General features: G+C 39.7%; 3 protein-coding genes across 9 annotated transcripts; 1 reads left to right on the forward strand and 2 right to left on the reverse strand.

Moving 5' to 3' along the window:
- The first annotated feature begins 1,724 nt into the window (after nt 1-1,724).
- On the forward strand, nt 1,725-86,011 carry bahd1 (bromo adjacent homology domain containing 1). 4 transcript variants are annotated; one of them, XM_061253162.1, is made up of 8 exons: nt 1,725-2,309; nt 64,937-65,080; nt 67,736-69,400; nt 74,738-75,075; nt 79,653-79,812; nt 82,902-82,981; nt 85,091-85,182; nt 85,660-86,011. In XM_061253162.1, exons 3-8 carry the CDS (start codon nt 67,756-67,758, stop codon nt 85,844-85,846), a joined length of 2,502 nt encoding a protein of 833 aa, XP_061109146.1. In that variant the 5' UTR covers nt 1,725-2,309; nt 64,937-65,080; nt 67,736-67,755; the 3' UTR covers nt 85,847-86,011. The 4 variants fall into 4 exon arrangements, with proteins under 4 accessions (XP_061109146.1, XP_061109128.1, XP_061109137.1 ...); XM_061253144.1 differs by lacking the exon at nt 64,937-65,080; XM_061253153.1 differs by lacking the exons at nt 1,725-2,309; nt 64,937-65,080 and adding an exon at nt 51,982-52,107.
- A 10,768-nt stretch (nt 86,012-96,779) lies between these two features.
- On the reverse strand, nt 96,780-102,054 carry ccdc32 (coiled-coil domain containing 32). Its single transcript, XM_061240587.1, has 4 exons — nt 101,872-102,054; nt 101,069-101,287; nt 100,768-100,924; nt 96,780-99,538 (listed from the first exon to the last, which is right to left on the reverse strand). Exons 1-4 carry the CDS (start codon nt 101,909-101,911, stop codon nt 99,352-99,354), a joined length of 603 nt encoding a protein of 200 aa, XP_061096571.1. The 5' UTR covers nt 101,912-102,054; the 3' UTR covers nt 96,780-99,351.
- Nucleotides 102,055-104,944: 2,890 nt separating this feature from the next.
- Nucleotides 104,945-121,032, reverse strand: pcmtl (l-isoaspartyl protein carboxyl methyltransferase, like). 4 transcript variants are annotated; one of them, XM_061240553.1, is made up of 9 exons: nt 120,993-121,032; nt 120,461-120,591; nt 114,091-114,195; nt 111,861-111,892; nt 110,717-110,825; nt 109,546-109,662; nt 108,684-108,769; nt 107,596-107,765; nt 104,945-106,599 (listed from the first exon to the last, which is right to left on the reverse strand). In XM_061240553.1, exons 2-9 carry the CDS (start codon nt 120,576-120,578, stop codon nt 106,572-106,574), a joined length of 765 nt encoding a protein of 254 aa, XP_061096537.1. In that variant the 5' UTR covers nt 120,579-120,591; nt 120,993-121,032; the 3' UTR covers nt 104,945-106,571. The 4 variants fall into 4 exon arrangements, with proteins under 4 accessions (XP_061096537.1, XP_061096559.1, XP_061096544.1 ...); XM_061240575.1 differs by having other exon boundaries at nt 104,945-106,630; XM_061240560.1 differs by lacking the exon at nt 120,993-121,032 and adding an exon at nt 120,771-120,982.
- Between the last annotated feature and the right edge of the window lie 1,045 nt (nt 121,033-122,077).

The following is a 122,077-nucleotide window of genomic DNA, read 5'->3' on the forward strand; positions in this document are numbered from 1 at the left end:
TTATAACCTTTTCCAGACTGATAGATCTCAATTACTTTCTTTCTCATTTGTTCCTGAATTTCTTTAGATCTCAGCATGATGTCTAGCTTTTGAGGATCATTTGGTCTACTTCACTTTGTCAGGCAGGTCCTATTTAAATTATTTCTTGATTGAGAACAGGTGTGGCAGTAATCAGGCCTGGTTGTGGCTAGAGAAATTGAACTCAGGTTTGATAAACCACAGTTAAGTTATGTTTTAACAGGGGGGGCAATCATTTTTTCACACAGGGCCATATGGGTTTGGATTTTTTTTCTCCCTTAATAATAAAAACCTTAATTTAAAAACTGCATTTTGTGTTTACTTGTGTTGTCTTTGACTAATATTTAAATTTGTTTGATGATCTGAAACATTTAAGTGTGACAAACATGCAAAAAAATAAGAAATCAGGAAGGGGGCAAACACTTTTTCACACCACTGTAGCTCTGTGATTCGGAGACTAGAATATACATACTGTGGAGTGAGGCCTCGTCACGTGATGATGCTGTAGTGTAACTAAGGACAAATGAGCCCCTGCCTCAACCAATCAGATTCAGTGATCAGAGATCAGTCCACTTAATCAAAGCAATCAATTCAGTGCTTTTTGCTGATCTCTTGTTCCTTTTGGTTAAGCCCAGAAAAACTTTTAATACTGTAAAATGCTATTGCCTGCTTTTATTACTGCAATGTGAGCGTTGGGGCTATAATTCACGCCGGAGCAAGTATGATAAATGTAGACAACATGGCAGTCTCATAGAGTTCTGAGGTGGCAGCCTTTCCCCTTCAGCAGATTGGGGAAGTAGGTTTGACTAGCCCTTCCCATCAATCAAAGCAGAAAATGGGGTGGCAATGCTTAATTAGATTTTTGCATTTTTAAAATAAAGGACTAATATTATCTACTCAGCTTTACAACTCAAACACATGATTCAGAGTTTATTAATGTTACCCCTTTCATACACGCAAAACTTGAGAAATTCATAGTTGAAATCTTAACTACGAACTTGGGTGGGTGGGTGGATAGATAGTAGCTACTCAAGGTAAATGGAAAGATAAGTTAGGCCTACTTTAATTTCATTTTTGGGTGAACTGTATCTTTAAAATGGGTTGTCTATGAATGTTAAAATTACATTGCCACATAGGCTGTAACAGTGATTCCCAAGCTCAGTCCTGGAGTACCCATGTGTATGCTGGTTTTCGTTCCAACCGCAATTTCAATCCAAGAATTTCAACAAGTTTCTAATTTTCCATTATTTAGTGCTTCATGTTACTTACCCTCTTAAACCACAGTTTGGCAGATAGCTATGCCTACCATAAAGAATAAATACCATTGCAAATCTATTTCTGGCATAACGTGCTTTAAAGTAAATAATCCATTTAAAAATTAAATCACCCAGTTAAGAAAGATAAACAGCTTGGTGAAATCATTCGATGGCAATTTGGAACAAAAACCAGCATACACAGAACCACTGGGCTATAACGTCAATTATGTGTTTTCTAAAAAAGAGTTTTACTAGCAGCAATCTAACTCGGAGTCTTGAGATGCATTTCAGTCAATAATGGTACAAAGTTATACCAGATCTTCGTTTCATTTAGTTAACCAGGCTGATTAGGCGAGTTGGTAGAGATTCCTGCGCTCCTGGCCCTTTAAGAACTCCATGTTTTTCTCATGTGATGCGACAACACAGAAGAGGATGATGCTGTTATGTAAAAAAAAACGTCAAAAAGTGCGTGTGCGTTATTGGGGTACAGTGATAACAGCGTGATAGTTTAATAATTTTCTACGGATTTGAAATAAGCACGGCAGTCAAAGTGGTAACTTATCGGAACGAAGTGGGATCAGTTTAGCAGTTTTACTGTATGCGATGAGCAGGATTTGCGCAACTGTACTGAACGTTTGCATTGACATATCCAGCTAGCTACGTTAACGTTAGATATGTTGTCTACCTGCGGTAATCACTAATGATTCATAATCGATGTTGCTAATTACAGCAGTGAGTGGGGCTTTTTAATATTGTACTGGTAATTACAGATTCATACACTGCAGACGCAATCTTTAGCAGGCTGCTGTTATTTTCGTAGCTAATTTTGGGAATAATTTCACTTCGTGTAGCGGGGGTGACGAACCAACCGGGTTTGGCGATTGTGACACTCACGAAATGCTGTAGAGGACAACAACAAGAACCGACTTACCACATTTGAGAACTGGCCTGGGCTAGTATCACCCACCGTGAGATCAGAGGCTGCGAATCGAATCGAAAGGAAAGTGTTCCTCTATATATCCGAGCTCCAACAGGGTGAGTAGTGATGTTGCTATGTTTCTTTCTGTAGTTGTATTCGATACCCCTTTTGAACTTTGATGAATCTTTACTTTTATGTACATTCTGTGATTGTGTTTTGAGTGGCTTTAGTAACATTGAGATATGCGCGAGTCAATAACATGGGAAATATGGTAGGGAGTGGTATTAGAAGGTAATAAGCTATGATGGTGCTCGGTTAGACTAGGGGATACGGTTCCGCGTTGTAGCTACTTTACTAGCTCAGCTGTGGTAAGGAAATATGAACACTGTGACTCGAATTATATTTTGTCGAAATCTAAGGGATCTGTGTAGATATTTTAAGTTAATTTGGTTTAAGTGCTTGTGGTTGTTTTTACTGGTTAAATGTTCAGTTTTGCTCGAGAAAATACCATCATCGGTTTGTATGCTGGATAAAAATATGTAAAGTATTCGACCACAAATAATAGCCTGCGTTTTAGCATGGTGACGACTGTATTCGACTACCAATTCGCTTCAGGAAAGTGGTTTAACGTAACTGAAATGAATTCTTCCACGGATTTACCGGGCTGAAAAATGTGTGAATCTATGAGTCAGACGAGCAGATGCAACGGGATCTTGTGTTCTTTTAAAAAATTACAGTGCCTAATTGATGTAGGTTTTACGTTGACTTCGAATGTACGGGGTAAAATAGCTGGTCGGCTAAAACAATGTATCTGTACAATGAAATAAGAAGTACTTATGTATTTAGAACGCATTTTTGCATTGTATGTGGGTGTTGTTCCACATTATGGAAATAAATGTAAAGGATGAATCACTCAACGACCTATGCGCACGCGGGAGAGGCCGGAGAAGTATGAAATAGGACTTCATCCCTCGAACAATTAGCTCCGTCGTTAATTGGTTTTGGAGTCGCATGAAGTTTTGTGTGACTTTGAAGTTAAATTAAAGCAGTGAGGGCGTATATTTAGGAAGATTTACACATTTATTGTGGACAATATACAATCCTTCCTTCCTTCGTGGGTGGGGGTTGCGGACGCATCAGCAGGTGCGGTAGGCCCCCCCCAATCTTTGACACTCTCTAACATTGGAATTGTTTGGATATGGAGACACACAGAATGTTTAAAAAAAATTTTTTTACACAACTGAGTCATTCCGCTCATGCCATATTAACTTTTAAGATTTTGCTTAAAAAACACCTGGCCATATTCAGATGTGCTGAGAGCGAAAATTTACTTACTTTGGCTGGTTATATAGTAATGGTTTACCAAATGTGAGAACATGACCAGAAATCATTATGGCGTCATGTTATATGGTTCCATCATGTGCACAAAGCACCATCATGTTTGACTCTAGAATAATAAGACACCTGAAAGCACCAATTTTTTTTTTGTCAGGTTGTGAAACATGGATGATATTATGAGTTGATGGTGGTTATTTTCAACCTTCAGCCAAATCCTAGCCCTTTAAGGATGCAAGTCCCTTAAAATGTTTATATGGCTGCTCCAAACCTTTGGTACAACTCTTCGAAAATGTGTCAAACACCACTGGTTTCTGCATGGATTAGTCTGATGGTGACCTTTTGGATCTTATATGAGCCATTACTTGTTCCAGAAGGCTGCACCACAATACCTCTTGGATTTGATGATGAGATACAAAATTTGTGCTGAATGCTTCATTTTGTTTTGCTGGTAGAGCCATTTAAAGTTTGTTGGGTGTCTTGATGAGAAATGCATTGTGGCACGAAATGTGATTCTCTATAGCTTTGTAAGGAAAATCTGAACCTGAATCTTTGTAAGTTTGTATGTAAGGATAATGTTAATGTTGTATGTAGATTTAATAGCTGGTTCATGTACTTTTTTTCACTGGGGACCAATTATTATTATTATTTTCTGGGGGGTATCCATGTATCCAAAAGTAATATTTTTAGTGCCATTTTGTTTGTAAATGAGAGTCATTGGAGTGATTTCTCATTGTGTACATATAAACATGTTAACCCTTGAGTTAAGGGGTTTTCTTGCATTCATTCCTTTTTTTTTTGCTGTGCAATTTTCAATCACTATGGTAACAGGAAATACCATTTGAAAGTGTTAACTCACATTTCTATTTGTATAACCTATTTTAAGATGTCATTGCTTTTGTGACAACTGTTCCTTATTTTGTAAAATGTGGGTGGCAAAACAAGCATGCGGGGACCTCACCATCTCTGCATTGTGGAAATCCACATACTACAAGAATTAAGGTACTGTCAGTGTCCTTTTCACAGCAAGGGTCCAGCAGACCGAATGCATAATAGTTTCTCATTCTAAAAATGTGTTAACTCTAAGAAACGTCGATAGAATTTCCATTGTTTACTTAACAATGATAATTTCTCTAGAATTTCTGTCTGTTTTGCCGTTGTATACTTTTACAAAAGTACTTGTACATCTACATTTTGTATAGACTTTCTAGAACACAATGAGCCCAAGTACGAGCGTCTCTGGCCAGTATTGGTAACGTAGTTGCAGAGAAAATGTGTTACCCCCATCCATGTGTAAAAATATTCTGTATAACTTTAGGTCATCAAAGAACCGACGACGGCGGAAATGACGACTAAAATGCATTTTAGCTAATGACATTAAGTTTCCAAGCATTGCGTTGAAGACCCTAGAGGAAAGTACAGAAGAGTACATCAACTTTCCAACTAGCATACCACGATTGGCCGGTAGAATACCCTGAATACTAAAATAATTATGCATAAGTGCAATAATAACATATGACATACACGTGAATAATTATAGTAGTGAGGTAGGGAGTGAAAAGTGCAGCCTATAGAGGTGAGTTTTCAGTCTGCGCTTGAGCGTGGTCAAAGACTCTGCTGTTCTGACATCCACAGGAAGGTCATTCCACCGCCGTGGAGCCAGAACAGAGAGCAGTCATGACCGAGAAGTGCAGGTTTGGCGAGGGGGAGGTGCCAGGCATCCAGAAGTAGTGAAATGGAGAGGTCTGGCTGGTGTATAGGGTCTGATTAGCGTTTAGATGTATGCAGGGGCTGATCCCTTAACTGCCTCGTATGCAAACACCAAAGTTTTAAATTTGATGCAAGCCATAACATGCTGCCAGTGGAGGTTGGTGAGCAGGGGGATGACGTGAGAATATCTACGGACGTTGAATACCAGACGAGCCACGCCATTCTGGTTAAATTGTAGGGGTCTGACTGCGGATGCTGGAATGCCAGCCAGCAGATAATTGCAGTAGTCCAGGGCAGGACAGGACCATTGCTTGAAGGAGCTCAGTTGAGTAGATGGTGAGGAAGGGTCGGATTCCCCGGATGTTGTACAGGAAGAACCTGCATGCCTGGTTCTCCACCGTGACATTCTCAGTGAGGGACAGCCTGTTGCCCATCATCACTCCAAGGTTCCTTGCACTGGGGGATGTTAAATTGCACTGTTGTTAGTAAATTCTGAATTTACTGAGGAATGAGAAAATGACCTTTATCTCAGTGAAGAAGTAGATCAACCGTTCTTAGAAAAAAGCAGGAAAGTTTATTACAGTCAGGAAAATGTTCCAAAGAGCAATGGTGTTTTGGGGTGTTTTTAGTGTTACATTTGCATATGTTCAAATATATCTACAAATCAAGTGTAACCTCTGATTGGTGGTAAGGAATTGTGCCTATCCCGAGCACTTTGGATTGGGCCATTCAAATCCTTAATGGTAGTGGGGCCCTGGAGCCCAGTGGAAAATCCCTAGAGGGGGAACCTTGAAGCTGATAGCGGTCATTATCATATGTGAAGTGGTCCAATACACAAATTTGTCTGTCTCCCAACACTGTGGTGTCCCCTAGTGAAATGGAAAAATCAGAGAAGGGAGAGGTTTGAGCAGGGATGAAGATTTGCTCCGTCTTACCTGGTTTCAGCTTAGATGGTGGTTGTCCATCCAGCTCTGGATGTCCCTCAGGCAGGCAGAGATACGGGTAGAGACCTGTGTGCCAGATAGAGGAAAGGAGAGAACGACTTGGCTGTCATCAGCATAACAGGGCTTATCCTACTTGTACTAGGGGGCGACATTGGCTCAGGCAGTAAGAGGAGTTGGAGGGTTGGCGGGTTATTGTCATTTTAGCTGTCTACCACAGGATATTGGACCTCAAAGTGACCGTGACCTATCAACATCATCCAAGTCTGGATATCCTATCAGGTTCCTACAAGTGATACTAAAACTCTTTGCATTTGAATGGATCTCTATGGGAATTGGATTGGGAGGTGGAACTAGACTCATCTGTAAATTGTGTTGATACAGTTTAGAACACATTTGTTGGCTAAATGGCTTTAAGTCGTAAAGGAGCCTCAAACCATCATGCTGCCGCCAGATATGCAGTAGATATTGATGGATCACTTCAAGGGTTGTTTCTCTTGAATAATCTTTCCATTGGGTTTAGTAGGACAATTATTCAGGAGAAACGACCCTTGAAGTGATCCATCCATATCTACTGCGTATCTGGCGGCAGCGTGATGGTTTGAGGCCCACTTGATACATTGGGCGGACTATATATAAAAAGGGCTGTAATTCCAACACCGTTCACACGATTTCAATGTAAGTACCCTCAAATTAAAGCTGAAAGTCTGCACTTTGAGTTCATATTACCATCATTATTTACTTCTGACGCCAATATCCTGTGGTAGACAGCTAAAATAACAATAACTTTTTGTGAATGTCCAAATATATATGGACCTGACTGTATATGCTTTGTGGTTGACCAGGGATTTAAAAAAAAAAGCAATAGTTTGGCTGAAAAATACTTTGCGTTCTATAGGCAGCTTGTCCTCCAACATAGCAGATGAGTTAAGTTCACATGGTTTGTGACATCCATTTACGATCCATAGGCAAGGCTATGTCCTCTTCATAGTTTTTAATTTTGAAGTAACTTTTTGTTCACCTTATTCCTCTAGCTTTCAGTCTTTTTATGATAGTTTGGCAAACATTTAAATCACAGATTGTTGGTCACCATCAATTTATTTACTCATTTCCCTTTCCTGTCTTAGCCTATAGACAATTAAAAAATTATATGATTCCCACTTCTGTCCAGTTATTTCCTGAATCCCCTTCAGTGGCAATTTTTTGGTTTGTTACCTTTTTAATATGTCGGTGACTTACACAGCATATTTTAAGTTACTTTTGTTACCAGCGCAATGCACCGACTCAGTCAATTACCAGGTATTTCTACTCTGTAAAGTAAAAATCATATAGTTTAGAAAATTAAAAGCAACCTGACCAGTGTATAAAAGTTTATGATGGTCCAGTGTGGTAGGTTTAAAGACGAAGGAAATCAGTATAAAAGAACCAGAAAAACTGTTAGCCTTTTTTTGTAAAACAAATTATCTTTTTTATTATTATTTCATGATAAAATATCCTCTCATTTTTTCTGTGAGAAAAAGTAGCCCATTCTGCAGAGAATGTGTATTTTTGTTTTTGGGAAATGAAGTGCTATGTCAATTCTATTCTAAAATGGGTCTTCTTTCCATAAAATACAATAAAAAAGATAAATTGATTAGAATTGACAATATAAATTCTAATTAATAAGCAGAATCAATAATGGCATCGAATCAATAAAACGTTAATGATCTCTATCCCAACATGTGTGTAAACTGTACTAACCCACTAGCCCTTCGACTTTGACCTCTCATTAAAAACGTGTTTCTGCCCACAGAACCACTGCTCTCTGGATTTGTATTATTTTTCGCACCAAACTCTAGAGACCGTTCTGCATGAAAAACCCAAGAGATCAGCAGTTTCTGAGATACTAAAACCACCCTGTCTGGCACCAATTCCACGGTCAAAGTCACTTCAATCACATTTCCCTTTCCCCATTCTGACATTTGGTCTGAAAAACAGCTGAACCTCTTGACCATGTCTGCCTGCTTTTATGCATTTAGTTGCTGCCACATCATTGGCTGATTTAAATATTTGCATTAACAAGCTTGTGCACAGGTCTGCCTAATAAAGTGCTCACTGAGTGTATTTGGAGTCACACATCATCAGTTAATCAATGAATACTTTGGATCACAGACTTCAGGAAGTCATGGCAAAGAAAGGATATGCAACAAAGTACAAAACACAACTATTTTATTGAACTTTATGTTAATTTGTCTCAAACATTGAAATGGGGAGCTATGTATGAAAGGCGATGCAATTACTACATGGTGAAACCAAAATGTAAACAAAATACATTTTTATAAAAGCTGAGAATCTACACTTTGACCATGTGAATTGTTTGACAAAAGGAGGAAATTAAACTTTAATTGGAGAAAAAATAGAAACTGTCCAAACTTTTTGACTGGTACTGCATATCTCAGTGTATGGAACAAGGAAGTTGGCTAGCTAACGTTAGCTTAAATTAAGAATGATTTGAAATCCAAACATGATGATATCACACGCTGCAAAAGTACTGTGACAAGTAATGTTAGTTCAAAAAAAGTAAGTTAGAAAATATTGCTGGTATATATACAAAATGTTTATTGACATACATAATCCTAAATGAATTTGACAGCACTCGTCTATTTTTAGGAGCAAATGCGAGTCAAGTGCTCACACTGTTGAGCCCTGAAATGGACACGTTTTTCATGTAGCCTACATTATGTTTTCAATAAATTGTCATATTTGTCATCAAAAATGAGTAAACATTTTAAAGGATTTATTACCTGGGGTTTAAATTATGATATGACTCTTTGAATTTAAAAACATTTCAAAGTTATGTGAGGTATCCAAAAATCAATTAGCTGTGTCTGAGCACATGCAATATTGAATTGTACCATAAACTCCAGAACCCATTTGCTGTAAAAAATCCTGAAGGAAACACTGATTGTTATTATTAGAAGTAGTAGTGGTTGTCTTCTGTCTTCACCATTTTTTCCAGTGTCAGTATAAGCACCTCGTGGTTTTTTGCTACTCCAAATCGCCATTGAGCAATTTTGTCCATATTCCAGAATTCATAGAAATCACTTCCTTTGTAGAGCTTTCAAATTTGCACATGAGTGCCCTATGGATTGTAACCATCTTTAATTGGCTGCTATTTTAAATTATTCATACTCATCGCCACTTAATCCCTTGTTGATTCTCATGAAAGTAGCACATTGGGAGTGGGCAACTGCAAACAAATGTACAAATTGACAGCATTCACTGGGGGCACTATCAGGGGCCTTGCCAGACACTACTGGGGTACAGGCTCCCAGCACTGATGCCCTGAAATTTGCGGCCATAAAACTGTCCTATGTTCGCTAGCAGCCTCGTACTGACAAACACCTGTGGTTGACAGCAGGGGTGTTGCTAGGATTTGAAGACATTGGGGGCTTAGCACAGAACATTGTAGGGGGTCCGAGGGCATTCTCCCCTGGAGAAAAATTAAGTAAATGTAAATGCATCAATCTGGTGCTCTTTGATATGAACAATAAGAGCATGAAATAAGATCTTTGTTTAGAAAATGAATATCATTATAATCTCTGTGAGCAGTCGAGACAAGCACTGAAAATGGTCCCTTAAATGGCGATACAGTATGACCACCTCCCACATAAGACTTTGCCAACCCTTTTACCAGCAAAAAATGTCCTACTGTGGGACACATAAGCCACAAAGCTGTTTAATGAGCCGCACTGCATATCAACACATCCTCAAGTCTCTTACTTTCAATCAAATTTTATTTTCAATTATGATTTTGGCTTCCCACAATTATGAAAACAAGAAAATCAAGTCGCTTTTTTGCTGCATTTAAATGCATAGCCCAAATAAAGGGAAGATATATTACTCTTGGCTTCATGAAAACCAAATACCAGTCATAACTCAAAGTAAATGCACTTAAACGCATGTGCGAGAGTCTTGAGAAAGATGGAATATAGATAGTTAATTGTTGAGGTGGAAAAGTACCGCAACCAGGGCTGGCATACATCTGATTGCTAACAATGATGGAAATCTTGATCCCGGCGCATCCCAAATATGTGTACCCATTGTTGCACTTTATTTTTTCAGCCTTTGTGAATATTATTAAGTAAGTTCCCATGCCAATACAAATAACACTGTAGGCTACGTTAAGGTTGAGTTATCTTCCAAAAAAATACATAAAGCACTAAAATTGGAGGAAATCCTGGAAATCACATAAAATGGGGAAAGTTACAGAACCTCCAGAAAGTGGCAAAAATCACGGAATCCAAGACACATGCCATACATATGCGCACATACTCACACATACACACCAGTACTCAACTCCAACCTCTATAATTATAAAGGAATTCCAATATTAAAATAAGTATTTTTGTATATAGTGAACAACAATCTTAACCTTGGAGGCTTAATACACTACACATTAATAGAACAATGAAAAACAAGAAAACAGTACAAATGTTGTCCCAATTAGCCTACTTGACACCTGACATTGGTAGTACATAATACAAATGCTTTTATGAGAAAATGTCATATGACGTCATCATCTCCCCTTGAAACATTTCATATGTTTCAGTCTTGGGAGCATGGATCATTAGTGCGTTAAAATGACCCTATATGGCAAGAGGCTTTAGAGGGCAGATATGGAGAATATACGCAAAGGGATAAATACATTTTGATGCAGCTTCTCTTTATAGGGTAGCAGCACAAAAGATAAGCAAAGCAGAAAGCCTGCAACTCAAACAGCGGACCCTCTCTTTAAACTGAAGGGATTTCCTTCACAGTGCGGAAAATGGTCAAATAAAAGCATATCTACAATTCATACAACATATCTGATGTATTAGACAACGAAACATAGATTTATGTAAATAAAGCAACAAAGGAGTCACAAACAATCACAAATTGTTCTCACTAAGACAAGACAGAACAAGACCTATTTCATTAAATGAGGAAATTAGCATCCGAGCCCCTATGGACTGTGTACTGACCACCTCAGACGCTAAAGTTTCTATTTCACTTTATTCGAGAGAAGAGAATACCCGTTACCCATTAAAATGCAAGTTCTGTAGAAATACATACTATAAATTGTTTAAATAAATAAAAAAAACTTCATAAATATACATTTCGTAATGTTAATACAACCTCGTTTACAATATTAGCATTACACTTCCTCCCTGAGTGTGTGTGTGTGTGTGTGTGTGTGTGTATACACTCACTGAGCACTTTATTAGGTATTTATTATACTTATCTGTCACCTTACTGTTAGGTTTGACCGGTCTGGCCATTCTCCTCTGATGTCTCTCATTAACAAGGCATTTCTGTCTGCAGAACTGCTGTTCACTGATTTTTTTCTTTGTTTTTTGCACCATTCTCTGCAAACTCTTGAGACTAGTGTGCGGGAAAATCCCAGGAGATCAGCAGTTTCTGAGATACTCAAACCACCCTGTCTGCCACCAACCATCATTCCATGGTCAAAGTCACTTAGATCAAATGTTTTCCCCATTCTGATGGTTGATTTGTACATTAACTGAAACTCCTGACCCGTATCTACATGATTGTATGCATTGTACTGCTGCCACACAATTGGCTGATTAGATAATCATGTGAATAAGTAGGTGTAATAAAGTAGAAATGTTCCTAATAAAGTTTTTGAGATGCCTATACCAATCAGCCACAACATTAAAATCACCTGTTTAAACCTGTTTCTTCATGATTAAAAATGCTTTAAACTGTATAAACTTGTCTATAAACACTTAATATTTCATTATATGAAATGTGTACTTGTGATAATCATAAGTGAATTGCGTTCAAAAGTTAAATTTTTTAAATGAAAATGGAAATCTTGTCAGGTCATTGGTTGGGGGGGGGGGTGCGTTGTTTTGGTATTTAAATATATTGATATGTTCTGGTGCTCATGATCACGTCTATTTTAGCAGGTGCTCCAGGATGCATGGAATCTGTTCCTACAGAAGTTTCACCGCATGCAGTGCCATGCAATTCCAACCGAGGGAAGAAGGGTGAAACTAATGTAGGATTGGATGCCATGCATTTTTAAATATGGCGGGTGGTATTTATTTATTAATATGAAAAATTCTACAGGTTCTGGAGCATCTGCTAATCATGAAGATAGATCATCATAAGCAGCAGTATGTGACAGTTTTGCTCATTTCCTATGGAAACTGCCAAACTTCCCCTCTCAGGGGTTGAGATTTACCCCCCGGAGAGATTATGATGTTTTTGTGGGTCTGTTCTTGATGACTGGATCTAGAGTGGACATGGCCACACAAATGTAATAATATTTTTTTGTAGAACTTTTCTTCCTATATGAAATGGAATTAAAATTTCTAGTCATACAAATGAGCCTGACGCATATGCAAATTCACACCAAATCAGTCAGGGAGTGACTGCAGTCTGCATTTCCACATTCTAGATCAGTTGTTAGTTTAGCTTTTCACTCGGGTGGAACCCCGAAATGATACAGATTATAGAGTTTATTACTATGGAAACACTTTCCAGAAAGTGGTCATTTAAATGGGGAAGTCATGTTGAGTGCACACTTGCGTGCTTAATGGGAGTTTTATCTGAAGTTAATTGGAGATGATACAGTGGCTTCACTTTTTGCACTTTATTGTGTTCCAGCCATCCATCCATTATCTTAACCTGCTTATCCTGAACAGGGACACAGGGGGGCTGGAGCCTATCCCAGCATACATTCGGCGAAAGGCAGGGATACACCCTGGACAGATCGCCAGTCCATCGCAGGGCACATACACCATTCTACCCACTGCACCATCCGTGCCACCCCTGAGTTCTAACAAAATCTCATAAATAAGTTAAAGCTGTTTGAATTTGTACAGTGCGTAAGTAAGACAAGTTTTGACAGTTTCTGTTCTTTTAGCTCTCTGCTCAGCATATTGAATTTGAAAATGGAATTACAGAATTATTGGCACCATTGATAAATAGGCAGAATAAGTGCTGTTAACCAAAAGAATAATAGTTATTGACATAAGCTTTATTTTGCAAGTGCATGAAGTCGCGCATAAAGTAGCGCACTTCATTAATTCAATCTATTTTCCAAAAAACTGATTCCACAATAATTGACACCCCTGGTTTAATACTTTGTGCATCTGGCTAAGATGACAGCCAAGAGTATTTCCTATAATTTGTCATATGGTTACAGAACACAGTTGGAGGGATTTATTTTTACCATTTTTACCATACCCCCCTCTTCAGTTCAGACCACATGTTTTTCATGGGATTTAAGTCTGGAGACTGAGATGGGCATTGCAGAACATGGTCGTTGTTTTTACTTAACCATTTCTTGGATTTTGATGGTATGCTTGGAGTCATTGTCCTGCAGGAAAATCTGCCTATGACCAAGACTCGACTTCCTAGCAAATTTTCTGCTAAGATTTCCGAGTACTTTGTTGAATTAATTGTGCCATTGATCTTAAATAGTGCCCCTGGACCACTGGCAGCAAAACATCTCCAAATCATCAATGACCCACCGCCATATTTGACAGTTGGTATGAGGTGCTTTTCCTTGAATGCCTTCCATTTTGCCCCCAAACATGTTGATGGTATGTTTGTTCAATTTTGGTCTCATCTGACAATAGCACTCTCTTCCAGTCATAATTTCAATGAGGTTTGGCAATTTCTGCAATTCTTAAACTGCGATCCTTGTGTTACTTATGGCTTCCCTCACTATCTTCCTTGCAGTCTGTGGGGATAATATGCACTTGCATCTTCTTTCTGGCAAGTTTGCAACAATTCTATATGTTTTACTTTTTCTTATTGCTCTCATGATGTGAAGTGATATGTTTAACCGTTTGTTTTTTTGTGTGCCCATTATCCGACTGTTTCGTCAATTACCATCTGTGTCTTCTGAATTTACAGTTCTTTGGCTGATGGTTGACAAAGGGATATTGCGTGCTTGTTATTGTTATACATAGTGAAACAGGAAGTGGTGGAATGATATCACTTCTCAGTAGCAGGGACAGGGGGACTGGTCAGAATTAAGGGAAGGATGAATGCAGCCAAATACAGAGAGATCCTTGAAGAAAACCTGCTCCAGAGTGCACGTCACCTCAGACTGGGGTGACGGTTCACCATCCGGCACGACAATAACCAAAAGCATACAGCCAAGACACCGCTGGAGTGCCAGAGAGTGGCTCTGCCAAAGCCCAGACTTAAGTCCCATAGAGCATATACTTCAAGTACTGAGTACATATATAAATGAGAGATTTCAGTTTTTGATTTTTAATAAATGTGAATGTTTTTTTTTTGCCATTTATCATAAATTTATGACACAATACAGTGCAAAAAGCCACTGTAGCTAAGGGGGAGTATGTGTGGCAGAAACTACAGTCCCCTCCAAAAGCATTGGAACAGAACAATTTCTTTGTTTTTGCTATACACTGCTCATTTGTTTCCACAGTGTTCCAAATTTAGCTAATGGAATCAATACATTCAAAACGATGTATGTGGTGACAGTCTCAAAGCTACTAGACAGAGCCCTACCACAATGCAATGCTCTTATAGCCACAAAACACATTCTCTAACATTCTGTAGCCTACTGAGGTGGAAGTGCCTCAGTGAAGGAAGGAAATGTAGCGTATGGGAAAAATGGGAGGTATATTTAACATGAAATATGAACACAAGGCAAGGTGCAGAATTTCAGCTTTTATTTCCTGGTATTTACACCTAGATGTGTTTTAATCTACTTAGAACATACCACCCAATTTTTAGGTGAGCAAAAGTATTGAGAGAGTATTTAAGTAAATGAAAGTAAATAACACTTATATATTTGGTGACATTTCCCTTGCTTGCAATAACTGCATCAAGCCTGCGACCTGTTGACATCACCAAACTGATGCATTCTTTTTTTGTGATGCTTTTCCAGGATTTTACTGCAGCCTCTTTCACTTGTTTGTTTCAGGGGTTTTTTCCCTTCACTGTCCTCTTCAGGAAGTGGAATACATGTTCAATTCAGTTAAGATATGGTGTTTGACTTTAGTTTGGATGCATTTATCCGTAAATTGGCAGACAGAATGTATACTTCTGAATTCATCCTGCTGCTACCATCATGAGATACATCATCAATAAAGATTAGTGAACCCACTCCAGAAGCAGCCATGCAAGCCCAAGCCATGACACTTTCTCCACCGTGCACCACAGATAAGCTTGTATGTTTTGGATCATGGGCAGATCCCTTCTTTCTCAACACTTTGGCCTTTCTATAACTTTGGTTAACTGAGGTTAATCTTGGCCTCATCAGTCCATAAATCTTTGTTCCATAACTTCTGTCACTCATCTCATGTACATACTGTATTTTGACCTCTAACTCTATTGTCTTCAGTGTATAGCAAAAGCAAATTAATTGACCTTGCTGTTCCAATACTTTTGGAGGCGACTGTACATTGCAGTACCCTACTCTCATTTGCAGTTGACAGACAAAAATTACCAGGATTTTGAACTAGAACACTGCCCTTTCATTATGTCACTTTTTTTCTTTCTTAATATGAAACTCCATTTGCACATTATGGGCCGGATGTACTAAGTCTTTTGCGATTAATTTCAGGCGCACATATGACACATTCTGCCCTGGAAACATGCATCGTATGAAACTGATGTGTGGGGCTAGAACTGCAGTGTGCGTGTGTTCTTGGCGAGTCATCACAAGATCTGCATATTTCCTTAATGCATATGCATTTAAAGGTGGATTGCGCAAATAAAGGGCGGAGATATTATGAGTGTGGCTGATTATGTATTCCGTTGAATTTACTAAGGTTCACACAATTTGGAATTCGCAACAACCTTGAACAAACAAACAAAACGCTCCAATCCAGCGTTAAACCCCTTATGGACTAAATGGAAATCGCTACAAAAGATAACAAAACTATAAAAGAAGCCAACTTGGCTTCAGTCTAGAAGTATGCGCGATAAACTTATCTTCTCTGGCATTCCGGAAAACTCACCTGACAATCCTGAGACACTGATAAAACAATTCATGACAACTACCACCGGACACTGTAAATACAATATCTTTCCACCGAGTTCACTGCCTAGGATCATGTTGTAATATATCTCAATGCCCCATCATTGCAGAATTTGAACATTTTAAACAAAAATGTTCAAATTTCTGAAATAATTACCCTGAAATAAATCAGCAGTGACAGTCATCCACAACTAGATAACACTTAGATGTAAACCTCCAACTTCAAATTTGTCTTTGTTAAACTTGAAGCCACTTCTTTCCCCAGCTCACTGAACATATTCTCTCTTCTCTTAAAATCATTCACTATATATAATTCCTTCTCACTTTCTTTCCATCCTTTTTTTATTTTTATGTGTGTACACAGACCAATGTTTTGTTGTTTGCTTGTTTCTGATTCATTGTTACGTCAGCACTTTTATCTTTATCTGTTATCGCTATTTTGTAACTTTTGCTTAATTCCATTCATTTGATTACAAAAGGAGATATGACTGGAGACATTTATTTTCACAATTACAAGCGCACACACGCTTGCATGCAAACACTTTACCAACACAGACAGACCCACCCCCCCTATTCCTTACATACAAACACAGTATGTCCCCATCAGTGCTTACGGACACAGAAGCAGACACCCACTCAGACCATCAATACACACATTTCTCTTGTATCCATAATATTTATAATCCACCCACGTACATCTGCTAGTTCTTTCATCCTTCTCTACTGTACACAATCTCAGTATATAACCACCTTTATTCACCTATGCATATACGCTCAAGCACTTACATGCAGGCTATCAATATGGACATGCCCTTATATGCATAATACCTGACATAACCCACCAACCATGCCTTCAATCAAATTTGTAACCAGGAAACCCACTTATCTAACCAGGAAATCCTCAAAAATTAAAATCTTCTCAATTCAACCAAGTATTCTCTGCAACATTCAATTCTAGACAGAGAGGCGTGTTCATATTGATTAGCAGAAAATTATCACTAATCCATAACACCACCATCACTGACTCCGATGGAAAATACACAATTATTAGTAATTCATAGTATTGACTTCACTATTGCCAACCTTTACGGACCAAATACTGACAAAGCCTCCTTTTTCTATACATTTTTTATTACTCTAAATCACTTTTCAGATTCAAAAATTATATTTAGTGGAGATTTCAACATTGTACTAGATCCATCAATAAGCAGAACAGGCATCGCAGCCATCTCAAGGAAATGGCAATCAACTGACATAATAAAACAGTATATGGAAGATTTTGGCCTCAGTTATAGCTGCCATTTACATGACCTTGCAGCAAAATAATATTCTTATTTTTCATCTTTTCACCGCACATTCTCTTGAATTGATTTTTTCCTTACAAACTGCTCAATCATATCGGATATTACAAATACAACAAACCGGATACCTCACCCACACTACTCTTGGAAACCACAAAAAACTGTTATAAGGGTCAAAACTATCACATAACCAAATAAAAGAGAGAGAACGTGAAAAATTAAAAGCTTTGAAAATGCATGTGGTAGAAATCCAACACAAGACAATTTCAATTAACTTAGAAAACAAAGGCTCCGATATAACAACTTTTAATATGGTAACAAATCAGGCAAATACCCTGCAAAACAGCAGAAAAAAGAAACTGTCAAACCACTTATTATCCACTCTGACCAAAGCGGATGGGGAGAAGGGGTACCTGTCACCCCATCATTGCCAAAAAAAAACAAAAAACCTTCCATAATAAATTCAATTAGTAGCCTACAACTAAAAATAAAATAAAGCAACTGCCAGGATTAGTAGTCTAACAGTTTAAAACTGTATCAGGGCAGGTTGCTACATTGTTTGAAGTCATTTTGGAATACTGCTAGCTACCAGGATAATTGCGACGAGGTGGTAGAAACAACCAAAGAGGCCAAAAAAATAAATAAAACATGCAGCAGAGGATTGCCATAATACTGCGACATCTGAACTCTAAGATTGTCGAATATCACATTCATTTTTGCCATTGTGTCTTTACAATAATGTCGCAACTTCAGCTGCTGCCTAGCTCACTATTCAAATAAATTAATTTTCACAAACCAGGCTTAACTCGGGCAATCTTCACAACAATTAGCCTCTATCCAAGTTGGCAGTTTTGTATCAACCCTGCCGATGGTGTTTAGTTTAAATTGCAAGTAGCCTATTTAACATAGACTGACCCGTTTTCGAACTCCAAGTTCGCTCACAATGTTTCAAACAGTGCAACTTTCATGACAAATAAATAAGACAATACTTCCAGATCAGCTTTGTTTTTTGTGTGTGTTCAGTGGCGGCGTTTGCAAAGAACTGTAAAAGAGCTTGTCCACAAGTGCAAGTGCACAACGAGCTTGACATTTTGTTTTTGTTATACTTTATCAACAACATTTGAATTGCTTAACACTGAAATAACGTATGTAACGTTTTAAGCCTCCGTGAGCGAGCCAGATAAATTGCTTGTAATTATGCATCATGTAATCACTTTACTTTCACTCTGACAATTTTCTGCCTTCAAAGTGCATTTCAATCGGGTGCTCTGAATACACCTCTGAAGTCGCCTTTTTTTAAGGACAGATTACTAATTAGGCAACGAGGCATCAAGTCAACTGGTTTCGGACAGCACAGGCGACTGAAACTGATCAATGGCGGAGCTGCCGGAAATGTATAATGCAATGCTACCAATTGGACAAATCACAGTTCTTATGGTCCGTGTCGCCACAACACGTAGTTACGTTTCTAGGGAGGTGCCCATTAGGCTACGGTGTAGGCTACAGTGTAGGGTACGGCGTAGGGTACACGTGTACTCGACTCGACACAAAAGTATAAATTAGGCTTTACTCTGCTCAGCCAAATATGCCTGTGAAAAACTGTAGTTGTGCTTCAGGTGCTGTTCGGAACATTGTGAGCTAACACTGGGAAGTGTCGTTATTTATCGTTTTCGCTATAGCCTAATTATTGGTCCAATTAACGCATATCAAAGTGTCTTAGTGTATGGGATAGTCAATAAGCAACCATAATCATAAACAACATTCCTCAGGAGAAAAACTACCATTGAACGGACGTTAACTTCTAGTGGAAACGGCCGCTTCCCATGTTCTGTTCTGTCTAAGTGACTAAACTAATGTTAAATATGCTGTGATTTTTTGCATGCCGTCCCCCCCAAGGGAAGATTTACAATTCCTACGCACACCCCTGTACACCACGCAACCCAGAATAAAGTGGACATCTCCTCATTAGATACTAAAGAAGCATTCGACAATTTCTATTCACTACTTTGAAAAAAAATTGGGTTCGGAGAAACTTTTATCAACTGGATAAGGACACCGTACTACTCACCACTGTCACAACTAATGGACTAACATCACCAAATTTTGTTTTACAAAGGGGGACCAGGCAAGGGTGCCCACTCTCTCCCTCTTTGCTGCAGTACAACAAAATAATAAACTCTAAATACACACCACAAAATCAGTTTATATGCTGATGATATTCTAATTTATTTACAGAATCCACAAACTACACTTCACTACAGGAAACAATCAAAGCAATAAATGCATTCTCTAAATTATTGGACTACACAATCGGTCCAAATCCACAATTCTACCACTTTGCAATAAAAGCTGGAACTTGGCGGCCTAAACGCTACCCATCCCGTCAACTACTTTTAAATATCTAGCTATTAATGTTTCCCCCAAGCTATCAAACCTGACTCATTAAAATTTCAATCCACTGCTCAAAACCGTATAAAATGACTTGTTTAGATTGATACATTTACCAATTTCAGTCATTGGCAGAATATCAACAATCAAGATGACAATATTACCTAAAATATACTACCTCAATGATCCCTACGCAACCACCCCTTGCCTGGTTCAACTCTTTAGATCCAATCACAACAAAATTGTATTGGAAAAACAAGAAACCAAGAATCAAACTATCCTCTCTACAGAAACAAAAGAATGAAGGAGGCCTTGAAGCAACTAATTTTTGTAATTATTTCCTCGCCACCCAACTGCAGTTCATCATCAACTGGATCCACCCCACTGAACAATGCAACCCCTGGATTGAAATTGAACAGGCACAATGCTGAGAGACTTCTATATCAGACCTGCCATTCATCAACTTCACCATCAAACGCCACAGGTGCTTCAAAGCCGACACCATTTCAACCACTCTGACAGCTTAGTAGAAAGCCCACAAAATTACAAATTCAACACTGGCACTCTGTAAATATACCTCAACCACAATACCACAATAAAAAAACACAAAATTTCACCTCTTGGAAACAAAAAAGCTTTACTCAACTTCAGCACATCATCCATTACTTCAACTTATTCCATTTGAAGATTTGGTCCAGAAATACAGCATTGGTCATGACTAATTTCTCCAATATCTCCAATTAAAATCCCTCATTCTTAAAATCACAACATCAAAGAAAATTGTCTCTAAATTATACAAACTATTCAATTATGCAGAAACATCCCTCCCAATAAAAAAATGGGAAAATTGTGAACACCCAACGAGGACGTTTGGATCCAAACCTGCAAACATTCTCCGAGAATACTAACCTACAACTCATTCAATCTAAACAAAATGCACCAAATAGGCCTCTCACAATCCGATGCATGCCCACTATGCCCACCAAACACCATTGATGATTATCTCCATGCAACCTGGCACTGGCCACCTGTACAACACTTCTGGCAAGAAATGACCATGAAATTATCCCTGCCAAATTATATACTGACAAGATCCACTTTCCCCCTCACTGTGCCTACTAGGCAACCTAACCATTCCTAACCATTTCACCAGCACCATTATCATTGCCAGAAAAACATCTTCCTAAACTGGAAACCTCAATAAGACAACTGAGCATTATGCAATGGACTAAAAATCAATTGCTACTAATAACCAAATACAATATTTAGAGCAAAGATGGCACCCAATCACCAATCTCCTACTTTCTTAATCTTCACCAACAGCACATGTAAGCAAATAAATCTGGCACTCTTTCCCATTAACTTCCTTTTCACCCTCCCATACACACACACACACACACACAAACACACACATCCCACCAATTTACTCTCCCAACCCCTATGAAGCTGGTCATAATCCATTCTCCTCGTGTACCATTCTTTGATGTCTTAGTACTTTTTTGCACCATTTTCTATTCTTTTTTTATGTGTTTTTTTTTTTGTTCTTCTGTTTTATTTTTAAGGGCGGCACGGATGGTGCAGTGGGTAGCACTGCCGCCTCACAGCAAGGAGGTCCTGGGTTTGAATCCCGGTCGGCCGGGGCCTCTCTGTGTGGAGTTTGCATGTTCGCCCCGTGTTCCTGTGGGTTTCCTCCGGGTACTCCGGTTTCCTCCCACTGTCCAAAGACATGCAGGTTAGGCTGATTGGAGAGTCTATATTTCCCGTGGGTATAAGTGTGTGAGTGAATGGTGTGTGTGCCCTGCAACTGGACTGGCGACCTGTCCAGGGTGTATTCCTGCCTTTCGCTCAATGTATGCTGGGATAGGCTCCAGCCCCCCTGCTACCCTGTTCAGGATAAGATAAGATAATGGATGGATGTTTTATTTTTATTTGTCTCATTGCATATTCTACTACAATATCAAACATCAATTTGCTCTATTTTGTACCTTTTGTACAGTTGGGCACTGCTGTTGCCTAATGTACTTGACCAGAATTGATTCAGTAAAATATCCACCTGTATGAAGGGATTGTATAATAAGAACTGTAAGCTGTGTAAGTTATTCTGGATAAACACGTTTGTTAAATGCCTACTGTAAATGTAACTGTAGTCAGTGGCTGCTAGGTGTGTAATAGCTCTGGTTGCCATGCCACTTAACTCAGGGTGGATAACTGGTTGTCATTGAGGCCTTTGAGGATGATTGTACATATTGGACTTCAGCCAAAGCAGAGCAAAAGTCTGCATGAGAATGCAGACTAGACAGATTTTTTTCATGCCTCAAAACAAATTCTAATGTAAAAAGGTGATTTCCTTCTCCATATTCCGATAGGTCTCCGGTAGTAACATAATAGATATACACTAATAGATATACACTCTATTAGTAACATAATAGATATACACGCTCAAGTCCAATTGTTGTGCCTTCAAAGGAATTGCACATGCCACTCACTGAAAACAGATACAACAGGCCATTGGTATGTGCTAATTTGAATGCACCTTAATATCCATCCAGTCAGTATTCCAGAACATCATCTTCTCATCAATGTCAAGAATGGGTATATGGCTATACATATCTGGTTAGCATTATAGTGCGTTCTGTAAACCTACATAAACCTGGCCTGGGAATGACACAAGACTTTTTGTTCTATGTCCATATTGGGTATAGGAATTGTAGCTGTTTTTATACATAATCCCCCCAGATTTAGCAGACCAAAAGTAATGGGACAGTTGGTTGCTCAAATGTTTCTTTAACGGTTGTATAAAGTTTTATTGTTAGTTCATGCATAAAAGAGCTCGCAAAAGGTTGAGAGTTGGTTCTAGGAGTGCCATCTGCTTCTGGAGTCTGTTGCTTTTGTCTCTCAACATGAGGACCAAGGAAGTGTCAATGCCAGTAAAGCAGGTCATCATTAGGCAGAAATCTGAAAAAATTAATCGGAGACATAGCTAAAAAAGGTGTGTCAAAATGTTTGGTACATTATTAAGAATCAAGAACGCAATGGCAAACAAACTGGTAGGCCATGCAAGATCAGTTGAATGGATTACAGAAAAATTGTTTCAATAGGGAAGAAAAATCTATTTGTAACTGTTCAACAGATTAAGAACACTCTCCAGAATGTATGCGTAGATGTGTCAAAAAATTACCATCAAGAGATGACTACACAAGTATAACCTCAGAGGGTTCACCACAAGATGCAAACCCCGGGCAAGCCTCAAGTACACTAAAAAGCGTGTAGAGTTCTGGACAGATCAGATGAAGATTAACCTATGCTAGTGTGATGAAAGAGGAAAGTGTGGAGAAAAAAGGAACCGCTGATCCAAAGCGTAACACCTCACCTGTCAAACATGAAGTGGTATGTACAAACATCTTGAATGCTCAGATCCAAGTAAATACATCAAAACTGATGGTATGACTTCATCATGCAGCAGGACAGTGGTCCAAAACATACAGCCAAACCAACCAAGGTTTTTTCAGGCCAAAAAGTGAAATGTGTGTCTGGCCAAGTCAATCACCTGATCTCAATCCACTTGAGCATGCACTTGCTGAAGACCAGACTGAATGCAAATAACACCCGAAACAAGCAGGAGCTAAAGAGGGCTGCAGTACAGGCCTGGCAGAGCATCACCAGGAGACCCAGCATCAGGTGATGTCTATGGGTCATAGACTTCAGGCAGTGATTCATTGCAAAAAAAAGAAAAATATTGAATGCAATGAATTTATTACAGTTTGTGTTAATTTGTCCAATTACTTTTGGTCCCCTAAAATTGGCAGGACTATGTATAAAAACAGCTGTAATTCATTACATTACATTCCTACACAGTTCACCCACAGTCCACTTTAACCACATAGTAGTTTTATTTTAACTGTTTGCTGGAATACAGAAAATGCCCAAAATGTGTTGCTGTCCAAATAATTATGGACTACGCTGTATATTTTGCTGTGATTGGATGACTGTATAGCCACCACCTGTTCATAGGATTACAAGGAGAAGTTACACGCTACATGTTTTCCTCACTATTATTGTGAGAAAGCATGCAGTATAGATAAATGCATCTCGCGTGTGAGTTCTGCAGGCAGGATGGGTTGAATCGGCAGTGTGCCACTGTGCACCCTTATTTTGTATTTTTATGGATCACTGCCATGCAGACACTACATGCATCTGTACAGAATTCCGTCTACATTTGCTGTATTCTCATCACATGTGCTTTTTTTAGATTGCTTTAAAAAGGATAATTTACAGGTTATCACATTACTTGAACCTTGACATTCATAACAGTCTTTATAATATCTAAAAATGCTGGTCGTCCTCAACAGAAAAAAAAAAAAAAAATTAAAAATTAATATTTTCAAATATTAAACATGTGGAATAATGTTCTGTGTGGTTCCACTTCCATGTTCTGAGGACAGTAAACTTTTTTTCAGTTTCATTTGAACTCTGCTGAAACATCAGAACTTTTAGTCTGATATGATTGACCTTTGATGTACTTCATGTAAACATCATTGCAAAGTAATATTCTTGGGATTGCAAGGATATGCTTATTTACACACAGCTACATTTGCATTGGTGTGTCCTGCAGAATTCCTGGAGACATATAGGGCCAGACATACAAGCCTTTATAGATGATTTTTAGGTGCACATATGAGTCATTCTGCACAGGACTTATGTATGAAACTGCCGCACGGGACTAGAACCGCAGTGAGCGAGTGAAGAGGCAAGATGCGCTTCTCTGCTTAATGCATTTAAGGAATGTGGATAAAGGGCAGAGATATTATAAGTGTGGCTGATTATGTTTTCTGTTGAATTTACTGATGTTCACACACTTAGCGAGGATCGATTTGTGCGTGAAATGTGTCCGCCTCTAAAGAGCAGGTGAAATCAAAGGCGCAAGCGAGACAGAGGCACAGGCTCTGAATCTTGAAAATAACTGCACTGAAATGTTTTTTCTTTTTCAACTCCCAATAAATCATCGAACCGATTATTAATATAAAATATGAATTAATGATTGCAGCCATTATCTCATGCAAAGCACTGATGATGTGTCGTGTCTAGGAAACGACAGAGTCCAAATCTTCAATTTGTCGAAAAACATCTTCGCGAGGGAAAAGACGACACCAGGCAGCAAGATCTTCAGGAAAATCAGACTTTATTAGCACACGTGCATAAAGCCGGATCAGCTCTCCAGAACTGAACCCCGACTGGCATTTGTACACCCATTTTATACACAGTTACTCCACCTACAACTCCTCCTCAAACCGCATTCTGGCAAATCACCCACACTTTTCTTATCGTAACTCCTCCCAACGCTCCTCCCACAATGTCATTGTGGCAAATTGCCAACGGTCCTTATGCTCTGCCAACTCTGTACAAAGTTCAGGGCATTCTGCCAACTACGTGTCCTCACTTCACCCCGCACCTGCTCTTGGCAAACTACCAGACCTCATAAAGTTCTGGATGCCCTCCCTCTAACACGTCATCCATACACGTCACTCTGTATCTTTCGCTTTTATAAGACAAACTAAGCAGCAGTAATCATTGAAAATATACAGACAAACTAAACATTTCATTAATATTCACTTCTAATATACTTTTCTAATATACAGACATACTAAACATTTGATTAATTATTCTCTTCTAAGGGAATAAATGTACGTAGCATTCTTTTCTCTCATTTCAACAGTTTTCACTGTGGTTTCTTGCGTTTTCATAAGCTCAGCTATAATTAATGTTCAAGGTCAAATAGATACACTTCTGGCATAAAACATTGAGAGTCCCGGAGAAATCAGCTGTACAGTCATATCTTGCTCTGCCCGTGTCTTTGACAGTTTGGTCTACACAGTTCAAGACAGGCCCCCCCCCTGCCAGCTGGCTGGGCTCACTGTGTAATCCTAGCACAATTTAGCAGTTAATCAGTTTGAAACTATACAGGGTACATATCATACTTTAATACAGATATATTGATAAACTTTTAGCACACATCGTCGAGAGTTTTGGAGGAACCAGCCTGCTCACTAAGGTGGAGTCTGATTTTGACTTGTGATTGGTTATCATGCTTTTAGGAGGGAGATCTTTCGTTCTGTGAATTTTCCCCTACATTCCCCCCTTTCGGGGTCAAAACCTATGGCCCCGAATATCTCCCTTGGCCAATGCACCATACTAAGTTGGGTTCCTGCACATCCCCTGCTGCTATAGCAGCATCCAATTGCCTCAGACTCCTCAATATAACGGCGTTTCCATGGTTCCTCCAACACTCTCTGCACAAGTGCATCCCGCGTAATTTGACTGGCCATAGCCGTATCACAGCTGTATGTATTATCCTAAGTGACTCAACTATTAAAATTATCACACACTTCTTTTAATTTTGTTAACATGTTGATTCGTAGCACGAGGAATTGCCATAGTCCATGTAACAGGTGGGCTCCTGGATCCAACCAGTGGATGTGGTCTGCACGTCCCTCCACTGGTGAGCTGGCTTGATCTTCCAACCAGTGGATGTGGTCTGCACGTCCCTCCACTGGTGAGCCGGCTTGCAATTCTCGTACTGGGTCCACTGGGGCACTGTTGGTGCTTCTGGCACTCCCAGCTGTAAGCTGGAATAAAGTGATCCTAAAAAACCAAAACCAAAATAACAACATACAACCCAGAAAAAACACTAGGCACGGAAATAAAGAACCATGAGACGCAGCTCAGGAAAAAACACAAACCAAAATACAAATACCGGGGACAACGTCCCTGACCCACAAGCTCACATGAGCAAGAAAATAAAAAGAGACAAAGAACCTTTAGGAAGGCGTCTGGTTCTATGTGTTACTACTCTGTTTAAGTTCACCAAGTTTACTTTTATTTTTACTTTGATTATCTACTCCAATTAGAATCAGATAAATACCAGCTATCATAAATACTACCCCTACCAGCATCATCAAAATTGCGCTGATTCTGCTGCCCTGTCCACTGATTGGTTTGCCCACCATTCCCTGGCCCTCCCTTCATTTGGTTCCCACCCATTTAGGGAAGGGGGGAATGTATCGAGGTACAGCAGCCCGAATTAATAATGGCCCTACTATTTTGGGGAGTTCCTCCTTATCGCGAAACTGTATGGGTTTCTGGGTTGTTCTTGCTTTATTTAAAAAAATTATAGTTCTGTATCACCCAGCTAAGTCCCTCTGCACCTGTTTTGACCCCCCTTCTCCACACTCCTCCTTCCCAAGGCCACACGTCATACGGAGGCGGAGTTGCCTCTTCGCTTCAGTTTCTACCCGCCGCCATTACGCTCTCCTTCTCCTCCGCATATTTTCTTATCAAACGGCCATTTTGCCACCATTTTCTTAGTTCTTTTTTTGTTTCCACTTATCGGAGATAGTTTCTATCTCCTGTATACATTTAAGATACACCCCCGCTATTATCTCAATCGCAGTTTTCTTTCCCTTTTTCATTTTCATATACTGCCCGTAATACTTTTATATTATTATCTATTTATTTATATTTTTTTCCGCCTATTATTATCTATATTATTATGTCTTTAACCTTTATTTTCCCTATTATTATCTATATTATTATATATTTTATCTTCATTTTTCCGCCAGAGCCTGTATTTTCTCCCATTAATACTTTTATTCACCCTCTTATCTTTTCTTATCTTACACATACATAAATAACGATTTTTACCTCCGTTGTCTCAATACGACGTTATATCCGCACACGCACAAGCATTCTAAGCCTCAGCACAGCGTTATTTTTACCTTTGTTGCCTCAATACAACATTATATTCGCACAAGCCTTCGAAGTATCAGCACAGCGTAACAGTATTTTCTCTTACATCACAGCAATTTTTCTCTTACATCACACCTTGAGGTAACTACCTAGATATATCTTGCAGGATCCCCTTCTTGGGTTTCTTTCCTTCCAAGTCTCTGGCACCTCTTATCACATAACTTAAAATCGTTAGCAGCAACAATATAACTTCAGTCCGCAGTATCAATACTTTTTAGACTTAATACAAGTTCTGCTAAAAAAACATTTTCCAACACAATTAATAAATTCCCACACCGTTTACTCACAGTTCCTGAAAAGTTTGCTACGTTTTTCCCCTTAATTTAGTTGCCGGGTTAGTTATACGAGAGAATGTTGCCTCCGGCGTCCGGGAGAGGAGATCAGAGTCCTTGAATACTTTCATTCCCTGATAAGCTGCAGCTGCAGCCTATCAAAAAGTACTCTCCGCCCTGGTCTCCAGTCGCCGGGAGCTTCTCTTTCTCTTTCGTATCCCGGACGAGCCCCCAAATGTCGTGTCTAGGAAACGACAGAGTCCAAATCTTCAATTTGTCGAAAAACATCTTCGCGAGGGAAAAGACGACACCAGGCAGCAACATCTTCAGGAAAATCAGACTTTATTAGCACACGTGCATAAAGCCGGATCAGCTCTCCAGAACTGAACCCCGACTGGCATTTGTACACCCATTTTATACACAGTTACTCCACCTACAACTCCTCCTCAAACCGCATTCTGGCAAATCACCCACACTTTTCTTATCGTAACTCCTCCCAACGCTCCTCCCACAATGTCATTGTGGCAAATTGCCAACGGTCCTTATGCTCTGCCAACTCTGTACAAAGTTCAGGGCATTCTGCCAACTACGTGTCCTCACTTCACCCCGCACCTGCTCTTGGCAAACTACCAGACCTCATAAAGTTCTGGATGCCCTCCCTCTAACACGTCATCCATACACGTCACTCTGTATCTTTCGCTTTTATAAGACAAACTAAGCAGCAGTAATCATTGAAAATATACAGACAAACTAAACATTTCATTAATATTCACTTCTAATATACTTTTCTAATATACAGACATACTAAACATTTGATTAATTATTCTCTTCTAAGGGAATAAATGTACGTAGCATTCTTTTCTCTCATTTCAACAGTTTTCACTGTGGTTTCTTGCGTTTTCATAAGCTCAGCTATAATTAATGTTCAAGGTCAAATAGATACACTTCTGGCATAAAACATTGAGAGTCCCGGAGAAATCAGCTGTACAGTCATATCTTGCTCTGCCCGTGTCTTTGACAGTTTGGTCTACACAGTTCAAGACAGGCCCCCCCCCTGCCAGCTGGCTGGGCTCACTGTGTAATCCTAGCACAATTTAGCAGTTAATCAGTTTGAAACTATACAGGGTACATATCATACTTTAATACAGATATATTGATAAACTTTTAGCACACATCGTCGAGAGTTTTGGAGGAACCAGCCTGCTCACTAAGGTGGAGTCTGATTTTGACTTGTGATTGGTTATCATGCTTTTAGGAGGGAGATCTTTCGTTCTGTGAATTTTCCCCTACATTCCCCCCTTTCGGGGTCAAAACCTATGGCCCCGAATATCTCCCTTGGCCAATGCACCATACTAAGTTGGGTTCCTGCACATCCCCTGCTGCTATAGCAGCATCCAATTGCCTCAGACTCCTCAATATAACGGCGTTTCCATGGTTCCTCCAACACTCTCTGCACAAGTGCATCCCGCGTAATTTGACTGGCCATAGCCGTATCACAGCTGTATGTATTATCCTAAGTGACTCAACTATTAAAATTATCACACACTTCTTTTAATTTTGTTAACATGTTGATTCGTAGCACGAGGAATTGCCATAGTCCATGTAACAGGTGGGCTCCTGGATCCAACCAGTGGATGTGGTCTGCACGTCCCTCCACTGGTGAGCTGGCTTGATCTTCCAACCAGTGGATGTGGTCTGCACGTCCCTCCACTGGTGAGCCGGCTTGCAATTCTCGTACTGGGTCCACTGGGGCACTGTTGGTGCTTCTGGCACTCCCAGCTGTAAGCTGGAATAAAGTGATCCTAAAAAACCAAAACCAAAATAACAACATACAACCCAGAAAAAACACTAGGCACGGAAATAAAGAACCATGAGACGCAGCTCAGGAAAAAACACAAACCAAAATACAAATACCGGGGACAACGTCCCTGACCCACAAGCTCACATGAGCAAGAAAATAAAAAGAGACAAAGAACCTTTAGGAAGGCGTCTGGTTCTATGTGTTACTACTCTGTTTAAGTTCACCAAGTTTACTTTTATTTTTACTTTGATTATCTACTCCAATTAGAATCAGATAAATACCAGCTATCATAAATACTACCCCTACCAGCATCATCAAAATTGCGCTGATTCTGCTGCCCTGTCCACTGATTGGTTTGCCCACCATTCCCTGGCCCTCCCTTCATTTGGTTCCCACCCATTTAGGGAAGGGGGGAATGTATCGAGGTACAGCAGCCCGAATTAATAATGGCCCTACTATTTTGGGGAGTTCCTCCTTATCGCGAAACTGTATGGGTTTCTGGGTTGTTCTTGCTTTATTTAAAAAAATTATAGTTCTGTATCACCCAGCTAAGTCCCTCTGCACCTGTTTTGACCCCCCTTCTCCACACTCCTCCTTCCCAAGGCCACACGTCATACGGAGGCGGAGTTGCCTCTTCGCTTCAGTTTCTACCCGCCGCCATTACGCTCTCCTTCTCCTCCGCATATTTTCTTATCAAACGGCCATTTTGCCACCATTTTCTTAGTTCTTTTTTTGTTTCCACTTATCGGAGATAGTTTCTATCTCCTGTATACATTTAAGATACACCCCCGCTATTATCTCAATCGCAGTTTTCTTTCCCTTTTTCATTTTCATATACTGCCCGTAATACTTTTATATTATTATCTATTTATTTATATTTTTTTCCGCCTATTATTATCTATATTATTATGTCTTTAACCTTTATTTTCCCTATTATTATCTATATTATTATATATTTTATCTTCATTTTTCCGCCAGAGCCTGTATTTTCTCCCATTAATACTTTTATTCACCCTCTTATCTTTTCTTATCTTACACATACATAAATAACGATTTTTACCTCCGTTGTCTCAATACGACGTTATATCCGCACACGCACAAGCATTCTAAGCCTCAGCACAGCGTTATTTTTACCTTTGTTGCCTCAATACAACATTATATTCGCACAAGCCTTCGAAGTATCAGCACAGCGTAACAGTATTTTCTCTTACATCACAGCAATTTTTCTCTTACATCACACCTTGAGGTAACTACCTAGATATATCTTGCAGGATCCCCTTCTTGGGTTTCTTTCCTTCCAAGTCTCTGGCACCTCTTATCACATAACTTAAAATCGTTAGCAGCAACAATATAACTTCAGTCCGCAGTATCAATACTTTTTAGACTTAATACAAGTTCTGCTAAAAAAACATTTTCCAACACAATTAATAAATTCCCACACCGTTTACTCACAGTTCCTGAAAAGTTTGCTACGTTTTTCCCCTTAATTTAGTTGCCGGGTTAGTTATACGAGAGAATGTTGCCTCCGGCGTCCGGGAGAGGAGATCAGAGTCCTTGAATACTTTCATTCCCTGATAAGCTGCAGCTGCAGCCTATCAAAAAGTACTCTCCGCCCTGGTCTCCAGTCGCCGGGAGCTTCTCTTTCTCTTTCGTATCCCGGACGAGCCCCCAAATGTCGTGTCTAGGAAACGACAGAGTCCAAATCTTCAATTTGTCGAAAAACATCTTCGCGAGGGAAAAGACGACACCAGGCAGCAACATCTTCAGGAAAATCAGACTTTATTAGCACACGTGCATAAAGCCGGATCAGCTCTCCAGAACTGAACCCCGACTGGCATTTGTACACCCATTTTATACACAGTTACTCCACCTACAACTCCTCCTCAAACCGCATTCTGGCAAATCACCCACACTTTTCTTATCGTAACTCCTCCCAACGCTCCTCCCACAATGTCATTGTGGCAAATTGCCAACGGTCCTTATGCTCTGCCAACTCTGTACAAAGTTCAGGGCATTCTGCCAACTACGTGTCCTCACTTCACCCCGCACCTGCTCTTGGCAAACTACCAGACCTCATAAAGTTCTGGATGCCCTCCCTCTAACACGTCATCCATACACGTCACTCTGTATCTTTCGCTTTTATAAGACAAACTAAGCAGCAGTAATCATTGAAAATATACAGACAAACTAAACATTTCATTAATATTCACTTCTAATATACTTTTCTAATATACAGACATACTAAACATTTGATTAATTATTCTCTTCTAAGGGAATAAATGTACGTAGCATTCTTTGCTCTCATTTCAACAGTTTTCACTGTGGTTTCTTGCGTTTTCATAAGCTCAGCTATAATTAATGTTCAAGGTCAAATAGATACACTTCTGGCATAAAACATTGAGAGTCCCGGAGAAATCAGCTGTACAGTCATATCTTGCTCTGCCCGTGTCCTTGACAGTTTGGTCTACACAGTTCAAGACAGGCCCCCCCCCTGCCAGCTGGCTGGGCTCACTGTGTAATCCTAGCACAATTTAGCAGTTAATCAGTTTGAAACTATACAGGGTACATATCATAATTTAATACAGATATATTGATAAACTTTTAGCACACATCGTCGAGAGTTTTGGAGGAACCAGCCTGCTCACTAAGGTGGAGTCTGATTTTGACTTGTGATTGGTTATCATGCTTTTAGGAGGGAGATCTTTCGTTCTGTGAATTTTCCCCTACAGATGTTTGATTGATATGCTGCTTTTAATCGCTTTTGTCCATCGCTTGCATTCTGTTAAAGTTGCCCTTAACAGAACATTGTTAGAAACAGAGCATGCTCAACTGGCATTACAAAAAAAATAAAAACTGTGTGTATGTTTTGATTAGTTATCCTCCAAACCAATTACGGAAAAGAAACGGGGAGACTTCTGTGACAAATAACCAGCCATACAAATAATTGTGCTTCTGGGAGAAATAAAATATGTCATGGAACCTCTCCACACAATGTTCCGATTCTATCCCAGCAATAGTCAAGCTCATTGCTCCAGCTCCTGCGCTGGATACGCTCTTACTTGGCAGCCGATACATGGATATCGGCACATTCAGTGAAGATATTCAGTGCACTAAACACATGTTTTAACTGCGCTGTTTAAGATCTGCTTCATTCGCAAAATGTGGTTTGTAGGCATTCCCATTCGCTGATTGAGTAATGAGCTGTAGCCTTCGTAATTAAGACATTAATTTCAGGTAGACTGCGACCGCACCAACTCAATCTCGTCAGGGCGCATTTTCCGCTGCAAGCTTCATGTACATAAATCTGGCCCTATATTTACATTTAAGTGATTTCTCGGAGACAGGTGCAGTCTGTAGGGTGGCTGACTCAAGTCATATACAAATCTCCCATGTGACCAGTGGTTTGATTCCCCACCACAGTTTTAGGACAACTGCATAAAAAAATATTATGCCACCGAACATGGGATGTTTTTCAGGTATCGTGCATAGCTAGCATAGCATGACTCTCATACTCTGGCCATTCTTTATCTGTGAAATACCTGGAGGGCCCATAGGATTCTCATAGGTGAAGCTTTTGCTTTATCCAATATAAATCATAAAATTAAAGTATGTTTCCATCTACCATCCAGATGGTTTTGCTGAGATTTTTGAGCTTTGAAAACGTTTTTTAGATGCAGTTTGTGATCATATAATGGACCTCTTTTCTGGTAAAAAAAAAAACCTTTTTCTGAGAAAACGTAAAATTGTCTAAATTGTCTTATTTTTTAGACTTCTACTGCAGTAGCCTATCCACTTAGAGTTATGATGCATTGTGTGTTCAGAGATGCTCTTCTGCATACCACTGTCGTAATGTATAGTTATTTGCGTTACTGTCACCTTCCTGTCAGCTTTGACCAGTCTGGCCATTCTGCTCTGATGTATCTCATTAACAAGGTGCTTCTGCAGAACTGCTGCTCACTGAAATAGTTTTTAGCACCATTCTTTGCAAACTCTAGAGACTAGTGTGCGTGAAAATTCCAGGAGATCAGCAGTTTCTGAGATACTCAAACCATCCTGCCACCAACAATCATTCCAAGGTCAAATTCACTTAGATCACATTTTTTCCCCCATTTTGATGGTTCTGAACATTAACTGAAACTCCTGACCCGTATCTATATGATTGTATGCATTGCACTGCTGCTACACAATAATAAAGAAGTAGGTGAAATAAAGTAAAATGTTCCTAATAAAGTACTTGGTGAGTGTAGGCCTAGTGAAGCAAAAATGTGTTTGCTTCACGAGTGGGGGTGCTGTTTTGCCATAACACACTTGATTTTTCTTTTGCTCCACAAAGGGAACGGCCATTGTTATGATAATTTAAAAAAAGAAAAAGAAAAAGAGCATGCATATCACACAACACATTTTTCTTTAATGTTAAATTACATTAATGCCAAATACCATTAATGTGATTTAACATGAAAGAAAAATGTGTTGTGTGATATGCATGCTTTTTTTTTTTTTTTTTTTTTTTTGCTGAACCTGTTGTCTTAAAGGAACCTCCTCTGGTTGAATTTGACTCTTGCCAGTTGTCTTTTGGGCAAGAATTAGCATAAATTCAGTCATTATTATTTTAAAACCTATTTTTCTAAGCCTTTTTCCATCTATAAAAGTCTGGGTATTGCAATCAGAACTGTCAATTGGCTATGACGTTCCCCCACTCTCCTGTAGGCCAGCGGCGCAAACTGTGGGTCACGAGTTATAGGGGAGGGATAAGGGGAGTGGTTATTCTTTAAAATGTGAATCCCTACTTCAAAATAAAGTTATTTTTGTTTTTCTGGTTGACTCTTAAAACAAGGAATCATCTGGCTCGTACTCTGAAGTGTCGTACATGTACAGCCTTTTTGGTACAATAGGTAATTTTGGACTCCTAACGGTCAAGTGAGGAATTGCAGCCAAAACACCCTCGCCACAACACTGTTTCTGTGAACATGCTAACCAGTTAGAATCAATTTTCAACCAATGAGCTTGAATTATTTTACAGCTGTACAATGTTTTGGTACAGAGTGTTGGTGTGTCAACTGTATATTTTGAAACGCGAATTTAAGGACTATAAACACAGACAGAGAGTGAATCAACATGTCACTGAGCCTTTTTCAATGATAGGAAGGGATTGTAGCAATGTTTTAACAAGAAAATCTTACCTATTGTACCTTTAACTCCTGGTTTAACTATTAAGGCTGGTTTCAGGGTTTGCTTTATTTGGGTGTTGCATCAGTCCCATTGCATGCTTCAAAAAAGGAGAGACGCAGAAGTATAATCACCTGCAAAAGATTATTTGCATTTGAACCTGCTTCTCCCTCTATGCACAGGCTCACAGATTCCAAGACCCACTCACAGGGGAAATACACAGGTAGCCAAGGACTAATTAGGTGTTGCTACTATGATACCTGATGATTACAAACCAACAATATGGCCAATATGATGCAACAATAATGGCCTGCTCTTAGATTCATGGTGAATTATACCAATGCTGCAATCAAGAGGCTGAGAACTGCTTATTTGGCTGATGTTAAGTATGTTGGACTAGATTTTATAAGCAATCTATTGAAGCAAAATAGATTGACTTGAGCTTGTAATAGCATGCTCTTTTTGCATATCATTTCACTCAGCATATCTCTTTTGACAGTTGAACAATGATGATTTGTGTTCTGTGATTCAATGCGTACAAGCTGCAGGGGGTTCTGTTTACTCAAACCTATGCATAGCCATTCAGATATGAAAAATGCATATGAAGCAGCCCCGGTTCAAGACTGCTCTGATCTTTGCTCTGAGTTTATGATATACTCCAAATCTACAGTTATCATTAGGCATATCTCCTGATGTAATTATTCCCTACTCATTTATTTTATATACCATATATAATGTCTGATTCAACAAGTTGGAAAATGGGTCAATAATACAGTTATGTTAAGTGACTGTTGACTACAAAATGCGGAACATAGGAAAATTTTAAAAGTGAAAATTTGTGTGGGTTAAACTGGGCAATAAAAGTGCTTGTGAACTGGGGACACTCTCGGCACTTAATGACCACTACGACAACCTAAATTAAAGTTGGGGTTTGCTTCATATCTACAACCCGAAAATCTAACCAACCTGATCACTTCATTCTACACGATTGTCATTGGTCTGAAAACGATACAAGCCTCGACTTGCATACTCGACACATGCCTCGGAGCCTCAGTATCATTCGGGACATCATTAGCCTACTTGCATGGATATTTAAACCAGTTGACCATTCACAAAGAACTTGAGTGAGCTCTCAATAATGAACTTTAAAAGAACATTATCAGAAATTGCAACCATGGCTCGGCAATAGTTTGAGTATATATGACATACAGCACTAATAAACTCTCTAGTAACCTCACATTTTATATAATTATTTATGTTTTTATCTAGTCCAGGTGATTCCTTTTTTAAACTCTATGAACATGTTGTGAAAGTTCAGTTGGTGATGAGGTCTCCAACATAACATTAGCCTAGCCAAATCCACTCCTTTCTGAAAAGATCTCTTTAACTTGGGAAAAGGAAATGGCGCAATGCTATCAACACGGTTGGGGTATCTTATCACCATTGCAAATCCCTCAGGCACATCTTTTTGGTGACCTCAGAATCGCATCTCTGCTTTTTGTGGATGATGTAGTTCTGCTGGCTTCATCGGAGAGTCAGCACCTCCAAGTCCGAGGCCATGGTTCTCTGCCAGAAAACGGTGGATTGCTCCCTCCGGGTTGGGAACGAGTCTTTGCCCCAAGTGAAGGAGTTCAAGTATCTCGGGGTCTTGTTCACGCGTGAGGGTAGAAGGGAGCGTGAGATCAACAGGCAGATCGGTGCAGTGTCAGCAGTAATGCAGGCGTTGCACCAGACCGTCATGGTGAAGAGGGAGCTGAGCCGGAAGGCGAAGCTCTCGATTTACCGGTCGATCTACGTCCCAACCCTCACTTATGGTCACGAGCTTTGGGTAGTGACCGAAAGAACGAGATCGCGTATACAAGTGGCCGAAATGAGCTTCCTCCGTAGGGTGGCCGGGCTCAGCCTTAGAGATAGGGTGAGGAGCTCGGACATCCGGAGGGAGCTCGGAGTAGAGCCGCTGCTCCTTTGCGTCGAAAGGAGCCAATTGAGGTGGTTCGGGCATCTGATCAGGATGCCTCCCGTGCGCCTCCCTTTGGAGGTTTTCCGGGCTCGTCCAACTGGGTGGAGACCCCGAGGTAGACCCAGAGCCCGCTGGAGAGATTATATATCTCTTCTGGCCTGGGAACGCCTCAGGATCCCCCAGGAGGAGCTAGAATGCGTTGCTGGGGAGAGGGACGCCTGGAATACCTGGCTTTGCCTACTGCCACCGCGACCCGACTCAGGTGACGGATAAGCAGGTGACGATGGATGGATGGATGATAATTTTGAATGATAATAATCTCCTAGTACAATTCATTATAATGTGATGGGCACCGACCTGGACTGAGGTTGTTTGTTTGCAAAAATTGCCAAGCTGTGATTGGCTTCGGATCAGTCAATTGGGAAGGTTATTCGTTTATTGCCAAAAAATGGGGTGTATACGGGACTGGATTAGTTGTGGTTTTGTCTTGTTTTAAATAGCCTACACTTATTTTGTCTAGTATGTATTGATGTCAATAGGGTAGAATGAAGAAATGTTTTCAGTCCATCTTGATTTTCTGCTGGCTTTAGATCTTTTTTATTTTATTTATTAATAATCATGCTTGAGGTGCAATCCAGGTATACCCTCCTACAGCATGTGTGTATGTACATTCTATATGTAGATGTTACAACCATGCCACATGGATAAACTAACTGTTTCGTTGCTTAGTAATGTCTGTAAGCAATACCTGTGTTGTTTAGGAACTAAATTGACAGCCCAACTCTGGACCTTGCACAAAAGAATGTATTCAGAGAAACGTTTTTTACACCTGTGCCACACGCCTTAAGTTGTGTGTCCCTTGCCTCTGGCCAGGAAAATACCAAAATTCTATAGGCACACACTGCACACCCACACACCTCGCCATTTACTTTGTCCATTGGCTCTGCGATATTGATTCCGGAAGATAGAGTCCCAAGCCTGGGATTCAGTCAAATGCTCCTTGTCATTTTAAGGGCATACTGCATGCTATTCCTTCTGAACAAAGCTGACTTTGCTTGAGTAATTTGGTGCTGTATCAATAGAAAAATCAGATTAGTGAATTTAGCAGACTGGCTGACAACATTGAAATCACCCATCCCTTTCAATGCAGTATAACATTTTTGACTTAAACCATAAAAAAATTATCTGTTCAGTTTTTGTTTGCAAACACAATACAATAGTTTGGTTCTTTCATCATCAGGCATTCAGCCTCTTCCTGTCTCTGCCTGGACAATTGCTACCTCATTTTTGACAAGCTTTATTATTGGTATGGATTTGCTGTTGGCAAGGTGGTTCTTCATTACATAAGGGAGGCTCACTGAAGTTAAAAAAAGAAATATATTTAACTTTGTTTATGAAAGCACCGTTATCAAACCATTTAATTAGTTAAAGGTACAATATGTAATTTCAGACTTCTAATGGTCAAAGAAAGGAATTGCAGCAACAAACACGCTCAAACCACAACACTGTTTATCCTACCCCTTCTCTGTGAAAGTGCTAACATTGAACACAATTGGCTGTAGCAATTAGAACCAATTATCAACCAATGAGCTTGAATTATTGTACAGCGATACAATGTTTTGGTACAGAGTGCCGGCCCGTCAACTGCATATTTTGAAACCCGAGTTTAAGGACTATAAATACAGGCAAAGGGTGAGTCGACATTTCAATGATAGGAAGGGATTTCAATGGTCTTGTCACAATGTTTTAACACAAAAATCATACCTATTGTACCTTTAAAGTATGAAAAGATGGGATACTAGCATAATTTGTAGGGCGGCCTGTAGTGTAGTGGTTAAGGTGCATGACTGGGACTCGCAAAGTTGGCGGTTCGATCCCTGGTGTAGCCACAATAAGATCTGCACAACTGTTGGGGCCATTGAGCAAGGCTCTTAAGCCTGCATTGCTCCAGGGGAGGATTGTCTCCTGCTTAGTCTAATCAACTGTACATCGCTCTGGATAAGAGCATCTGCCAACTGCCAATAATGTAATATAATGTAATTGGCTGCATAGCTCTAACGATTGATTTACGATATCGTAACCTGAAAAAAATACCATAAAAAATATCTTTCAAAATTCCATAAGACAGAAATAAATGATTGCATTTTTATATACATAGATGTAGTTTGTTTGCTTGTCAGAAAGCACATGGAGTAATTACCTAAGACTATATACTATGTACAGGGATTGTTTAGCATAAGAAAATATTGAGCTGTAATTCAGTGGAAAAAAACGATATATATATGGCCTCCAGAATTATTAGCACCCTCGATAAATATGCATAAAAATACTGTAAACTAAAAAAAATTATACTGTTATTGAAATTAACTTTATTTTCCTAAATCTGTAAAGTAGTGTGCTTTATTAATGATAGTGTGGATTCAACCAAGTTTTTAACAAAAATAATGTATTTCCACAAAAAACAGGTTTCACAATTATTGCCAACCCTGGTTTAATACTTTATGCAAGCATTCATGGCAAAGATGACAGCTATGAGTCTTTTCTTACAATTTGTGATAAGGTTAGAGAACACATTTGGTGGGATATTTGACCATTCCTTCATGCAGAACTTTTCTCTGATATCCTGGGGCCTGCCCTCTTCAGTTCAGACAACATGTTTTTGATGGTGTTTAAGTCTAAGATGGCCATTGCAGGACAAGGAAGTTATTTTCACTTCACCATTTCTGTGTGTAGTTTTATGACTGTTTGGAGTCATTGTCCTGCTGGAAAGTCCACCTATGACCAAGTCTCGGCCTCTTTGCAGAGGCAACCAGGTTTTCCACCAAGATTTTCTCGTACGTTGTGGAATTCATTATTCCACAGATCTTGACTACTACCCCTGGACTACTGGCAACAAAACGGCCCCAAAACATCAATGACCCACCGTTCCTCTTTCGCCGCCAAACATACTGATGGTGTGTATGGACAAAAAGTTCAATGTTGCTCTCCTCTGACCATAGCACTCTCTTCGTCTTATGGTACAGTGCTAACCATATTTTTTGTACTCAATATAGACTTGTGATGTTCAGTTACAATCTGTCTCTTTTGAATTGACAGTTGTTAGGATGTTTTGCTGCAAATGGTCCAGGGGCACTATTTAAGGACAAAATGGAGGGATTCCATGGCAATGGTCATATGGCTGCAATGCAATTCAAGCCCTATTTGCACTACTGGCTGTAGTGTGAGCCTTTACTTAATGTATAAAAATAGCTAATGTAAGTAAAGTTAGAATAGCAAACACAGTTTTTGGCATCAATGCATCATTCCCACTCTCCTCTTCAGCAGCACTCTGATTGAATGACTTCTCCTTGTCATCTCCTCTGGCTTTACATGTTCTATGTATAGTCAAAGGGGAAATCTCTGATGGGTTAGCATCAGCAGCATCAGAGTCCATGACCAGTCCATGAAGCACATCTCTGCAATAACCACACATCTCCATCTTTCCAATTTATTTTACTGAGTGTAAAAAAGCCAAAAGTGTGGCCTATTGCTATGTTCAAATCTCAATTTTAATTTGATTACTCATTCAGCCCTATTGAGAATACCCACAAAGTACACAAGAAGTGTCTCCCCTCTGCAGCACTAATGTTGCTGGTAATTTTTTAAAATTCCCACTTCAATACCTTCAATAACAGTTGCTCCAGAAAGTATTCAGATCCCTTCACTTTTTGCACACTTTATTGTTTTCAAAAACTTAAATCTCTAATTTATATAAGTATTCAGTATTCAGACCCTTAATTCAGTACTTACAGCAGCAGAAGCCCCCTGGGCCATTCAAGGCCAGTCAAAGACTTATTTCCCTGTCCCTGTCGCTGAGAACCATCCCAATAGCATGATTCTGCCACAACCATGCTTCACCGTAAGGATGGTTTAGCCAGGTGATGACCAGTACCTGGTGTTCACCAGACATAGCTAGTGTTTGGAGTTCTGCCCAGAGTTCAGTTTTCCTCTCATCAGACTAGAGAATCTTTTTTCTTGTGCTCTTCTTTAAATGCCGTTAGGAAAACTCTAAAGTCTAGAATGGCTTTCATCTAACTACTCTACTATAAAGGCCTTATTGATGGAGTGCTGCTAAGATGGTCATCCATCTGGCAGGTTCTTTGATCTCTTCTGAAGCCCTGTTAGAGTGAACGTTGGGTGCCTGGTCACCTCCCTGACCAAGGCCCTTCTTGTCTGGTTACTCAGTTTGGCCGGACAGCCAACTCTGGTGGTTCCAAACGTCTTCCATTTCACAATGATTGAGGCCACTGTGCTCCTGTCCTGGGAACACACAAAGCTTTAGAAATGGTGTTATAATCTTTCCCAGATCTATGCTACACCACAATTTTATTGTGGGTGGTCTACAGAGAGTTGCTTGGACTTCATGGCTTGGTTTTTGTCCTGACCTGCAATGTGAATGGTCGATTTCATAAACACAGATGTGTGCCTTTCTAAACTATGTCCAATCAATTAATTTTGTCAGAGATGGACTCTAAATTCTATATGCATCTCAAGGGTAATTAAAGCTAACTGGATGCACCTCACTAGAATTTGTACTGCCACAGCAAAGGGTCTGAATATTTATGTAAATGAAGCCACTGTATGTGCAATTTCTGAGTATTGCTACCTTTGCGTGAATGCCGAATATACTATGTTTCATATGGCTCACATTGGATTTAACATGAAACAATGGATATGAATTGAAGTTGAAGTGCTCACCTTTAATTTGAGGGTATCTTCACTTATATTGGGTGATCTGTGTAGGAATTTCATACCTTTTTATACATAGCTCCATTTCAGGGGACCAAAAGTAATTAGACAGTTGGTGTTTCAGCTGTTTCTGATTAGTTAGGTATATTCAATCACTTCCTTAGTAAAGGTAAAAACAATACAGATAAATTATATATATATATATATATATATATATATATATATATATATATATATATATATATTTTAAACAGTCATAGGCCAAACAATAGGCTTACTAAAACAAACGGTTTGGAACATCAATAAGAAGAAAGAGAACACTGGTGCACAACATCAGTTGTATATTGCCTTGTACATTGCCAAGGATCATTGAGTTTGGAGGCATTTGATTTAACTTGAGCTGATGAGATGCTTCTGAACACTTCAGAATTCATTCTGCTGCTGCTATCAGCAGTTACATTATCAATGAATGAAAGTGAGCCAGAGCCTTGGCAGCTATACAAGCCCAAACTATAACACATTCTTGTGTTCTTGGGCAGTTCCTTTTAGCCTCTTTGCTCTTGCCAACACTCTAGCTTCCTTGACCGTCATTGGCACACATCTGGTCGTCATTTTGACAAATGCCAATAACAGACTCCAAAGGCAATAACAGACTCCAAAGACAATTGAAAGCCTAGAATCATGACTAGATACTGCAAACTGTCCAATTACTTTTGGTAAAAGACGATGTAGACTATGTTATAAACATATTCATTGTTTCATCTCAAATGCAATGTTCTGAAGTACAGTGCTAAAATAACAGAAATTTTACTGATGTCTAAATACTTATGGACTGCATTGTATTTGGTGCGCTGGTTTACCTGCTGCAGTTCTGTGAGAAATAATCTCTGTCTTTCTGGTTGAGGCCAGACATGGCCAAATTATGTAAAAAGGTTTGAAAGAAAATGGGTATCGTAAATGGGAACTTGGTACTGCTGTTTAAACTACTCTGGAGAACTTTTCCGCTATGTGCCACACCACAAGATCAGTGTGCGTTTCAAGACTCATCTTCAATTCATGTCATTTTTCCTGGCACGGTGCCCTGCTTCTTGCCTCTTTGACAACATCCCATTCGGCAGCTAACAAGATGCACCAGTGATTCCTCTCTTCTTGCATCAGATCTGAGGTAACCTACTGTCATCCATAGATATCGCTGTGTTCAAATAAAGGTGTAACCCTCTACTGCTGACTTGAACACCGAAAGTGTGTTACCGTGAGTGCCACCAGTTTTTGAAGACCTAGTGAGAGGCAGGACGTGTTGCAGAGCTGCAATGAAATCATTGGCAATACCAAACTACAGTGTATATAGGATGCATCTAACAAACCACAAATGGTGGCTTTACTGCAAGTCGTTGGACACAGTTCCGTGACCAGTATGCTTGGAACTTTGCGAACCAGTCAGCTTAAGAGCAGTAGACTCAGTGAAGCATTCAACAGGAGACACTCTACAACCCCTCTGTTTATGCTAGGAAGATGATGTGACCAGATTGTGCCATTGTTTGATGCCTTTTTTCCACTATCTAATGTATTCAGGAAATACTCTTTATGAGCTTTTTCTTTTGATATGCATAGATGCCACGCTGGTTGGTGAGAGTAAACTATGTCTCTCCCATTTCTTAGCAACAATCACAATGCAAATTTATCAACATATATTTACATACAGTGCTGTGAAAAATATTTGCCCCCTTGCTGATTTCCTGTTATTATTCCATATTTGTCATACTGAACGATTTCACACCTTTAGACAAAATTAAATATTAATAAGAATCCACTCAAAACACATGCTCAAGCAACCAATTAACCATTTTAAAGGCAAAGGTCTTTAATTTGTCTGGCTCATCAAATTACCCTTTGGGTATTTATTGTGAAATGGGGCTGATTCTTGTATGAAAATATTGTTTCTTTTGATCTGTTACGGATTTCTTTTCCTGTAAATGTTCTAGCTGAAAGTAAACAATTTCAGTGCATTTCAAATGGCATTAGGAATGTAATAGCCAGCAACCACAAGAAAAAACAACCGATTGGGCTACTAGAGTGATCATGCAGTTCCCTCCAAAAGTACTGGAACAGCAAGGCCAATTCCTTTGTTTTTGCAATACACGATAAAAATATAAGCACAGGACAAGGTTCAGAATTTCAGCTTTTATTTCCTGGTATTTACACCTAGATGTGTTAAACTACTTAGGACATAGCACACTTGGTGTCAGACCACCCAATTTTTAGGTGGGCAAAAGTATTGGAACAGAGAGTATTTATGTAAATGAAAGTAAATAAAACTTAATACACTCACCAAGCACTTTATTAGGTATTTATTAGACTTATTTTTGAGACTTCTACTGCTGTAGCCTATCCACTTAGAGTTATAATGCGTTGTGTGTTCAGAGATGCTCTTCTCCACCACTGTTGTGATGTGTGGTTATTTTACTGTCACCTTCCTGTCAGCTTTGACCAGTCTGGCCATTCTCCTCTGACATCTCTCATTAACAAGGGTTTTTTTTGCACCATTCTTTGCAAACTCTAGAGACTAGTGTGTGTGAAAATCCCAGGAGATCAGCAGTTTCTGAGATACTCAAACCAACCTGTCCGCCACCAACAATCATTCCACGGTCAAATTCACTTAGATCACATTTTTTCCCATTCTGATGATTGATGTGAACATTAACTGGAGCTTCTAGATGATTGTATGCATTGCACTGCTGCCACACAATTGGCTGATTAGATAGTTGTATGAATAAGTAGGTGTAATGAAGTAAAAATGTTCCTAATAAAGTGCTCGGTGAGTGTATATGGTAGTGTAACCCTTGCTTGATGCATCAAGCCTGCGATCCATTAACCTCACCAAATGGTTGCATTCTTCTTTTGTGATGCCTTTCCAGGCTTTTACTGCAGCCTCTTTCAGTTGTCGTTTGTTTCGGGGGGTTTTCCCTTCAATCTCCTCTCCAGGAGGTGAAATGCGTGCTGGTGTCTGGTGGTTGACTTGGCCAGTCTAAAACCTTTCACTTTTTCTCCCTCATGAAGTACTTTCTCATGTTGGCAGTGTGTTTTGGGTCATTGTCTTGCTGCATGATGAAGTTCCTCCTAATTTGTTTGAATGCATTTCTCTCTAAGTTGGCAGACAGAATGTTTGTCGACTTCTGAATTCATCCTGCTGCTACCATCATGAGTTACATCATCAATAAAGATTAGTGAGCCCACTCCAGAAGCAGTCATGCAAACCGGAGCCATGACACTTCCTCCACCGTGTTTCACAGATGACCTTGTATGTTTGAGCAGATCCCTTCTCTCTCCTTTGGCCATCAGTCACATGGTCCAATGCTTTCGCTCGCCTATAAATTGGGTGGTCTCATAAAAAATTTGATATGTTCTAAGTTTGTTTAACAAATCTAGATATAAAATACCAGGAACTAAAAGCTCAGATCTGTCACCTCATGTACATCTTTTGACATCTAACTCAATTGTCTTCAGTGTATAGCAAAGGAATTGACCTTGCTGTTCCAAAACTTTTGGAAGGGACTGTATATTTTATTCCAGTCATGTAATTCATTACATTTTGGACATAAGATTATGACCTGTAGTTTACTTTTTGTTCCAAAAACTTTGAGGCAAAATAGTGACCAACTAAGTTCTACCTTTGCTTCCTCTGGAAAGTCAGGAGCAATTTATAACTTAATTGCCATCTCATGGTTCAGAGAGAGTCCAGGCCAGAGGTCAGTCACACAGGGAAGTTGTGTGCTGCACATTCTGGCTGAACAGTGAAGTTCTTTCACCTCATGACAGGGCAGTAGTATCAGGGGCAGCACAATTCTGAGTTACCAGGAAGTATCACAGGCATTTCCTGAACCAAATGTGCTACTGTGACAGAGTGACAATGATACGATGGGCAGTACATAATGTTTCAGTCTTTACAGGGGAGTGCATGTGTTTGTGTGTGTGCCTGTGTGTGTGCATCGGCTGATTGGAGGTACTCATTTAGCACACAGGGCCCTACTATCCAGAATCACACTCGCATGGCGCATTGGCACAGTCAATGGCGTGGGGTCAGAATTGAAATAAAACACATTTTATTTAGCATTATGTTTTAATTCCCCATTAAACCTGTTGCTAAATAGTTTAAACATGCTATTCTATAACTAAGAAATACTGACAACAGTATCTTTAAGTTTTTCTAAATCAAATGAAACCAGGGAAGATCGTGTAGCAATGCCATGATCCCATTTACCGCAGTAATGGCTTAGCATGAGCTGTTGCTAAATAAAAATAAAAATATGTAGTATAACGTGCAGTTAAATAATTCATTCACAACAACGGCATGGCTTACTAAATTGAACAAAGCAAAGCAAAGAGGGGAATGGCACAGATGTTTGAACTTCCCTCCAGACAAAAAAAAATTATAATGGCTTGTTGTTTATTGGTCTCTTATAGTGAGCACAACCATGGTGATGTTAATTTAGCTTGGGAGGAGATAACTAAATGCATGTAAACTTAATGCATGTAACATGCACATACAGTACTGGCACAACACTGCATTTGGAAACACTGCAGTTTAGTTCTCTTAACCGTAAGATACATCAGACTGCTTAATTATGTCAGTATGAACCCACGCATAATATAATGGTAGGTGTGATGTTTTTGCTTGTTTAACAAAAATGGTAGTTATGTCTTCATATGTTTTATTCCATCTATGCATTATCTTAACCCGCTTATCCTGACAGGGTTGCAGGGGGGCTGGAGCCTATCCCAGCATACATTAGGCGAAAGGCATGAATACACCCTGGACAGGTCGCCAGTCCATCGCAGGGCACACACACCATTCAAGCACACACTCATACCCATGGGCAATTTAGACTCTTCAGTCGGCCTAACCTGCATGTCTTTGGACTGTGGGAGGAAACTGGAGCACCCAGATGAAACCCACGCGACACGGGGAGAACATGCATCTTAACTCCACTCAGAGAGGCCCCAGCCGACCGGGATTCAAACCCAGGACCTCCTTGCTGTGCGCTGGCAGTGCTACCCACTGCACCATCCGTGCCGCCCATCACCACACAGTTTATAAATGCATTTTAACTAGCTACTGTCAGGTAATTAAAATGAAAATATTGTTCAACTTGTTCAATTGTTTCTTCTCAATATGGAGGGGTGTAATAAAAAGAACAGCACATCAGGGAACACAGTCTAGAATGAGAACAGCCACAAACAATTAAAAACATAAATACAGGAATAGAATTATAAAGAAGAAAAAGACTGAACAATAAAAGTAATGTATGCATTTTTTTCATTTGTGGGATTTATATCAAAGACAAACTGAACAGCATACGATCCATGAAAACGATTCATTGGCTTTTGAGTTGGCTGATCATGTGTACATTGCATGTTAAAGGCCCGTAATTAGCAATACGCCATAGATTGGGTTGTGTCTTGCATCTTAGACCTGGGCAGAGTAGGTGGGTGGTAAAAGGGCGAATGGTTTGGACCTGCCTGACTGGAAAATTAATAAGCTGCACAAAAATATCAAAGCGCTCCTCGCTCTTCACTGACACACCCCTAGCCTCACCTCTCCACCCACTTTTTTGCATTAATTTCTTTTTTCATTGTGCAATTTTGAATCACTATGGTAACAGGAGATATTGTTTGAAAACGTTAAAACTCACGGTATTATCCATGTAACCTTTTTTTAGGATGCCATTGCTTTAACAACAGCAGTATTTTATTTTGTAACATGTGGGTGGCAAAACAAGCATGTAATTTTGATTATCCACATACTACAAGAAATAGGGTAATGTCAGTGTCCTTTTCATGGCAAGGGTCCAGCAAACCAAATGCATAATCTCGGATAAACATTGATAGAATGTCCATTGTTTACTTAGAATTTCTCTAGAAGAATTATCATTGTTGTTATATGTAGGGCTGCAACTAACGATTATTTTCTAATCAATCTAATCTAATTCTAATCTGTTGATTATTTTTAATCGATTAGTTGATTAATCTAAATGATTAATTTACTTGGGGGGATGGCATTGATTCAATTTGCAGTTGAACATTTCAAAATGTATTGACATATTTTTGAAGTGTGATGTCTTACTGCTTTTAATGTATTGACTCATTATAGCTACTGTATTCTCTTGAAATAATATAACACCCACTAGTTACCATGACATTGTTTTTCATTATATACAATTTATCTATGCCTTTAGATGCATGCTGAGAAAAATTAATGAGATCCGATGGAGGGGCTGCAATATGATTAGATTACTTGCAGATGCTTGTATTTGTGTTCGCCTGTGCACTACGTAGTGTGCACATGGCTACTTGTTCATTAGGCTACGTGTTTATTAGGGTGATGGTAAAAGTTGGACATGGACATGGGAACATTGAAATTCTAATTTGTTGAATAAACATATTTATTTAGTTATTTATATTTCGAATGTGACTCATTAAGTGGCTGGAGCCGTCAGAATTCGGCAATGGAAATAGGGCTTTGTAACATTAGTGCAACTGGCGTTATAACAATACCAACATTCCAGTCCAATTCCAACAATTATCGTGGTGTTTACATTAATACGAGTGCTCTAGCTAGTTTTTGGTTAATTTAGCTAAAATCATGCAATCAACACAACTCACTCAATGACATAATGAGAATAGCAATGTTGACAATGTTACAGAGCTACATATACATAACAATAGCAAGCTAGATAACCTAGCATCACAGCTCCTGGATCCTTTCTTTTAAAGTATTCATGCATGCTGCTGTGATCTGCCGTTTCGTCTTTGCACAGCGTGCAAAGTACCATATTATTGGGTTTTCCCACACTTTGGATGCTTGAGTTTTTTGGATGAACTCTCTCCCGCACTCTCAGCTGGGTTTGCTGCCGCCATGTTCAAACCAATACGACGCGTCGGTTATGAATATCCGAATCGACGAAATTACATGCTCGACATCATCAACGACGTCGACTAATCGTTGCATACTTCTATAAAAGTATTTGTGCATAGGAATGCTATGATCTCCATTTTGTATAGGCTCTCTAGAACACGGTCAGCTCACATACAAAGTTATCTAACCAGTAACAGTAATGCAGTTGTTAAGTATAGACATTCCCCCCCATCCGTGAGCAAAACTACAGTATAAATTCTGCTCCTCACACAGCCCGGCTAGGGGAAAGGAATTGAAGAGGTATAGGCAGGCTGACAAGCGGGGGGAAGGGCAAAGACTTTTCTTCAGGATAAAAAAAGTATTTTTCCACTTTCACTGTGTTTGGGCTTTGGTAACTTTGTTTTGTTTTTAGCAATATTTAGAGTCATTCTGTCGCTTGGAATACAGGATTGTGCCTGTATTCAAATGGGTTAAAGAACAGTGACCATTCTATTTTGGGTATGTCATTTTCAAGATTGTGTCAAGAAAAGGGCGATACTTAAGGGGTTAATGCATGTTGTATGGCAACAGGCAAATGACATACAGTCTAATGAAAAAGTATTTGTCCCCTTCCTGATTTCCTCTATCATTACATGTTTGTTGCACTGAATGATTTCAGAACTTTATCTAAAATGTAATATTCTACAAACTGAACCTGAGTAAACACAAAACACTTTTAAAATTACAATTTAATTTATTTAATCAAAAACACCCAAATCACCTCTGTGAAAATCAGATACTGTATCAAGTCTTTCACATCACTCTGAGGATTTTTTTCCCTGAACTGATTTAATTCAGACAAATTGGTTGCTTTTCTAGCATTAACTGTTGGTTTCAGGTCCTGACTCAGCATCTCTATTGCGTTCAAGTCAGCACTTTGACTAAGCTGCTCCAAAACATTCATTTTGTTTATTTTCAGCCATTCAGATGTGGACTTGCTTTTATGTTTTGTCATTGTCTTGCCCAATTATAATTCAGCTTCATCTCACAGAGAGATGACCATACATTCTCCTGAAGAATTCTATGGTACAGAGCAGAATTCATGGTTCCTTCAATAATGGCAAGTTGTCCATGTCCCGAGGCAGCAATGCATCCGCAAAACATCACACTACCACCACCATGTTTGAGTGTTGGTATGATTTCTTACTGTGAAATGCTGTACAGTATTTGCTTTATGCCAGACATAATGGGACCTGTATCATCCTCAAAGTCTCACTGTTGACTCATCTGTCCATAGAACATTATCCCAAATGTTTCAAATGTGAGATGAACATTGTTTTTGCTTTGCTTTGTTGTCTTTGTTGTTTCTGCCTTGCCCATGAATCCCATGATTACCCAGTCTCTTTCCCAATGTAGAATCATGAACACAGACCTTAGCTGAGGCTAGAGAGGCCTGTAGTTCTTTGGATGTTCAGGCAACTTTAGTGACTTCCTGGATGAGTTATTGCTGCACCCTTGGAGAGATTTTGGCAGGCTGGCCACTCCTGGAAGATTCACCCCTGTTCAGAGTGTTCTCCTTTTGGAGATATTGGCTTCCACTGTGGTTCAGTGGGGTCCCAGAGAAACCCCAAACAGCCTAATCAAAGTCTTTACTTGAACCCAGTAGAGATGTGGTGTATCAAGACCTGAGAAGAGCAATTAATGCTAGAAAACCCTCCAATTTGTCAGAAAGCAGAAAGCAGTGATATCAAAATATAGGAAGGGTTTGCTTGCAATTCTTGTGGCTAAAGTTATTAACCAGTGAATAACTGGTGCAACCAGTTATTAAGTTTAAGGCGGCTTTTTGTGGGTAGCAGTAAAGTTAGAGGCTGTAGTATTAAAGTGAACCTTCCCTAAGAGGAATAGTCAACATGCTAAGAACTAAGGTACAAAATATGATTATGGCATATGGGTTTATTGGATGTAACTAAAAATGCTTGCTAATAATTTGAGAAAAAAAAGTATATGATATGATTATTCATATACATGATATGTATTATTAATACAACAGGATCAAATTACCAATATTTAAATAGGGACAGGTATGTACGCTTGTTTTTGGTGATGTTCAGGAATTCAGATTCAATTCACAAGCATTATTGAGAAGTATTTGTTGTACCTACAAAACTTTGACGTCAGACATAAAGTCAGTTGGTTACACTTGACTCGCTTAATAAAGGAGGAATGTAATGCTACTGTATGTGTAAAAGTGACATACTGTATTTGAAAGTTTTTTGCTTTTTTTTTTTGATGTGCTAGTTATACGTTTGTGTAATTTTGTGGGAGTATGACACTGGCTGTACACTGTTTTGATTAACACCTGTTTGTGCATACTGGATCTTTCACTAAATACGAAATGAGTCTATGGAATATAAAAGTTTGGAGACTTTCCATTTCACCATTCACCCAGTGCTTGGGGTAAAGCCAATGGGGCCCACTTTCTCTAAGAACAAGAGGTGCAAAATGTACTTTGAGATCAGTCTGATATTAGTTTAAGGGTGATGTTCCCTTAAACTAACTGTTATTATCCTTCCAGATCAGAGAACAGTTGATTAAGCCAGGAGGCCATTTAGTATCATATATGCATTCATGGTCATAAGTACCATGACTGCCCTGAGGCTCAGTCATTTCTCTTTCCAAATCAGCTGATATGTGGTTGGTGTACTGGTGCAAAATGGCTGCTGTGTATCTCCCCGGGGAAGTGCTACACATTGGTGGTGGCTGAGGGGAGGTGTGTAAACCTCTTAAGAGATTTTGAGATGTTTTACAGGACATTTCAGAGACTATATATGATTGCATGTTACTGTATGGTAATTGTACATGAAATTATGTCACGTATAGACTAAAAATGTGTTGAACAGTTTTTAAACCCATCTAGTCATGAAATTATATGAAAAAGTATTATCTTTAAACGTTCAGTTGAATAGTAACCTAAACTTCATTGACAAAATTGTGTGTATTAATTTTAACATTTTAACATTGAAATGGTCTGTTAGAAACCTAGGCTATTTGTTTACCCAAATAATGTTAATTTCGTGACAGCGCCACCCACATGATATTATCATTATTCTGTTGTCTCGTTGCAGTATTTTCTGTGTTTTACTTTCTAGTCAGATGAAGTACGTGTTGTCGATTCTGCTCTAATGTATTGGACTACACATGTCAGTAAATTATAGGCTCCTTTAATAGGCTGTTAATTAGTGGTGGTCACGATGATGCGCACAAGCAATGCTGCCGCTGTAAGTTGATAGCAAATAGACAGTTCACAGAACAGTAGAGAGCTTTTGGAGGTGGGTGAGCTCTTCAATAACTTGCATTAAAAAGACGGAAAAGTAAAAGGGATTGCTTTGATTGGACAACAGCGATGTCAAACGCAACACAACTGCTTTGCAATTGGCTACTATTAAGTTTTTATGAAAACATGACTAGCTCCGATTGGAGCCAAATCAGGAAGAAGAACTGGAGCCGCGTTCTATGCTTTAGTATAGCACGGAACTTTCACATAAATATTGATTAAAAACCATCAATTCTGTCCTATTTCGAAGTTGTTGGTCTTGATCCATACAGTAAGTCATCATCTTCGAAAATGTAGATCGAAAAACAATCCTAGACATGAGCTCTGCGCTGTACATAGCAGAGGAAATTCCGACGTCCAAGGGGAATGCAAAACATTTCTTCAGAAGGTAACGTTATCTACAGTAGCTACTTGCTAAATAGCTTGTACGCTAACGCCATGTAGCTTACTAAATTATCTGGCTAACTCGTCAGTGTAATTGAAACCGAAAGCTTTACATAATGTCAATAAATAGCGATAAAATTAGTATCTGTAGAAATGCCATTGTTTTAAACGTAGTTTCATTTTTTTTTTTTTTTTTGGCAATCGGTTGCTAACGTTGGCTTGCTGGAAAATGACATGCTGCTGCAGCAGGGCTGGCGAACATAGCGCATGAATATTATCGTGAGCATGCTACTTCGGAAGTAGGTCACCGTTTTAACATGTATTGTCAGTTCTAGGATTTTCGCCTCATTTCGACACGAATAAATTCCATTACTGATATATCAGACGAGAAAGTAAACTGTCAGCAGGTCAGGCATCATGTTTTCTTGATTCCCACCCGCCTTGTGTAACGTTAAATGTTTAACGTTCGAAACAACATCATAATAATTTATTAGAAATTATCAATTGAGCTGGTTGGTAAAGTCGTAATGATTGTTAAATTTGTCGTTTTCTCTAAACGGATTGGCTACAAGATGTGCGGAACAGTGTTACTGAATTGTTGCCCTAACAGCGTGGGTCGAGTTACTTTTAATATTTTATCTTGCAAGAGGAGCTTACATCGGTGTTGGCTATATAGCCTACATCGGGTCCAGTACATTGTAGCTTGGTCATAACGTTAAAGCATAACGCTTAACTACCAGTTTGGCTGCTCAAAATGACAAACGTTATGCTTACGATGTCATCGCAAGGCCGATCAAATTTAAGACGCCTTTTCAAGATATTTCAGAATGTAATGTTATTGCGATGTAATGAATGTTCGACATTTTACATGTCTGTGTTGGATAGCTACGGAAAAGACTAAAATACAAGATTCGGTTTTGCTTAAACCATGTTGTTTTGGAAACGAATGATCCCTATCCTGTGATACGCCCTATTTCATCTAGCCTTCGCTGCTCAGTAAGGTTAGTAAGCTTTAAGTGCTGTGCACATCATATCCACTCGATTTCGTCGTGAATATTGGTACTGCAGCCTGTATGATCTTTCTCATTCGTAAAGAAAACACCACTGAATGATGTCTGAACTCCCATTCGATTTTCCTCTGCACATGCACTCCTACTCTATTTTCGTCACCTGTTCAACACATTTCGTCAACATATCAGAGATTAAACATTTGCAGACAGATTCTTATTAAATATCATGGGCGGTTAACTGTACAAAACGTTTATTTCGCTTGCCTTCCTTGATATCAGACTTTTGGTGTGTTAGAATTTCCTGGAAATTTCGTTTCCTAGTAGCCTATGCAACATATAATTAGGCTACTGTATGATGCACCGATTACATAGGTCTACTATCTGGTGCCAACTACGTTATCTCCCCGTGTGTTAAAAGTGGCGTCAGAGTAGACCGCTGTGCGAAAACGAATTTGGATACCGTGTTGCATATGTTCAATAAACATTCTCTTGGCCAGACATTGCGGAGTGCAGACAAGGCAGGAGGTTGGCTGTAATGCCTGTAATGGTGCATTGTTTACTCATACACCTTCATCTTAGGCTGCTTGTTTAATGGAAGTTATGTTGTTCTTCCGGCGTTTTCCAACTGCATGGGATAATAACATAGAAAAAGAATGCTTGACAAATGAGGTATGTGTGGATGATCTGATTGCTGGTAGCTATATCGATTACATTTACTACCACTGAAAAGTAGTCCGTTTAGGTTAAATGTCATGAACCCGAGATTAGAGTGTACGATATTGTTCGAATTTGTGTTGATTACACAGGATTTCATTCCCCTATTAACTTAATAACTGATCTAGTTTATTCAATCGGAACATCTGAGGCGCCTTGGTAATGCCGATAAGGATAACAAGGGAATGTACAGCTTTGCACAGCGGTGCTTGTTATGCATTGCCTTTATTCCCGCAATAGTTACATTTTTTATTTTCTTACATTTAGGATATCTGTTTCTGAGAGTTTATTTCTTATTTCCACATTTTTGGTGACCCAATGTGGTCCAATTATTTTAATATCTGGTGTGGATGATTTAAATAAGTTGATTGATGGATAGTAGTGACGGCCTGTGTAAAAATACTGTTCTTACATTTAGTATTTTGATTTGAGTATTCAGTGTGATGCAATGAAATAGTATTTCATGTATGTCTTTGCATGGGGCATGAAATGTCTTCCTGTACTGAAGAATTATTAAAATAGTCATTTACATTTTTACATTTACATTTTTGTCATTTGGCAGACGTTTTAATCCAAAGCGATTTACAAGTGCATAGGTTCTACCACAAGTCAAAGCATCACATCCAGAACTAGGAAAATACACATGGAATGCTGTTTTAGACATGTAGTCGTCATCATAAGTGCAATTTCTTTTTCTTTTTTTGGGGGGTTAGACAAGGATAGGGGTATCAGAAAGGGGGGGGGCGGGGGAAATCAGGAGGGAGGACTAAGGTAGAGTTTGAAAGGTGTGTTTTGAGTCTGCGTCGAAATAGGGGGAGGGATTCTGCTGTCCTGACAGTGCTAGGCAAGTCATTCCACCACTGAGGAACCAGAACGGAAAACAGGCGTGAACGTGCAGCTCGACCGCCGGGTGCACATAGAGAGGGAACCATAAGGCGACCAGAGCTGGCAGACCGGAGTGGTCTAGCTGGGGAGTAGGGAGTGATCAGGGATTGTATGTAAGGTGGGACAGTCCCCTTAGCAGCCTGAAATGCCAACACTAGGGCCTTGAATCGGAACTAGGGCCTTGAATCGGGTTCCTGGAAATAACAAGGGATATCAGTAGTTTTCATTGTTTTACAATCTATTAAAGTGTAGGAATCAAATGAAACATTGATAAAGCATGTCATGTCCCAAGCGTCTTGCTTTGATCTCCATTTCCTGAAAACCAAGATCCCTTCAGATTTTACCTTCATTGAATGTAAAATTGATTCCTACATCCCATGCACAGTATTTCATGGTTCAGTTCTTTAACACGACTCAATAAAACAAGAGATAATGGCCAACCTACTTATTTGACATACAGTAACGGAAGTATCATCTTGATTCTGAAGAATTTGGCTTCCATTTTGTGGTAGTGATGTGGACAGGATTACATAGTTCTATATGCCAATTAAAATGGATATTCAGAGCATGTTTCAAGGATGACATCAATTAGATACAGTTCCCTCCAACAGCAGGGCCAATTCCTTTGTTTTTGCAGTACAGTGAATACATTTGGGGTTGAGATGGAAAGATGAACATGAGGCAGGTGTTCATAATTTCAGCTTTTATTTTCTGGTATTTACACCTATATGTGTTAAACTACTTAGAACATAGCACCTTTGGTATTAGACCACTCAATATGTAGGTGAGCAAAAGTATTGCAACAGAAAATAAGTAAATTAAAGTAAATAACACAAAATATTTGGTAGCATATCACTTGCTTGCAATAACTGCCTATGACCTTGCAATCAAGCCTACAACCCATTGACATCACCAAACTGTTGCAGTCTTCTTTCGTGATGCTTTCCCAGGCTTTTACTGCAGCCTCTGTCAGTTGTTGTTTGATTCGGGGGGTTTTTCTTCTTCAATCTCCTCTTCAGGAGGTGAAATGTATGTTCAATTGGTTAAGGTCTGGTGATTGCCTACATTATCAAGAAAGATTAGTGATCCCTTTCTAAGCAGCCATGCAAGCCCAAGCCATGATACTTCCACCGTGCTTCATAGATGAGCTTGTATGCATTGGATCATGAGCCGATCCCTCCTTTCTTCACACTTTGGCCTTTCCATCACTTTGGTAGAGGTTCATCTTGGTCTCTTCAGTCCATAAAACTTTTTTCCAGGTCTTTTGTGGCTCATCTCTGTACTTCGTACTGAAAATTGTAATCTTGCCTTCCGATTCTTACGACTGATGAGTGGTTTGCATCTTTGGGTATAGCCTCTATATTGCTGCTCTCTAAGTCTTCTTTGAACAGTTGATTGAGGTACCTTCATCCCTGTCCTGTGGAGATTGTGGTGTCACTGTTTTGAGGTTTTTCTTCACAGCTCTCACAATGTTTTTGTCATCAACTGCTGTTGTTTTCCTTGGTTGACCTGTTTGATGTCTGTTGCTCAGTACGCCAGTGGGTTCTTTCTTTTTCACGACATTCCAAGTTGTTGTACAAGCTATCCCCAGTGCTTGTGCAGTGGCTCTGATCGATTTCCCCTCTTTAAAATGGCTTGCTTTTCTCCCAAAGAAAGCTCTCTGATCTTCATGTTGGGTTTCTAACACAAATGCAGTCTCCACAGACAAAACCAAAGGCTAAAACCAATAGTAGAGATTCATAACTATTTATTGTTCAACCAATCAATCTAACAGGATACATCCAGGCAACAAGAAACACCTGTCAGTCACATGTTCTGATATGTTTGCTCACCTAAATATTTGGCGGTCTGATACAAAAGGTGATATGTTCTAAGTTGTTTATAGATAAAAAATACCAGGAAATAAAAGCTGTAATTTGAAACATCTTTTGACCTCAAAATAAATTATCATCAGTGTATAGCAAAAACAAAGGAATTGACCTTGCTGTTCCAATACTTATGGATGTTAGAATGGGCAAAAATATGTTCCATTGCAAAAACTGCCAAAATGGTGATAAAAATATATGGTTGACCTTTCTCATGCTAGTTGAAAATTATTTACCATAATGATATGGAAACAATGTGTTATCATATTGTGGTTTAAATGGAGAGAGAGGAGTGAGTGTTAATCTTTTAGACAATATTACATGGTGGTGGTTCCCAACTTGGGCTTTGGGACCCCCTGGAAGGTGTGCCAAAATTATGGATTCATATTTTAAATAATTCCTTTGATCAATTAATTGTAATGTTTACAAATTAATAATGAATCGTTGTTAAGGTAAACTACAGTGAGCACCATAATTCATTGGACAGGGACGCATTATTTTTGTTATTTGGGTTCTGTACTCTAGCACATTGAGTTAGTCCCCATCCTATGAATGTAAGGACTAAGATTGCCATGCCGTAAAGCAAACTTAACCCTGTTCAAAAAAGAGCGTAATCATGTTTTAATATTTCATGAGTTTGATGTTTTTACTATCATTTACGATTTAATCAAATACAAGCATCTGTAATTTGTTGAGATAATTGACCTAAGCTGAGGCTGCCAGCTGATTCCATCAGTTGTTAAGGGACAAGTTCAATGAGTGATATATTAATCACAATTGTGATTTTTGGCAGCTGCGATATGCTAATCGCAAAAGGTTGCAATGACAGCATTCAATTTAGTATTCCTGCAATTTCAAAATCAAACTTTGGCAGTTACAAACTGTGGTAGCCTATTCAGAAAATGTCCAATAAACAAAAATGTCAGTTGAGTGCACAGGCGAGTCAGCGGAGTTCACTTGGTCTTAACTGGGGCTGTCCTGCTGAGCACTATGAGTATGCTTTATTTTCTCCTGTTTGCATTAGCTTTCAAACTGGGGGCCATTCAAACTGCATCAGCCTCAAAGTCATTATCCCTTTCATACTACGGCTTACCAACTAAAAGTATAATTGTAATCTAAACATTAGTTTGAGTGTTACTGTATTAAAGTTACTGCAGAAATGTTACTGAAGAATTCCAGAAAATTGCTTAACTCAAACCATATAAAAACCGGGTACCCCTTAAGTATTGCCCCTTTCCTTGACACGCTTAAACATAACCCAAAATAAAATGGTTACTATTCTTGTACCATTTCGACTGCAGGCATAATCCTGGTCTCTTCTGAAAGGTAACACTTTGTTTTCCAAGAGTCAGAATTACTCCCAAATATTACTAAAACAAAGTTGCAGAAGCTCAAACATAGTGAAAGTGGATTTTCAGTTTTTGACTGAACACAGATTATTGAAGCTGTGGCTGGTGCGCTTAGAAACACAATGGGGCCAATTCACAACACTGGACAAATCCCCTTTTAAATGTATTAGCATTCTGCATTGTTTTTTCTAATCTATGTCTAGGCAGTTTTCCAAAAAGGACATTTTGAGACTCCAAAAGGACACACGGAAACTAAATGATTTTATGGGTCTTATGAGGTGTAAAATACAGCATTTTGCTTACTAAACTATACAACTTGAAAAAAAGTGTTCACACTTTCACCCGCCTGTCCCCCTATCCTACATCTCTGTCCCAAACACCTTCTCTTTGTAGCTATCCTCAGGCAGCAACTGGTCGAGTATATCATAAAAAATAAGTACAATAATCGCTATAATAACATCTTGTATACTAATGTATCCATTAAGGTCCATTGATTGAAGTCAAACGCATACCACAATTTTACATTCTATTTATTAGCTGGCTTCTTATTTATAAGCTTACTGAATAATAACACAATTTCAGAATGTATTTAGACGTGTCATTGAAAATGCCCTCTGTTGTGGAATCAACAGTGTTTTCACCTTCTTCCTCAGAAATATTCACTCAAACCAAGAGATTCCTTGGAACTCTTCCAAAGGAAGTCCTCTTCATACATAGGCATCACAAAATACTTTTTTTGTTGTAAAACGTCAACCCTTTTTGTCAAAATCTTGATCTGTTTTTGCCGAAGCGCAACAGTCTCAGCGTACTTATTGCAAATGCCACATTTTCGTTATGCAGGCAAAATAAATGTTTTGATTTATGCAAGCCTAACAAACAAACTGTTGGAAATGTAATTCCATTAGCTAAAATGTTTTTCAGTCATCACTTCAATAACATGTCCATTTTCGGTTCTTTGATGAGACCCTCATACTTGGGCTCATTGTGTTCTAGAAAGCCGATACAAAATGTAGATAATAACATTCCTATGTACAAGTACTTTTATAGAAGTATATTACGGCCAAATGGACAACAATGATAATTCCTCCAGAGAAATTCTAAATATATAATGGACACTCTAATCAGAGTTGGCACATTTTCATAATGAGAAACTATTATGCATTTGGTCCACGGGACACTTGTCGTGAAAAGGACTCTGACACTGGAAAACTAGTGAAAAATTTAATATACTAGATAGACTTTTTTGTTCATTTGGAGCCATGAAATGTGAGGAAAAGCATTTCAATTTCGGTCCAAATGGTTTTATGAGTTATAGTTTGAAGTCTATAGGAACCTACAGCTATGTTTGTGCTAGGGCCCCTAATAATATGTTTAACTGTGTACTCTCCTTATGTATGTCAGACTAGTTAACCCCTTATGGGTGGATGCGACTTGCACGTTAGGTCTTCCTTAACAGACGGATGCGACGCCAGCGTTGTATTTGATCACATGACCGTTTTTCAAGACACAGGACCATTGAAATGCGCTGTGATTCCTAGGCCTTTCTACGGGTTTCCTATGGGGCACATCGGTCCATAATGGGTTAAGTGTGGACTTCCTGACAACACTTTCTCAATATAGTAATAATAATAGATACTTGATAACATATTTTGGAACTTAGTTGACAGCAATTGTATTTGAAATTATTTGGTAGCATGGTGTCAAACTGAAATGATTTGTTAGCTTGCTGTCAAACTGAAATGGTCAAGCTAATTCAAAACATATGGTTTTTGCCAATTGGGAAAATTGTCAGATGTGAAGTGGAATTTATGTCTCAATTGGCCTCACAGGTCTGAGAATATTACAGGGATATGAAGCTGATGAAGGAGTTCATGAAGTAAACAGAGAGCATATCAGCTTAATTTCCATTCAGAGCTATAAGCCCCAGAACTGAAGGGAACTAAAGCACAGACTTAACTAAAGCACATATCCAGCCTATTCAGAATCGAATTAGAATGGACCAAACACAAGTTAATTAGAAATGATCAGATATTAGAATATAGAATTACAGTGGTGTGAAAAAGTGTTTGCCCCCTTCCTGATTTTTTTTGCATGTTTGTCACACTTAAATGTTTCAGATCATCAAACAAATTTAAATATTAGTCAAAGACAACACAAGTAAACACAAAATGCAGTTTTTAAATGAAGGTTTTTATTATTAAGGGAGAAAAAAAATCCAAACCTACATGGCCCTGTGTGAAAAAGTGATTGCCCCCTAAACCTAATAACTGGTTGGGCCACCCTTAGCAGCAACAACCCCCCATAAATAAGATACAGCCCCTAGTGGTCGTAAGCTGTATCGGTTACACGGTTAACCGTTTTGAAAATGGGATGGTAACCGTTTCCAAAAACTGATTCTGAAAAAAAAAAACCCAACTGCTGACTAGTCTGGCAAAAATATACCTCTATAGTATGTTTTTCAGTATGATAAAATAACATTATGATAGCTCAGATTTTCTTTTAAATTAACTGCAGTTCTTGCTTAGTCATCTTAATTCATTGCTTTCGTTTTTGCAAGAAACTGATTGGTCAGCATTCTTGCAGGCCCTGAACCTGGCTGCTTTCCCTGTTCTATCTCTATCTCTCTCTCTCTCTCTCTCGAACAGAAGCTCCCTTAAAATGTGAAAACTGTACTTGTAAAGTACTTGTATTGATTCCTAATTGTAATTACAAAAAAAAATGATTTTCAGAAAAGCTATGAATGTGTTGCATTCTTTTATGTTATGAATGGACATAATTTCAGATATTTTTTTCTATTATGTAATCTTAAAGAAACGTAATATATTCATTACAGTGTAATACAGAATGACGATGTACATTATATACCTAAAAGCTTAAAAATGATATAATATACTAAAATCATGAATATGTTATTCCGGATAATGACATTGTGGGGTACCATAAAGCCAGAGAGGGCCTGCACACCTTGGTAGAGTTTTTTTGCAGGTGCAGCTTTTTTTGAGGTTAAACTTTTGAAAAAGTAAGGAAAAAGCGCAACACTGCTACTTTACAGAGTCACCACTTTATTGGCAGACGTGCTGACGTTTCGGCACTAGGCCTTCATCAGAGTAACTTTAGAGAGCTTCATTTATAGAGACATACAATAGGGAACACCCAATAGGGAGTCCCAACCAATGATTCAATCATTGATGTGAAAAGACATTAGGACATAAGGGCAATACATACATTGTTGAAAAAAGACTTAACAGCAATCACAAATTTACATCTCCAATTGTTAAGCTTGATGGACATGGTTATTTTTTTCTCAGTGTTTGAATAGAAAAGAGTATACAGATTTGCAGTCATGGAAAAATAAAACACATTGGTACATGTTTTTAGAACTAGGCAGAGTACAAGCAGAGTTATAGCATCACATCCAAACATAGTTCTTCATTGAGTCCATTCTTAAAACTTTGCAAAGTGTATATCCAGAAGGCCTCACGTTGTAACAAAAGAGATTCTATGTCACCATCTCTTTTTGGTGTTTTAACTTGTTCAATTCCATACACTTGTAGGCTATTAGCATTATGTTTGAGGTTGTTAAAATGCACTGCAACAGGGTAGTCTTTATCATTGCGCTTGATAGTACTTTTATGTTCACTTATTCTATTCCTCAAAGGTCGGCTGGTTTTACCCACGTACACTAAACCACATGGACAAGTGATTGCATAAACAACATGGGTGGAGGAACATGTTATGACATTCTTGATTTTGTTTTATTGTTCAGTGGGTTAGTGAATGCGTGTGCTTTTTGGACAATGTGACATTGCACGCAATGGCCACACCTGTAGCTCCCATTGGGAATGGGTGCTAGGAGCGTCTGGGATGACGTTTGAAGCGGAGCTTTCAAATCAGCGTGCACCAGGAAGTCTCTCAGGTTTTTACCTTTCTTAGGAACAAACACAGGAGGTTCTGTAAATTCACTGGTAAGTAAGGGATCGGACGACAGAATGTGCCAGTGTTTCTTAATGATGTCTTTTATCTTGACAAATTTCGGTGTGTATGTTGAAATAAATGTCAATGGACTTCTCTTTTGGACTGGTTCTTTATGTTTAAGTAAGTCTGATCGTGAGCTATTCAGTGCAGTGTCATAAGCGTTTTTTATCCAACTTGTTGGGTAGCCTCGATTGCGGAACTTTTCTTTAAGAGAATCCGCCTTTTGAATCGAAGGTGGGGGTTGATTTCATTAATCCACGGTGTGAAATCTTGAAGCTGAGAATTTGAGCCATTAAATATACAGAAGACATCGTCTATGTAGCGGTACCAGGAAAATATATGCATGAAAAATTGATTATTATTTGCGTTTAGGATATATCTGTTTTCCAGGATACCGACATACAAGTTTGCGTAATTATGGGCAAAGGTAGAGCCCATAGCAGTGCCTATCTGCAGAAAGAAGTCATTCTCAAAACTGAAATAGTTGTATTTAAGAACAAAGACTGCAAGTTCAACAATAAAATTTGAAGGAGGTAATGAGTCGTCTGGGCGGTCTTGGAGAAAAAAGCGCAGCGTATCTAGCCCTCCACAGTGTGGAATAGTATCGTATAGAGGCCATAAAATGCATGTTATCCCATATGACATAATTGTTATCTGTTGGAACATAATTGTTTGAGCTACCTATAGAAATATATGGGCTTGACCTTCATCTATTAAATATGTAAGTTTATCCATATAAACACATTCAGCATTATTCAGTATGACTCTGGATATTGTGACATAGTGGACCAGTGAGTAAAAAGGGTGAATAAAAAACATTTTAATAGAGACTAACTAACCTTTTACCACAGTTTGGGGGGTTTTTCTGAAGCTTCTGTATGATGCCACGTCCTGTTTAATGACTTATAAAAATCTATTGTTCTAAAAATTTGCTCCAGATGAACTATTATTCAGGGTGACATTGGTTGAAATTCCAGTGACAATCCGAAACGAGACTAGTTTTCGTTCCATGGGTTTCTTATAAGGCCAAATCAGCATGCCAGATCTCATTCAAATCTGTGACATTGCAGTCAAAAAGTGTGTTGTGTTCACATGGAATTACCAGTTCTCGGTCCTCAAGGACAGTGAGTTGCTGACCCCTGGTCTATGTGGATCATAAATATCTTGTGTGTGTTCAATAAAATGTTTTTTTAATTTCATCCCAACCACTTAATGGGCGATATACTTAGAACTATGAATGAAAATATTCATGATATTGTCAGGTGGCCAATTTCGGCTCCCTTTTTTGCATGCATTTCACTCAAGTAGTTCCTTGTCAGTCTCTGTCATATAAGTACTGTTATCAACAAAGAAAAAGTCAAGAAAGATATATATATAAAGTACTGTTATCAACAAAGAAAAAGTCAAGAAAGCTTTCCTTTAAAAAGAACAGGAATAACTGCTGGTCACTAGCTTTGCCACACCTTTTCAAGTTGGACTGAAGCTGAGTGTGTCCTTCACAGTCACATTCAAATGTCTATATCTTGCATGACTTTGCATTGTTCCAGTGCTGTGGAGTATGTTATTGTAGCTCACTGTTGAAATCTCACTGTTGAAAACCTTTAAATATGAGCCTATGGCAATCATAGTGAGTATAGGACACTGTTAAATAACTGAAAATAATTTTAATGAAGTTTTATGAACATTTTGTTTTGTTTGGGCAGTTCAGCAAAAATTTTTATTAAAGTATGTTTCTACCCAGAGTACTATCTGTCTATCCAGGTAGTTTCACTTCAGGATTTCGCAACTTTTTTTCTTTTAATGCAGTTCGCCATGACATGTTGAACCTATATGGACCGCTCCATTTTTTGTTAATGAATGCGCTCATGATTTACATTCAAAAAACCCAATGCCAATGTCTCTCCTACTATAATGCCACAGTTACTTGCAAACATCAACAGAACTCACAAATGCATATTTTAATCCAGAATTATTTATTCCATTACTGGAACTCACCAACTGTGTCTGCGCAAGCACAGGTTTCTGCCAAAGTGCACCAGTATTTTGGGGCAGAGTTCATGTCTCTTTTGTATTCTGAGACGTAGAGGAGTATGGTTGGCCTGTAGCGTAGTGGTTAAGGTACATGACTGGGACCCACAGGGTCGGTGGTTCAATCCCTGGTGTAGCCACGATAAGATCCGCAGTCATTGGGCCCTTGAGCAAGGCCCTTAACCCTGCATTGCTCCAGGGGAGGATTGTATCCTGCTTAGTCTGGATGAGAGTGTCTGCATTAATGTAATGTAATGCAATTCCAATTTTAAAGTCAAGATACAGGTGGAATAGCTACAGTACCTAGGTAGCTCGTTGTTAACTGGTTATGGTAGGGGACGAGCTTTGGCTTGTTATCCAACCGTGCTATGGTTCAACTAGCAGACATAATTGTCTTGACTGGTTACACCAACATTTTCTAGGTTTTAACCATGTGCTGGCTGTGAGATTGCATTGGCTAAGAATAATTAACACAGAAGGGGACATTTAAATAAGGCCATTAGAAATGTATGATTTGGTGCACCAGTTTAAAATAAAATATCTAAATAAATAATCCCCAGTGACTGAAAGTCAGAATAGCAGGGAGATCATTAGGTAGTTTATTATTGCATATTTTTTTATAGTATGCTGACCATTGAAACAAGGACACCTTTAGCTTTGAGTTTTCCCTGAATGGTTATTTGGTACCGAGCACTAAATGGCAGCTGTTTTCTAAATGGTAGGGTCCAGCTTTATTATTTGCATATTGAAAGGAACACTCACCAAAGTTGTTGGTCAGGCTGTTATCTTCCATAGGTTTTTGTCCACATTCGGTGACAGTGTGTATACAGTATTGGTTTCAAGGCCTAGATATTTCAATGCAGCATTGCTCCCTGTGTTCCCTGTTTCAGGAAGAAGTGACCATGGTGGTGTGGAATGAGCTTTATCTAATGAAACCTCTTTGGTAAAGATTCACAATAAAAAATGTGATTAAACTGATACAGAAGAATACATTGCACAGTAACAAGACTTTGCCGGGTGCAGTCTCTTCAAAGGTGATTTGGCCCAGCAACCAAATTCACCTTTAAAAGATGAACACAACATGGAAAGGATTTTCTTGTTTCTGTTTGCTAACTATTGCTTGTTCTAACATTAAAAGACACAATAATAATATCAAAAGTAATAATTTTATATTTATATTGCACCTTTCATTCATAAAATGTAGCTCTAAGTACTTTACATTCAGCACCAAGATCAAAGCCATTACAAAGTATTAAAGACTAGACATTGCAGATAATAAATAATACAGTAATAAAATAATTTGAATATAGGAAAAAAGTCACTCAAAGTGACTTCAGAGTGACATGACATGCTCTAACATGTTCTAACAACTATTGAATGTAAAGACGATAATGCGTGAGACCACTGAACCCTCTACAGACTAGTTTACACTTAAAACAAATTATTCAGATCAGTTCAAGTGCCCACCACTCAGAACGGCGTCTGAGTTAAATGAAATGCCACCACTCAGAACACCTCCTGAGTTAAATTCAATTCAACAACCAAGTGAACAAATTGAGGGGAACATGAGACCTTTAGTAGTCACATGTGTTGTTTCTGTAGAGCATGTCATGTCTGATGTTTGTGGCCAGGGTCAATGACTAGGGTGAGAGTTGGAGTAATGGATATGATTCATGGATTGGAATTTGAGCCTAATTTGTGTAGAGATGGTCTCCAGTGGCTGTAGTGACAGCATCACTTAGATAAAATAATTACTGGTTTTGTGGTGCACTTTTGGAGGGCAATGTGCCATTGATATCCAGTACACTAGTTGTATGCACAACATGGCAATAAGGATGTGGTTTGTACTAGTGGCGGCCACTCAATGGGGGCACTAAGGGCACCTCACCCACAGTCTGCTAGCAGTTAGTCTCAAAATTGTGGGTGTTTCTTCCGGTTAGATTGTGATTCTAGGGTGCTCAGCCAGGATCTCTGGCAAAGAACTCAAAGGCAGGCTTCAGCAAAGTCTCAACTCTTACCCTCCACATATTTCTGGGCAGGAAGCGAAGAAAGGAGGTCAGGAGTGAAAAGTAATGTTACACACCCCTAGTGTTTGCTGAAATAGCCTATAGAATTTTTGTGTTCGACCTCATTCACAGTTCTCCTACGATTCTCAACTAGCTCATTTGCTGTATAGAACCTAGTAACTCCAGTGATTCCAGCTGGAATGCAAAATCCTTCCAGTAATTTATTTTGCCCATCCAGGTAAATGGCCACCAGCCGCCACTGTTTTGTACAGTGCTGTGAAAAATAATTTGCCCTGTTTTTTTTTCTATTATTGCATATTTGTCACACTGAATGGTGACATTCTCTTACATTCTCCCTAAGATTTTCTGGTACAGGGCAGGGTTCATGTTTCCTTCAATAATGGCAAGGCATCCATGTCCCGAGGCAGCAAGGCATCCTCACTCCATCCCCATCGTTTTTACTGTTCGTATGATGTTGTTGATATGAAATGTTGTATTTGCTTTACGCCAGACATAATGGGACCCGTTGTCCAAAATCCAAATTATCCTAAAAGGCTTGGGGATCATCCAGGTGCCTTTTTGAAAATGTGAGCTAAGCATTAATGTTTCTCTTGGTTAACAGTAGTTTCTGCGTTGCTACTCTCCCATGAATCTAATTTTCCTACAGTCCCATTCTTATTGAAGAGTCATGAACACTGACCTTAGCTGAGGCTAGAGGTCTGCAGTTCTTTGGATGCTCTTCTGATATCTTTTGTGACTTCCTGAATAAGTCCCCTTGCAGAATTATATATATTTCAACAAATTTCTTGTCTTCTCTTATGAAATTTCCTGATCGTGGCATAGCATGCTTGTAGAAACATTATGTTGACTACTTCACTCTGATGGTAATGTTAAATCTGAGCAAAGTTTAGATTCAACAGGGTGACTTGGATTCAAGCATGGCAGTCAGCTTCAGTCAGAATTTAATGATCAATTAAATTGGTTAATTGGTTGAGTAACTAAGGGGGTACTTAATTCTCAACGTAGGAGTTATGGGTGTTTGATTTTTTGAAGTAATAAATATACGAAAATAATTTTCAAAAATAATAATTTAAACAATGTGTTTTGTGTTTCTCAGTTTCCATTTGTCTAATATTACATTTGTTGACAGATCTGAAACCATTCAGTGTGAGAAATATGTAACATAGAGGAAGGGGGCAAATGCTTTTTCACAGCGCTGTTCATATGAAGATTCTAAATTCAGGAATCTAGAATAACCTAATGGTAGTATTAGCGCTTACATATATGTATTTTTTAGCCGCTCCAAAGTAAATTCTTCTACAGTGGGCTCCAGAATTATTGGCCCCCTAAAAAATAATACCGATATTGACATTGGATTTGTTTTCCAACATGCGTGAAGTAGTGTGCTTTATTAATGATTTAATGGAATCAACCAACACCCCTGGCAAAGATGACAGCCTTGGGTCTTCTCCTATAATTTCTGATAATGTTCAAAAACACATTTGGAAATGCAGAAATGATTTATGTCTGAATCCACTGTGGTCTGGTTTATTCCCACACAGATATGTGTCTTTCTGCTAATTGGTTATCAATATTTTATTTTAAAATGATGAAATTGAATGAAGCATAAGAATGCTTTGCACCTGATGAATACTGACTGCTGGCTTGTGTCTACCCCCTCAGGCTCAGTGTGGAAGTATGTGATGACCCACGCGCAAATCAAAGATTCCCTACGCTGGTACCCGAGTGAAGGGGCGGAACGGGTCTGGGCAAGGACGCATGGTGAGAAAATGGGCCGAGCCTGGCCTGAGTGCCCGCTGCGAGATGGCAGAACCAAGCAGCACATGGCCAAGAGACGCAGGGTTAAGGAGATCAAGGACCTGAGCTCGGAGCAGGACAGGAAGCTGTACCCGCTCAGGGGACGGGTCGGCATGGCTGACGTGGGCACCCGCAGCTGCAGGGTGCTGCTCACGAGGCTGGAGGAGAGCGGGGTGAAGAGCGCTGGCCAGGAATGCCCCGAGAACCTCACTGGCGGCAGAGAGGAGCAGAGCGCATGGGCCGGGCAGGAAGGGAGAGCGTCCCACAGCTGCAGCAAGAAAACTTGCAGAACCTGTCGCGTGGCACCGAAACCAAAAACTAAACCAAAAGTGGAAAAGCGTGACCTTCATCCGCCCGCTCCGGAGCCACGGAAGCGGAGGCTGGCCTCTCTGAATGCCGAGGCCGTCAACAGCCTGCTGCTGGAGAGAGAGGATCCACTGCAGACGGCAAGGCTCGCAAAGAAACTGCAGCAGCAGCAGCGGCTGAACGGGGAGTGCACCTCTCTCAAGGACCCAGCTGGGACCACCGCCACAGCACGAAAAGGCCCGGAAGTCCAGAGGGGGCTCAAGCCCCAGAGGACTGACAGCCTAGCCGGGACTCCCAAACGGCAGAAGAAGGGAAAACCGGATGGCCGAGGCGCAGAGCAGCTGAGCCTGGATGGCCCCGCGCCGCGGCGCCTGGCAGGACTGAACGCTGCCGCCCTGCTCAAACTCACCAGCACCTCCTCCGGCACCAAGAGACGCCTCAAGGCTGACTGCAAGGAAGTGTGTGGGGCAACGGCGTCGGTGCGGGGGAAGCAGCCGCACCCAAAAACACGGAAACAACAACATAGGCCGCAGCAGCAGGCCATGTTGAAGGGGGGTTGCACCGTGTGCAAGAAGGAAGCCCTGCACCCCGAGGTGGAGTGGGAGGGAACCACGGGGGGCCATGGCTTCCACAAATCAGGGTATTTGTGTCGAACCATATTGGGCTACCCACTTAAGCCTGTCAAAGAGGAGCAGACTGAGACTGAGGTGAATCCTTTTTACTACTGTGGCCAGGAGGGGGCAGTGGAGTACTGTCACGGGGGACTAGCCCTGTTCCTGGGCCGGCAGCCCTATAGCGAGATGGAGGACCGCGGCCCATCCTCACTCAAGCAAGAGTTCCCCCCGCCCCCCCATTCCCTGGGCCACCCCACTCTGGCCATCGGTACACACCCGTACCCCTGCTTCCCCGGCTACTACGTACACATTTCCCACCACGGCGCCTCATCGCCCCCACTGAGTGCGGGACCTGTGCCCTACCCTCCCGCCACCATGCCCCCCATCACCCTGTGCTCTGGCAGGGTCCCAAACTCCAAGCTGATGGCCCCCGCGGTCTCGCACCCCTCAGGAATCCCAAACCCGGCCTTCTGCGGCTCGGTTGGGTCGCCCTGCTTCGGGGAGGCCTGCAGAGTCAGCGGTTACGCCTACAGAGCCATGCAGCCACTGGCCAACAGGAGGTGCTCTTTCAGCACCGCCTGCTCTGGCTGCGCCCACAAAATCAAAACCGGTAAGATCTGCCAAAGGCCTGTTTCTATGCTTAGCTTGTGTATGACCATATGGAAGCATTGTTAGTTTTTCTATGATATGGTAATCTAGCAGCTTATCCTTCCATCCAACTTCATGGTTTGGATCCTTTGCTACATATTCATGAAATACATCAAATTTGAATGAGGTTATTTTTGGGGTATGTAATCTCATACTAGTTCTGTCTTCTTATGCATGCTGTTGGTCTTCCACTACCCGTGCCTAGTGCTTAGAATATAGCTTGGGCCTCTGACTCTGTTTGTAGGTGACTGTAGAGCAAAGAAAGGTATCCATCCTTTCTCCCTATATTTACTCCATAGATGACTTGCAGTACTGCAAATATTCCAAAGCAGTTTTGATGAAAGATATAGGCTCTGACCTGGCATTTACATCCTGAAGCTTCTGATCCAGATTCCAAATTACTACTGCTCTGTCAGCAAGGATCCCGAATCACCAAGTGAGCTCTTTGACAGGCCACTAAGAAAGCCTCTGGAAACGCATTGCAGTGGCGAATGTGGAAAAAATGTCAGTATCTATTTTTAGGACCTTCCCTAGTCGGTAAAGGAATATACCAGGGGTGGAGGAGACGGTCCCTCAATGCATACTTAACATTCCTTATTACTCTCAGGTTCAGTGGACCCCCCATAATAAGGGTTCCTGGGCATCAGACAAATGAATTACAGATCTAGTCACAGATGGAGGAGATCTGGGCAGCTTGATTGGGAGTTGGAACCATTAGTTTAATCTTGTGAGGTCATGGCACTTTGATTGGCTGATGATATGCTTGTAATCTTGTGGTGCAAGTTCTACCTAACACAATCTGCCTTCAGACAGGAAGTGTTTTATTAGCCCTCCAGGAACTGAGTCACTAGGCAGCTGGACACTGTTGCTTTCTCGAGAGGGGCTGACGCAGTTGTATTTGTAGGTCAGGGCAAGGCTGATGAGGCTGAGAGGATAATGTTTACTTCCAAAAAATATTACATGAGTGGTATTGTAAAGTGAGTGTGCGGGGAAGCTTTTGTGAAGCAATTTTTTTGGCAGTAACTATGGCAATGATTTGTCACAACACATGATTCATTTGAATTATGTACTATGAAAATAGGAAATATTTAGTTTGTGGTGACTGTAATTTTCACATAATGCATTTAACTTATAATTGCTACGTAGAAAATGTAATTCCTATGTAACGGCTAGTAATGGGTAGCCAAAGTTAGCTAGCTAGCTAATGTTTGTATCTATGTTCATTTTTGTCTGTGTCAACTGAAATTAATATCGCTGTTTTTTTGTTCATTTTCAGCTTTGACTATAGACAACAGTAGCCTGCTATCTGCTATCACTTACAATGGCTGTAGAAGCCGTCATCCAAACATGCTGTTGACATGTTTTGTGGATTGCTTTATGATAAGGAGACTATTGATGGTGTCTCTGCTATAGAATACCCTGGCTAAGCATTTCTAACATATCAAGTAACTTTATAGAATTTTTTTTAAACTGCATTATGGTGATTTGTTTTACATATAGTACCGGCCAAAAGTATCAGGCCGCTTGTTGTTTTTTAAAGAAAGTGTAGTTTTAGAAAAATTCTGTTAATTTAGTACATTTACTAAATAACAAACCAGTACAAACATTTATTTTTATTTTTATTTTTTTACCTACAATAACACAAAATTATGGTAGAAATGTGGTAACTCTTTACAATAAGGTTTGCCATGAATTAATCTTTACAGCTTTGTTCAGGTTGTACATCATTCAATTGTGTTAATAACTACATGAATCAATGCCGATTCATATTGAAAAAAAGAAAAGAAACTGTTATGGTTAACTAATTATAAGTTTGTCCTATATTTTGCTAATGTAAATAATCATGTATTTAATTACTAATAACTAATGAGAAATGAATTCCATTCTCTGTGTATTTATATATCATTAGTTCATGTTAGTGGGTTAGTGGTGCAGTGGGTAGCACTGCCGCCTCACAGCAAGGAGGTCCTGGGTTCGAATCCCCGTCGGCCGGGGCCTCTCTGTGCGGAGTTTGCATGTTCTCCCCGTGTCTGCGTGGGTTTCCTCTGGGTACTCCGGTTTCCTCCCACAGTCCAAAGACATGCACGTTAGGCTGATTGGAGAGTCTAAATTGCCCGTAGGTATGAGGGTGTGAGTGAATGGTGTGTGTGCCCTGAGATAGACTGGCGACCTGTCCAGGGTGTATTCCTGCCTTTCGCCCAATGTATGCTGGGATAGGCTCCAGCCCCCCTGTGACCCTGATCAGGATAAGCGGGTTCAGATAATGGATGGATGGATGGATAGTTCATGTTATCTACAGTCATGCTCAATGATAGCAGTTAGCAGGCTATGTAAAACGAACTAAAAAAATGTCACTTCACACAGGAAAATGAACGAGTAGATACAAACATTAGCCTGCTATCTTTGGCTTACTTGCTAACGTTAGCGTGACTGGCCAGTACATAAGCATTACATTTTCTACTTAGAAAAGCTAAATGCATTATATATTTCACAGTCACCACAAACAAAATATTTCCTATGTTCGTAATACATAATTCAGTTTGTTGCAGCATGTGTGTTGTGAAAAGATATTGCCCGAGTTATTGCCTCTAAGGTTATTCCAGAACCAAAATGAAGAAAAAAATGGATATTGAAAGGGACCAATCACATGAGTGGATACCTCTCTATCCAATCCTTGCCCCCAAAGTCTGAAAAATTAACTTTACTTGAGTGAGCAACACGCGTTCGTATGCGAAAGCTTCTCTGCTCACTCACTTCACAGTACCACAAGCACAATTTTTTAGAAACGAAATAAACGCCATAACAATGACATTGATTTAGAAAGGAGCTGTTTTTGTATGGGATGATCAGCAGTTTGGATAAGAGGGACTATGGCTTTGATGGGAAGGACAGAGATGGCCACAGTGGCTGTTGAATTTTTGTATTTCACTGTTTTACCAAACAACTAGATATTCAGAATAGAACAGGACCTCTAAATTATGGGTTGTGAGTGACCTGACAAATTGGCTGGTAGAGTAGAAAAACTTACCAGCCACAGATACCGACATTTGGCATCAGGCATGCAAAGAGACTAAACATTTACGGCAGCCCATCAGTCCAGCACCACTAAACTATGCAATCTGCAAACTATGTTAAAGTAATACTATTTATGAATCTATATTAATCAATATTTTAGTAAACTTTTTGTCATATTTAGATTGAACTTTTTCCAATCATTAGTTTCAATCAGGCAGCTTCAGTATATTAGTCCATGACACCAGGAAAATGTACAAGGCATTTAATCAAGTTGATGTGAGAGGCTGACCTAAAATCAAGCACAGTCTGGTCACCTAACACTGGGGCTGCCAACAGCTGTGATTAACAATCTGTGTAATTGCTAAACCTGGGTCTCACCTGCCCCTACCCTCTGCTGGTAAGTGGAGGGGTCATAAGATGGGCACAGGCGGTCTGCGCTGGGTTTATAGCAGACTGGTGTTTTTCACAGCTAGCCTGGGGGTTTGGGGTGAGGCTCAATGGGCTGGGTCCCCCCCCCCCCCCCCCTTAACTCCTGCTGAGTTAATCCTTCTGCAAGGCAGGGTTTAATAGTGCCGGCATGGCAGGAGACTCGACACTCTGCACTCGCTTGCCTCTTGGCAGCTCTCCAGCACACATGCACACGCGCACACACACACACACACACACACACACAAAGGCTGGACGACCTCCATCAGGTCTGTGTGGCTGCTCGTTTACCTGCATTTCTACTGCCCCCCCTTTTTCTGACCTCTGATCCACAGGGCCCCCTTCCCAATGGACCACACAGAATCAGCATCCTCACTGCCGTTTCACTCTGCTATACTCCTCTATTCCTGCGCTTCTATCCCCCAGGCACCATTAGCCATGGAGCGTTCTAAAGCCTTTAGGTCTCTCTCACTGGTACATGATGACGGAAAATCTAAAATAATTTAAATCGTTTTTTCAGGAGGAAAAAAAGTATTAAAATTGTATTAGTTTAATGAAATCTTTAAGTCATGTTCACATCTTATGAAGAATTGACTAAAAATTTAGGAAATAAATGGATGGACTGGATCTTAGTAGATTTTCAGTTTTGTTAGGCATTCAGTAGCTCCTCTTCTTCAGTTTAGAAGTTTAATGTGACTTTGATTGGTTGTTTGGCATTATGGACATTTAAGTAATTCTGTTTTAGGGATTAATTTAAAGGTTTTTACTTTTGCTCCCAGCAGCACATATTTCTTGGCTATACAGAAATCACATCGTAGCTCTTTAATTTTGTTTGTTTAATTCTTCCAAAACTGTAGTTGTTTCTATGTATTTCCCTAGTGCTTCTACTGTGTGTTTGTGTGCATATGTTTGTGTTTGAATGTGTTCAGTGTCAGTTTTTGCAGTTACTTTTCAGGGTATTTTCACTTGGTGATATTTGCGCTATTACCGATGGCCACTGAATGATCAGTAAAATCAAGTGACTAAGCTGTATCTACTGTATCTGACCTAATGACAAGTAAAATGAGTTTCAGACAGGTAGTTCCACATATAGATATTTTACTCTGGTTTCAACAAAATCTACCTGTAGTAAAAAAAACAGATGTACAGTAATGGATGTAGCACTAAACCTTATCCACAATAGCCTCAACCCCAAAGGAAAACCAGTTGAACACACAGTGATATACAAAACAAACTGGTTATTGGGACAGACACAAAAGAGAGTTACCTATCCTAAAGATGAGAAACCCTCACCAGGCAGCCAGTGTGTAGGTCCTGAACCCATGCCAAGGTGGAGACGGTTCTCTCTTTGAGTCCAGCCACAAATCCCTTGCAGATGCTCCAGATAAGAATTGGATGAAGTACAGAGTTCCCATTGTAACCTGCACTTTAAAATAACTTACTAGAGCTAAACAGTTTCTGAGATATTCAAACCACCCTGTCTGCCACCAACAAACATTCCACGGTCACTTAGATCATTTATTCTTTCCTCATTCTGATGTTTGATGTGACCATTAACTGAAGCTTCTGACTCGTATCTACATGATTGTATGCATTGCGCTGCTGCCACACATTTCACATGAATACATAGGTGTAATAAAGTAAAAATGTTCCTAATAAAGTGCTTGTGAGTGTATATTGCACGGATAATAACAGGGACTGACCAGCAGTGAGTTAGTCTGTATTTTTGTTTGTCTATCAGTCTGTTTGTTTTTGTCTGTATTTGTGCTATCAGGTTGTGTACAGTTTGTTCAGTGTCCTGGTGTGTTGTGTGCATTTGCGTGCGGGGTTGAGCGAACGCTCCTCTCTTTTCATGCAGAGGAGTTCCCCTCTTCCCTGGAGGACCGGAGCCCCTCCATCCCGGTGTGGCCCGCCCTGCCCCTCTCCAGCTGCCCCGTCCCCAGCGTGCCTCCGGCGGCCCTGCAGACGCTCCTGTCGGACCCCAGCCAGCCCCAGGCGCAGCTCCGCGTGGCGCGCGAGTGCCCCCAGAGCGCCAAGCCCCCCAGTGGCTCACGCTCCGGGGTGCGCAGCTCCACGGGTTGCCCCCACGCGGGCCACGGCAGCAACACCAGCAAGCAGCAGAGGATATCCCGCCGCCGAGCCACCAACGGCTGGCTGCCCGTCGGCGTGCCCACCGAGAAGGAGGTCTTCATTGTGGTGAGCAGCACATTTTGGGGGTTTGTCCTATTGGGAATGGTAAATGGTTGTGGACTGCTTTTGCATAGAGCTTTTATCTAATGGTGTACATCAGTGACAAATGCCTAACATAAAGTTAACACTGTTTCGTGATAGGCCAGTTCCTCCCTGGTTCCTCCCCCTTAGATTAGTAAAAATGACTGCTGCCATTTTCCTCACTTCTCTCTTGTGCATGTCAAGAGACTGTTGTGTGAACTTGTTCCAATTGTAGATTCATTATAACGAATTAACTAGTGTCTTGTCATAGTGTGACCAGGTAGGAACTATAGTCACTGGGTGTTCCTGACCGAACTTTATACAGGTGTATGTTCCGGGTTGCTACCCATGCGTGTATTATATAGACACGGCCCAAACATTTCAAAACATGAATGGTGGCACTTTGTATGGAGTGAACTTTCAACCTGGGTCAGACTTACTGCATTCTTTGGTCGGGATTGTTAAAGAAATCAATCGTACTTGTAAGTACAGTGCTTTAATGATCATGTCAATGAATACATTTTTAGCTCCTGAAATGGTGAAGTAGCTGAATTGAAATAAGCCTGTATTTATGAATGACGCAACAATGAAACCTTGTTCTTTCTAAGACTAAACACAGTTATTTTCCACAAAACATTGCACCAAATAACTCTTTACAATGCCGGTATTTATGTCCTCACTGTGATCATTTATTTGTTTAGACGTCCAGATGCTCAGGAGGGAGATCGCAAAACAGAATTACTGAGTTAGGTGGATAAGTTCACAGGGTAAAAACCCAGACCAGCTGTTTTTATTTCATTGCATGTACTGTACCAGTTTGGAAGGGTTCTGTGATTTACCCCCCTGAAGTAGCTTCAGTGGAGTCACTATCCAGTTAGCTTGCTAATGTTACAATACTTTTGGAGGGGACTGTAGAATGGGGAGTGGAATGAAACAAACACTGCAGGTCGATGCGTAACTCTGGTCCTGTCTGCCTAAACAAACCTAAATAATGCAGAAATAACCGTGTGGCGGTAATGTGAGTAACCTACTTGAGCCCTTCCTTCCCAACTGTATCCACCTACTGTGTAATCCCAGTTGGTGAATAGTCTAGAATCTTGTTGTGTAAATAAAGCCCCATATTTTTGCCTTCCTTGTAGTCCTGTCGCCAAAGAATTTGTCCTCTAATTAATATAATACATTACATTTTTACATGTAGGCATTTAGCAGATGATCTTATCCTAAGCAGCTTGTGTAAGTGCATGCAAATTGTTTTGTGCAACAAAAACTATGTTGGTTGGCTGTAGTCATTATGACACAGCATACTTAGAAGTATTAAATACATAAACCTACAACATAAAGTTAAGTGCCTTTGTATATGTAAGATGGAGCCTGAGAATATAGTGCTTCCAGAAGCAAATTGATTTGAGGACATAGATTTAGACGTGTAATAAGTGGGGTTAGTTGTCTTGGTAAGTTAATCTTGTGTTAATCATAGGGTAAGCCAAGATTTGCTTTTAGACTGTGGCGGAAGATAGTAGAGTGGGGTGGAGTTTGGAGCTTATTCCCTTATTCTACCTCAAGAGGGACCAGAGAAGAGAACACTGGGAGGAGAGACCTTTAAGGGACCTGTATGGGAAGGGACAGTAAGGTGGATGAAGTGGATGTGGAGCAGTGTGGTCAGGGAAAAGTGTAAGGTTGATTGACCTTGGGCTCATTCCAATTGCTTATTTCTTTTTCCCTTTTTCTTTTCCTTGCTCCTTGGCATTTGAGGAGCAAAGACAATATTTGCCCAATTCATGTTTTTTCTCTTGCTACTCCACAGACAAGGAGTAGAGGTTTTAATGGAGCCACCACTGGCAGCCAGTGGAAGGAGATGAGGAGAGGCATTACGTGTGTAATGATTTGGCTGATGTTGATGATACATGAGCAGCAGCATTCTGAAGGAGCTGGAGGGGCCTGGTGGTCCTGCAGGGAGACCAGCAATGAGAGAAATATAGTAGACCTGTTGGGATGGGCCAGAATGTTTAGAATAGTAGTATCCAGTGATTAATTATTGCGTCAAAAGATTGTACTCATTGAATAGGTAATTTATTATAATTTTTGCATGGTTTCGTATATGTTTAAATTATTTAATACTTTAAGAATAATAAAAGCTTTTTTTATTCTGTATATGCTTGCTGCCCTGCTCTGATTAGAAGAACACAAGTTCCCTAAATTCCTGTCATTTGATTTTGAAGTTTAAATGCCTTTTTATAAAATGGCAACAGGCATGTGTATTTTCAAACCATAATGGATTTTTCTTTTTCTTTTTTTTTTTTACTTTAGACAACTTTTTATTGTCCATTTTCCCAGAAAATGTGCCAGATGTACCTCACCTGCCAGTACCCCTGTCTCTTTCCAAAAGATTTAATCCTTCCAGTTTTGGAAAGAATCCAAGAGACAGATTTAGTTCTTCATACCCAGAATTGCATTCCTCGGTTTCCAGTGTTTCCTGCTGCTTGACCAGCTGTCTATCTAACTCAGTCAGTGGGCTCTCAGTGGCTTTCTTTAAAATCAGAGCACTTGAGTTCCTTTGCTCAAAAATGGTACACCTGAACTTCATGTGATCATTGCTAATTTTCTTTCCTAAGGCTTGAATAAGATGTAGATTGAGATTTAAGAGCTTGCATTCAAGAGGGTAGAATGCCAGGGGACTGTATTTAATTGGTTAGCTTTTGTCATTTAAACACAAAATACAATCTCAATACTCAATACTCAATACAAAATACAATACTCCTTTAGTCTCACCGGCCCAGGGCTGGGCCCTTGTGGGGTTTTTTGCATTAGTTCATGGTGCAATTTTCAATCCCTATGCTTTGAAAGTGTTGAAACACACGGTTCTATCAGCATAAGCTATTTTATGATGCCATTGCTTTAGCGACAATAGTTCCTTATTTTTAACATGTGGGTAGCAAAACAAGTGCGGGGGGACCTCACCTTCTCTGCATTTTGGATGGATTTTCCATACTACACAAAATAAGGTAATGTCAGTGTCCTTTTCACAGCACAAGCTTCTCTAACCAATATCGGTAATTCAGTTGCACAGTATAGGTGTGACCCCCATCGATGAGCAAAAAAATACAGTATAGTTTGCAGTACAGTATAAATACAGTATAATTCAGTCTAGAATGGCTATTGGTATGGAATTGAAGTGACAACTGAGAAACATTTTAGCTAATGACATTACGTTTCCAAATGGTGTATAATTAGTTGGGCTTGCATAAAACAACACAGCATTTTTTCACCTGTGTCACGAAACTGTAGAATTTTCAATATTCACGCAGAAACTGACACTTTGGCAAAAACAGTTTGTGATATTTTATGGCCAAAAAGGTTGACGTTTTACGACGAAAAATATTTTGCAATGCCTACGTCATTCTCTTCTGAATGCCTCATCTCTCGAGTGAATATTTTTGAGAAAGACGGTGAAAACGCCTTTGTCTCCACAATAGAGGATGTTTTCAGTGATGTGACCCCATCTTATATCGGTGAGCATCTAAATACATTCTCAATATTTTATTGTTAGGTTGAGAGGCCGAGGTAGGTGGAGGGTGGCAGGCCTTTTATCTTTCAGGATAAAAAGTGTTGTATACTTTAATAACCAGCAAAATGCTGTATTTTACACCTCAAGACCCATAATACATTTTATTGTGTCCTTTTGGTGCCTCTAAATGTTCTTTTTGGAAACTGACTAGACATAGCTTAGAATATACAATGCAGAATGTTCGTTTTTTTATATTGTCATCAAATATAAAAAGGGTATTTGTCCAGTGTTGTGGCTGTTGCTTCATTGTGTTTCTAAGCACACTAGGCACAGCCACAATAATCTATCCATTCAAAAACAGAAAATCTTTTCAGTGAGAAACCAATCTTCCACTTTCACTGTGTATCTGTATCTTTGTTTTGGTAAATGTAGTAATTCATAATAGAAAGAATAGTAACCATTTTATTTTGGGTATGTCATTTCCAAGCTTGTCTTGAGAAAAGGGGTGATACTTGAGGGGTTAAAATGAGAATGTTTTACTGCAAGAGATAGACAGTCTATTCTGAGTGTATTGTAAGAATCATTGTTTGTTGTTGAAGTCGCTAAGTTATTATAAGCTATGTAGAGGTATGTTAAATAAAGACATGTATTTGTAGGAGGGCCTGGCTGTTGTATTTCCATAGGTTCCATAGGTGACAAGGTTTATTAATCTCTTTAGTGTGGTTATAATGCTGTTTCTGGTTTTGGTGAGGCTGTGTGTGGTGTTTGAAGTGGTTGTGTGTGGTGTTTGAAGTGCTTGTGTATGGCATTTGAAGAGGCGGTGTGTGGTTCTGTTTGAAAAAAAATCTAAATATACATCTCTCAAAGATAATTATTTGGAATTTCTATTATTTATTTATTAATTCTGTGGGAGGGGGCAGGAATGGAACAGAACATCCACAGGAGCGTTCAACAGGAACATTAACAAATGTGTGTATTGTTGGAAGAGGCTATGTGCAAACTTGTGTTGTTGGAAGAGCCTATATGTGGTGAATTGCATTTATGGTTTGCTTTCTAGGGGGAAGAAGAGACAGCCTTACGCAGGTGTTATGAAGGGGTTCAGAGAGATGGAGAGGTGATCCATGTTCGAGATACTGTCCTGCTGCGCTCTGGCCCCAGGAAAAAGTCGCTGCCCTATGTGGCCAAAATATCTGCCCTGTGGGAGGACCCAGAAACAGGTGAGCAAACAAAACCCCACAGACAGAAAAAATATTCAGAGATGGTCAACTGTTGACATACTGGGTCATTAAAATCACAAGGGAACTAATGCCTGGAAAAACATTGAAATAAAGTTACATTCATTTTTCTATATTTCTAATGTAATACAGGGAACATTCTAATTTATGGAACTATAAAGGCTAAAGTGTGCATTCATGTAATTGTGTGAGTTTGTGTGAACACATACAATAATGACAAACTGCACTCAGGACTGCATGGCTAGCTTTGAAAAGGCATCCGCTTTTTAATACACTACCTCTAAACTGCTGCTCAGTCTGTTGTTTTTGCAGAATCTTTCTACCCCTTTTTTTGTGTTTTTGTTTAGATTTATTTTTTTTGGACATATGCAATTGCAGTGTTCAATTGCGATATCTCTGTATTACTATTGTAATTGGGAGGTCAAGTTAAAGGCCTGTTCTTTTCCCTTAAACTACTACATGCTATGCTAGCGCATTTTATCATATACAGAAAGAGTGACCACTTCATGTAGGTAAGTGAACCATTGAATCATTCTGCGAATTATCAATATGCAGCTTTTTATTACTTTTTCTAAAGTAGTTATCTAAAATGAGAGAACGGTCAGATTTGTGTACCAAATGTAAGAACTACAATGACATTTATCCATCCTTGGCTGACCTCTATTTTCTAATGAAAATCTGCATATCAGTCATTTGCTAATGATTTGAAGCCTTTAGATTTTGTGGTTACAGGTTGATTCTATGCTTTAGTTGCTTGTTTGAAACTGTCACTCTTTTCATATGAAATGCGCTAGTATAGCATGTAGCAGTATTGCATTCAGTTAGGGCTGCAACGATTAGTCGACGTCGTCGATGATGTCGACCATGTAATTTTGTCCATATAACTGACGCATTTGAACATGGCGGCAGCCAACCCAGCTGAGTGCGGGAGAGAGTTCATCCAAAAAACCCGAGCATCCAAAGTGTGGGAATTCTTTAAACAAAAACCCAATAATATGGTACTTTGCACGCTGTGCAAAGATGAAATGGCAGATCACAACAGCATGCATGAATACTTTAAAAGAAAGGATCCAGGAGCTGTGATGCTAGGTTATCTAGCTTGCTATTGTTATGTATATGTAGCTCTGTAATGTTGTCAATATTGCTATTCTCAGACATGTCATTGAATGAGCTGTATTCAATTATAGAGTGTTGATTGCGTGATTTTATTGAAATTAACCGAAAACCCATGCATGTCTGAAATCTAGCTAGAGCTTTCGTATTAATCTAAATACAGCCATGATAATTGTTGGAATTGGACTGGACTGTTGGAATTGTTATAACGCCACAGTTACACTAATGTAAGCAAGGTCCTAGGTTTGAATTCCAACTGGGGCCTTTCTCTGTAGAATTGCATGTTTTCCCCATACCTGTGTGGGTTTCCTCCATCTCAGTCTCTCCTTGCCAACTTTTGTTATGCTGCTTGGACCCTGGGAATTGCTGCTTGCAGCTATATTTCAGTATATCAGATTGATGCTGTAGTTTGGAGTGGTTTCTTCAACATTTCTGACATACACTGGTGATGGTTGTGGTCTCCTGTGATTTTGATCTTTATGTGTGTGAGATATGTGTGTATATGTGTGTATGTAAAACTGTATCAACCTGTTTCTGACCACCAGATGCCACTGTTCTCACTATTATGTGAAAAGGTGTGAAAATAATTGCCTTCAAATGATGATTTTGGTATGTAATGGTAGAACTAAGTTTATTTTTCAACATCAATTGCATCATGTCTTCAAAAAATGAAAAGGAAAATTGAAATCTGCTTCAGTAGTTTTGTTCTGTAATTTTCTCTGGTTATCTTTTTGTGTTTTTTTTATGGATTTTTGAAGATTTTTTACATGTTCTTGGTTTTGGGCTTTTGTTAAGATCAGTGGAATCAGGAACTCCAGCAACTCCTCCATGAAGAAACTCAAAACACCACAAATCTTCAGCAAGATAATGATCCCAGGCATACCTCAAATCTAACCGAGAAATTAGCAGACCACAACATTACTGTTTCCAGACTTGAACCTGATCAAGTGCAAGGCAGAATCAATATGATCAGAAATGTATAAGGCATTTTGAAAAATGTATGAAGGAATGGTCGAAGATCCCGTAATACGTTCACTGCTCTCACAAAACCAAATAGATGGCCCCTCAGTAGTTTTATCTATGTGAAGGGAGGGTATACGATGTACTGAAAACCGGGGTGTGAAACAATGTAAAGACTATCTTATATTCTGAGCAGTTTAATGTTAAATAATATAATTTTCCCATTTTTCAGCGCATGTTCTTAAGGATTTGAACAATTCTGGATGGCACTCTATCTCTGCCTATAGAATAACCTTTCTTGCCTAAAATAATAACAAATAACTTTACTTATGCACTGATCCTATTTGAACATACTGTGCATTACTTAGTTCTGTGCACTATATTGTTGGTATGAAAATCCTGAAAACATTCTGTTTGTGTCATATAAAAATTGGTTTTAACTACTTGACAGTAGTTTGGACAGAGTTGTCCAAACTTCTGGAACAAATGCTGTATAACCTTTTTTATATAGCCACCAACAATTCATCAGCTCCTTATCATACCCTAATTAAAGGTACTTGCATGTTCTGCCACTCATTTAATGGCTGTTACAAGGAAAGGAAATCAAAGAAATCAATTCCCTGTTCTTGCTCTTTACCAAGTTTACTGTCTTGTGGAAGGTCCACAGTAGAAAGAGCCTACTTCTCTGGAATACTAAATCACATTGTAGTGTTTTAATTGCACTTGTTGTTATAACACTGATTTAAATTGCCAATTAGTTTAAACTGACATGGAGCCAGGCTTGATAATCTTCCTATGAGAACAAATAGAAAATCCAGCAGAATCTTATAATAGGAATGGGCAGTTTGACGGAGGAGAATAACCATGAATTGATCCTCATAAAAGAGTAGTCACACCATGTCTTTTTTCAGGAAATGTGCAGAGTGAGATCATGGTATTGATGTTTACTTTTGGGTCTGGATTCCATCAACCAATTAGTTTTGCCCTGACTTCCACAGGAGAGATGATGATGAGCTTGTTCTGGTACTACCGACCTGAACACACACAGGGAGGCCGCAATCCCAGTATGCACTGTGAGGTGAGTTTCTACAAAGTGTCACAAACACAGCTAGATCTATGTAACCTATATTAAGATGTCATTACTTTAAAAACAACAGTTGCTTAATTTGTAACGTGGGTGGTAAAACAAGCGTGGGGTCATCTCAGCTTCTCTGCATTCGGAAATCCATATGCTGGGCGGCCTGTAGCGTAGTGGTTAAGGTAAATGACTGGCACACACAAGGTCGGTGGTTCTAATCCCGGTATAGCCACAATAAGATCCGCACAGCCGTTGGGTCCTTGAGCAAGGCCCTTAACCCTGCATTGCTCCAGGGGAGGATTGTCTCCTGCTTAGTCTAATCAACTGTACGTCGCTCTGGATAAGAGCGTCTGCCAAATGCCAATAATGTAATGTAATATGCTACAAGAAGTAAGGTAATGTCCTTCTCACGACAAGGGTCCAGCGGTCCAAATACATACATTTTTTTACATACACATACCTTGGATAAACATCCATTGTTTACTTGGATTTTCTCTGGAGGAATTACCATTATTGTTGGTCCTGCCATTGAAAAGTACTTACATACGTACATAGCAATGCTATTATGTACATTTTGTATAGGCTCTCTCGAACAAGATGAGCCCAATTACGAGCGTCTCTGACCAGTATTGGTAATGTAGTTGCAGAGAAAATGCATTATCCACATTTGTGTGTAAGAAAATTCTGTATAACTTCAGCTCATCAAAGAACCGACTACTTTTTTTTACCTAATGACATTACGTTTCCAATGGCATATAGTTTGTTAGGCTTGCATAAAAGAACACAGCATTTTTTTTGGCTACATAGCATTTTTAATATACACGCTGATAATTTTGTGCTTCAGCAAAAACAGTTCTTGAGATAAAAAAAAAAAAAAGGGTTGCCATTTTACAACAAAACAATTATTTTGCGATGCCTACGTCTAAATAGAGCCGTTCCAAGTAATCTCTTGTCTGAGTGAATATTTCTGAGGAGGACAGAGAAAACACCATTGACTCCACAAGAGATGGAATTTTCAGTGATATGACCCCATTTTATATCAGTGAGCATCTAAATAAATTCTCAAAATATTTCATTATTATTCAGTATGTTTATAAATAAAGGAGCCAGCGTGCTTTTGAATAATAAGCAATGTGAAATTGTGGAATGTGTTTGACTTGTTGATGGAGGTTGGGTATTTGACAACTTCAATCAATGGACCTCAATGAATATATTAGTATACAAGATACTATTATTGTGATTATTGTAATTTTGTATTATCTTCTTGACCTGTTGTATAGTTTAGTATAGTTTAGCGCACCAGCCACAGCTACAATAATGTATATTTGATCAAAAAGAGAAAATCTTTTCAGTGAGAAAATAAGCTTCCACTTTCACTGTGTTTGTTTTCGTCTTCTGTAACTTTGTGTTAGTAATATTTGGAGTAATTCTGACTCTTGGAAAACAAACCCTAAACCCCTTGGGCTCTTTCAGAGATACCTTTCAGAAGATACCAGTATCATGCCTGTAGTCAAAAGGGTTCAAGGATAGTAACCATTTTATTTTGGGTATTTCATTTTCAAGCTTGTTTCAAGGAAAGGGGTGATACTTGAGGTGTTAACAAATGTAAATTTAACTTTTCCAAAGAAGAAATAGACATTCACAAGTAGCTTTTCAGTATATCCTGTGACTTCATAGCGATATGGCACTTTTGTATTCCACCTATTTGGTGTTCTGCACTTTTGTAGGTCAAACGGAATAGGGGTGCATGCTAGGTGATTGCAGTATAAGTAATATCCTTATAATATATAGGCCAGAGCCTTTTTTTTTTACCTTACAGGTTGTCCATTACTACATTTCACCTGCTCACATTCCTTCATTTTTTATTTTTGAGTAGAAAGCAGTATCAATCTGTCGATACTGATTCTGCGTCAATGCACATGGAGCCAGGCAGCTTAAATTGTATCTCATGGTCTTTAGATATTCTGATGGACATTAGCTTGTGGTGAATCATAAATATGACACCACTAGCTAAAGGCTATTGGTGGTTTATTTTTCTGTGAGTGGATTGCTGAAATGTCACATCTTGAATTGTGTGTTGTCCCCCTCTCCTACTCCCCCCTATTTCAGAATGAGATTTTTGCATCTCGACATCAGGATGAGAACAGTGTGGCATGTATTGAAGACAAGTGCTACGTGTTGACATTAGCACAGTACTGTAGGTAAGGAGCTGCTATACTGCTACTACAGTATAGGTGTGAATGAGCTTGAGCAAGGGATGTGAATTACATAACATTTTTGTATTTTCTTCTAACTGAAAGATGTACTAGTGTTCTGTGTGTTTAAGAACAATGTATGACGATTGCGATTCTCTTTTCGTCACCCTTTCAGTCCCAAGCCCACCACCCAAATCCCAAGGGGTTTTGGCTTCGAGAAAAAATGGAGAAAGTAGGGTTTTAATAGGGGTATAGGGATATTTAGTAGGGTTTTAATATGGCCTTAAAACAATAGTTTTGCATTGTTTGGTTGAATTTGATTGGCTGAAAAGGTATAAGGTATAAGGTTGAGAGTGCCATTTTACGGTATTTAAGCTTTAGTGCCATATGACACCCCTTGGGACTGAAAGGGTTAAGCTTATGATCTCAACTGCATAGCAAACTGAGGCATGCTCTCCGGTTGGGCCTTTCTGGGTGTTGCAGATTTTGTGCCTTGGTGAAGCGCCGTGTTGAGGGTCTACCCGAAAGTGCCCCGGTGGTGCCACCCTCTCCAGAGTACACCATCCCGGCACACCGGCGTGTGCCTGCCAACATCGACCCCGACCTGGTGTTCCTCTGCCGCCACGTTTACGACTTCCGCTACGGCCGCATCCTGAAGAACCTGCAGTAGGGTTCCTGGGCCAGGGGCACCATGGGGGAAAATAATCGCACACAAGAGAGGGGAGCCGGCAAAGGAAAATCAATTTATTGAACAAAAACAAAAAGCCAGCAGGCAGGTGCCAAATCTGGTGCAGGGGCTTTCGAGCAGGGGGGGGATCAGAGATCAGTAAATGCTTGCCCCAAGTAACTTTTGGAGGGGTGGAAAGGGCACTGTTGGGGGGGGGGGTTTCTCACTCAGAGATATGGCTGCCATGGCCTCATCGACCCTGAGAAGGGTGAACAGACGGTTGATGCACAACATATCAATGATATGACAAAAATAACAAGAGAGACATTTTTACCAACACAAAAATCCCATGTTAACACAACTGTTTAATGAATTTATTATTATTATTATTATTATTATTATTATTATTATTATTTTTAAAATCTCCGCTGAAGGTGACCATGAGTGTGTTCCTGTAATGCATAGTAACTGGTAGTTTCAATCAAGAGCAGTTATTCCACAATCAGGTGCAATAAGGGTGATTTCAAACGGAAATGGAAGCCTCGCCCTCTCTCGAGGTGTAAAACCACCCTTATTGGCCCAAGTGTATAAAGGTGATATTTTCACTTCTCTGTGGTGACGTGAGAAGCAGAAGAAGGTTATTTTTTTAAAAGTTCATTAAGAACTCTTTAAGCCTGAATTATAAGAATATCCTATTGAGAGGAGACGTTTCTTCAAAGTAGACGTTTCTTCATCGCCCAGGTGATGGGTTGGCACTGGTCCACTGTCTCCACAGTAACAGTGAAAGGAAATAAAGGAGATGGCCATTAACTTAAAATGGGAGGACCAAGTATCCCAGGGTCTTCTGGGTTATCCCCCCCACTGGAGCGGGTGCCCCCCCCTTCACAGCTGTGAATTGACCAATGAGAGGGAGGCGTTAATATCAACGCTCAACCCCACTATTACCCGTGACTTGCCTTATTACTTGCTGGTAGAGATTTAGGCTCCACCCTACCCTTAAGCCCCACTTACCCAAATCCCCACCTCAAGATTAAACCAAAGGATGTCACCAATCAGAGCCCTGATCCTAACACGAACACCCCCTCCCTCCCCCTCCACCCACACACACACACACACACACACACACACACACACACACACTCCTTGCCTCAGCCACCAGCCCCTCCCTCTCCATTGTTCGTTTGCACTAATTCATTTGATGTTTTATTAGAGATTTTATGATTGTGTTTTAGGCTTTACCCGCAACTAATATTATACGGGAGAAATACTGTGTATTTATGTTTGTTTACTTATAGAAAAGAAGGACCCCAAGGCTGTCATCACATATGGGGTTATGGGAAGATCCCACATCTGCTCTTACACGCGCGCACACACACACACACTTGCACTCATGGACAAACATAAACATGACATTGTTCTGTGTGGTGCCTCTTACCACAACAGCTGTCCTTTATCCTCCTCCTGCTGTGTAGTGAAAGGCCCTTTCTAGCACTGGAAGACCCCAGACACAGACAGCATGTGGATTCACACACAGTCGCTCCCAATATGAAACCACTTGTTTAATAGACCTGCTGTGCCTTTCTGGAGCAGGTCTGGGAGCTTAGTGGATTCTCCTTGATGTCTTGATGAAAATTTTCAATTCTCTTTTTTCCTTTTCCTTGGAAAGTCTCAGCAAATGTAATTTATTTGCTGCAAATGCATTGCTTTGTTTTTGCCTTTTTCTCTTTTGGGAAGGAATTGTACTGGTGTCAGATTTCAGTCCAGAAGAAACCTAGTTTCTGACGTTAAGTTATACAGACAATAGGGACACCTGATTGAATTTTTAAGCACTAATATGTAATTGCAGGCTTTCCCAGAAGTCTTATACAATGCTCCGTGTACAAAGAACTATGACGCTTATAATCGATTTCACACTCTTGCTCTCCGTCCTCTGAATTCCTGCAGAGGCTCAACCACCTTCAGAAAAGAACTTTGGAAAAGTACAGTACTGAGCGCCAAATAATGTATCTCTCTTCAAAATTGCTCCTGGTATGAGGAAAGACAAAGCTACACAAATCAAAGTTTAAATTATTTTGGTCACATGGTTTTTTCCATTTACCGTTGGGTGGGATTTTCACCATGACTAAATTGTGCAGATTCATGAACCATTTTTATATTTTTGTCCTCAGCATATTTATTCCCTAATTATTCCAAGAAAAAAAGGACCACGTCATACCATGAGATACCCTTCTCACTGCTGACACTATACCTGCAAGTCTTAACACAACTATGAAAAGGTGTCATTGAGGCCATTGGATGTGATATGCAGAGAATCTTGGCTAAAACTGAGCAAGTTTCCTTGTAATGTTTGATTTAGGCCTGTACTTACTCTTAAAACAAAGATTTGCATCCATCTCCAGATGAGTGATTTGTAAACCCTGGCTGCAATGAAATCCAGAGGAAATCTCACACCGTAAGGTCCCAATCTGTCCTTGCTGAAATGCTGCCATTTTGAAATTATCATAATAATGCAGCCTCGAATGGTGCAAGATGGCACATGTAGTGAATGGCTCTGGAAGAGTGGAGATTGCACTCTGCGCTGTATAAAAAAACTGCACTTCTTCTGTCTGTTACTCCACCGTTCTTTAGCGCAATGTGGCTACATCCTCATTAGCCAAGAGAAATTCTCTCCCACACCGCATAGCCCTTTCCCATAGGTCCGGTGCTTTCTAAAACAGAAAATACAGGGTTTATTCAGACTTATTGGTGGATTAAAGTAGTACCTGCCATTGCTGGTTGCATGAAAGATGGTGAAAATCGGGCCTACCACACTGAAGGAAATGTATGATGATTCTAACTGCTGTTGATGAAATGCAGAATGTCTCTGTGCCCAGGTAGATATTGTCATAATAGTGAATAATTCAGCATTATCCATTTTATTTGAAATGTATTGTTGAAATGTTCTGAATAGTGATGATTTCCAATCAGCTTGATACCAATTGTAAGAAGAAAGTACTGGTCAGACCTTGATGTACCAAAAAGAGGAAGGAAGGAGTATAAGATTGAATACAGTACAAACCACGCTCTTGAATTCCAAGTTCTTCTGATGATTTGTATATATCTCATCTCTTGAGTACCGGGCATTCTTGGAAATGAGACAGTTATAGCACAGCGCGTTTGTATTATTTAAGACAGACCTGTGTATTATAAGAAAAAATCTTTAAATGGAATAAATAATATATGAGTTTCAAATAAATTTCTCTTGGGAGTATGTGATTTGAAGTCGCAAGACTTTCAAGGCATTGGAAATTATTGTTCTGTTTTGCGGTAGATTGATGTTAACATTTAACACAGTTTCTGCTCTCTCTTTATCCTTTACACACACACATTGGACAGATGAATAAGTGTGAACAGAATATTGCTTTGAATGGTAAATGGTTGGCATTTATATAGCGCCTTTATCCAAAGCGCTGTACAACTGATGCTTCTCATTCACCCATTCATACACATACTCACACACCGACGGCGATTGGCTGCCATGCAAGGCGCCGACCAGCTCGTCAGGAGCATTTGGGGGTTAGGGACACTTCGACACAGCCCAGGCGGGGGATCGAACCGGCAACCTTCCGACTGCCAGACGACTGCTCTTACTGCCTGAGCCATGTCGCCCAATGGTGACATAGAAAGTTGTAATCCAGTCGTATGCTCCTAATGTCCCATTTGTGAAATCATTTTTGTACTTTAGATTTCTGTGCCGAGAGACAAAACCAGCCACAATCTCTACACCAGCTCTGCAGCTCTGCTGCTGAACTGTGTGGTTCAAAATTTGGTGGCTGGTAGAAGGTTTTGGCTAATATTGAACCCCAACACAGCGCTGTGTCGGTTGCTGCCGAGTATGCACTTATCGCTCACTGTTTCAATCTTAATTATTGACTTTCTTACTTCGATCATGAAACTTCATGAGTCAGATTTTTTATATACACTACAGTGGTCTTCCTTCAGTCTGATTGTCATAATAGTGAATAATTCAGGATTATCCATTTCATTTTTAATGTATTGTTGAAATGTGGGGGCGGCCTGTAGCGTAGTGGTTAAGGTACATGACTGGGACACGCAAGGTCGGTGGTTCTAATCCCGGTGTAGCCACAATAAGATCTGTCCTTGAGCAAGGCCCTTAACCCTGAATTGCTCCAGGGGAGGATTGTCTCCTGCTTAGTCTAATCAACTGTACGTTGTTCTGGATAAGAGTGTCTGCCAAATGCCAATAATGTAATGTAACTGTAAGCAGAAAGTACTGATCAGACATTGATGTACCTTTTTGCTCAGGACAACTGTTGAAGTAGAATGCTTCAATATCCCAATCACTTGCTGAGAATTTTTTTTTAACAAAAATTTCAGCCAGGCAACTTTACCAGGCACTAGGAACTTTCACTACTTTCAAGGAGAAAGGTCATGCCACAGCAGTTCTGTACAATAAAAGAAGAACCAGTCACTGTCGAAGATGATGTCCTGACCTTTGAAGAAGTCAATGGGTATGTCACAGTTCAGTATGCCAGAGACTGGTGTACCCAGAGGGACTTTCGAGGTAATTTTCTTTTCCTCAGCAGCCTGATGAACTCGTTGATTTGGGTGATGTGCTCACATCAGTAAAGCCAAATGAGTTGAGCAAAGCATTACATTACATTACATTAAAAGCACCCCTCCAACTTAACCAGAATGCAGCAGCTCATCTGGTCTTCAACCTTCCCAAACACTCACATGTGACCCCCCCTGCTTACTTCCCTCCACTGGCTGCCTGTCATGGTTCGCATCAAATTCAAAACATTGGTGCTAGCCATCCAAGCAGTTAAGGGGTCTGCCCCAGCTTACCTCCAAAAAATCATCAGACCCTACACCCCTGCCAGACCTCTTTGTTCGGCCTCCACAGGCCACTTGGCACCTCCCCCTCTCCGAACCTCCACCTCACGCTCACGACTACTGTCTGTTCTGGCTCCACGGTGGTGGAACGAACTCCCCGTTGAGGTCAGAACAGTAGAATCTCTTCCCATCTTCAAGCGCAAACTGAAGACGCACCTCTTCAAGCAGCACCTCTCCCTGTTCCTCCCTACCTCCCTGTAAACCTTAATTGTTGTCTTTACCTGTGATATTTACTTGTGTATTAGGATGTTTTGTTTGGCTAGGAAAGCATTGTTTGGCTAGGTAAGCAGTTTGTTCATACATTTGTGTGTTGCGGTACTACAATAAAAAAAGGGTCTTTCAGCACTTATCCCTGGTTATGGGTATGCACTTTGCATTTTGTTGTACGTTGCTCTGGATAAGAGCGTCTGCCAAATGCCATTAATATAATGTAATGCATTGCGCAGATGCTCTTATCCAGAGCGACATACAATGAAGTGCAAATCAAACCCAGGGACAAGTACGTTCAGGACCCTAGAGGAAAGTACAGTTCCAAGTGCTAGCATGATCACATAGATACAATTAGCATTATCAGCCCTTCACCAGTGGCTTCAAAATATGCTATTCATTTTATTTTCTGTCTTTCACCTTTCTACCTGGATACAAAACAAAAAAGACTTGTCTATGACGAGGCATTTAAAGATGTTTTAGGTGCCATTGCCAGTTATTGTACTTATTTACCTGTAACTTAGCAGTGATGATTTTGTGATTCAAAAGAAGAAAGTGAACCCCTTTGCGCAGACTCCAAATCTGGCAACCCTTTTTCCATTTTTTGCAGTGTTCTACTGAGGCTTAATAACTCCAAAGGCAAGCATCACAGAGATACAAAATGCGACAAATATAAAAATGAAGTTCTCCTTTATTTTGCAATTAAATATTGGGAATCACAAATAGGCAGGGGGTAAACAAATACATGTTCTGAATCATAAACATAAAGTGTGCAAAATCTGAGGGTGATATGCAGTACTACTAAAGATATTTTAAATGGAGCAAAAAGTAAGCAGTGTGCCCTGGCATCCCTTATAGTGTCTCCAAATCTATCCAAAATGCTCAAATGTATGTTGCTGTAAATCATCCAATCTTTTCTTTACTACAAACTGTTTTGACTAATGGCACTCTCGTTTGCATTTTCAAGTGGGAATTATTATCTTTTCATCAGCATAGGTTCTTCAAATATCTATGGGTCCAAAACCACTCATTTACCGTTAATTAAAATTAATTAAATGTTTTTTGTCCAGTATAAAGCAAATGCATGTCCCTTTTGTAGTGGTTTAAAATGAAACATTGACAGGAAAAATAATGTAAAGGAAATTAGACACTGGTACACATACATAAACATGCAATCATTCAACCTTGTAAGTTTTCTGTAGTCTTTAAAGTACAGTGCAGTCCGTAAGTTTTTAGACATTGATACAATTTCTGGGGCCTCGTGCATGGAATTGGGGTGGATTTGGATCCTACCACGGTTTCAAACATGTTTCTTTTGCACAGCTATTTGTAGCAATTCACATTTAGTTTTCACAGGAGCTTCCTTTTAACTATTGCGCAATATCATTGTGAATACAAACCGCACTAAGAAGTGCATGTAGGCTTTTAATACCAGTTTTGTTGGAATTTTGTCTATAACTTTCATGTTGCCATCGCGTTTACCAAACTGATTTACACTGCCCAGTTCGTAGGCTACACATTTATTATCTTCAGATATCGTGGAGGTTGACAGATGTAGAATATCATGAGATAATACCTCATGCCTGCAATACAGCTGAAAAGCCACAATGAATAGTTCGTACAGATGGTCTGGTGTGAGTGTAAAGGTATGGACATTTTCACAACAATTTCAACGTATGACCAATTTCTGATGAGGCCCCCTATTCTTTTGGCTCTGTGCTCCAGCAGATTGCATTTTCAAATGAAACGATCAATATGAGTTTAAAGTGATAAATGCCAACCAAAGTGTGGACTGTCACCTTTAATTCGAGTATTTACATCAGCACTACTCAAATTCACATACTGCAGGCCACAGTGTCTGCAGGCATTTGCTTAAACCATATGCTACAGCACCTGATTTCAGTAATGAGCTTATCTGTACCAAGCAGATAAAATAATGAGTGAAATCAGGTGCTGTGGCGCACGCAGACACTGCGGCCCGCAGGAAATGGAGTTGAGTAGCACTAATTTACATCCATATCAGGTGATCTATTTGGAATGACAATCCTTTTTATACATAGTCCCTCCATTTAATTAATGATCTTCAAAATATTATTTTTTACTACTACAATTGCAATACTAGAACTTCAACATGCTGTTAATCTGTGTTAATTATGGGATATTGATGTTTCAAGGGGTTATTTACCCTCTATTTACCACGTTATGTCAGACACGGCCACAAATAGTAAAATCCCATTCATATTGTGCTTACTGTTGCAATTACATTAAAAAAACTAAACTAACCATGAAGATATAACAAATTCAAAAACAAAGCAAATGATAATGAGCCAAACTTGCCTTGCGTTGACAAATTTATGAAAAAAATGTAACACGTGTTCAGCAACCTAATTAGGAGCCCACTGTTTAACCTCTAACAATTGATCAAAAAATATTACCTTTTTATGTAATTGTTTGCAAAATACCACAATAAAACATGGGACTTTTATTATTCGTGGAATGCATCGCTATGTCTGCGAAAATGTGGCTTCAGAGGTGAAATAATCCCTCTGAACATGGAAGGCAAATAAGAAAAATGAACAGCTTGTTAAAGTTCTGTGATTGCAAGTGTGGCCCGAGTTTGGGAGCCACTGTCTTTACACTTACTTCATACTTCATCTGACTCCCCAAATCCATGTCAGAATGGTGAGAATTTGCTGTGGATGTTGAGCAAGACACCTAACCCCCAATTGCCCCCAACGAGCTGGTTGGTGCCTTGCATGGCGGCCTATCACCATGGGGTGTGAGTGTGTTTGAATGGGTGACTGAGAGGCATCAATTGTAAAGCACTTTGGATAAAAGCGCTATATAAATGCAGTCTATTTTTAAAGTAAATAAGAGCAACTCGAGTGCCTGAATATTCCAGCATTATGTTAAGCTAGAATGCACAGCGCAAGCATTCAAGTTGTTTACGCTGAGCCTCAGAATAACTGCACATACTCAAGGCTTTCCATGTAAGACCCCTTTTTTCTTTGCAGAATACAGGAGTTAAGTGCTTGACTCCCACCCAGGGAGTTCGATTAAAGTAAAAAATGCTTTTCAGAGACTGCTCCTCCTCCATCACTGTAAAAATACAGTGTGGATATGGGAATCATTTGCCTGACCTTTACATCACAAAAGAATAATTAGGCCTAGGCCGTGATTAGATATTCACTTTCATTGACAAATAATAGGATCTTCATGGACGTTTTCGTTTTTAAAGGGAATCGAACATTTATCATTTAAAGATTTATATGGCTCATCATAGTTTTTGCAATCACTCCACTACAAAACCTCGGCATTGGCCTGCGTTTTTTCCAAATTATTACAGGTTTAATAACTTCAGGGCATCTCAACAGTAGTGTTCACGCTAATGTTCAACGGTCTGTGTCTGATCCCAAAAACATGCTTACATAACTAAACGCCTTCATGGGCTCATAGTGTCTAAGCATGTGTCTCAATTCTAAACTATTGGTTTGAGTGTGGCAGAATATTAATACATTCATTGATATGGAGGTATGCCACCTCTTATTTTATCCTACTTTTAGCTATGCAAGTGCATTTTACAGTTACCATTATTTTAACCTATGATTTACACTCAGTGAGCACTTATTTTTTAGCCTTCTACTGCTGTAGCCTATCCACTTAGAGTTATGATGCATTGTGTGTTCAGCATACCACTGTTGTAATGTGTGGTTATATGCGTTACTGTCACCTTCCTGTCAGCTTTGACCAGTCTGGCCATTCTCCTCTGATATCTCTCATTAACAATGTGTGTCTGTTTTTTTGCACCATTCTTTGCAAACTCTAGAGACTAGTGTGCATTAAAATCCCAGGAGATCAGTGGTTTCTGAGATATTCAAACCACCATGTCTGCCACCAATAATCATTCCATGGTCAAAGTCACTTAGATCATTTTTCCCTCATTCTGACGGTTGACATTAACTGAATCTACATGATAGTATGCATTGCAGTGCTGACACACAATTGGCTGATTAGATAATCACATGAATACATTTTCCAAATAATGCTCGGTGCGTGTATATATGTGATGAAATAGGACAATTTGATGGCCTTCAAAAAAGAGGCCATCTCTGACTGACCTTTCTAATGATGCCCTATACCCTGCACCACAAGCTCATTAAAGCGTGGTCCAAAGCAAGCCACAAGCAAGGGTAGAGATGACAATCTGAATCCTCAAGGCCTGATTGCAATGTCTATTGGGTCAGGGTGTCAGAGTGGCAAAATTTCATTTGCCATGCTTCACAATATGGCAATTACAGTAGGCCTATGAGCAGACTAAATTCGACCGTAGTCATGGATGCGTTATCTCATCGGTTACGATCACTTACTGTAAGCTATACAATCAGATTAGGTTTTAACCCCTAACTATGAAAATGGAGAATACGGAAAACAAAAAAAAGGAAACCAAATTGGACGGATGAGGGGAAGTGTATACTGTTGGAAAAATATGTGAAAATAAAAACCTGGGATGGTGACAGCGACCAAAAACTGAAGATGTGGGAGGAAATAACTGATTAGATTAATGCTAGAAATATAGCCGTGAAGAGAATTCAGGATTCATAGACAAGCTATAGCAAGCCATATTTGATCAAGTAATGTTAAAATAAAATTTTGTATTAAGGTTTGAAGCCCAAATTATTGGCTACATGCAATACTTGTTTTTGAGGGTTTCTGACATTTCACTTCAGGAAAGCCTTAAGAGACACTTAAGGGTTTGTTGTGCAACTCTCCTAAATTTAAGGGAAACTTAAGGGAAACCTTAAGGGGAAATTACACCTAAGGTGTTTTATGCAACTGGAGTTACATTACATCTCATTTGGCTGACGCTTTTATCCAAAGCAACTTAGTTTATTCAGACGAAGCAGTCAAGACAATGCAGGGCCCAAAGGGGATCGAACCATCGACCTTGCGGGTCCCAGTCATGTACCTTAATCACTATTCCCCCATTATAATGCATTTTAATCAATGTGATATTTCCATCCATTATCTTAACCCACTTATCCTGAACAGGGTTGCAGGGGGGCTGGAGCCTATCCCAGCATACATTGGGTGAAAGGCAGGAATACACCCTGGACAGGTTGCCAGTCCATCACAGGGCACACACACCATTCACTCACACACTCATACCCACGGGCAATTTAGACTCTCCAATCAGCCTAAACTGCATGTCTTTGGACTGTGGGAGGAAACCCACGCGACACGGGAAGAACATGCAAACTCCACACAGAGAGGCCCCGGCCGACCGGGATTCGAACCCAGGACCTCCTTGCTGTGAGGCGGCAGTGCTACCCACTGCACCATCTCTGTCGCCCCAATGTTATATTTGTGCTTTTTTTTTTTTATCCCAGGTGAGTAGCTAATCAGCTAGCTAGCATTGTTATACCTAACCTAAGTCAAGTCCATTTGCATTAAAAGGGTGTTGGTGGAGAGCGAAAAGAGATGTTAATTAAAAATTATTCAACGGTTCAGCTATCTTGAACACACGTTGGTAGAAACTTTTTTTTTTTTTTTTGCTTGATCAACTGATTCACTGAGGGCACTGGCTTGGGCACAGATGAGCATTATAAGAATCTCACTGCATTTATCTGAGCCAAACCACACTGCTAATCAGGTAGCTGATGTCCTGTAATGCTCAGACAGAAGTTTAATAACTCAATACTCTTTCATATATGAATCGGATTTAAACGGGCTAATCCCATTTTTATTACGCAAGTCAGAAAGCATGTCAAGTGATTTTCACTTTTATTTGATAGTGGCTTAACTGAATAAACACACTTATATTTTTATCGCCATGTTTGTACTTAAATACTTTATTGGAAAGTAAATATAGTAAACATTCCTTGAAAGGTACATGGTTGAAGAAGTAGCTCACAAACTTTGACTTTTTTGCTACAGATATATGAGTTCTCAGTGAAAGAAATACTGAAAATGAGCTGGAAAAAAATAACCCTTCTAGGGTGAAATAAAATGGGATCTGACACACAGCATTACATAGAAATCATGTGCCCAAATATGGACATGCATTCATTTTAATTAACCTGATACCTTGATCCAAAATGCCCATGTATAAACTGAAACACTCATACTTATTTTGGTGGCACTTACTATTTAACCCATATAAAATGCAGTATAAACAAGTTCATGAGTTGCAGTGCTGTCGAAATGCAGTATAGTTATGAATCTGCATGACGACTCACAATGCAGTAAAACAACACATAATGAATTATAACATTGTAATTATACATTATATGCAAGTAGTTTTTACAGTACAGAACATGGGCCATACATAATAACCATTTCACAAACAGATTTAACAACCATGACCAATCAAAATGTAAATATTGCACATTTTCATTATAATCTATTTTATTGCTACAAGTCGTCCTTCCAAATGTTACAGAAACATCATTTAAAGTGAATAGTTATATCACATTTAATATATGTTTACATAATAAGCGCCTTCTTCCTAATAATTTTACATTTACAGTTCTACAGAATATTTTAAGAATTACATCTAAATATTAAGCAAATTACTAATATGAAAGTTGCAATGAGAATGTATATAAAAGGAAAACATATAAGATTTGTGTTAACGCACAGTAAATAGAACATTGGAAATCTGTATTCCAGAATCAATGTTCTTTTCCGCAGTACTTTGGGGTAACTCTTAGTTACAACTGTACATAACCATTTACATTTTAGATACAGTGGGGTGCAAAAATTTGGTTTAAATGTCTGTTGCAATGAATCTGTATGTGATCAAAAGCAGACCTGAACTCTAAATGACACAAGAGTTAAACATGAGACCTTTATGCATATCTTAAAGCAAGATTCCTTTTTATTTTCATTTTTTTATGTTTACAAATAAAAAAAGGAAAAGGGCCCTGTGCAAAGGTTTGGGAACCTTTTTGGATTATTCTTTGTTACATTTAAAAAAGATGATGACTAAGGCCCAGGTGATAGAATCATAACATAACTTCTGAAGTAACTCCATACCTTCAAAAGTATCCAACTGCAGTGGCTGTTCTGTCTGGTGTTAACAACCATGGATTCCTCTACACAGGTGTCCAAGGATTTCAGAATGAAGATGGTTCATTACCACCAAGAATGAGAAGGCTACAAAAACACTCAATGTTTCAAACTACCTAAACATTATTAGGAAATGGAAGATAAATGGAACAGTCTAAAGGCAAGGTCTGGAAGAAAGACCAAGGAAGATTTCAAATAGAATGGCCCAAGGTGAGAAATGTTCAGAAGAATCCACACATTACTGCAAAAGAGCTGCAAAAGAGAGTAGCAAACACAGGTCTAGTTGTTCACAGGACCACAATAAAACGTACTTTAAACATCAAAGACCTACATGGCAGAGTTTCCAGAAAGAACGACCTCAACACAAAGGAGAAGGGTACCTGACAAAACCAAAATTGTGTTTTTTGGCCACCACCAAAGAAGGTATGTTTGAAAAAAGGGTGAAGCCTCTGTAGAAAAGAAAACCTTGCCAACTGTGAAGCACGGAGGTGGATCCATTATGATTTGGGGTTGTGTGGCAGCTGGGGGGACAGGAAATATTGTGCAAGTGGAAGGAAGAATAGATTTCAACAAAATATCAAGAAATTCTAGAGGCTAATGTTCAAAGGCCAGTCCAGACATTGAAATTGAAGAGAGGCTGAGTATTCTAGCAAGACAATGATCCAAAGCATACCACAAAATCACCTCCAGTACCTCCGGGAAAGACGGTGAAGGTTTTGGAATGGCCAGCACAGTCCCCAGACTTGAATATTATTGAAAATCTGTGGAAAGATCTCAAACATGCCATGCATGCAAGGAAGCTGATGAATGTTTCCCCGTTCTGCCAAGAAGAATGGGGAAAAATTCCAAAAATTTGAATCGAAAGACTCGAGGCTACAGGAAGCATTTACAAGCTGTTATTGTTGCCCGAGGATGAGTTACAAAGTGCTAACTGACAGGGCTCCCAAACTTTTGCACAGGGCCTTTTTCATTTTTTATTATTTTTATTACACTGAAACATTTAGAGGTCAGGTTCGCTTATATTCATTTTTATATTCATTGTAAAAGGCTTTTTGACCAGGGGTGCCTACATTTTTGCACACTACTGTAGGCCAATCTTTTCTGCAGCACATCTATGGTCCATCTTTGCAGTTGTAACGCATTACATTTCCAGGTAGACATCTTTATTTCCTTTGTCCCAGTTTACAGGGCAAACTAATTCTTAAGCTTATTGTCACATAAACTATGGCGACTGGACAGAAACAGCACCTGAATGGTACTTATTTCATGTAGCAGGTAACAAATGGGGTGAGTAGCACTTTAAAACAAGATGCTTACACATTGGTTCCATGGTGGGCCTATTTTTCAGGTGCATGGCTCTCCTCTTCTTCTGGCTCCTCATCCTTTGCTTCAGTTTGAACCCTCTCTGCCCCTCCATTGGCCAGGTGCTCCCTACTCTGCTCTGGAAGGAGGAGGTGCTCCAGCTCCTCTGCACTTATTGCCACTTTCTCTGGCTGCAGCCACCTCTTCAGCTGCTCCAGAGCACTGCGTACAGGATGGAACATTAACATTACATTTACATTTTAGTCATTTGGCAGACGCTTACAAGTGTGTAGGTTATTCCACAAGTTAAAGCATCACATCCATAACTAGTAAAATACACATGAAGTGCTGTTCTAAACAAAAATACAGTCATCGTAAGTGCAATTTTTTTTTTTTAGGTTAGACAAGAGGGATATCTGAAAGGGTGGGGGGGGATCAGGAGGGAGGACGAAGGTACAGTTTGAAAAGGTGTGTTTTTAGTCTGCGTCGAAATAGGGGGAGGGATTCTGCTGTCCTGACAGTGGTAGGCAAGTCATTCCATAACTGAGGAACCAGAATGGAAAATAGGCGTGAATGTGCAGCTCGAGGAGAGTACCAAGAACTGAGCCCTGCTATTAGATTGATGAACAATTGAACTGGACATCTTCTCTATCTCTTTTGCACATATTTTTTCCCTCTCACTATTATTTTTTATTTAAATAATAGTTTATCCCTCCCCCTTCTCTGTCAACGTGCTGACATTGAATCCCCCCACGTCATTGGCTGTGGCAATTAGAATCAATTTTCAACCAATGAGCTTGAATTATTGTACAGCTGTAAAATGTTTTGGTATAGTGTCGGTCCGTCAACTGTATATTTTGAAACCTGAATTTAAGGACTATAAATACAGGCAGAGGGTGAGTCACCATGTCAGAGAGCCTTTTTCAATGATAGGAAGGGAGTTACATTGTAAATGTAAACAAATAACCCATCCTCTTGTAACAATGTTTTAATAATCTTACGTATTGTACCTTTAAAGGCCAGGGATCTTGCTGCTCAGAGTTTTGAAATACAGACACCTAATGCTGCAATTATGACAGCAGGGTTCTACATTGAAGTATTAATCCATGCACGTGCTGCACGCTCTCAAGTACAGCTCTTCACTTTGGTTGCTCAACGCAAATCCAGCCTCTTGCATACATACCTGTATGCTTGTGTAAAATGAGAGTGCAGTATTTGGCTCTGGTTGAAGGCTAAGTTGCCAAGCTACATCACTCAGGTACTTACTGGTAAATAATGGTGTGGACAAGAATGGAATTTTAGACCCTAATCACAACAAACTGATCACACACTGATTAGACTAATAAGAACCAATGGCAAACCCAGGAATATTATGGAATCGGCATACGAGCCCTATTAGGCCTACCTTGCATCTCAGTTCACCTTAAATAAAATGCTTATGTTTGGCTCACCTCCCATCAATGTCACCACCCTCTTGAAAAAGATCAGATCCTTGTGCACCATAAAGGAACCTATCCCAGCATTCCTTTTTGGCCTGAGAGAGTGTGTGAAGCATCTCCCTTGAGGTCACTTCCTGGGACTGGCCCTTGAGCCTCCTTAGGCGGTTTTCTAGAAAATTAACATGGAATCTTTATTGAGGGTCTCCATGGTGACACTATGAGCAAGGTTTATCATATTATAATTGTGGATGACACTGTACAAGACAATATTTTTTACAACTGTCATTTTAAGCATTTTAATTTATTGTAATACCTAGGCTGGCGATGTACACGTCGGAGTCATCCATGGGTTCCCACTTGTTTTCTTGCGAGCTCTCTTGCAATTGCGGTTGGAAAGAATCCTTAAACTCAGCTGGCTCTTCATTCTCGGTCGTATGCAATGGCAGCCCCGAACAGATCTCAGACCATAGCTCTCCGCTGGACCGAGCTTCTTGGGTCCCAAACCCGTCAATCATACCTTCAGTTCCGTGGCCTATTTGGAATATAAATCGGTAAGTCGTCATACAAGCTATACCTGTTGAGTCAGCGACTAATTTAAACCATCATGAAATAATAGAGATGACACATGACAGATTTATGTAAAATGAAGGCCACTGATCTAGACTAAATATACTGATCTATACTAAGCACTGCCCACGAATTATGCCACAGCTGGTGGTCTGAATATTTTATTAAATTGGTCTTGCGAGTTTAGAAGCTCAATCAAAAGAACATTTCACATTAACAACAGTTGCATCTGACGATTCCCATTGAATATATTTTTCGTGTTTTTTTCGTTCTCCCCTGGTTAACGTTATTTTTTTGCAGAATGACAACACTGATCACTAGCTAATGCTAGCTAGTTAGTAAACTGTCAGCTGTTCTCTGGTAGGCAATATGGCTGATTGAGTTGGCTTCTGCCTTAGCACGTTAACACAGTGAAAACATAATGGATCTAATTTTACCCACAATATGTCACAGATTTTTATCAGGGAATTCAACTAACGTTAACGTTAGTGCTAGCCTAACGTTAGATCTACCGTTCTCAAAGCCCCAGCTGTATCGTTTGCTACTTACCTTCCACTCCAGGTAAATCTAGATTATAGTTTAACTTCATTAATGACGAAACAGTGAATGTATTTGCACATAAAGGGTAGAATCGTTTGCTAATTATCGTTTTATCTTTTCCTGTCTAATTCCGTCAATAAACCCACAGACGGGTTTGAATCTTAGGTAGCAGCGAGATGCAGGGCAGAAAAATAAAATGACTTCCGGTACTCACAGGACTGGGACCTTCAAAATAAAAGGATTTACGGGTAATTTATTTATTAATTTTTTCAGTTTGGCATTATAATGTTTCAGATCTGTTTTGTAATACTGCATTTTTTTTAACTGATCTGTTTTTGTTTTGGCAAACGTCTGTCAGCATGTACAGATTTTGTTGAATTCATATTGCCATTGATCTTACCACTGGCTACAAAACATCTCCAAAAAATGGAAATACATTCCATTTTGCTGCCAAACATGTCGATGGTGTGTATGGCCAAAACATTACATTTTGGTTTCTTCTGACCATAGCACTCTCTTCCAGTCATAATTCCAGTGAAGTTTGGCAAACTTAAGATGCTTGGTTTTGTTTATTGTGCTCAGTAAGGGTTGGCTTTGTGCCACCCTTCCAAATAGTTTGTTGCTATGGAGTTGCCATTTTATGTTTGTTTGGTGAGTTGGTGAGTTGGTGACCCCAAGGCCCAGTCAGTCTCTGCAATTCTTAAATTGTGACCTTGGGTTACTGATGACCTCCCTCGCCATCTTCCTTACTGTACTTGGGGATAATATGCACTTCCTGGCAAGTTTGCAACTTTTCCAAGTTTCACGCCTTTTTAATTATTAGTGGTATGTTCAACAGTTTGTATTTTTTATGTACTCATTACCTGACTTGTGCTGGTCAATTATCATCTGTGACTTGTCCCTTGCTGAAGGTTGATAAAGGGATTTTGCATGCTTGTTCTCATTTGTATACTTTAGTGAAACAGGTGATGGAATGACAAAATATAGTTCCTTTAGACTGAGATTTACTAAATTAAGAGAAATTGTATGGCCATTTATTGTATTTTGATTTTATTTACAATAATTATTAGGGGTGGCAATAATGTTTTTTTAGAAATAAATTTGATTAATAAATAATAAACATTGAAACATGAGAGTAAATGTATTGTAATAAAAGTATATAGTTTTCCCATATGTTTGGACATAAAATATAGATCATTATTACACTTTTAGTATTCTGGAGCGCACTATATGTGTCATTGAAAACGAATTACTTGTCTTCGTAATGACTTCACATCCAAAAGAGTTATGGTATAACCAGTTAGCTGGGATATATAAGTGCCACAACAATTATTTGCTGATTTTGCTGGTACTACCTTGTAGCTCACTAGTTTGGACTACACTTGGTGAAACTGGTCCTTGAGATTTTTCAGCTCACTGGTTAGGTATATAAATGAATTATATGATAGAACGTATTAAAAGTAAGCTTACCAGTGACAAAGTGATCCGAACAAACATATATATACCATTTTTTCTGGTTTAAGATCTTGCCTATTTAAATAGAAAATCCAGCTTGATCTTCTTTCTGTTGACAACCTTCAATTTTCTTATCCCTGGTGGGTAATAAACTTTGGCAAACAAAAAATGACTTGTCTCTCTCCCGATCAGCTTGATTAGAGCAACCATAAACTGCGCAGAAATTAAGCATAATGAATCTGTATTATCACTGTATTTATATCCTTTGTCATTGACCGGAGATAGGAAAAACTATATTTTTGGGAGTATAGTATAGTTTTTCCTTATAGTTTTATGGGAAGTGCATCACAGTGATGGGGTGCAAGCTGCTTTGAACATGCTGTATTACAGATAGTTCATTTTTGGTTGGTTAGTTAGTTATTTTATTTATCAGGGACAGTGCACATTAAACTTTTTCAGTTTCCACATCAACGTTTTCGTCTGTAGTCCCTAACCTGCATGTCTTTGCACTTTACATTCAAACAATCTCCACATTAAAGAGGTGCATTAAGAATAACAAAGGAGAATTGCTGTATAAGAATAAAGATATTGCGGAGGCCTTAAATGGCTACTTTTTTTAGTGTTTTACCAGGGAGGAGGTTACTAGTAGGCCAGAAGGCATACTCAATACTGTCAATGTTCAGTGAGATCATTTTTAAACCACTGGCAAGTATTTTCAGACAGTCCTTAGAAACTGGAGACATGAATGGAAACACGGTAATATAATACCAATATATAAGACAGGGGACCATACCGATCTAGGAAATACAGGCCTGTCAATCTAACTTGTATCACTTGTACGTACTGGAATCTATAATTAGGGACAAACTGAAATTATTTCTTGAAAAGAATAACATTCTAAGGGATAGCCAGCATTGTTTTCGAAATGGTAGGTCATGCCTGACAAACCTTTTGGCATTCTTTGAGGAAGCTACCAAGTGTTTTGATGATAGCAGGGCTTATGATATTGTATACCTAGATTTCCAAAAAGCATTCGATAAGGTACCACATGACAAACTCATTATCAAAATGAGGACAGTAGGAATTGTAGGAGCCATTTTGAAGTGGATTCGGAATTGGCTACGGGAAAGGACACAAAATGACCTAGACATGGGCATTGAAAGTAATTTAGTTTCAGTAATTTTAGTTCAGCAATTTGCAGAAGATACAAAACAAAGACAGAATCCAGAAGTGGGCGGAAACCTGGAAAATGAAAAACTAAATGTAAAGTTCTACACGTGGGTATTAAAATATAAGGCAGGATTACTTCTCAACCAAAGGTATTGCTTTTATAGCTAGCATGCATAACAATGCCTTTTTGTTTATTTATAGTTCGCTCTCGCTCTCTCTCCCTTCCCCGCTCCTGTGACCTGAAATAGGAAGGGACCTGTGACCATTCTCGCTACCTCCCTGTGTCCATCTCTTCTGTCCGCCCAGGGGTGTGTCACAATGTGTGATACACACATACAGTAAATGGTTTAAAATTAAGCTAACCAACTAGGGCAGGTTATTTGTGCATCAGTTGTTTAGATCGACACACTGCAAATTAAAAATGTGACAGGTCCCAAAAAATTCACAAACCAAGTCATACAACAGCAAATATTTTATAAGCACTAAATGAATGTATTTCAATCATACTGATCACATTCTGGTAATAATTGCTTGAGTATGAGAGAGAATGAGTGACAATAATATGTTCTTATGTTAACATGCTGTGATCAACAAAATCTATATGTATATATTGACATAATTAGGAATCGTATACTAGCCATCTATAAACAGTGGTATTAAAAGGAATACAATGCATTTGTGGTCCTGTGTTTACAATCAGATGCCCCTACTCTACCTGACCCACTCACCCGTTTTTAGATTTCAAATCCATTTTGCTGTTTTACACTGTATATCCATTTTGACCAGGTTTACTCTTGTGCTTTTGAATGAGTTCTGTTGGCTTGTGGTTTCACTTTGCTGTACTTATGCTTCTTCACCTCCTCCATTGCAGTAGCTAACTAGCTACAAATGCTCTGTTAGAAAAGATTGCCATGCCCAGAAACATCCCAAATACATTTTAGAATAACAATTATAGGTAAAGGAGCACACATTTAGCAAAAGCCAGAGAATCTTATAGTATGTATATCTTAGCATGGTTATTTTATACTTTTTTCAAGGTAAGAATCCTAAGTTGTTACAGCCAAACCTCCCCAACATCTCATGGGGAACTACAATGGACCATAACCTTAAGAAAAATTGCCACCAAACCAAAGTCCAAAAAACACATAAACGTACAACTCTAAAAAGGGAGTCTTCTTAAACCAAAGCTGCAGAAACATCCACCTTTTCTTATTTTTGGTTGAACATAATTGCCAATCAGTTAAGTAGTCAACTGGTTGCACCAGCCACATGCATGCAGGGGACATTACAAACCAAAGCAGCACAGATTTTCTTAATAAATGTGTAAGTTCACATGAAAAGTAGGAGCTTAATATATTATTTTTAATATACATTATATATTAACAAACATATAGAATTAACATTAATTGGCTCACATTTAATAGAATTTCATACAAACTGTAAAAATATAAAATGCTCACTCCCATATTAGGGAAAGGTAGAATTACAAGCTCACAAATTACATATTAAATACCATCCATACAATACAATCGCACTCTGCTGACGCACAAGTGCTTTGAACACACCACTAACTTCCCAATTTGGTTATACACAAAACTGCTGAAGAATGTTCCTTTGATGAGAATCTTAGAAGCATATCAATGGAAGGATTTATTTTGTAAATTCCACTGACAGATCAGGTTTATCAGCCAACACACTTTTATATAATCTAGCAAGGTGACTGAAAAAATGTCTTACGTTTTTACTAAAAATATCTCAATGTTCTATAGCTTAAGAATGTTTTCAGTTTTTATCTTTTTCAAAAAGTTCAAAGAATTCCTGAATAAAATAAAAACCCCAAATAATATGGCTTCAGTATGTTCAACATTACAATGTGAGCCAATAAAAAGGCAACATAAAATGCATCATGAAAGAAATACATCTTAACCAACCTGATTAATTGGTCTGATAATACCTACAGCCATAAGAGAGATTCTCTTTAATATTATTGTAAAGCAAACTTCAGCTTAGAGCTTGCAAATATTGTGCTCCTCTGGACTGAAGGTTGAAATGGGAGTGATGTGCTTCTCCTGGAAGTCAGGGACTCACGAGCTGCAACACCAGCGCTCACTCCTGCAGGGGTAATAACAGTCAGAGCTCGCCTCTGGGGAGAGAGACATGGCATTACTGACAGATGCAGGCAGAGAATTGACAATGTATTATACCAATGTAGGTATAATTGACATTTTAGTGTTCAAAAAAAAATTCTGGGTTAAAGAATAAAGAGGGTTAGTCATTTTGATATCTGGATTATGTTCTCTTTTCAAAATGTTTGGTGTGCAAAAAAGAAAAAAAGGGTTTTCCATTCACTTGCTTCCTTGCTGAGGTAAGAAGGCATTTTTAATGAGGGACTAGTTGAGGTTTGAATGTGTTTAAGTTTTAAGAATGAGGACAGGTTGCTTGAAGCATGAAGAGGAATGCTATGAGGAATAACGTAGACTGGATGAGGTTTGAAGGCATTTATGTTTAGGAGTAAGTCCAGGTTTGAGGTATGACATTTACGGATGTGGAATGATTCAGATTGAGCTGATGTTTTTGGCTGATTGGCTAAAAGGGACTACCTAAAAAACTGATTTGGACTTTTTCCAGGCCACAAGTAAATGGAAAGAGCATTTTGCACACCAAACATTTTGAAAAGATGTGGAGGAAGTGATCCTTCAGGTGACATCCACTGTGTTTGCATGCACTTCCTCATTCAAATTGACGACTCATCATAATGCATGAATACAGGAACAATACTCTTGATTACAACGCACAAATGTTTGTAATCCTCTAACCAAAGCTTAGACTTTTCTGGTTAAGGTCCCATTCTCACTTTAGGTTGACATGTTGTAAGTCAAATGAGAATCTGAAAAAAGGCCTGCATTTAACTCCATGCACCTCTAAATCCTTAAGTGTATTGTTCAAAATCTGCAAGGATCTGACTCTGGTTCAAATGGTGTGGAGTAATCAATACACGAGAAAAACACTAATGAATGGTTTACTCTTTAATCTACTAGCATAGAATTAAGGATGAACACTCTAATTTGATGTGTTTAATTCAATGGGAATGAGGCAGAACCACCACACCTGGGCCATTGCCGCTGTTTGTCGGTGAGGGGGACGTAGACTACACCCATGAGAGACTTCCTGGAGAAGGTGCCGTCACTCTGCCGATCATACTGTTCCAGAACCTGGGTGCCCCCTTCTGGGCCCACGGGTAGCACCAGCCTCCCTCCAGGTTTCAGCTGGGCCAGGAGCTGGGAAAGGTAGTGGGGGGCACAAAGAAACTGATGTAAACCCATGTTTACCCATGATGGGTTTCCCATAAACTGTACCGAACACATGTAAAGTAGTAGAGGAAGCATGCATATATAGTGTGTCTCCATAGTATAGAACAGGTAAAAAGAAAAGTAACGATGAGTTTCCTCTTAAAGCTAAAAGACGTATCACTAAAATAAAAGCCTAACTGTATTCTCAGTTTAATTTGTTCATGAATATGCAATTTAAAACAAAGCTAATCATGAAGCCAGATTCCACGGTATTTATAGGAAGATACTTTCACCACATCAAAAGTGGTAATTAAACATAAAACATTTTGGTGCAGATCCAAAAGTGCAGACAGAATATAATTAAAAGCCTTATAAAATGCTTGAACAAGGGTGGGGGCGCAGCAATAGAGTTGTGCCATGTGTATTGAAGTGGACATTACAACTAGAGTTGTTTAAAACACAAGAAAGATTATTGATTAAAATACAAAACACAGGACCCAGGAGCCATGCGGACACCTTGTGCTATTTCCAGAAAAGGGGACATCCACAAATACACAATGGGTTCTATTGGAAAGATAATTTTAACATTTCCTACTGAAGAGGCAAAACCAACTTCAACTGTAAATGTATCAAAGGCCTTGGGAAGGTCAATAAAAAGGGTGGCACAGTGTTTATCATCTAGGGCTTGGACAATGTTATAGAGTACAAATACTACTCTTAGATCATTGATCTATGCACGTGTTCAGGTTGTAAGTTGCTAAGAATTAAAGTGCCCCTGTAATAGAATAGAACATAACACGGTTTTGTTATCATGCAGCATTATACAAGGCCAATTAATTGGACAACCTCTTTATCCCCAAAAGCAAAACCAGACAGCAAATAGCTGGACCCAGGTGCATTTCTTACAGCTTTGGGAAGTGTTGGTGCTGCAGCCCCCACATGGATGGCGTCGTAAGGTGCTCCATCTGGAAAACCCAGCCGTCCATCACCCACTGAGGAATAAAAGAAATGCTCAAGACCGCACTTTTAGAAATATTTTCAGCATCAAGGGTGTATTCATATTATTTTTTGGCATATTGAGTGATATACAGTACAGCCCTCAAATATTTGGAGAGTGGTACAATTTCTGTTCTTTTGGTTCTGTACACCAGTAGGTTCGAAATTAAACACTGAATATGAGGTCGAAGTGCAAACTGTCATTTTAGGATTTTAGGGGTGAAAAGTAATTAAGACAATGGGCTTCTCAGTTGTTTCTGATTAGTCATGTAAATGGTAAATGGTTGGCATTTATATAGCGCCTTTATCCAAAGCACTGTACAATTGATGCTTCTCATTCGCACACAGGCTCACACACCAACAGTGATTGGCTACCATGCGAGGCACCAACCAGCTCGTCAGGAGCATTTGGGAGGGGGACACTTCAACAAACTTTGATCGCCGTGATGAAACCGCCAACCCTCCGACTGCCAGACGACTGCTCTTTCCACCTGAGCCAATGTCGCTCATGTGTCACTTCCTTAGCACAGCTAGTTTTCAGTATCTAGTCTTGGTTCTAGGCTTTTGATTGCCCTTGCAGTCTATTTTCAGTGTGTTTATTTGTGTTTTGTTTGTCTAATGGATTTAATCATTTATATGATGTTGTTGGGTCTGTTCTCTTCTGGCTGCAATTTGTAATACATTTTTATGAAATTAAATCTAATGCTGATGCATCATAGACATACATCAACTCAGATCAGCTACAGGCCCTTGATCAAGGCGGAAAACTCACCAACCATTTTAATGCGTCCCGAGGTGAGAAGCTCTGGGTCATCAGCCCGGATGTTCCGGAGGGATTCCTGTACCAGTTCATCTATGTGCTCAATACCTACCACTCTCCCAGTGGGACCTACCTATGAAGGAGAGCCAGAGATAAATACACAAGAAAATATTGCACCTTCACAATATTATGCATCAACTGTAAACAAGATGAAACAAATGTTCAACAAAACTAAACGAAATAGATAATTTGGTCTCAGAAGTGTCTGAAGAGCTGTACTCAAGATGAGCCCAAAGAGACTCAAGATGAGCCCACTTATGTATTCTTTGAGAATTACTGCATTTTAACATAAGTATAAGTATTTCCATTGGTCTAAGCCATCGTGACATTGGCCGCTGCTTAGAAACTCAGTATATGGCAAATGGGTGGCATTTCTAAAGCATTTTATCCAAACTGCTTTACAATGAACACATACAAACACAACAATGTTGATAGGCTGCCATGAAAGGCACCAACCAGCTCATCAGGAGCGATTGGTGGTTAGGTGCTCAGGGACACCCAGGGCGGGGGATTGAACTGGCAACTCTGCAACTGCCAGGTGACCTCCTGAGCTATATGTTGCCCCATATATACGTTTTTGGTATATATGGGGCATATATTTGTTCCTTTATCAACAAATGCTTGCAGAGGACACTGCAATAGTGATAAATGCTTCATGATTTCACATTTCAAATTTTTGTAAATGATGTAAATGTAAATTGTAATTGTAAATGTAAGTTGTTCTGTGTGGGCTGTTGCAGCACAGAGGCTTGTGCACCTCTATGAAACCATGAGCTATGCCAGTGGTAGAAAACTCCTGGCAGGTTTTTACCACACTGGACGGGTCTAAGGTGTGAGAGGTCAGCACAGTAAAATCAACTGTGTTTTTGTAGAGCGCACTGCCTGCACACATGCTTGTGTGTGCATGCGTGTCTACCTGTTCAGACAAACATACACACAATGTTCAAATTTGGAGAGGTCGGGTGGCATTTGGAGAGGTTTTGGGGACAATTGTGCCCATCTTTGGGAATACCATTGGGATTTTAACATTTTGTTCAGTCTACCGCAAACCTTTTTCCTGGTGTTGTAGAGATTCTGGAGTACCACTGGAAAAAGTATAATCTGGTTTCATCCATATGTGGACCTACCATTCTTGCAAAGCAAGCAGTCAGATAGCCACTGCCTGAACCCACATCCAGCGCAGAGGCCCCCTCTGTAAGCCTGTCACTCAAGACCTCCAAGGCATGGGCATGCTGTACATAAGAGACATGTTAATCCTTAGATTTTCTCATAGTACAGCAGCAATTACACCAGGCCTGAGCTGCTGAAGTCATATATAAAAGGATTTATGCACCTAGATGATGGTGACCTCAGGTAGTAAGATTTCCAAACCTAACCAACCAGAGGCCAGGTCCCATATTTATAGTGTCTAAATTAAGTACTGCTAATCCTGGAATCACCAAACACATGCAACCAGTATGTGACAGCTGTGGCCTTAACTTGGTAGACCTAAGGTAGCTCAGCGCATTGTATGGCCTTAACTTGGTAGACCTAAGGCAGCTCAGCACACTGTATGACCTTAACTTGGTAGACCTAAGGTAGCTCAGCGCTTGTATGACCTTAACCTGGTAGACCTAAGGTAGCTCAGCGCATTGTATGGCCTTAACTTGGTAGACCTAAGGCAGCTCAGCACACTGTATGACCTTAACTTGGTAGACCTAAGGTAGCTCAGCGCATTGTATGACCTTAACCTGGTAGACCTAAGGTAGCTCAGCGCATTGTATGGCCTTAACTTGGTAGACCTAAGGCAGCTCAGCACACTGTATGACCTTAACTTGGTAGACCTAAGGTAGCTCAGTGCATTGTATGGCCTTAACTTGGTAGACCTAAGGCAGCTCAGCGCACTGTATGACCTTAACCTGGTAGACCTAAGGTAGCTCAGCGCATTGTATGGCCTTAACTTGGTAGACCTAAGGCAGCTCAGCACACTGTATGACCTTAACTTGGTAGACCTAAGGTAGCTCAGCGCATTGTATGACCTTAACCTGGTAGACCTAAGGTAGCTCAGCGCATTGTATGGCCTTAACTTGGTAGACCTAAGGCAGCTCAGCACACTGTATGACCTTAACTTGGTAGACCTAAGGTAGCTCAGCGCATTGTATGACCTTAACCTGGTAGACCTAAGGTAGCTCAGCGCATTGTATGGCCTTAACTTGGTAGACCTAAGGCAGCTCAGCGCATTGTTTTCTGAAAGTTGAGTTGCCTCAGGTTGCTGCTGCAGCACTCACCATGTGTGGAGCACTGATTGTGGCCTTGTATCCTGAGAGAGAGAGAGAGAGAGAGAGAGAGAGAGAGAGAGAGAGAGAGAGAGAGAGAGAGAGAGAGAGAGAGAGAGAGAGAGAGAGAGAGAGAGAGAGAGAGAGAGAGAGAGAGAGAGAGAGAGAGAGAGAGAGAGAGAGAGAGAGAGAGAGAGAGAGAGAGAGAGAGAGATACTTTGTAACAGGAAGAAGATCATATGGACCAAATCCTCCAACATCTGGGGGCATAGCATGAATCAGGATTACTGAGTTAGCTGGATACTTCAGTCAATGTTCTAGTTTTGGAAGGGTTCTGTGAATTTATCCAGCTAGCTCAGCTAGCTCAGCAATCCTGTTTCATAATATAAACTTTTGAGTGCTTTAGAGCACAAAACAAAAAAAGTGGATAGGTAATACGTAAGGGATTATGCTGTATTAAGGTAAAATGAACGAGCCAGTTATGAGGAAATAATTACCCGTCAGGGTGGTGCTACGGCCCGATGCAAAGTTTTGGGGCCTGTAGTGGCACTCTGTTTGACTAACTTACTTCCTTTTATGCCATTTGATGCACATGGTCGAAAACAGGTTGTACGCAGCAATAAAGTCAGTTCCAAACCAGTTTGGCTTTTTTGGTTGTTTACTCCAAAATAATCCATATGAACAAACATACATGTCTTGTATTCTGCTGCTGCTGGCTTTGTCTGCTGCTGGTAAAAACCATATGTTCTCCCAGCCACATGCATACCGCCCCCCTTCTCCAGCACTACCTATATTGCCTGATTAAAGTGTGTCTCCGACAGGTGCATTTGGTTAACCAATTACAGCCTCTCCTATAGTGCTTAAGGTGTGCCCCCTAGTGCCCAAAGATAATCAAACTATACAACTACAATAACCTACTAGAAATAATTAGTCAAATGGCTTCTACAGGGCCATTTACCACCGTTTACCACCCTGAGGGGCAATTATTTATCACCAATTCATAAAGTATTATCTCACTTATACCATGGCTAACTTGCCAAAGTAATGTAGTTATGGACAATTTATTTTTAGTTTAGAAACAAATGTATTAATTGAAACGCAATGGGCACAGGAAACAAAATAATGTTGTGGAGTAAAAAGCAGCCTAAAATTGCCTGCTGCAACTAAAAGCCAACTGCATCCACCATCACTGAAAGGAAATAAAATGTTAGGCTATTAACTAATGTCAGCTAATAATAGTACACAACTTATAGACATTTGATGCGGTATTCCACCGGTTCGATCTGTTCTTGTAGCAAGGCAGTGAAAAATAACCGACCACCAATACAGCATTCTGGTTGGCCGAGATGTGTGAGGTGGGTGTGCCTTATTTTCGTATAGGTCTTTCTATGCTTCAACAAAATTTTGAGGTCAATATATGCTTCAGTTCAGTTCAGGGCTCCGTTCAGCTGCATGGCACTGAAGTCTGGATTACAGCGTCAAATTTCAATAAATTGCTTACTATTATTCTGCCAGCTAACATTAGTTAATAGCCTAACATTTAATTTCCTTTCAGCAATGGTGAGGTAGTCACTATTATATTTTTCTCCCGTTCTCATTGCATTTCAATTAACACATTTGTTTCTAAACTAAAAATAAATTGCCCACAACAACATTACTTTGCCAAGTTAGCTGCCAAAGTAAGTGGGATATTACCCTATTAACGAGTCAGTAATGAGGAAATATTACATTGCATATTAACTTGCAATATAAATGCAAAACATGTGATTACTATGGGTTGGCACAAAAACCCCACCGGCTAGCGAATGGGTTGCACCGGGGGCGTGGTTTCCACCCCATTTACATCCAGTTCACCTTCCTTTTAAACAGGTTGCTCCATCCTTGTTAGCGTTGCCAGATGTACGATAATTATTGTATTTGCTCAGTAATTTAGCCCTTTGCACAATCAATCATTCTAAATGTACGATAAGTTTGACATGCAATAGTTTTTTCTTCGTAATAGTGAAATGGCGCAGAACTGATTTAGATTCCAGCCTGATAATTCATGTTATGACCTCTATGTCGATAATGTACTTGGGAAAAACTGACCCTGGATCTGCCATAAATAATCCAATCAATCTTGTCGCATCTGGCAACGCTGATCATCCTTGATATGCAACAAGAGGTAAACCAGCACACCTACATGGAGCCAACCCAGGCATTAATCACACCCCACTCAAGAGCAACATGTATTTGTATTTACCTATGGACTGTGGTGAATCTACATATGGGTAGTCCTTGGAATACATCCCTCGGTCGGTGGCCAGCATGGCATCAAACACACGATCAGATTTGATCACGCCATGGTCTTTGAAAGAGAGAAATAATGCATGTAATGTTAAGTAAAAATAATTTGTAAAAATAATTTGTAAAAAGAACCTACAAATCAGTGGTGCAATTGTCATGAGCCACGGACCCCTTGCCGAGCTCAGACCTCACGTTCCCACGAGCAGTACCCCACGAGGAGGTGTCTCGGGGACGAACTCAAGTACTCCGAACGTCCTGGAGCCCTGGTAAGTTCTACTGAACTTCCAGCCCAGTCTCGAAGTGAAGGGTGTGATGCAAATCTGATATTCGATGTCCTGTATTCAATGTATTCCTCTAAAGAATCTTTATCACATATGATTATAGTAAGATATACTTTATTATAATCAATCAAAAGAATAGAGTTATACAGATTACAGTGTAAATATCATCTTTTCAGTTTGCTGATCACATGCAAGTTACATATACCCCTTTAGCTCTTTCTAATTTACCTTTCCACCATGATGTTTAAAAATCAAGGTACACCCCTCAAATACCCATCATCCTCTTTGGCCTTTACCTTATCTTATGGCTCCCCCTTCACGGAGATAAAAGCTACTGAACTTCCATTAATACAATGGGTACGAACACCCCTAAAGTCTACTACTTATTTATATCGTATATAGTATCTTACTAAAAAATAAAAGACATAAAAATGAAAGGAAACTTAAAATGTATTACTTCTATGTACTACTTTTCCTACTTTTACAAGTAATATAGATTATAATTACCACCCATGCCCTAAATATAGTCATCTTATTTTCTGCGGGATTTGATCCCTCCTCCTTGCTGTTGATGAGCTCTTTGAACAGCTGCATTGGTTTGGGAATCTGGGGCAGGATCAGGACCCAGACTTTCGAAAGACGTGACTTTGCACTTCGTACTTCTCCTGCCTGTTGTATGGGATGTGCACTGGTATGTCTTCGAACACGTCGGGGGTTTTGCAGTGCAGCCGCAGCATATGCCTCTCCTCACTGACACTGTGGTTAGGGGGGGAGGCTTCAGGTTCTTGCGTGGGTCCAGCAGGAAGGTGTTCTGTAGCGTGGAGGAACCCCACATCCTGTCTGTTGGCCTCCAGGTGCAGTTCACGGCTCCAAGCATGTTGTAAAAGCCCTTTAACTCTTTCACCAGCTTTTCTGTATGATGAGGGATGTGACATCAGTCCCGCTGCCACAACTCTTGGGCTGAGTCCGCACCGCGTACGTCACTCCTCTCTCCATATCCATATCCTGGAGTGGCGCGCAGAGGGAGCGCGCCACTCCAGCTTGACTACAGCTGTCCTGCGTTGCTCTCTCTTCAACAGCCCAAAGATATCTTCTGAAGCAAAATTCTAAGATGCTATCCTAAGGTCTAAAAGCTTATTCCTTATATATTCTTAGCTCGTATAAGTGTACCTTTTTTGATAAGAAATGTCCCCAGTATACCGAGTGGAAAGACATTTATCTCTTATGCAACTTTTTTAATGAACATATTCATCACTGTTATTTGTCTCCCTGTCATAATCTCTCCTTGGACTCTCTCCAAACTTTGACTTCATACAAGCCAGAAGTTAGTGCCCTCCACCATCTCAACATACTCTTCAGGTGCCCCTCTCCGCGGCGCCTTAAGGGATCTACAGGGGGATCGTCCAGCCAATAGCTGAGTGTAAATCATCCTCCAACTCTTCTATAGTCAGTCCTTTGAATCTATCCGATAAATTATTTGTGCTATAATCAGGAAGGCCCTTGAAGCCTCTTAATCTTCTTTCAGTATTGACATCCCTTCCGTTTTCCTTTTCTTTTTTTCTTTAGCCAGGCATTGTGCCCCTCCCCTGTAGGGTTGGGGTATTCTCAGTCAGAACTTTAACCTTGCTCCTTAAAACCCTAAATCTAAGTCCCCCGACTTCAGACTCCTCTACTGACAAGTATGGCTGCTCATTATCTCTGAACCACATATTTTTCTTCTTACGGGCGTTCTTACTACCACCTCGATGGCGTGTGCGAGGGGTTAACAATGCATTCCTTCCTAACCCATCCCCCGTCAATCTCTCATCAGGGGGGCCTAGGGCCGGGTCCTCGACACAATGTAACAAAATAATAATACTCTGTTACAGTACGTAAGTATTTGTTGAAGTATCTGTACTTTACTTGAGTTTTTATAGTTCTGTCAAATTTCACTTTTGCTCCACTACACTAAATAAAATGTATACTCTTACTCCAATACATTTCCCCTAAGCATCTTCATTATTTGGTAGCCTAATCATGTTGGAACAGAGACTGCAAGCAAGCAGGTTTCGCAAATCAGAGGTCCTAGCTTGCAAGTTAGATCATTGTTTAATCACGTTTATCGGCAAACAAGTGCTCTCAAAGCCGCAGTTAAGTTTGCCCAGGCATGTCAGATGCTAGCGACTACATGAGTAGAATTCCACTTGGCGATGAGACTGATTTCATGATGGAAGCAGAAATAGCCGTGCCACCTGCTACTCCGGTGACAAACGATGGTGGTGACGAAGGCGAACACCCCTGGCCATATTTGCAAAAAAAGGTCTCTCATGATGAAGTGAAAGTGCATCTTATGCTTACCCAAAGATATGGAAATATTGGCATTTAAAAATTCCCCGTCCAACCTCAAGAAACACATTGAGGAAAATTAAGATTAATCCTGTGAAGCTGCAACAATAATGTTATTTATTGATTAGAATTAGCATTAAGCCTGTTCAGATATCTGGCTAACGTGATGGCTAGCTAATATTGTCGATTACATTCGAATCACAGATATAATGTGTGTACATAATACAACAGAGTTTTATCTGAATTAATTCAACGCCAAACTCTTGAAGAAATGTCCATAATCCTGAAACACTCCTACTGTTATAACCTGCCAGCCGAATATTTCCTCAGGTAACTTCTATTTTACACTGCTGGAGGGAATATCCAACCGTTCTGGGTTGTTGAACCATTTAGAGATTTTGTCAAGGAACGGCTGCCTCATGCAAATATGATGTCACAGCTGACCCTGCGCTCCATGACTGATGATGACTCCAAGGGAATGAAGAAGGCAGTGACTGAGGCCATGAGGGGCGTTGACCATATCGCCACCACCACCGACTGCTGGTCTGTCAGATGGCGGAGCTTCACTGGTGTTACTGCCCATTGGATTGACCCTGACAGTCTCAAAAGATGCTCAGCAGACATAGCCTGTAAACAACTGAGAGGTTTGGATACATTTGATGTGTTGGCAAGAGCACTGAATGACATCAATTCCAAGTTTGAAATAAGGGAGAAGATAATAGAAGTAAGAGGTAAGTAAATGGAAGTAAATAACACTTCATATTTGGTAGCATATCCCTAGCTTGCAATAACTGCATCAAGCCTGCAACCCATTGACATCACCAAACTGTTGCATTTGTATTTATTTTTTATTTTTTTTGTGATGCTTTTCCAGGATTTTACTGCAGCCTCTTTCAGTTAAACTTTTTTTTTTCCTATTCAGGAGGTGAAATTCATGCTCAAATGGATTAATGTATGGTGATTGACTTGGTCAGTCTAAAACCTTCCACTTTTTCTCCCTAATGAAGTCCTTTGTTGTGTTGGCAGTGTGTTTTGGGTCATTCTCTTGCTGCTTGGTGAAGTTCCTCCCAATTAGTTTGGACACATTTCCCTGTAAATTGGCAGGGAGAATGTTTTTGTAGACTTCTGAATTCATCCTGCTGCTACCGTCATGAGTTACATCACCAATAAAGAGTTAGCCCACTCCAGAAGCAGCCATGACACTTCCTCCACCTAGCTTCAAAGATGAGCTTGTATGTTTTAGATCATGAGCAGATGCCTTCTTTCTCTACACTTTACATCATTTTGGTAAAGGTTAATCTTGGTCTCAACAGTCCATAAAACTTTGTTCCAGAAGTTTAGTGGCTCATTTCTGTACTTCTTTACAAATTGTTATCTTGGATTCTTATTCTTACTTGATGAGTGGTTTTGTGGCCTCTATAGACCTGCTCTCTAAGTCTTCTTCGAACGGTTAATTGAGATACCTTCACCCCTGCCCTGTGGAGATTATTTATGATGTCACTGACTGATGTTTTGGGGTTTTTCTTCACAGGTTTCACTGTTTCTGTCATCACTTTTTCAACAAGCAAATTAGCCATTAGTTAGCTTAACAAATTTACAAATTACCACCAGAGACACAACGCGTGTGCAACAATGCTACTATGTTCCTTTTGGATATTTGCAAATTCGTCAAGCTAACTATGGCTAATTTACTTGTTGCTACTAATAGCAAACTGGTGTTGTTTTATGACTAGATATGTAGTCTTCGCTTGGATAATAAGCAACAGTATACAGAGTTTCAGTGCAATTTGGGCAGCTACACTCAAACAATCTGAATAAGCCCCCACGCCATTAGCTGTGGAAATTAGAACCATTTTTCAACCAATGAGCTTGAAATACTGTACAGCTGTGAAATGTTTTGGTATAGAGTGATGGCCCGTCAATTGTATATTTTGAAACCAGAATTTAAGGACTATAAACACAGGCAGAGGGTGAGTCAACATCTCACTGAGCCTTTTTCAACGATAGGAAATGATAGGAAATAGTCTTGCAACAATGTTTTAACACAAAAATCTTACCTATTGTCCCTTTAATATTACTCTGCTTTTGTAGATCACCGTTATCTGATTTGTAACTGAAATTAACGTAACGTTATCGTCATCACGCCTAGTAGCCTACCAATGTAAAACAAAAATTGTTATTTTAAAGTGTCCATTCTTCTTGGAGATTTGGGAAAAATGCAACTAAGGCAAGCAAGAGACTCTGGGTCGGATTTCCCTGATTCTGGCCGGATGCCAGCCGGTACGACCACAGATCCACTCCGGATTCACTTGCTATTTGGCTTGGGTCGAAATACCAGCAAGACCATCAAACCCCGCTGAAGCAAATAATGACTCATAATGACGTTATGAGTTATTTGGCAGTGTCCAGATAAACATCTACAACAAAGACAAATTACTTGTGTGTCAATGTTGTCTGGTGTAACATAAACTAGCAAGCTAGCTAGCTAACGTTAATGCAGTGGGGATATATAATTGCTATAGCGTTGCTTAGCTAACTTTAGTGCAATGGGAATGCATTATTGCTAGTAACGTTAGTTATAATGTTAGTACCTTTGCTTAGATAGTGGAATGTTCGCAATACCATTGCTTACCAACCAATAAACTACTGTTCAGCGGAAGAATACATTTAGCATAAAACATTGTTCCATTAAAAATACATTCATTTAAAGTTTGTCTTGTCTTTCTCTTGTGAAATTTTGAAAGATAAATCTGGTAACCTGAATAACAGCATTATGGAAATCGAACCTGTAGGGTAGTGGTTAAGGTAAATGATTGGGACAGGCAAGGTTGGGCGTTCAAATCCCAGTGTAGCCACAATAAGATCCGCACAGCCGTTGGGCCCTTAACCCTGCATTGCTCCAGGGGAGGATTGTCTCCTGCTTGGTCTAATCAACTGTACATCGCTCTGGATAAGAGCGTCTGCCAAATTCCAATAATGTAATGTAATGTAATGAACCAGTGGTATATTGTGGCTCCGCTTCATGTCATGCCTAACCACCCCGCTAGCTGCGCCAATATCCACAATATACATTACATTAATGGCATTTCGCAGACGGTCTTATCCAGGTCCAATCCTCCCCAGGAGCAGGCCTTGCTCAGGGGCCCAACGGCTGTGCGAATTTTAATATGGCTACACTAGGGATCGAACCACCAACCTTGCGGGTCGCAGTCATGTACCTTAACCACTACGCTACAAGCCGCCCTACATATACCAACGGTTCTCGTTCCATAACGCTTAAGCAGATCGCATGGACTTGCTAAAATCCTTCCCGTCTGTGTGCAGGCTGTCTGTGAAGCTGAACACACCTCTACCTGCCTCAGCGGTCATTGAAAGGCTATACAGCATATTGCAATTTTGAAAAACTACTTCTTTTGAAGATGAATAGCACATTTTATGACAAGTAATGACTGGGTTGTTACAGTAGGGAAGGAAGGGAGGAAGCAAGGAGGGAAGGAAAAACTGATTTGGTTCTTTAAATTCTAAACTTGTTTTCTTCAAGTGTAATGTAATAATACATTTCAAAATTCTGAGAATTTTAATATTATAAAATTACTTTTGGTACAGTAAATATCAGATAGTAATATTCTAATAGGTGACACCACCACTGCTACAAATTAAAAACCTTGAACCAAACAAACATGACATTTTATGTGTTAAAAGTTCGAATATATTCCTTACCACGCAGTCTACCGATAAGTTCTGAATTTGTCTTGCCGCTGTGGATCCACGCCATCGTTCTGGAAAGCAGCACACCCATAGGGAAGGCCACTGCAACCAACCTAGCCGTAGCTTGCATCTCCCGAACCAGGCTGATAGTAACATTGACAAACATGAGAAAATTAGCTAAAAAGCGACATTTTTACAACATCAAAGGAAGCTAGCAGAAGACATAGCAAGCGAACGAAACATAAGTTTTGCTTGTTTACCCTCGTGCACATTGACAGCTACCTGCTACGTCTGTGTTAGCAAGATAATGTGCATAAGTTACCTTTAGTTCTTTAAAATCAACCAAGGCTAGTAAGTTAGCTTCTAAGTCTGCTAAGGCTAGTTTAGATGCTAATTAAAGTGTGCATAGAAAACAAGTTAGCTTATAAGAAAATCTAGAACTGAACTGATACGCTTAAATAAGACGTTTTTCGTTTTTCTTCTGAAAGCCAAGTCAAATAACAAATTAAAACGTGGCTCCATTACTGAGGCCACCAAAACCTACCGACGCCTCCAGACCCAACAAGAATTCAGCTTTGGTGGACTGTCGCCACTAAGTTTCATAATAAAAGCGTAAATACATATATATTCAAAACAGTCGATTTTCAGGGGCATTTGATGCAATGAGTGCTAGGTGAAAAACAATCAGAATAATTATGATTGTTAAAACTTAAAACTCATGCCTATATGTCCTCAGACTGTAACACACAGTGCACCCTACACTTAAACTGGAATACACACAAAAATGATTGTTGGACATTCCATCTCAGGGTAAAGAGGGTAAATTGGCTGAAAATGCACTTAGTACTTTTATTGTGAATGTACTTTTAGGTCCCGATGCCCTTGTGTTGCTTATTTGGCCTTGGTATCCTATGAAATTTTGGCCTAGTCAAGGAAAAAGGCTTGATATTTTCATTCCATGGTAATGTTTGGCTGTGCAACTGGGCACACCAGCTAAGCTAAGCTTGCACAGAGCTTTCCCCAACGCAGGGCTTTACACATATTGGATTATCATCTGCAAGTAGTGAAGACAACATTTTAAGAGGCATTATTTAGGACAGTTTGTAATATTTGGGATTAATTATTGTACATTGTTTTCAAAGAAACACTGGAAATATGTAAATATGTTATTGAGGTCATCTTCAAGCACAGACTGAAGACGCACCTCTTCAAGCTGAACCTCTCCCTGTTCCTCCCTACCTCCCTGTAAACCTTAATTGTTGTCTTTACCTGTGATATTTACTTGTGTATTAGGATGTTTTGTTTGGCTAGGAAAGCATTGTTTGGCTAGGTAAGCAGTTTGTTCATACATTTGCGTGTTGCGGTACTACAATAAAAAAAGGGTCTTTCAGCACACTTGTCCCTGGTTATGGGTATGCACTTTGCACTTTGTTGTACGTCACTCTGGATAAGAGCGTCTGCCAAATGCCATTAATGTAATGTAATATAATGAGGTGATAGGTTATTATTTTCATTTATTTTGCAGTGGAGGGGCGGCACGGCTGGTGCAGTGGGTAGCACTGCCGCCTCACAGCAAGGAGGTCCTGGGTTCGAATCCCCATCGTCCGGGGCCTCTCTGTGTGGAGTTTG

This window comes from Conger conger, chromosome 1 (assembly GCF_963514075.1).
Source record: "Conger conger chromosome 1, fConCon1.1, whole genome shotgun sequence".
Lineage (NCBI taxonomy): Eukaryota > Metazoa > Chordata > Actinopteri > Anguilliformes > Congridae > Conger > Conger conger.

Bases quoted from the DNA above. Each gene is read 5' to 3' on its own strand.
- bahd1 (XM_061253135.1), top strand. From the start codon at position 52,203: ATGCAAAACATTTCTTCAGAAG. The intron at 75,076-79,652 runs GTGAGCAGCACA...TTTGCTTTCTAG, and splicing joins AGAAGGAGGTCTTCATTGTG to GGGGAAGAAGAGACAGCCTT. The intron at 85,183-85,659 runs GTAAGGAGCTGC...TGGGTGTTGCAG, and splicing joins ACATTAGCACAGTACTGTAG to ATTTTGTGCCTTGGTGAAGC.
- ccdc32 (XM_061240587.1), bottom strand. From the start codon at position 101,911: ATGAAGTTAAACTATAATCTAGATTTACCTGGAGTGGAAG. The intron at 101,288-101,871 runs GTAAGTAGCAAA...TATTCCAAATAG, and splicing joins AGATTTACCTGGAGTGGAAG to GCCACGGAACTGAAGGTATG. The intron at 100,925-101,068 runs GTATTACAATAA...TTAATTTTCTAG, and splicing joins CGTGTACATCGCCAGCCTAG to AAAACCGCCTAAGGAGGCTC.
- pcmtl (XM_061240553.1), bottom strand. From the start codon at position 120,578: ATGCAAGCTACGGCTAGGTTGGTTGCAGTGGCCTTCCCTATGGGTGTG. The intron at 114,196-120,460 runs GTAAGGAATATA...TCTCTTTCAAAG, and splicing joins ACTTATCGGTAGACTGCGTG to ACCATGGCGTGATCAAATCT. The intron at 109,663-110,716 runs GTCCACATATGG...CTTCATAGGTAG, and splicing joins TTGCTTTGCAAGAATGGTAG to GTCCCACTGGGAGAGTGGTA.